This window comes from Haematobia irritans, chromosome 1, assembly GCF_050003625.1.
Source record: "Haematobia irritans isolate KBUSLIRL chromosome 1, ASM5000362v1, whole genome shotgun sequence".
NCBI classification, from domain to species: domain Eukaryota; kingdom Metazoa; phylum Arthropoda; class Insecta; order Diptera; family Muscidae; genus Haematobia; species Haematobia irritans.
In genome coordinates this window covers 130,326,314-130,470,492 of record NC_134397.1, presented here as the reverse complement: position 1 = coordinate 130,470,492, position 144,179 = coordinate 130,326,314, and the positions used below count along the sequence as shown (strand labels likewise).

Below are 144,179 nucleotides of genomic sequence, written 5' to 3'. Positions count from 1 at the left end.
TCAAAAATTCTATTTTTTCAGATTGGATTAAGCACTTTTGTCTACAAAATTTAAATGATTTGTACCATTTAATGAATTCTTACTCTGTTTTTAACCTATGTTATTTGAAACAAAAAAAGTTAAAATTAGCCATTAAAAGTATGAAAAAGCCAAGTTATAAGAAATTGAATTAAAAGAACTTCCTGGGTACTTAAAATAAAGAACATCATTGGGAGTGCATCTTCTCGAAGTGCTTTTAAAGTTCTGCCTTTGGAAGAACTTCCAAATTTTTTTGCTGGGTATGTTATTATCCCCTGTATCACAGTAGTGGTGAAGGATATGAATATCAGGCATATGGGTTCAGATTTATATAAAACTCCCATAAATATGTAACTGTTTTTGCTTAAATTAGGCTAAAAACAAACTAAGTGTTATGTCCATTCTAGAAAAATTCCAAATTTGTGAAAATATTTGAGGTCAAACGGTTTTAGACAAGCATTAGAATCACGGCTGCCACTCGTGCCAAAAATAATCTAACAAAATTTGAAGAAAGTTTTACACACAAATCTACAAAATTAAAAAAATCCCAACTAAATTTGACAAACATACTTTTCCTACTGTTGGTTAGGCTAGTCTTGTAGTTTAGTCAGCGTATGATTTTAAGCTGAAATAAACAACAATAAAAATGTTATTTCTATAAAAAATTTCGACAAAAATTTATTTTTATAGAAAATTTTATTTCTATAGAAGATTTTGTCAAAATTTTATTTCTATAGAAAATTTTGTCAAAATTTTATTTCTATAGAAAATTTTGTCCAAATTTTATTTCTATAGAAAATTTGGTCCAAATTTTATTTCTCTAGAAAATTTTGTCTAAATTGTATTTCTATAGAAAATTTTGTCAAAATTGTATTTCTCTAGAAAATTTTGTACAAATTTTATTTCTCTAGAAAATTTTGTACAAATTTTATTTCTCTATAAAATTTTGTCCAAATTTTATTTCTATAGAAAATTTTGTGCAAATTTTATTTCTCTAGAAAATTTTCTCCAAATTTTATTTCTCTAGAAAATTTTGTCCAAATTTTATTTCTTTAGAAAATGTTGTCCAAATTTTATTTCTATAGACAATTTGTTAAACATTTTATTTCAATAGAAAATTTTGTCCAAATTTTATTTCTATAGAAAATTTTGTCCAAATTTTATTTCTATAGAAAATTTTGTCAAAATTTTATTTCTCTAGAAAATTTTATCCAAATTTTATTTCTATAGAAAATTTTGTCCAAATTTTATTTCTATAGAAAATTTTTTAAAAATTTTATTTCTCTAGAAATTTTGTCAAAATTGTATATCTCTAGAAAATTTTGTCCAAATTTTATTTATCTAGAAAATTTTGTCAAAATTTTATATCTCTAGAAAATTTTGTCCAAATTTTATTTCTCTAGAATATTTTTCCAAATTTTATTTCTTAGAAAATGGAAGTACCTCTTAGTTGGAGAGGAATGTTTAGCAAAACAGTAAAAAATCTATCATTTTTAGTAGAATTCTACCAAGTGTGGCAACCGTGGTTAGAATGCATTAAAAATCATAATCATATTTGGAAAAATATCGCAACATTTGTTAACTCACTTCCAAAACACTAAATTTGGATCACACCTTAAGATGTGATGCAAATTCAGTGCAATGGCTGTTGAAATGGTGGACATCCATCCTATGAAAACCCATGTTAAATTCGTCGCTTTTGCGTCAATTTTGCACCCCTTCCGGATCCAAAAAAGGAAAACATTTTCACTACTTTTTGGCGACGCTTTTTTTTTGCTGGATATTATATTAAAGACGAAATATCTGTGTACTTTATAGAGTTAATAGTTTACAACACCTTTAATTTGAATGAATTGCTTACTCAAATTTATATCTAGAGATAATTCACAAATTTTCAAGATTAAATTATACCAGTGATATAATGAAGTTGTATTTGGTCTATTCTCAAGGTTTTATCATTCTATTATCTCTCCGTTGAGACCTTTTTCAATGTTGCTGCATAACCATTCATCACGGTAAGACATTGGTGGTTGGCCGAAAGGATATGGTAATATTATCCCAAGAAAATGGCCAGCATACCTACTAGCCACACACACACATACAGAGAGAGAGAGAGAGAGAGAGAAGCTTTCTAAGCATACAAGAACCCTTGAAGGAATCAACAAATTCCTTTCGTAAATGTGTAATTTCACGCTTAAATTAACATTTAATATTGCACAGTTGGAGAAGATGAATGAATGAATGAATGAATGAATGAAATGTTGTTTGTTTTTATTATGTGCGCTTGTGTTTGTGTTTATTTGGTTACATTAGTGTTTGTGTGTGTCCTCGTGAAGCAATAGCAACAGGAATTTCAACTGCCTTTTAATGTGTGGCCAAGCAATATTCTTTTGTATTCCTCTTAAAGGGATATCCATGCTGTATCCTGGCAAGCATGTTATCCTTATCACAAATGAAAAATCATAAAACAAAAGTTTATAACTTTTGACAAGCTGGTACGATTGACTGGGTGTGAGTTTACTTTTTGAGGTTTGATTTGGTCTGTGCCATTTGTGCCATCATCCCAAAAGAATCCTGGGATCACCAACCCCCCACTATAGCTTAAACGGGTAAAACCACAAAACTAAGTGCCCTTCTCTACTCATCGTATATTTCACAAAAACAAAAAAGAAGTGGGAGAAATTGCCGCATCTAATTTGATAGCAAGCGACTGGGATGACCAACTTTCAGCCCTTATGTTATCATTTATTGTACTTGAGATTCTTTAAGGCCCAATATCCATTCAGTAAAGGGGTAAGAAGAAATTATCACAATTTTTTTTCTTCCCTATGGGATATCATACTGGTAGATATTAACCAAATTTCTTTAAATAAGGACTTATATTTCCAATGCTCTCTTGGGATATAATCTAATGTAACACTTTGCATTCGCTGGAAATTATTTCTTATGCCTTTCCACAGTTCGATCCTCTATGGTACTTAGAACAAAAGATATTTTAAATTATGAAAACATTTCAGCTGCAAATTATTTAATTATCCTCATTTCGTGTGAGGTAACCTTATGAATATTCTATGAGTTGGAAATGTTCATAAGATAAAGGTACTTGGCATTCATTGTTGTTTAATTTTAAAGAGGCAATAAAATAATAAATTTTCTTAAAAGCATCCTGGTAATAGAGAACGAGAGAGTTTTGAGATACTATTCAATGGTATGGGAACCGGTATATAAATTTGCCTTCACAAAAAAAAGAAAGTATCACTAATATTTTAATATCCTCCACCACATGATACGGGTATTGAATTATGTACGCAATCTGAAAACATATTTACCTAATATGAAAGATTTGGCAACTTAAGTTTTAGTACACGCAATTTACATAATATTAAGCGCATTTTTTTGTTAAATTAAAGAAATTTTATTTAAAATAGGTTCATTGTCTTTGCTGTAAAATTTTTCTTTAAATTTCGGATACAAATCTTTGAAATTTGCGTCCCTCCAATAAAGTCGCATGTCTTTATGGTAAGGCAAATTTTCTTCAAACTAATGAAGAGCATTTTTGATTTGAAGTAATAATCTATAAATTAACTGAAATATTGAAGCTTTGCATTAAAGATAAAAGGCTTAAAATATGGGCTAAGGCTGATTATAAAGATTTTGTATCTTGTATTTAAAATTTATTTATTTTTTATTATTGATGTAGGTCTAATAGTATTGCAAATGGGCCATATCGGTCTACGTTACATAAACCGACCCCATATTTGACTTGCGGAGCCTCTTGGAGAAGCAAATTTCATCCGATTCGGTTGAAATTTTGTACGTTGTGTTAGGTTAGGTTAGGTTAAAGGGCAGCCCGATTAAGATTCAGGCTCACTTAGACTATTCAGTCCATTGTGATACCACATTAACTAAAAGTACCTATTACAAATGGGCACTTCTAGTTTTAACTGTTGAACATTCTTGATTATTTTTCTTTGTTGAACCAACCAGATTCTTCCAAAAACATTAGCAGACTGCTTAAGTTAACGTTTTCCAGATCCCCCAGTAATCTGAAGCTATATGCCCCTAAAAGTTGCTTGCGCTTTACACAAAATGCAGGACACTCACACAAGAGGTGTTTAATTGATTCCTTTTCCTCCGCATCATGACAGCTCATACAATAGTATAGTTTTTGCAAAATCGCCTATCAGGCAGCGACCCGTTATAGCAGATATCAGGAGAGATATCTGACGTCTCGAGAACACTAGCATATCTAGTGTGCGGTTTAAGTTTAAATGGGGCCACATTTTCTTGGTGTCGTTACAGCCCTAGCAATTCTCCCATCGAACATTTGCCATCAAAACAGCCTTCTCACGCAGCATGAGCTTGCAGGTAGCCAGGGGCATACCAACAGATTCTAGGTCCCATGGAATATGTAAGGTACCCTAGCCTTGCCAACTCATCCGCTTCGCAGTTCCCCGGTATGTTCCTATGGCCAGGCACCCATATTAGTGAATATTGTACTGCTCGGCCATCTCATTGAGAGATTTGCGGCAGTCGATGGCCGTTTTCGAGTTGAGGAACACAAAGTCCAAGGATTTTATTGCAGGTTGACTGTCTGAGTATATATTAATGCCCATATTTTCGCCACCTCTCTTATTGCTAATATTTCAGCCTGAAAAACACTACAGTGATTAGGTAATCTTTTCGCTATTCGAAGTTCCAGATCATTAGAATATACTCGCAAACCCAATTGTCCATCCAATTTGGAGCCATCAGTGTAGAAATCTATAAATCTTTTATTCCCCGGGGTCTGTGTACACCACGCCTCACTGTTGGGGATTAGAGTCTCAAACTTTTTGTCGAAAAGTGGACTCGCCAAAGTGTAATCCACTACGCTAGGCAAATCTGGCATTATTTTGAGGACCGAACTGTGACCGTAACTTTTTTCCGACCACAGCGATAGCTCGCGCAACCGCACAGCCGTTGTTGCAGAAGACTGTTCGGCCAAAATGTCTAAAGGGAATTTGTTCCTGTTTTGCTGAATGCGCCTGAGATACACAAACACGCCATACGCTGAACTTTGTCTATACTTGTTGGCTGGTGAAGTGCTGGCCACCAGACTACAACACCATATAGTATTATAGGTCTAACCACTGCCGTGTATAGCCAATGCACAATATTTGGTTTTAGTCCCCACTTTTTTCCTATTGCCTTTTTGCACGAGTACAAAGCTACCGTTGCTTTTCTCGTCCTTTCTTAAATATTAACTTAAAGTTCAGCTTCCTGTCCAAAACAACGCCAAGGTATTTTGCACACTCACCAAAGGGAATCTCAATATCCCCTAAGGAAATGGACCTAACCGTGGAAGTTTTGCGATCTTTGCAGTACATGACTAGTTCTGTCTTTGCAGGATTTACCCCAAGAACATTGTCTTTCGCCCATTTCTCAGTCATCCGGAGGGCCCTCTGAATAATATCTCTGATTGTGGATGGGAATTTTCCCCTGACTGCTTGAGCCACATCATCTGCGTCTGCCACCACTTTTATCCTTTCTTTTTCTAGGGTAACCAGAAGATTATTTATAGCAACATGCCAAAGAAGAGGCGAGTGCCTCTGTTCCTCGGGGAGTGCCTCTGTTCACATACCTTTTGTCTGTTTGCTTGTCCTAGTGTGGCTGAAATACGTCTCTTCATTAGAAGTTCGTCTAACAGCCTAAGTATACATGGATCAACATTCAGAGTTGTCAGTCCATTTAATATCGAGCTCGGATGGATATTACTGAACGCCCCTTCGAAACGCCACGATTGTGTATTCTTTGACAGATAGTGAGCTTTCAATAAAGCTGACTAGTTCATGTAATGCGGTCTCAGTAGACCTGCTCTTCGAGTATGTATGCTGTCGTTTCGAGAACAAACTTGAATCGATGCTAGTTCTAAGACAAACATCTATCATCCTCTCCAGAGTCTGAAGTAGGAATGAGGATAAGCTGATTGGTCGGAAATCCTTCGCCCTCTAGTGAGAGGCTTTTCCCGCTTTAGGTATAAAAACGACTTTTGTTTCCCTCCACTTTCCTGGGATATATGATAAGTTGATACATCCTTTATATATCGCGGACAACCAGGGGTAATTTTGTCAGTCACTGCTTGTAACTCCGCCGGAGTAATTCCATCAGGTCCGGGGGATTTGAATGGTCCAAAGCTATTTAACGCCCATCTTATTCTAGATTCCGATACAGTTTCCTCGATAGGAAACGACCGCTGAGCCACAGGTTCTGGCGGTGCCACAGATATGGCCAATAACACCCATGCAAAAATTTGTCCATGTCGGCCCATAATTATATATAGCCCCCATATAAACCGATCCCCAGATTTTGCTTGCGGATCCTCTTGGAGGGTCAAATTTCAGCCGATCTGGTTTAAATTTGGTATGTGGTGTTATTATAGGGTCGTTAATATTCACGCAAAATATAACTCCCTATAACAGCTTATCCTCAGATTTTACCTCCGGAGCTTCTTGGAGGAGCAAATTTCATCCGAACAGGCTGCAATTTGGTACGTTGTGTTAGCAGATTAGATTAGATTAGAAAAGATTTTATTTATAATTGAGTTACAAAATTAACAATTAATAAATATGAAAGAAAAAGAAAATCTTATATGACATAACATTTAGTTGTGTGTCAGATTGGCTAAATTATGTCTTGAGATATTAGTATTCGCTATTTCCATTTTAACTTTTTATTGATCAAATTTACAGAGTATAAGTTTCCTATAGTTCATGCTGTTAGTTAGATATATACCTAACTGTGTCAATTTTTTTCCGTTTCATCTACCGATAAAATACTCTTTCCAAAACATTTTTTCTTCTCCTTTGCAAAAATTGGACATACCTCTATAAAATGAAATGTATTTTCTGGAACACTCATATTACAAATTGTGCAATAACCATCTTTGTTATCTTTGAATGGCCTTGCATTTAAATCTAGTAAGCCGCCTCGTGCTCGGAATATTACACACATATGTCGTTGTGAGAAATTGTCCTGAATATACCGAGGAATGTCGTATTGGAGATACGGGTATAGGTCATGAAATTGTGAGCATAAAGCTCTGTCCCTGTCCCTGTTCAACTCCCGTTTCCTTTCCGATATATCGCGAATAAGTTCATCATGGAGCAAGATGAGTGCCTGTTCTCTAAGATTCCAGTTAACGTTTAGGCCGCATTGCGTACCTAAAAACTCCCAGCTTTCCGCCCAGGAAACACGAGCGGGGAAGTCTTCCCACTGGTAATGATAAAACCTTATTTACGTATGAGAAATGAAGTTTGATAGTCTCTGCGAACATACTGGGTATACCAGTTTCAATTGGCAACATATAATTTAGAGTGTTGATAGGCAGATGCATTATCTTCTTGATGAAAACTCTGAGGAGCTTCTCCACTTGGTCGTAGCTCTGAAACCCTCATATCTGAGCTCCATAGAATAAAATCGTTTTGGCAGCTGTATCGAACATTTTCAGTTTCTTTGAGAGCGATATTTTCCCATTATTCACATATCGCTGCCATGGTGATGTAATGGCCATTTTCGCCGTCTGTAGTTCGACCCTAAGGTGGCTATTAATGGAAAGGTTATTAGGCTCCGTGCCTTAAACCCAAGCCAAATCCGCCCTTATCCTGCTCCCCTTCCTAAAAATAACAATCTTAGATTTAGTTAGATTCAGCTTAAGAGCCCATAGTGAGCAATACTCCCATAATTTGTCTATCATCGCTTGTAGTTTTATAGGCTAGTAATTTTATATTCTTCTCTCCAATGAAAAAAACCATCTGGTAGTTAGTACACTATGTAAGTCATTCAGGCAGAGTGAAAAAAGAGCTGGGCTTAGCAAACATCCCTGTCTAACCCCTTGGGTGACTGCAAAAGGTTCAGAGAGTGAGGAACCATCCCAGACCTGACTGAAATTATTCTCGTAAATCGATTGCAATATATTTATCATCTAAGAAGAAAGACCTAGCGTTGAGAGCTTATAGAAAAGCGAGTTTCGGGGGGAACGGATGTCCACCATTTTAACAGCCGTTGTACCGAATTTGCATCACTTCTTAAGGTGTGATCCGAATTCAGTGTTTTGGATGTGTATTAAAAAATTTTATGATATTTTGCAAAATAAATAACTTTTTATAATTTTTTATGAGTTTAAATGCATTCGAGCTCTTGTCTGAAACGTTTGACCTTAAAACTTTTCAAAAATTCGCACTTTTTATACCCTGCTCCACACTGTGGAACAGGGTATTATAAGTTAGTGCATATGTTGGCAACACCCAGAAAGAGACGACATAGACACATGGTGTCTTTGGCAATAATGGTCAGGGTGGGCTCCTGAGTCGATATAGCCATGTCCGTCTGTCCGTGAACACATTTTGTAATCAAAGTCTAGGTCGCAGTTTTAGTCCAATCGACTTCAAATTTGGCACAAGTATGTGTCTTGGCTCAGAATAGATCCCTATTGATTTTGGAAGAAATCGGTTCAGATTTAGATATAGCTCCCATATATATATTTCGCCCGATATGGACTTATATGGCCCCAGAAGCCAGAGTTTTACTCTGATTGGCTTAAAATTTTGCACAAGAAGAACAATTAGTACTATAGTCAAGTGTGCCAAATTTCATTGAAATCGGTTCAGATTTAGATATAGCTCCCGTATATATCTTTCGCCCGATATGCACTAATACGGTCCCATATATCAGATTTAGATATAGCTCCCATATATATAGATCGCCCGATTTACACTCATATGACCACAGAGGCCAATCTTTAGCTCCGATTTAGTTGAAATTTTGCACTGGGAGTAGAATTAGCATTGTAGCTATGTGTGCCAAATTTGGTTGAAATCGGTTCAGATTTAGATATATCTCCCATATATAGCTTTCGCCCGATTTACACTCATATGACCACATTGCACAGAGAGTAGAATTAGCACTGTAGCTATGCGTGCCAAATTTGGTTGAAATCGGTTCAGATTTAGATATAGCTCCCATATATATGTTTTTCTGATTTCGACAAAAATGGTCAAAATACCAACATTTTCCTTGTAAAATCGCCACTGTTTAGTCGAAAAGTTGTAAAAATGACTCTAATTTTACTAAACTTCTAATACATGTATATCGAGCGATAAATCATAAATAAACTTTTGCGAAGTTTCCTTAAAATTGCTTCACATTTAAATGTTTCCCATATTTTTTTACTAACATTGTGTTCCACCCTAGTGCATTAGCCGACTTAAATTTTGAGTCTGTAGATTTTGTAGAAGTCTATCAAATTTTGTCCAGATCGAGTGATATTTAAATGTATGTATTTGGGACAAACCTTTATATATAGCCCCCAACACATTTGACGGATGTGATATGGTATCGAAAATTTGGATCTACAAAGTGGTGCAGGGTATAATATAGTCGGCCCCGCCCGACTTTAGACTTTCCTTACTTGTTTTAGAATGGATTTAGCACTTTTTTCGACAAAATTTTAATAATTTGTACCACTTCATTAATTCTTACTCTGTTTTTAACATATATGAAAAAAAAACAAGTAAAGGGTGATTTGTTAAGAGCTTGATAACTTTTTTTTAAAAAAAAAAAACGCATAAAATTTGCAAAATCTCATCGGTTCTTTATTTGAAACGTTAGATTGGTCCATGACATTTACTTTTTGAAGATAATTTCATTTAAATGTTGACCGCGGCTGCGTCTTAGGTGGTCCATTCGGAAAGTCCAATTTTGGGCAACTTTTTCGAGCATTTCGGCCGGAATAGCCCGAATTTCTTCGGAAATGTTGTCTTCCAAAGCTGGAATAGTTGCTGGCTTATTTCTGTAGACTTTAGACTTGACGTAGCCCCACAAAAAATAGTCTAAAGGCGTCAAATCGCATGATCTTGGTGGCCAACTTACCGGTCCATTTCTTGAGATGAATTGTTCTCCGAAGTTTTCCCTCAAAATGGCCATAGAATCGCGAGCTGTGTGGCATGTAGCGCCATCTTGTTGAAACCACATGTCAACCAAGTTCAGTTCTTCCATTTTTGGCAACAAAAAGTTTGTTAGCATCGAACGATAGCGATCGCCATTCACCGTAACGTTGCGTCCAACAGCATCTTTGAAAAAATACGGTCCAATGATTCCACCAGCGTACAAACCACACCAAACAGTGCATTTTTCGGGATGCATGGGCAGTTCTTGAACGGCTTCTGGTTGCTCTTCACTCCAAATGCGGCAATTTTGCTTATTTACGTAGCCATTCAACCAGAAATGAGCCTCATCGCTGAACAAAATTTGTCGATAAAAAAGCGGATTTTCTGCCAACTTATCTAGGGCCCATTCACTGAAAATTCGACGTTGTGGCAGATCGTAAGTCTATTCATGATGAAATGTCAAAGCATACTGAGCATCTTTCTCTTTGACACCATGTCTGAAATCCCACGTGATCTGTCAAATACTAATGCATGAAAATCCTAACCTCAAAAGAATCACCCTTTATATACGGCCGTAAGTTAGTCCATACGTGATTTATATTAGACAAACAAGATATGTATAGGTTAATCTACAACTAATTACGAATCGATATGGACTTTTGCACGGTACGTAGGGAGCCAGAATTGAAATATGGGTGTCGCTTATATGGGGGCTATATACAATTATGAACTTGATATGGACCAATTTTTGTGCGATTGGGGATCGATTTATCTGAGGGCTATATATAACTATAGATCGATATGGACCTTGTTAGGCATGGTTGTTAACGGCCATATACTAGCACAATGTACCAAGAGGCTCCAAAACCAAATCTCGGGATCGGTTTATATGGGGGCTATATATGCCCAGCAAAAAATTTTGGAAGTTCTTCCAAAGGCACAACTTTAAAAGCACTTCCATAAGATGCACTCCCAATGATGTTCTTTACTTTAACTACCCAGGAAGTTCTTTTAATTCAATTTTTTATGACTTGGTTTTTTCATACTTTTAATGGGTACACCCAGAGAAGGAATATGATCACCTCAAACATGTTTTAAGAGTTGTTCTTTTTGGATGGCGACCATGTAACATGGTTTTCGCAACCATGTTATTTTCTCGGAAATCATGTATCTGATTTCGGCAAGCAGGTTATATTTGACGAGAAAATAACATTTTAGTGACAAATATGTTACATGGTCACCATACAAAAATAACATTTTGCTCTTGAAACATGTTTGAGGTGATAATATTCCTTCTCTGCGTGTAATTTTAACTTTTTTTGTTTCAAATAGAGTAAGAATTCATAAAATGATACAAATCATTTAAATTTTGTCGAAAAAAATCCTAAATCCAATCTGAAAAAATTGTGAATTTTTGAAAGTATTTGAGGTCAAACGTTTCCGACAAGCGTTCGAATCCATTAAAAATTATAAAAATTATTTATTTGACAAAATATCACAGAATTTTTTAATTTACATCCAACATTGAATTCGGATCACACCTATAGAAGTGATGCAAATTCAGTGCAACGGCTGTTGAAATGGAGGACTTCCGTCCTATGACAAGCCCATGTTAAATTCATCGCTTCTGCGTCAATTTTGCACCACTTCTGGATCCGAAAAGAACATTTGCATTACTTTTTAGGCAACACTTTTTTTGCTGGGTAATTATGGACTCATATGGACCACTTTTGGCATGGTTGTTAAATATCATATACTACCACCACGTACCAAATTTCAACTAGATCGGATGAATTTTGCTTCTCCAAAAGGCACCGGAGGTCAAATCTGGGGATCGGTTTTATGGGAGTTATATATAATTATGGACTGATATGAACCAATTCCTGCATGGTTGTTGGATACCATGTACTAACATCACGTACCACATTTGAACTGAATCAGATTAATTTTGCTCTTCCTAGGGGCTCCGGAGGTCAAATCTGGGGATCGGTTTATATGGATGCTATATATAATTATGGACCGATTGCGACCAATTTTGGCATGGTTGTTAGAGACCATATACTAACACCATGTACCAAATTTTAGCCAAATCGGATGAGTTTTGCTTCTTTTAGAGGGTCTGCAAGCCAAATTTGGGGGTCCGTTTATATGGGGGCTATACGTAAAAGTGGACCGATATGGCCCATTTGCAATACCATCCGACCTACATCAATAACAAGTATTTGTGCCAAGTTTCACGTGGGTAGCTTGTTTCGTTCGGAAGTTAGCGTGATTTCAACAGACGGACGGATGGACGGACATGCTCAGATAGACTCAGAATTTCACCACGACTCAGAATATATATACTTTATGGGGTCTTAGAGCAATATTTCGATGTGTTACAAACGGAATGACAAAGTTACTATATCCCCATCCTATGGTGGAGGGTATAAAAACAATGTCGTCCTCGTGCAAAAGTAATTTTATATTCTTCTCTCCAATGAAGAAAACATCTGGTAGTACACTATGGAAGTCATTCAGATAGAGTGAAAAAAGAGCTGGGCTTAGCAAACATCCCTGTTTAACCCCTTGGGTGACTGCAAAAGGTTCAGAGAGTGACCATCCTCCCAGACCTGACTGAAATTATTCTCGTAAATAGATTGCAATATATTTATCAGAAAGACCTAGCGTTGAGATCTTATAGAAAAGCGAGTTTCGGGGGATCATATCGAACGCCAAGGAGAAATCGACGAAGAAAGCGTAGGTGTTCTTTTTGTCCTTGCGATTTAATTGAATTATGCTTGTGAGATTAAAAATGTTATCTATCGTTGAATAGCCACGTCCAAACCCTGCTTGAGTTTGTCATAGAACGGATGTCCACCATTTTAACAGCAGTTGCACTTAATTTGCATCACTTCTTAAGGTGTGATCCGAATTCAGTGTTTTGGATGTGTATTAAAAAATTGTATGATATTTTGCAAAATAAATAACTTTTTATAATTTTTTATGAGTTTAAATGCATTCGAGCGCTTGTCTGAAACGTTTGACCTCAAAACTTTTCAAAAATTTGCACTTTTTCTAGAATGGATTTAGCACTTTTTTCGACAAATTTTTTTAATAATTTGTACTACTTCATTAATTCTTACTCTGTTTTTAAACTATATGAAACAAAAACAAGTATATACGGCTGTAAGTTCGGCCAGCCCGAAGCTTATGTACCCTCCACAATGGATTGCGTAGAAACTTCTACTGAAGACTGTCATCCACAATCGAATTACTGGGGTTGCGGTAACACTTGCCAATGGCAAGGTATCTTAAAACTTCCTAACATCGTCTTCTAAATTACAAGGTAGTCCATACGTAGTATATATTAAACTAAAAAAGGCCGATTAAATACGTATATAATTATGTTTAAAGTTTCTATAGAAATAAAATTTTGACCAAATAAAATTTTGACAACATTTTCTATGGAAGTTAAATTTGGAAAAAATTTTCTATAGAAATAAAATTTAGAAAAAAATTTCTATAGAAATAAAATTTTGACAAAACTTTCTATAGAAATAAAATTTTGACAAAATTTTCTATAGAAATAAAATTTTGACAAAATTTTCTATAGAAATAACATTTTGACAATGTTTTCCATAAAAATAAAATTTTGGTAGATTATTTATGGCTCGAGTGGCAACCATGAATATGAACCGATATGGACCAATTTTTGTGTGATTGGGGATCGGCTATATATAACTATAGACCGATATGGACCAATTTTGGCATGGATATTAGCGGCCTTATACTAACACCACGTTGCAAATTTCAACCGGATCGGATGAATTTTGCTCCTCCAAGAGGCTCTGGAGATCAAATCTGGGGAACGGTTTATATGGGTGCTATATATAATTATGGACCGATATGGACCAATTCTTGTGTATTTGTTAGAGACGACATTCTTACACCATGTTCCAAATTTCAACCGGATCGGATGAATTTTGCTCCTCCAAGAGGCTCCGGAGGACAAATCTGGGAATCGATTTATATGGGGGCTATATATAATTATGGAACGATATGGACCAATTTTTGCATGGTCATTAGAGAACATATACCAACACCATGTACCAAATTTCAGCCGGATCGGATGAAATTTTCGTTTCTTAGAGGCACCGCAAGCCAAATCGGGGGGGATCGGTTTATATTGGGGCTATATATAATTATGGACCGATGTGGACCAATTTTTGCATGGTCATTAAAGAACATATACTAACACCATGTTCCAAAATTCAGCCGGATCGGATGAAATTTGCTTCTCTTAGAGGCTCCGCAAGCCACATCTGGGGATCGGTTTATATGGGGGCTATATATAATTATGGACCGATGTGGACCAATTATTGCATGGTTGTTAGAGACCATATACTTACACCATGTAGCAAATTTCAGCCAGATCGGATGAAATATGCTACTCTTATAGGCTCCACAAGCCAAATCTGGGGGTCCGTTTATATGGGGCTATACGTAAAAGTGGACCGATATGGCCCATTTGCAATACCATCCGACCTACTTCAATAACAACACTTGTTCCAAGTTTGAAGTCGATAGCTTGTTTCGTTCGGAAGTTAGCGTGATTTTAACAGACTGAGCAATATTTCGATGTGTTACAAACGGAGTGATTAAAGTTAATATACCCCTATCCTATGGTGGAGGGTATAAAAAAAACTAAAAATGACCTATTAAAAATGTGAAAAATGCTGGTTAATCAAAATTGAATCAAAATAACCTCCTGGGTAGTTAAAATAAAGAACTTCTCTGGAAGGACATGGAAGTACTTTAAAAGTTGTGCTTTTAGAAGAACTTCCAAATTTTTTGCTGGGTAGTTTATTGAACATGAAAGATTGAGGAATTGATTATGAAGCTACTGAAAAGAAAACGCAATTTCCACAATATGTTTCTTTGCTGGCTAATGCAAGTTTCCATAGTCTTTAGTGTAGATCTGGCTGGGTGAGATAATTTTATTTGGGTCTTATATATTAATTTTCTATGGAAATTACATACACTCAAAAAAAGTGAACCCTCTATTTCACTAAAGCCAATTTAACTTTATTTTAGTTCACGATATGTTTGGAGAAAGTTCCCTTCCGGGAAAAATTATACACAAATGAAGCATAGAGATTTACTAAATTCATACTTCTCACAAAATAGTCCATTATTTCTTTTAATTTGTAAAGTTTACAACAAATGCGCCCATCTTGAATTTCACTAAAGACTTTCTTGCAATTTTCAACTTCAATTTTTTCTTCAAACTACAAAATTTTCTTCAACAAGTGGAAAAAAATAAATAATTATGCCAAATAAGTTTTCTTGAAATTGTCGAAAAATATTAACTTATTTTTAAAATTAACCAAAATTTTTCTTCCTGGTGGGTTCACAGTTTTCTCAGTGTACAAGAATTATTCCACACCACCACTGTGCATCATCTTCTCACATAGCTACAATTTCTTAATCTTATTTTTGATTTTTGTTTGTTGCTACACTAATGCAACAATAAATCCAAATATATTTTTATTTAATTTTTTTTAATCTTTCACACCCAAGGAAATTCGCTTGCGAAGGCTTTGCCAATTTGTTTTGCGTTTAAATGGAAAAATATATTTATACAAAAATATATGCCGAAAATAAAAAGTGAAAAAGTTACAAAATTAGTTTTATATTTTATTTTTTTGTTTTTAATTTCTTCATTCAAATGAACTTGCAAGGCACAACTTCTAAAGCAAAGCAAAGGATATGACAAGCCCATGTAATCCAATTTTACACTACTTCCGGATCAGAGATAGGGGATCCAAACTACGTTTCTGCTGGGATATCGCAAACTGAAACGCTCGTAATCAAAACCAAATCCCTTAAGAATAGGCCAAAATCTTTACATATAAGTAAATTTTTTTGGGTGTTGAAAGTCGATTTAACATCATCGTTAAGTGCCGAATTTAATTTGAGTTAGATTTAGAGAAAGACACCATTTATATGTTCCGATTTAGGTAAATATGACCATATACCCAGAAAAAGACAGAGAGAGAGAATACCCAGAATTTCATAGAATACATAAAGATTAAGATTGTCCAACCAAAAATTCAGTACCTATATGTGCGAGATCCACAGCTAAATCGCTAGAATAAATACGCTTTTTTAAAATTGCATGGTTGCTACGTCCCCTTGCATTCCAAGGTTCGGGGGTTCGATCCCTGCTTCGACCGAAAACCAAAAAGTTTTTTTTTTATACCCTCCACCATAGGATGGGGGGGTATATTAACTTTGTCTTTCCGTTTGTAACACATCGAAATATTGGTCTAAGACCCCATAAAGTATATATATTCTGGGTCGTGGTGAAATTCTGAGTCGATCTGAGCGTGTCCGTCCGTCTGTTGAAATCACGCTAACTTCCGAACGAAACAAGCTATCGACTTGAAACTTGGCACAAGTAGTTGTTATTGATGTAGGTCGGATGGTATTGCCATATCGGTCCACTTTTTCGTATAGCCCCCATATAAACGGACCCCCAAATTTGGCTTGCGAATCCTCTAAGAGAAGCAAATTTTATCCGATCCGGCTGAAATTTGGTACATTGTGTTAGTATATGATCTCTAACAACCACGCAAAAATTGGTCCACATCGGTCCATAATTATATATAGCCCCCATATAAACCGATCCCCCGATTTGGCTTGCGGAGCCTCTAAGAGAAGCAAATTTCATCCGATCCTGCTGAAATTTGGTATATGGTGTAAGTATATGGTCTCTAATGACCATGCAAAAATTGGTCAACATCGGTCCATAATTATATATAGCCGTCATATAAACCGATCACCATATTTGACTTCCGGAGCCTCTTGGAACACCGAAATGCATCTGATTCAGTTCAAATTTGGTACGTGGTGTTAATATACGGCCTCAAACACCCATGCAAAAATTGGTCGAAATCGGTCCATAATTATATATAGGCCCCATATAAACCGATCCCCAGATTTGACCTCCGGAGTCCATTGGAAGAGCAAAATTCATCCGATTCGGTTGAAATTTGGTACGTGATGTTAGTATATTGTATCCAACAACAATGCAGGAATTGGTTCGTATCAGTACATAATTGTATATAGCCCCCATATAAACCGATCCCCAGATTTGACCTCCGGTGCCTTATGGAGAAGCAAAATTCATCCGATTTGGTTGAAATTTGGTACGTGGTGGTAGTATATGATATTTAACAACCATGCCAAAAGTGGTCCATATCAGTCCGTAATCATATATAGCCCCCATATAAACCGATCTAGAGATTTGGTTATGGCCGAACTTACGGCGGTATATACTTGTTTTTTTTCATATATTCCAGATATGTTCGGAAGACTCCGAAAATATGTTCAACATTACATACTACTACATTAATTTTTTACTATGAAAATGAGTCTTATTAAAACGGTACACGCTTTCCAAACGTTTTTTTTCTTTGCGTGTAGCACTCAACATATATGAAGGATTTGACAGGGTATCGTACATGTTAATCTACAGGGTATAATATAGTCGGCCCCGCCCGACTGCAGACTTTCCTTACTTGTTAAAGATCTAGATTTTTTTTCAGATTTTCCACCATTTTATGAAAAATATACCTTTATGCAATATTGTATTCCAATAGCATAGACCTTGTTCCATCAATGGTTGGCAACTACATTTCCAAGCTTCATCAACTATTAAAATTACCATTCCCCAAAATGAACAGGACAAACGTCATTTGTTTTGGTTTTCCCTCATAACCGGTTTCTTGCCAATGTTACCAAAAGGAGCTTCATCTTGGAAATTGCCTTGTATACTCTTTCAGATTGGGCTTCCAGCACATTAAGAAGTTATTAAAGTTGAATTTCATTTCGTTTGTTGCTCGATACACTTGACTTGATACAAATGCCGGAAATTGTTGTCAAGATAATTACGGTTATTTGCTTTTCAGTTATTTTTACTGAAATGCTTCCCCAGAGGAATCCGAACATTCATCGTCATTGAAAAGAAAAATAAGAGTATTGTGAGCATGGATGGCTTTTAAAGAGATTTTTCATTTTTATGAAGAGTTCTCGTATGATAAGTTATAACATTTGCGTCCAATAGCAATGTATAAGCTCAAAATACAGTGTTTTGATATCAAACAAGTATATACAGCAGTAAGTTCGGCCGGGCCGAATCTTAAATACCCACCACCATGAACCAGATATTAGGGTTTCCTTTGAAATTTCAGGAGGGCTAGAGGACTTGAGGACACTTCCCGAAGATAAATTTAAAGATTTCACCTATGAGGACTATATCAGATTCTGGATTTATAAGAACCATTTTTGCTTGAGTTTTAGAGGAATCATTAACATCTCTTGTAAGTGTGCAAGAAAAATATAAAATAAATTTTCGGCACACCTCTTTATGGTCCCAAAATACCTCTAGATTTCCAATTTCAGACAAATTGGATAAAAACTACGGTTTCTATAAACCCAAGACCCCAAATCGGGAGGTCGTTTTATATGGGGACCATAAGCGTAGGAAGGCCTCTGGGGAGGGGGCTTAGACCCCCCAGAAAAATTTTAGCCCCCCCAGAATTTGAAAACCTATTTACGATTTTACATTTTTCTAAAAATTAAACAAGTATATAAACAGCAGAAAGTTCCGCTAAAGATTTTCATGCATAATCGAATTACTTTGGTTGTGGTAGCAGTTGCCGATGGCAATGTTTTTAATCTGGTATTTATAAAATAAATCTGTGGTTGAACTTTTGATTTAGTTGAATAACTAAAGCTCCTTTATTATTTTGTTTAGTCTGGTTTAGTCAATTTAATTTAAAAAATAGTAATTGATACTATTTGGGGGCTACACCAAAATATGGACCGATACTCACCATTCTCGGCACACCTCTTTATGGTCCTAAAATACCTCTAGATTTCCAATTTCAGACAAATTGGATAAAAACTACGGTTTCTATAAGCCCAAGACCCCAAATCGGGAGATCGCTCTATATGGGGGCTATACCAAAATATGGACGGATACTCACAATTTTTGGCACACGTATTTGTGGTCCTACAATACCTCTAGATTTCCAATTTCAGGTAAATTGAATAAAAACTGCGGTTTCTATAAGCCCAAGAAGTAAAATCGGGAGATCGGTCTATATGGGGGCTATACCAAAACATGGACCGACACTCACCATTTTTGGCACACCTCTTTATGGTCATAAAATACCTCTAGATTTTCAATTTCGCGCAAATTGGATGAAAACTACGGTTTCTATAAGCAAAAGACCCCAAATCGGGAGGTCGGTTTATATGGGGGCTATACCAAACCATGGACCGACACTCACCATTTTTGGCACACCTCTTCAAGGTCCCAAAATACCTCTAGATTTTCAATTTCGCGGAAATTGGATGAAAACTACGGTTTCTATAAGCGAAAGACCCCAAATCGGGAGGTCGGTTTATATGGGGGCTATACCAAAACATGGACCGACACTCACCATTTTTGGCACACCTCTTCAAGGTCCCAAAATATCTCCAGATTTTCAATTTCGCGCAAATTGGATGAAAACTACGGTTTCTATAAGCGAAAGACCCCAAATCGGGAGGTCGGTTTATATGGGGGCTATACCAAAACATGGCCCGATATAGCCCATCTTCGAACTTGACCTGCGCGCAGACACAAGACGATTCTGTGCCAAATTTCAGGACGATAGCTCCATTATTGAATGCTGTAGCGTGATTACAACAGACAGCCAGACAGACAGACAGACAGACGGACAGACGGACATGCTTATATCGTCTTAGAATTTCTCCCTGATCAAGAATATATATATACTTTATATAGTCGGAAATCGATATTTCGATGCGTTACAAACGGAATGACAAACTTATTATACCCCGTCACCATTCTATGGTGGTGGGTATAAAAATGGAATAGAACGTAAACTAAAAACAATACTGGCCTAATGTTAAAGATTATATAACTTAAATTTTAGGACAAGCAATATGCATCGATAACAAGTTTGTTTAAAATAAAGAAACTTTAATTTCTTCAAATTTGCTTTAATTCCCAGCAAACATAATTTTAAAGTTCATCTTCCCCTCAAATAACTAACCATTTTTAACATGGTTGTTAAAAATATAATATCACATTGTCAACCAAATACCAAATTTCAACTGGATCTGATGGAATTTGCACTTCCAAAAGGCTTCAGAAGTCAAATCTGGGGATCGGTAGATCGAGTCAAAATTTCACCACGTCGCAGAATATGTATATATACTTTATGGGTTCTGAGACCAATATTTCGATGTGTTACATACAGACCAATTCTTGTTAAAAGTGGTATACTAGCATCACACATCAAAATGTGAACCAGATTGTAAGAAGGAGCACTAGTAATCAGAAGAGGTCCTCCAATAAAGGGTGATACGGTCAAAATTTGGTCAATATAAACTTGACGTATTTCTTTCCATTTTGCATTTAAAAAACACCCCTCATTTTGAAGGTGTGTGTGTGTGTAGAATGTTGCTCCTATTTTGATTTTGGAATTCACTCTTCAGTTGTCAAAATGCCGTCCAAGCAAGAAGAGCAGCGTATCAAAATTTTGCTCGCGCATCGCGAAAATCCGAGCTACTCGAACGCAAAGCTGGCAAAATCGCTAAAAGTTGCCAAATCAACCGTTACAAATGTAATTAAAGTGTTTGGGGAACGTTTGTCGACAGCCAGGAAGTCTGGATCGGGGGGAAATCGAAAACCGGAAGCCGCTGAGACGACAAAGAGAGCTGCCGGTAGTTTCAAGCGAAACCCTAACCTCTCTCTCCGAGATGCCGCAAATAAGCTGGGTATATCGTTTACAACCGTGCATCGAGCCAAAAAACGAGCCGGACTATCGACTTACAAGAAGGTAGTGACTCCAAATCGCGATGATAAACAAAATACGACGGCCAAAGCGTGATCCCGGAAGCTGTACACGACGATGCTGACGAAGTTTGACTGCGTGGTAATGGACGACGAAACCTACGTCAAAGCCGACTACAAGCAGCTTCCGGGACAGGAGTTTTATACGGCAAAAGGAAGGGGAAAGGTAGCAGATATTTTCAAGCACATAAAACTGTCAAAGTTGGCAAAGAACTATCTGGTTTGGCAAGCAATCTGTACTTGTGGCTTGAAAAGCAGCATTTTCATAGCTTCCGGGACTGTCAACAAAAAAATTTACGTGAAAGAGTGTTTGAATAAACGTCTGCTGCCTTTCCTGAAGAAACACGGTTGTTCCGTACTGTTTTGGCCGGATTTGGCATCTTGCCATTACGGTAAAAAGGCCATGGAGTGGTACGCCGCCAACAACGTGCAGGTGGTTCCCAAGGACAAGAACCCTCCCAACACGCCAGAGCTCCGCCCAATTGAGAAATACTGGGCTATTGTCAAGCGGAACCTAAAGAAGACCAAAAAAACTGCTAAGGACGAGCAGCAGTTCAAGGCAAACTGGCTTTCTGCGGCAAGAAGGTGGACAAGGTGGCTATACAAAATCTGATGGCAGGTGTCAGGCGTGAGGCCCGGCAATTCGGATTTGAAAAAGCGAAATCCTAACTGAATATTTTTCCTGAATTTTATACTAATTGAACTTGAAAAAGAAATATAATATGATTTTTTAAATAAACGATTTCACCGATTTACACGCGTTTTCCCTTGACCAAATTTTGACCGTATCACCCTTTATTGCCATATTATTCGACCTACATCAATAGTAACAAATTGTACCAAATTTCAAGCCGGTCCACCAATTTGTGATTTTTGCATCTTGACTACAACACAAATTTCGTTTAAAATTAGGACACTTTTTTATACCCTCCACCATAGGATTTAGGGTATATTAACTTTGTCATTCCGTTTGTTAAACATCGAAATATTACTCTAAGACCAGGGCATTTCAGATTTCACCTCCGTAGTCCCTTGGAGGAGCAATGTTCATCCGATCCGGTTGAAATTTCGTACGTGGTGTTAGTAAATAGTATCTAACAACCATGCAAGAATTGGTCCATGTCGATCCATAATTATATATAGTCCCCATATAAACCTATCCCCAGATTTGAACTCCGGAGCCTATTGGAGGAGCAAAATTCATCCGATGCGGTTGAAACTTGGTACGTGGTGTTAGTATATAGTCTCTAACAACAATGCAAAAATTGGTCCATATCGGTCCATAATTATATATAGCCCACATATAAACCGATCCCCAGATTTGACCTCCGGAACCTCAAAAAGAAGCAAAATTCATCCGATCCGGTTGAAATTCGGTACGTGGTGTTGATATATGGCCTCTAACACCCATGCAAAAAGTGGTCCATAATTATATATAGTCCCCATAAAACCCATACCCAGATTTGACCTCCGGAGCCTTTTGGATGAGTAAATTTCCTCCGATTCGGTTGAAATTTGGTACGTTGTCCAAGGATATGGCCGCTAACAACCATGGCAAAATTAGAAAATATCGGTCCATAATTATATATAGCCCCCAGATAAACCGACCCCAAAATCGCACAAAAATTGATCCCAGGGCATTTCTTATTAGCCTCGACTCCGATGTCGGAGTCGACTCCGGGTGGTGTACCTAAATCTCATTTGAACAGTATTCCAATTGTAATTTTAAGGTGTAGTGTTCCACAAATAGACTGATATAAGTATTCTATTTTCCCATATGTGTTTATATGTCCTAAAGAACCCTAATTTTAAATTTTGATACGACTCGACGACAAATCTCAGCATTTTAGGGATGAAAAGAACTCTACATTTTAATGTCAGGCCAATAAATTAAAATACGCCACAAGACTCTATAGAGACCACATCAAAATATGGGTAGATAACAACAATTTCCAGAATATGTATTTATAAAAACAAAAAATTTTAAAAAATAATTAGGCTTCCAGAAGTTTAAGAAGTAGAATCCTGGTGTTAATCTATATAGGCATTTTATAGAAAAAAAATCTATATAAAAAAGAAAACTACACAAAAATCACAATGTTGGGCTAATCAGATAGAAAGCTTAGATGTTAAAAAATGTAATGTGTCGGATATAACATATACCGATCAAGAACTGAATTATAAACATGTTTAACCGTTTTTTTTGTGTCTAATATATGCCCCGTGTGGACTAGGTTAGGTTAGGTGGCAGCCCGATGTATCAGGCTCACTTAGACTATTCAGTCCATTGTGATACCACATTGGTGAACTTCTCTCTTATCACTGAGTGCTGCCCGATTCCATGTTAAGCTCAATGACAAGGGACCTCCTTTTTATAGCCGAGTCCGAACGGCGTTCCACATTGCAGTGGAACCACTTAGAGAAGTTTTGAAACCCTCAGAAATGTCACCAGCATTACTGAGGTGGGATAATCCACCGCTGAAAAACTTTTTGGTGTTCGGTCGAAGCAGGAATCGAACCCACGACCTTGTGTATGCAAGGCGGGCATGCTAACCATTGCACCACGGTGGCTCCTGTGTGGACTAACTTACAATTTAGAAGAGTTTTAAGATACCTTGCCATCGGCAAATATTACCACAGCCCAAGTAATTCGATTGTGGATGATAGTCTTCAGTAGAAGTTTCTACGCAATCCATAATATTCGAACTTACGGCCGTATATACTTGTTAAAACTTTATTTTAAAGAAGTTTTTACTTGAAACATAGCATAGTTTATACTTTAAGTTGAAGTTTCAGTTGTCGTTAACACGTTTTCAACGCGCTTTCATAGCACATGAAGAAAAATTCTGAAAAAAAACCAATAAACTAATATTTCTTTCCCAAGATCAAGTACGCAAAACTCAAATTTAAAAGAGAATTGTGTCCTGAAAGTATCCTTAATTCAATTCTCCGCTTCTTTAGCTAGGGACTAATACCCAATTACGAATACCATTAGGGTAAAGAGAAAATCTTTGGAACCGGTCATGCTTTTTTTCAGTGTTATTTCATTTCCATTTTGGTACCTTATTTCTTGGCCGCATATTTGCGGGACTCGAAAATGTTTGTCAACAGAATTGTGCCGAATATTATATAGTCATTCCCGCCCGGCTTTAGACTTAATTGTTTTTTTTTTATACCCTTCATCACTACTGTGGTACAGGGTATAATAAGTTTGTGCATTTGTATGTAACGCCAAGAAGGAAAAGTCTGAGACCCATCGTTTAGTATACCGATCGTCTTAGAATTAAATTCTGAGTCGATCTGTCTGTCCGTCTGTCTGTCTGTTGGTGTATTTTTGTGTGCAAAGTACAGCTCGCAGTTTTAGTCTGATTGTCCTAAAATTTGGTATACGGTCCTGTTTCTGCTCAAAGACGATCCCTATTGATTTTGGAAAAAATCGGTTCAGATTTAGAAACAGCTGCCATATATATTTTCACCGATCTGGTCATAATTGGCGTGTATATCAACCGATCTTCCTCAAATTCCGTACATCAGAATATTTTACGAGTCTCGATAAACTTGCAAAATATCAGCCACATCGGTTCAGATTTAGATATAGCTCCCATTTATAGCTTTCGCCCGATTTACACTCATTTGCCCACAGAGGCCAATTTTTTTGCTCCGATTTAGTTGAAATTTTGCACAGGGAGAAGAATTCACATTATAGCTATGCGTGTCAAATTTGGTTGCAATCGGTTCAGATTTAGATATAGCTCCCATATATAGCTTTCGGCCGATTTACACTCAAATGACCACAGAGGCCAATTTTTTGCTCCGATTTAGTTCAAATTTTGCACAGGGAGTAGAATTAGCATTATAGCTATATGTGCCAAATTTGGTTGAATTCGGTTCAGATTTAGATATAGCTCCCATATATAGCTTTCGCCCGATTTACACTCAAATGACCACAGAGGCCAATTTTTTGCTCCGATTTAGCTGAAATTTTGCACAGGGAGTAGAATTAGCATTGTAGCTATGTGTGCCAAATTTGGTTGAAATCGGTTTAGATTTAGATATAGCTCCCATATATAGCTTTCGCCCGATTTACACTCATATGACCACAGAGGCCAATTTTTTGCTCCGATTTAGTTGAAATTTTGCACAGGGAGTAGACTTAGCACTGTAGCTATGCGTGCCAAATTTGGTTGAAATCGGTTCAGATTTAGATATAGCTCCCATATATGGGTTTCGCCCGATTTACACTCAAATGACCATAGAGGCCAATTTTTGCTCCGATTTAGTTGAAATTTTGCACAGGGAGTAGAATTAGCATTGTAGCTATGCGTGCTAAATTTGTTTGAAATCGGTTCTGATTTAGATATATCTCCCATATATAGATTTCGCCCGATTTACACTCATATGACCACAGAGGCCAATTTTTAACTCCGATTTAGTTGAAATTTTGCACATGGAGTAGAATTAGCATTGTAGCTATGCGTGCAAAATTTGGTTGACATCGATTCAGATTTAGATATAGCTTCCATATATATGTGGTCAAAATGTTCAAAATACCAACATTTTCCTTGTTAAATCGCCACTGCTTAGTCGAAAAGTTGTAAAAATGACGCTAATTTTCCTAAACTTCTAATACATATATATCGAGCGATAAATCATAAATAAACTTTTGCGAAGTTTCCTTAAAATTGCTTCAAATTTAAATGTTTCCCATATTTTTTTTTACTAAAATTGTGTTCCACCCTAGTGCATTAGCCAACTTAAATTTTGAGTCTATAAATTTTGTAAAAGTCTATCAAATTCTGTCCAAATCGAGTGCTATTTAAATGTATGCATTTGGGACAAACCTTTATATATAGCCCCCAACACATTTGACGGATGTGATATGGTATCGGAAATTTAGATCTACAAAGTGGTGCAGGGTATAATATAGTCGGCCCCGCCCGACTTTAGACTTTCCTTACTTGTTTTTTTATATGCTAGTATACTCATGGTTATAAAAAAATTCAAAACTAAAGTTAGAACAAATGTTTGCTTAACTCTCCTTTTAAGGTTTGTTTCCAATTCCTGCTTCTATAGAATTTTTATATTTTTGATTACTTTTCTGAGCATGATGTAATGCACTGTGACTTTCATTCATTGATTCATATATGACCTCATGTACTTATGTACATACTTATACGGTATCAATATATGATGGTAGTTTTATTTTCCTCTTAATAAATTTTTACGTATATTTTGTTTCTGTTTGATTTCGCACATCACCAGAGTATCAGAACAATGCCACTGTAGTCTACGCACAATGGGCTAATTTACTCATTAGAGTGGGTGGGCAAAATATGGCTGTATAAACTAAACAATATATAAAAACTTAAATATACAATGTATGAGCCTGTGAAAGAGCCACACTTATTAAGTTGATGGATCGCCAGATAGGACAATATCAATAGCATATTAGATTTTGGATCCATATGGACTATTTTTGTTAAAAATGTTCGTCTCGAGAAATCTGATGAATTTTTCGGAGTCTAGAAACTCAGAAAATTACCAGAATTGAAATATAGGGGTTATATACAATTTATATGGGGGCTATATACAATTATGAAAGTATGAACCAATTTTTGTGTGTTTGGGGATCGGTTTATCTTGGAGCTATATATAACTATATACCGATATGGACCAAGTTTAACATGGTTGTTAGCGGCCATATACTAGCACAATGTTCCAAACTTCATCCGAATCGGATGAATTTTGTTACTCCAAGAGGCTTCGGAGGTCAAATCTAGGGATGGGGTTTTATATATAATAATGTACCGATATGGATAAATTTGTGCATGTTTGTTAGAGACCATATACTAACACCACGTTCCAAATTTCATTCGGATCGGATGACTTTTGCTCTTCCAAGAGGTTCCGCAGGTCATATCTGGGGATCGGTTTATCTATATATAATGATGGACCGATATGGAACAATTTTCGCATGGTTGTTAGAGATCATATACTAACACCACGTACCAAATTTCAACCGGATCGGATGAAATTTTCTTCTCTTAGAGGCTCCGCAAGCCAAATCGGGGGATCAATTTATATGGGGGGTATGTACATTTATGGACCAATTTTTACATGGTTGTTAGAGACCATATACTAACACCATGCACAAAATTTCAGCCGGATCGGATGAAATTTGCTTCTCTTAGAGGATCTGCAAGCCAAATTTTGGGGTCCGTTTATATGGGAGCTATACGTAAAAGTGGTCCGATATGGCCCATTTGCAATACCATCCGACCTACATCTATAACAACTACTTGTGGCAATTTTCAAGTTGATAGCTTATTTCGTTCGGAAGTTAGTGTGATTTCAACAGACAGACGGACGGACGTGAAATTCGACTCAGAATTTCACCACGACCGAGAATATATTTACTTTATGGGTTCTTAGAGCAATATTTCCATGTGTTACAAACGGAATGACAAAGTTAATATACCCCCATCCTATGGTGTAGGGTATAAAAAAAGTAGTTTGAATCCCCAATTTGTTATCCGGAAGTAGTTCAAACTTGGATCATCTCCAACTCTATTTTTGTATCCATTTGCATTGCTTTAGAATTTGTGCCTTGGAAGTTCATTTGGATGAAGACATTGTACAAACTAAAAAACAAAAATTTTTTCTCTAATTTCACTTTTTCTTTTTATCAGCCACATAGTGGTCAGGGTTCACCACTGTGGTATCACAATGGACTGAATAGTGTAAGTGAGCCTGATACATCGGGCTGCCACATAACCTAACCTAGTGGTCAGGGTATAATAACTTTGATCTGCCAAAAAATCTGCCTGTCAGAAATATTGATTTTAGTCCCCATAAATTATATACCGATCGACTCAGAATCACCTCCCGAGTAGATCTAGTGCTTGGTGTCCGCCCGTCTGTCCATGTATTTCTTGTTCGCAGGATTCCAGTGTGTTTTGGACACAAGGATGAGGACGCTTTATTTGGAAGAAATCGGATCAAATTTAGATACAGCTCCCATATATATGATTCGCCCGATTTCGACAAATGGGGTCACGTTGAGCTTTTTTACTAACTGACTATCGTCAAATTTGGCACAAAATAATTTTTTTACCATCCTTCAAGTCTGTAAAATTTCACCGACTTCGGTTCAGATTTAGCTACAGCTCCCATATATATGTATCGCCCGATTCTCCCAAATTTGGACATAATGCTCTTATTTATTACCCGATCTGACGATCGTATTTAGATATACATGTAGCTCTTACATAAATATACTGGCCGATTTTCAGAAATTCAAACTAATTGAGCGATTTCCTAGTTTTTACTAAAGGACTCAATATTAGTGGTATACTAACTCTGTTGGTGCAAAATAAACTATAGCTTCTAATATTAGACATTTCCGGTCAATCAGAAAAGCATAGTGCTTGATATAAAAGAAATAGGGTGTGTTTTTGGTTCAAAAATATTTTTTATTGAAAAAATAAAAACTTTGTAACAAATGAATTTTCTTTTGTAATAAAAGTTTACAAATTTCAACAAAAACTCTAACAAAAGAAAAATGTTTTTGGTAAATGTTTTCCAAACGTTTTTGTTTTCTTTTTGTGTAGGGATGGTTTAGGCTATGCTATAGTCGTCCCCGCCCGAGTTTCTGCTTTACTCACTTGTTTTAGAATGGATTTAGCAGTTTTTTCGATAACAATTTAAATAATTTGTACACTCAAAAAAAGCGAACTCTCTATTTCACTAAAGCCAACTTAAGTTTATTTTAGTTCAAGAAATGCTTATGTTTGAGAAAGTTTCCTTTACTCTAATAATTTTTACGTACGTTAGTTAAATGAACTAAAACAGAGGAAAACAAGTATATACGGCCGTAAGTTCGGCCAGGCCGAAGCTTATGTACCCTCCATCATGGATTGCGTAGAAACTTCTTCTAAACACTGCCATCCACAATCGAATTACTTAAGTTGCGGTAACGCTTGCCGATGACAAGGTATCTTAAAACCTCCTAACACCATCTTCTAAATTGTATGTAAGTCCATACGTGGTATATATTAAATCAAAAAAGATCGATCCAACACGTATATAATTCAGTTTGATAAAGTAGACATTAAATTTTGACAAAATTTTCTACAGAAATAAAATTTTAACAAAATTTTCTATAGAAATAAGATTTTCACAAAATTTTCTATACAAATAAAAATTTTTGACAAAATTTCCTATAGAAAGAAAATTTTGACAAAAATTTCTACAGAAATAAAATTTTCTATAGAAATAAAAATTTTCACAAAATTTTCTATAGAAAGAAAATTTTGACAAAAATTTCTACAGCAATAAAATTGTAACAAAATTTTCTATAGAAATAAACTTTTGACAAAATTTTCTATAGAAATAAAATCTTGGTAGATTATTTTTGGCTCGAGCGGCAACCATGATTATGAACCGAATAAAATTTGAACAAAATTTTCTATAGAAATAAAATTTTGACAAAATTTTCTATAGAAATAAAATTTTGACGATGATGAACATTTCATTATGAACCGAATAAAATTTTGACAAAATTTTCTATAGAAATAAAATTTTGACAAAATTTTCTATAGAAATAAAATTTTGGTAGATTATTTTTGGTTCTAGTGGCAACCATGATTATGAACCGATATGGACCAATTTTTGTGTGATTGGACCAATTGTTGTATGGTTGTTAGCGACCATATACTAACACCACGTTCCTAATTTGAACCTGATCGGATGAATTTTGCTCCTCCAAGAGGCTCCGGAGGTCAAATCTGGAGAACGTTCTATATGGGGGCTATATATAATTATGGACCGATATGGACCAATTCTGGCACGGTTGTTAAAGATCATATACTAACACCATGTTCAAAATTACAACCGGATTGGATGAAATTTGGTTCTCTTGGAGACTTCGCAAGCCAAATCTGGGGATCGGCTTATATGGGGGCTATATATAATTATGAACCGATGTGGACCAATTTTTGCATGGTTATTAGAGACCATATAACAATATCATGTACCAAATTTCAGGCGGATCGGATGAAATTTGCTTCTCTTTGAGGCTTCGCAAGCCAAATCTGGAGATCGGTTTATATGGGGTCTATATATAATTATAGACCGATGTGGACCAATTTTTGCATGGTTGTTAGAGACCATATACCAACATTATGTACCAAATTTCAGCCGGATCGGATGAAATTTGCTTCTCTTTGAGGCTCCGCAAGCCAAATCTGGGGATCGGTTTATATGGGGGCTATATATAATTATGGACCGATGTGGACCAATTTTTGCACGATTGTTAGAGACCATCTACCAACACCATGTACCAAATTTCAGCTGGATCGGATGAAATATGCTTCTCTTAGAGGCTCCACAAGCCAAATCTGGGGATCGGTTTATATGGGGGCTATATATAATTATGGACCGATGTGGACAAATTTTTGCATGATTGTTAGAGACCATCTACCAACACCATGTACCAAATTTCAGCCGGATCGGATGAAATTTGCTTCTCTTAGAGGCTCCACAAGCCAAATCTGGGGATCGGTTTATATGGGGGCTATATATAATTATGGACCGATGTGGACCAATTTTTGCATGGTTGTTAGAGACCATATACCAGCACCATATACCAAATTTCAGCCCGATCGGATGAAATTTGCTTCTGTTAGAGGCTCCACAAGCCAAATCTGAGGGTCCCTTTATATGGGGGCTATACGTAAAAGTGGACCGATATGGCCCATTTTCAATACCATCCGACCTACATCGATAACAACTACTTGTGCCAAGTTTCAAGTCGATAGCTTGTTTCGTTCGGAAGGTAGCGTGATTTCAACAGACGGACGGACGGACGGACATGCTTAGATCGACTCAGAATTTCACCACGACCCAGAATATATATACTTTATGGGGTCTTAGAGCAATATTTCGATGTGTTACAAACGGAATGACAAAGTTAATATACCCCCATCCTATGATGGAGGGTATAAAAATATACACAAATGAAGCATAAAGATTAACTAAATTCGTGTCTTCCACAAAATAGTTCAGTATTTCTTTAAATTTGCAAATTTTACTACAAATGCGTTCATGATGAACTTCGTATGTCACTAAAGACATTCTAGCAATTTTTAACTCCAAATTTTTCCTTGAAACTACAAGTTTTTCTTTAACAAGTGAAAAAAATTAACTACGTCTAATAAATTTTCTTGAATTTGTCGAAAAATATTTACTTAATGACATCGGCGTGATGCCAGCGTTTGTAATACTGTTTAGTTAAAATTTTCTAAAAATATTCAAACTTTTCCAAAATTATCAGAAATTTTTCTTCCTGGTGGGTTCACTGTTTTTTCAGTGTACCATTTTATTAATTCTTACTCTGTTTTTTTACCCTCCACCATAGGATGGGGGTATATTAACTTTGTTATTCCGTTTATAACATATGGAAATATTGCTCTAAGACCCCATAAAGTACGACTATATATATTCTGGGTTGTGGTGAAATTCTGAGTTGATCTAAGCATGTCCGTCCGTCCGTCTGTTGAAATCACGCTAACTTCCGAACGAAACACGCTATCGACTTGAAACTTGGCACAAGTAGTTGCTATTGTAGGTCGGATGGTATTGCAAATGGGCCATATCGGACCACTTCTACGTATAGTCCCCATATAAAAGGACCCCAGGTTTGGCTTACGGTGCCTATTGGAGGAGCAAAATTCATCCGATCGCGGTTGAAATTTGGTACGTGGTGTTAGTTTTTGGTCTCCAACAACTATGCAAAAATTGGTCTATATCGGCCTATAATTATATATAGCCTCCATATAAAGCTATCCCCAGATTTGAACTACGGAGCCTCTTTGAGGATCACAATTCATGCAATCCGGTTGAAATTTTGTACGTGGTGTTAGTATTGTTCATATCGGTATATAATTATATATATCCCAATATAAACCGATCCCCAAATTTGACATCCGGAGCCTCTTGGAGGAGCAAGTAAGTAGTGGTGTAAGTATATAGTATCTAATAACCATGCAAAAATGTATCCATATTGGCCCATAATTATATATTGGCCCATATAAACCGATCCTAAAATTTTACCACCGGAACCTCATTCAGGAGCAAAATTAATACGATCCGGTGAATGTTGGTACGTGGTGTAAGTATATAGTCTCTAATAACCATGCCAAAGATTCGTCTATATCGGTCCATAATTATATATAGTGCCTATATAAACCGGTCCCCAGATTTGGCTTTGGAGCGTCTTGGATGAGCAAATTTCATCCGATTCAGTTGAAATTTTGTATTTTGTGTAAGTATATGGACACTAGGTTAGGTTAGGTTAGGTGGCAGCCCGATGTATCAGGCTCACTTAGACTATTCAGTCCATTGTGATACCACATTGGTGAACTTCTCTCTCATCACTGAGTGCCCGATTCCATGTTAAGCTCAAAGACAAGGGACCTCCTTTTTATATCCGAGTCCGAACGGAGTTCCACATTGCAGTGAAACCACTTAGAGAAGCTTTGAAACCCTCAGAAATGTCACCAGCATTACTGAGGTGGGTTAATCCACCGCTGAAAAACTTTTTGGTGCTCGGTCAGATTTGACCACCGGAGCCTCTTGGAGGAGGAAAATTCATCCGATTCCGTTGAAATTTGGTACATTGTGCTACACGCAAAAAAATAATTCTTTCCTCCCAAACGAAATTTTAGACAAACAAAGTTCGTTTCTCATTTGCTTTTCGCTGTAAGGAAGTGTATTTGGAAGAAAAGTATATACTTTTTGTGATAAACGTTTATTCTTTTCCAGGATGTAAAATTAATTTCATAAAGACAAACTAAAAAAAAACATTGTTTTCTTGCTAATTGCATTTTCCCTCACATATTTCTCACATCCACGAGGATTTTTAGTTCTTAACACCTTTTCCTGTAATACAACAATGTAGACGAAATTATACGATTTTATAAATTTTTAAAATTTTTTTACCTTTCGCCTGGACGGAGAATCGAACCGCGGACCATGCACTTTGTAAGCCAACACACTAACCACTGAGCTATGTACCTGTTACGGTCATCAATAGATAAATATCCATATAAGTTATATTTATATAGCATAGCTTGCGGCGCCCACGAACCGAATAAACAAAGTTTATTTAACAGAAACAAACATTTAGTTTGGCACCGTGGAGCAGTGGTTGCTACGTCTGACTTGCATGGCAAGGGTCGTGGGTTCGATCCCTGCTTCGACCGAAGTTTTTTTTTTGTTTTTTTTTTTTTTACATATATTCCAGATATGTTCGGAAGATTCCGAAAAAATGATCAACATTACATTGTAGTATATTAAATTTTGAACTGTAAAATGTGTCTTATTAAAGACCTAAAGTCAGAAAAGAACAGCGTTTGATATAAACGAAATGGACTATGTTGTTGTTTCAAAAATAACTTTTTTTATTGAAAAAATAAAAATTTTGTAACAAACGAATTTTTTTGGTGATAAAAGTTTAAAATTTTCGAAGCAATTCAAAAAACTCTGACAAAAGAAAAACGTTTTCGGTACACGTTTTCCAAACGTTTTTTTTCTTTGCGTGTAGTATATGGCCGCTAACAACCATGCCAAACTAGGTACATATATGTCTCTAGGTATATATAGAACTCAGATAATCCGATCCCCAATCACACAAAATTTGGTCCATATCGTAATTGTATATAGCCCCCATATAAAACGACCCCCATATTTCAATTCTGGTTCTCTAATTACCTCGCAAAAGTTCATATCGGTTCGCAATTATTTGAAGACTTTCCTATATATACCTTTTTTGCTTAATATATACCACGTATGGACTAACTTACAATTTTCAAGACGGTGTTAAGAAGTTTTAAGATACTTGACCATCGGTAAGTACACGCAAAGAAAAAAAAAAACGTTTGGAAAATGTGTACCGAAAACGTTTTGCTTTTGTTAGAGTTTTTTGAATTTCTTCGAAAAGTATACACTTTTATCACCAAAAAAAATCGTTTGTTACAAAATGTTTATTTTTTTTTAATAAAAAAAAAGTTATTTTTGAACCAACAACACAGTCCATTTCGTTTATATCAAACACTGTTCTTTTCTGACTTTTGGTTTTTAATAAGACACAGTTTACAGTGCATAGTAAAAATTTAATATAGTAGAATGTAATGTTGAACATTTTTTTCGGAATCTTCCGACCATATCTGGAATATATGTAAAAAATTTTTTTTTTTTGGTCGAAGCAAGGATCGAACCCACGACCCTTGGCACGCAAGTCGGACGTAGCAACCACTGCTCCACGGTGCCCAACTAAATATATTTTTCTGTAAAATAAACTTTGTTTAATCGGCTCGTGGGCGCCGCAAGCTATGCTATATAAATATAACTTATATGTGTAATTGTCTATTGATGACAATAACGGCTACATAGCTCAGTGGGTAGTGTGTTGGCTTACAAATTGCATGGTCCGCGGTTCGGTTCTCCGTCCAGGCGAAAGGAAAACAAAATTTAAAAATTTATAAAATCGTATAATTTCTTCTACATTGTTTGTATTACAGGAAAAGGTGCTAATAACTAAAAAACTTCGTGGAAGTGAGAAAGATGTGAGAGAAAATGCAATTAGCCAGAATTTTTTTTTTGAGTTAGGCTTTACGAAATTGTTTTTACATCCTGGAAAATAATAAACGGTTATCACAAATAGTATATACTTTTCTTCCAAATACACTTCCTTTCAACGAAAAGCAAATGAGAAACGAACTTTGTTTGTCTAAAATTTCGTTTGGGAGGAAAGAATTATTTTTTTTGCGTGTATTACCATAGTGGAAGTGGAAATCCATGGTGGAGGGTACATAAGATTCGGCCTGGCCGGACTTACGGCCGTATATACTTGTTAACCTATTTGAAATAAAACAATTTAAAACTACTCATTTATATGAAAAACGAGTTGTAAAAAAATTATATTAAAGAATTTCCTGCACTGAAAAAACAGTGAACCCACCAGGAAGAAACATTTTGGTTAATTTTGGAAAATTTTGAATATTTTTAGAAAATTTTAACTAAACAGTATAACAAACGCTGGCATCACGCCGATGTCATAAAAATAAGTAAATATTTTTCGACAAATTCAAGAAAATTTATTAGACATAATTAAATTTTTTCACTTGTTAAAGAAAATTTTGTAGTTTGAAGGAAAAATTGGAGTTCAAAATTGCAAGAATGTCTTTAGTGACATACGAAGTTCATGATGAACGCATTTGTAGTAAAATCTACAAATTTAAAGAAATATTGAACTATTTTGTAGAAGACACGAATTTAGTTAACCTTTATCCTTCATTTGTGTATATTTTTTTCCTCGGTTTTAGTTAATTTAACTAACGTACACAAAAAATTGTTGGAGTAGAGGAAACTTTCTCCAAACATAATAATTCCATGAACTAAAATAAAGTTAAATTGGCTTTAGTGAAATAGAGAGTTCACTTTTTTTTGAGTGTGTGTAGTTAAAATAAAGAACGTCTTTTTTAGGACATTTTTGGAAGGGCTTTTAAAGTTGTGCCTTTAGAGCAACTTTCAAATTGTTTTTGCTCATTTATAGACTTCTCATATATATAATGTGTCTGTCTATTTTGGACTAACTTACAATTTAGAAGGCTATGTTAAGAAATTTTAAATTATTTATTTTTTGTGGCACCCCCTCTTACTATTTCTTCAATATAATTTATCTGCCACTGTGAAAATATGATATCTAAGTAAGTATTAGTGGATGAAACTTTTCAAGAAATTTCAATTGGTTGCAAGTAATTCCAAATTCTTTGGGGGCATTTTTGCTAATTTTAAGGATCATATTACATTTGTAAGCTGTAAACTTTTGATAGACAACTAAAACAAATGACATGACATTAATACCCATCACAGCAAGTCATGTTTGTATGTGATTGGAATGAAACTCCCAGCAACCAAGATTACTAAAAATCATCATCATTTGGAGAAGGGTTACACATTATGATGCAAGGGTGCTAACTGTAGTAAGGCAATTTGAAGACATAATATTTGATGGCTGTTTAAAATACCTTAGACGCTTTAAACAGGATTAGTAAATGAATATTTATAACTTTAAACAAGTAGGGAAAGTCTAAAGTCGGGCGGGGCCGACTATATTATACCCAGCACCACTTTGTAGATCCACATATTCGATACCATATCAAATCCATCAAATGTGTTGAGTGCTATATATAAAGTTTTTTATTTGCATATACATGCATTTAAATCTGACTCGATCTGGACACAATTTGTTAGACTTTTACAAAATCTATAGACTTATGCCAGTATTCATAATAATTCATTGAAAGTTTATGGAAGGAATTTTTATGGTAATAGTAGGTTTAAAATTTACGTTAACTTTTATGAATATGGGGGTTAAAATTTAAGTCGGCTAATGTTCTGGGTGGAACACAATTTTAGTAAAAACATATAAATCTGAAGCAATTTTTAGGTATTTATGATTAATCGGTCGATACACGCAAAGCAAAAAACGTTTGGAAAACGAGTACTGAAAACGTTTTTCTTTTGTTAGAGTTTTTGGAATTTCTTCGAAAATTTTAAACTTTTATCACCCAAGAATTTCTTTTGTTAAAAGTTTTTATTTTGTCAATAAAAAAAAAATATTTTTGAACCAACAACATAGTCCATTTCGTCTATACCAAACACTGTTCTTTTCTAACTTCAAGTCACATTTTAAAGTTCCATAGTAAAATTTTAATATTGTAGTAATAGTACACTGAAAAAAAAGCATACACGGTTCCAAAGATTTTGTCTTTACTTTAAAAAATTTGGTATTGATTCCGAGCCAAAGAAGCTGAGAATGCAAGTAAGGATACTTTTAAGACACAATTCTCTTTTAAATTTAGGTTTTGTGTACTTGCTTCTAGGAAGAAATTTTAATTTTTCGCTTTCTCAGCTTTTTTTCTTCATATGCTATCAAAGTCCTTTAAAAACGAGTTAACTTTATTTTCCAAATTAGGACTCGACTTCCAGTAGAAATATTTGAAGTAAAAAACATCTTTAAAATAAAGTTTTGAAAAACATGTCCTATATTTGAACGATTTTTTGCTTTGTAGTCAAGATGCAAAAAGACCACAAATTTAAAGACAATTTCATTAAATTTAAAGAATTTTTCTGAATTATTAAAGTCAAGTTGACCTTAGCCTATAAATTTTTTCTTTCATGTTAAGATACCCATTTTTAAGTCAAATCACTTAATTATAAGGACAATACGACTTCATTGATAAGTTTATCGACTTTTGGACAAGGAAAATAACTTTATTTTAGAAAAATGCGTCTTCTATGCTAAGCAAAATTTGTATTCTTTGACCTCACGGCAATATTTTTTTCAGTGTATATATAAAAAAAACTCTTAGGTATTCGGTCGAAGCAGGGATGGAAACCAGGACCTTTGGTATCCCAGGCGGACGTACCAATACATACATTTAGTTAGGTACCGTGTAGCCTAACTAAATGTATGTTTCTGTTAAATAAAATTTGTTTAATCGGAGGCGTATGGGCGCCGCAAACTATACTATATAGACATAACTTATAACGATATTTGTCTATTGATGACAATAACAGCTACGTAGCCCAGTGGATAGTGTGTTGACTTAAAAATTGCATGGTCCGCGGTTCGACTCTCCGTTAGGTAAAATTTAATGAAATTTATAAAATCGAATAATTTTTTCTACATTGTTTGAAAAAGGTGCTAAGAACTAAAAACCTCGTGGAAGTGAGAAAGATGTGAGTGAAAATGCAATTAGACAGAAAAGATTGGTTTTATACTCTCCACCATAGGAACATCGAAATATTGCTCTAAGACCCCATAAAGTATATATATTACGGGTCGTGGTGAAGTTTTGAGTCGATCTAAGCATGTCCGTCCGTCCGTCTGTTGAAGTCACGCTAACATCCGAACGAAACAAGCTATTGACTTGAAACTTGGCACAAGTTGTTGTTTTTGATGTAGGTTGGATGGTATTGAAAATGGGCCATATCGGACCACTTTTACGTATAGCCCCCATATAAACCGGCGCTCAGTTTTGACTTGCGGAGCCTCTTGGAGGAGCAAAATCTATCAGATACGGTTGAAATTTGGTACATAGTTTAAGTATATGGTCTCTAACAACCATGCAAAAATTGGTCCATGTCGGTCAATAATTATATATGGCCACCATATAAACCGATCCCCAGATTTGGCTTGCGGAGCCTCTGAGAGAAGCAAATTTCATTCGAGGCGACCGAAATTTGGTACATGATGTTAGTATATGGTCTCTAACAACCATGCAAAAATTGGTCCACATCAGTCTATAATTATATATAGCCCCCATATAAACCGATCCCCAGATTTGACTTCCGGAGCCCCTTTGAAGAGCAAAATACACCCGAGCCGACTGAAATTTGGTACAAGGTGTTAGTATATGGTCTTTAATAACCATGCTAAAATTGGTCCATGTCGGTCCATAATTATATATAGCCCCCATATAAACCGATCCCCAGATTTGGCTTGCGGAGCCTCTAAGAGAAGCAAATTTCATTCGATGCGGTTGAAATTTAGTACATGATGTTAGTATATAGTCTCTTACAACCATACAAAAATTGGTTCACATCGGTTCATAATTATATATAGCCCTATATAAACCTATTCCCAGATTTGGTTTGCGGAGCCTCTAAGAGAAGCAAATTTCATCCGTTCCGGCTGAAATTTGGTACATGGTGTAAAAGTATATTGCGTACAGAAAAAGTAACTTATTCAAATAAAATATCTTCATGTCAGAGATATGGGGTTTTTGTGTTATAAAAAAACCGCATCCTTAATTTAAGGACTCGAAATCTTTTATGATTGCACAATAATATTTTTCATTGTGTATTACAAACCTTTAAGTGCTTACGAATGTGTATGAAAAGGTTGCATACACATGTGTCATAGGTATTTAAATTCAAGTATAGCCATGCTTTTGCGATGTTAACGGGTACTTAGATTTGGTTTCCTTGCGGTTAGAGGACAAATTAAAAGAAAGGTTACAACTGACCGCAGCTATTTCGGCCCAGAATACATAAGACAAAGTACTCTAAGATTAAAACCAAATACAATAAAGACTTCAGATGGGTTATAAGGCAAAGTGGTGTAAATAACAAACTTTTAATGTGTTACCACAGTTGGTAGAATTTTTTCCAAAAATGGTAGATTTTTTACTGTTTGGTAGATTGGTAAGATTAAAACCAAATACAATAAAACTTTAGGTGGGTAATAGGGCAAAGTGGTGTAAATAAAAATAAATAATGTGTTACCGCAGTTCTTCCAAAAATGGAAGATTTTTTACTGTTTGGTCGATTGGTAGAATTCTTGATATTTTGGGGCATTACTCTCTAACTACGAGGTACTTCAATTTTCTATATATATTTCTTTCTATAGAATTAAAATTTGGACAAAATTTTCTACAGAAATAAAATTTTGACAACATTTTCTATAGAATTAAAAATTTGACTAAATTTTTTATAAAAATGTTGACAAATTTTTCAATAGAAATAAATGTTTGACAAAATTTTCTATGGAAATAAAATGTTGACATTTTTTTCTACAGAAATAAAATGTTGACAAAATTTTCTATATAAATAAAATTTTTACAAAATTTTCTATAGAAATAATTTTTTTCAAAATTTTCTATAGAAATAAAATTTTTACAAATTTTTCGACTTTTTTTAAAATTGAGCCAAAGTTCTCCGATTTGGGTGAAATTTCCAAGGAAGTCTAGAAAAAGACCCGCTACTTTATATTTCGGTATTTGGTCGCGGAGGTGGACTACCCCTTTTTACGATTTTTGTCTAAAGTATAGTAAAATAAGTAAGGAAAGTCTAAAGTCGGGCGGGGCCGACTATTTTATACCCTTCACCACTTTGTAAGTCCACATTTTCGATACCATATCAAATCGGTCCAATGTGTTGGATGCTATATGAATCCATACACATATATTCTGTATATCTGAGCAGATCTGTACAGAGTTCTGCAATACTTATAGATTTTACATTTAAGTCGGCTAATGCGCTGAGGTGGAACACAATGTTAGTAAAAAAATATAGGAAGCATTTAAATATGAACCAATTTTGAGGCAACTTCGCAAAGGTGTATTTATGATTTATCGGTCGATAGATGTGTAATAGAGTAGTAGGAAGTCATTTTGATAAGTTTTCGACTTAGCAGTGGCGATTTGATAAGGAAAATGTAGGTATTTCGGCCAGTTTTTCCTAAATAGGAAAAACATATATATGGAATCTATATCGAAATCTGAACCGATTGCAATCAAATTTCACATGCATAGTTACTATGTTGAATCTACTCCCTGTGCAAAATTTCACGTAAATCGGATAACAACTTTGACCTCTGTGGTCAAATGACGGAAAATCGGGCGAAAGATATATATGGGAGCTATATCAAAATCTGAACCGATTTCAACCAAAATAAACACGCATATGCAGAACCTTAATTCTACTGCCTGTGCAAAGTTTCAATTCTACTTCCTCTGCAAAATTTCACGTAAATCAGAGTAGCACTTTTGCCTCTGTGGGCATATTAGTCCAAATCGGGCGAATGATATATATGGGAGCTATATCTAAATCTGAACCGACTTCAACTAAATTTTGCACAATTAACGATACTGTAAAACGTACTCCTTGTGCAAAATTTCAAGCAATTCAGGGCAAAACTCTGGCTTTTGAGGTCATATAAATCCAAATCGGACGAAAGATATATATGGGAGCTTTATCTAAATCGGAACCGATTTTAACCAAATTAAGCTCACTTAACGATACTATTAAACGTACTTGTTGTGCAAAATTTGGAGCAAATCAGAGCAAAACTCTGGCTTTTGGGGCCATATAAGCCCAAATCGGTCGAAAGATATATATGGGAGCTATATCTAAATCTGAACCGATTTCAACTAAATTTGACACAATTAACGATACTATTAAACGTACTCCTTGTACAAAATTTTAATCAAATCAGGGCAAAACTCTGGCTTTTGAAGCCATATAAGTCAAAATCGGATGAAAGATATATAGGGGAGCTATATCTAAATCTGAACCGATTTCAACTAAATTTGGCACAATTAACGATACTATTAAATGTACTCGTTGTGCAAAATTTGAAGCAAATCAGGGCAAAACTCTCGCTTTTGGGGCCATATAAGTCCAAATCAGACGAAAGATATATATGGGAGCTGTATATAAATCTGAACCGATTTAGCTGATATTTGGCAGTTTTGACGGGACTAACAAAACATTCAGATGTACAAAATTTGAAGAACGTCGGTTCATAAATACGTGAATTGTGATCAAATCGGTGATAACTATATATGGCAGCTATATCTAAATCTGAACCGATTTTTTCCAAAATCAATAGCGATTGTCTTCTACTCGAAGAAAGACGTTATGTCAAATTTGAGGACGATCGGACTTAAACTGCGATATGTACTTTGTGCACAAAATTACATATACAGACGGACGGACAGACAGACGGTCATCGCTAAATCGACTCAGAATTTAATTCTAAGCCGATTGGTATACTAAAATATGGGTCTATGACAATTATTTCTTGGCGTTACATACAAATGCACAAACTTATTATACCCTGTACCACAGTAGTGGTGAAGGGTATAAACACAAAAAGTCTCTGACTTACTTGAGATTTACAGACAAACCGCCGTGAGGTTATGCATTTATTATGGGGTACCTGATTTTTTAATATTTGAACGGGAAGGGGTACCTCCCCCTTGTCCGACTTTTTGAAAATTTGAACAAAATTATACGATCTGCTTGAAATTTTCAGGGAAGGTTGAAGGGGACATCTAGGCAAAGAACAGCTACTTAATTTTAATTAATTTACTTCTAATTTACAGAGGATGTAGTGTAGGTTATATTATGATAATGGATATCTAATTTTGTGATATTCGGAAAATTAAAAATTTAGCTTATAATTTGCTTGAAATTTTCGGGGACGTCTACACAATACACGCTATTTCATTTTTCGGTATTGGGACGGGGAGGGAGACCTCCTCTAAAACTGAAAAAAGAAAACTAGAATTCTCAAGTTTTCTTGAAATTTACAAAGGCCGTAAGCCGTAGGGTATTTGGACTGGAACCTTCTCCTTGCCCGACACTATGAAACTTGATGGAAAGTTTACAGATTTTCATGTAATTTGCAGAGAAAGTGATGTCCCTTTAGCAAAAATAGAGAAAAATCTAACCTTCTCAGAGTTACTTGAAATTGGGATAATATGATAAATTTATACAGGGTACATGGTTTTCGATGTCTGGTTGGGGAAGGGGAATAGTGAAGTTGGGTAGTTTGTGAAATAAATATAGGGTACGTAAATTTACGATATCTGGTCGAGGAGGAGCGAAGAAGGAGGGTTCCCTTTTGCCCGATTTTTTTTAAAATAGAAAGTAGAAGATTGACGATAAATGGGAAGTCGGTACATAATTTTAGGATTTTTCCACAGGCTTCAGCCAGACTTTTTTAAGTAAAAAACTTAAATTTACATGAAGTTGACAGGCAGCATAGAGGGTGCTTCACTTTCCGGTGTATGATTGGGAAAGGCATGTTTTCCATGTCCAATACTTTAACGAATGTTAATATGGTCAAGTTTTAAGTACTTTTAGTTTTTCCGATTTATTGGACGGTATGCTGAGGAGAAGTATATTTTCCCTTGACCAACCACGCTTGAAATTCACAGGAAATGTAGAAGATTGCCCAACGATTTGAATACAGAACATTTGAAAAACAAAACATTGGTCGAAAGGGAACACCCCCTACCCGACGTTTGCTAAGCCGGTCCGTTTTACATCTGCATAACCGCTCTATTTCTGTATATAAACGAAAAAGCAAGTAGTCCGTTTTTTTTTTAATGTACAGGACACGTGTGTGGAAACCATGGAGTGATTAATCAGTATTTACTTCAGTTTTTGTGCCAGACTTCCCCTGAACCTACTCTTTAAAAGAGTTCAAATCTTTGCGAATTTGTTTTCAGATCGAAGTATATGGTTGACTAAGTTAACGAAAATATGCTTCGGGAGGCGCAGCGAAGTGGGCCGGGTAACGCTAGTAAGTTAATAACAAGTAATTACGGAAACGTACATCCATAAATTTTTAAAAATGTACCAATTTATGTACAAATTCATATTTTTTTCTTGTGTGTACATTTGTATGATTGTAAAATATCGCATGGTAATTGGTTCTTACTCACTGACACCGACATTTTGTGGGTAAGATTACAATCAAAGATGGTCTGTATTAAACTTTTTACGGTTTGCGACTGTCGCAAAGTTATAAACGTCGTAAATGTAGAAAAAGTAGCAAACTCAAAATACTTCGGTCCCTCTAGCTAGGCAGAGAATGATATCCAAGATGATGATATATGCGAAGAAGTTTGAACTCTCAGGAATGTTCATAAAATTATTAACGAGTTAAAAAAAAATGAGAATAGAGTTACTTCAATTGGAATCTCCAAGCCAAAATTACTATGAACTACCTTTCACAAATTTCTGCCGAAATTGGAAGGAACGAAAACTACTTAAGTCTTGCATTACAGAATTAGTGATTAGAAAGAATTTTATAAAATCACTTTTTGGTTTATTAGAGTCAATTCCCATACTGATTAAAAATTTTCAGAATTAAAGTTAGTCATTCGCTGATGCAACTAAAGGTTGGATGAACATTATGGACCATGAAAACCAAGAATAGTTTGCAGTTGCGAATAAGAGATATAAATCTAGCAGTGTTTTGAATAAAGCATTTTAAAAAAAATTAATCACAATATTTTTAATTCTGAATTATGTTTTCTACCCTAGGTTTTCCACTTTTGCGACATACGTATTATACTGTCGTAAACGCATGTCGAAAAAGTCACAGTTTGCGACAGGTCAACCCTGATTGCAATACGAAAAAAACACCGGTTGTAGTTCTCTGCACTCAAAAAAAAAGTGAACTCTCTATTTCACTAAAGCCAATTTAACTTTATTTTAGTTCATGGAATTATTATGTTTGGAAAAAGTTTGCTTTACTCTAATATTTTTTGCGTACTTTAGTTAAATGCACTAAAAAACGGGAAAAATTATACACAAATTAAGCATAAAGGTTTACTAAATTCGTATATCTCACAAAATAGTTCATTATTTCTTTAAATTTGTAAATTTTACTACAAATGCGTCCATCATGAACTTCCTATGTCACTAAAGACATTCTTACAATTTTGAACTCCATTTTCATACCCTCCATCATAGGATGGGGGTATATTAACTTTGTCATTCCGTTTGTAACACATCGAAATATTGCTCTAAGACCCCATAAAATATATATATTCTGGGTCGTGGTGAAATTCTGAGTCGATCTAAGCATGTCCGTCCGTCCGTCCGTCTGTTGAAATCACGATAACTTCCGAACGAAACAAGCTATCGAATTGAAACTTGGCACAAGTAGTTGCTATCGATGTAGGTCGGATGGTATTGAAAATGGGCCATATCGGTCCACTTTTACGTATAGCCCCCATATAAAGGGACCCTCAGATTTGGCTTGTGGAGCCTCTAACAGAAACATATTTCATCCGATCCGGCTGAAATTTGGTATATGGTGTTGGTATATGGTCTCTAACAACCATACAAAAATTGGTCCACATCGGTCCGTAATTATATATAGCCCCCATATAAACCGATCCCCAGATTTGGCTTGCGGAGCCTAAAAGAGAAGCAAGTTTCGTCCGATCCGGCTGAAATTTGGTACATGGTGTTGGTATATGGTCTCTAACAACCATGCAAAAATTGGTCCACATCGGTCCATAATTATATATAGACCCCATATAAACCGATCTCCAGATTTGGCTTGCGAAGCCTCAAAGAGAAGCAAATTGCATCCGATCCGGCTGAAATTTGGTACATGGTATTGGTATATGGTCTCTAATAACCGTGCAAAAATTGGTCCACATCGGTCCATAATTATATATAGCGCCCATATAAACCGATCCCCAGATTTGGGTTGCGCAGCCTCAAAGAGAAGCAAATTTCATCCAATCCGGTTGTAATTTGGAACATGGTGTTAGTATATGATTTTTAACAACCGTGCCAGAATTGGTCCATATCGGTCCATAATTATATATAGCCCCCATATAAAACGTTCTCCAGATTTGACCTCCGGAGCCTCAAAGGGAAGCAAAATTCATCCGATCCGGTTCAAATTAGGAACGTAGTGTTAGTATATGGTCGCTAACAACCATACCAATCACACAAAAATTGGTCCATATATATAATCATGGTTGCCACTAGAGCCAAAAATAATCTACCAAAATTCTATTTCTATAGAAAATTTTGTCAAAATTTTATTTCTATAGAAAATTTTGTTAAAATATTATTCCGTTCATAATAAAATTTTCATCATTGTCAAAATTTTATTTCTATAGAAAATTTTGTTCAAATTCTATTCGGTTCATAATCATAGTTGCCACTCGAGCCAAAAATAATCTACCAAGATTTTATTTCTATAGAAAATTTTGTCAAAAGTTTATTTCTATAGAAAATTTTGTTAAAATTTTATTTCGGTAGAAATTTTTTTTCTATAGAAAATTTTGTCAAAATTTTTATTTCTATAGAAAATTTTGTCAAAATTTTTATTTCTATAGAAAATTTTGTGGAAATTTTATTTCTATAGAAATTTTTTTTTAAATTTTATTTCTGTAGAAAATTTTGTCAAAATTTTATGTCGACTTTGTCAAACTGAATTATATACGTACTGGATCGATCTTTTTTGATTTAATTTGCTTTTTATCTAAGAAATAAGTTTGCACCTTCTTCACTGTCTCTACAAAAGTCATAGAACATTTTTGCAAAGGCCAGTTTGCTGCCAGTACTCAAGAAGTTTAATGACAATATATAAACTGATGGTGCCAAAATTGCTACGTAAACTTCTTGGTTTTAATGGTTTAGCATTACGTATGCATGTATGAGATGGTTGGTAAATATTGTCAACATAAATGTGTATATGAATGTGTTTGTGTGTATTTGTGTTCGAGAGAGTTAGCCAAAAGAAAGCCCAAAGTTTTAACAATTCAATTATGGCTTTGTATGTGGACATGGTTGTTTGTCGAATACACGTAACGGAAATCTATTGCCCAGAGTCTCATTTGAATTTCCGCATACGAACGGATTTTGTGTCAGAATCATTAAAATTCTTCAGTTGTTTCAAAATAATTTCTTTTTAGTATATAAAATAAATTCGAAATTCTTTTGTTGCCATCTTTACGATGATGGTCTTAATTTAATTTAATTATTTCAACAACAAAACCAGAAACACGCAAAAAATGTCCTGCACTCAATTTAGCAGTCGATGCAAAACCACCAAATATATTCCTAAGTAATGCCAGTGGATATTCTCTAATGGGAGAAATGGAAAGTACTAGGAAAGGCTAAGAAAACATTGATGTTGAGTATTAATTCAAATGAAGGGTTTCCAATTAAATGTTATCGCTAACCGCTAACAATAAAAAAGCTTTATGACCTCTGGAGAATGATGGGTAAATTAATGCAATGTCGCTTCTTTTATGAGCCACAAAGAGTGAGTTTAATTTTTCAGAGAGTCAATAAAAATTTATTTCCGTTAATCTAGAAATGTTACAAAGAAAATTATGTAGGTTTTTAAATATTAAAATTAATTTGTTTTTTTATTATTTCATCGAAATATTTACTACCAACTGTTTCAGTGTCAAATGAACAAGAAATACAAAATTATAATAATAATTTATAGTGACGTTATTCTTGCATATAGCGTAGATTAAATTTAGTGTGAATTTATATTAAAGTTTTTTGATTACAAAGTGTTTAAACATTATAATAAAATTAAAACTTTTGTATTAATGCTCTTGAGCTTTTTGCAAAAGAGTTTTCATATAAACTCCAACATAACTCTGAATAAAATATAACTATGTGTGTGTAGAGACTGTCAAATCAAATCAACAATAATTCCAATTTTAATTGAAATAAAAAAATGCTGAATTTTTAATTTACGCTCCCAATAAAACATACAAAGAAAGAACTGTGCTTGATATAAACGACATGGACTGTGTTTTTGGAACAAAAATTATTTTTTTATGGCAAAAATGAACATTTTGTAACAAAAAAAATTTTTGGTGAAAGAGGTTTGAAATTTTCGAACAAAGTAAAAAAAAAAAAACAAGTATATACTGCCGTAAGTTCAGCCAGGCCGAATCTTATGCACCCTCCACCATGGATTGCATAGAAACTTGTATTAAAAACTGTCATCCACAATCGTATTACTTGGGTTGCGGTAACACTTGCCGATGGCAAGGTATCTTAAAACTTCTTAACACCGTCTTCTCAATTGAAAGTTAGTCCATACGGGGTATATATTAAACAAAAAAGGCCGATTAAATACGAAACTTCTTCACAAAATTTTCTACAGAAATAAAATTTTGAAAAAATTTTGTATAGAAATAAAAATAAAATTTTCAAAAAATTTTCTATGGAAATAAAATTTTGACAAAATTTTGTATAGTAATAAAATTTTGACAAAATTTTCTATAGAAATAAAATTTTGACAAAATGTTCTTTAGAAATAAAATCATGACAAAATTTTGTGTGGCAGTAAAATTTTGACAACATTTTCTAATGTGTATCTTTTGTTGGTATTGTTTTCTTGCTGTAATATGCGGACATTATTGAAGTTCGGTTGATGTTTGGTTGTTGCATAGTGGGCTGCCAACGCGGTTTTTTGTAGTCTAGAATTGCTGCGAGTTTTTATACCGGATTTGTGACCTGATATTCTTGTTTTTAATTTGTTTTTTGTGGTTCCAATATACACCATTTTACACTTTTCTACTGAATTTGCTTCGCATGGAATTTCATAAACCACGTTTGGTGTTTCCGTTTTTGGAATTTTGTCCTTGATGGTGGTAAACAATTTTTAACCGTATTTTTTTCAAGATAAAAAACTTGACCACAGAAAATGACGAACAGCTGATCTCAAAAGAATTTATTTGTCAAAGTACTGAAATTTTGTATAATGGATAATAGATACTTCCAATATGACGGCAAAATATACAAACAGAAAAGAGGTTTACCTATGGGATCACCAGCGTGGCAGACATACTGATGGAAAAACTACTGGACGAGAGTTTGAGGAAACTTACACAAAAACCGAAAATAATAACGAAATATGTAGACGACTTATTTGCTATCATTAAGGAAACGGAAATTGAAAGAACCCTGACAACACTCAACAACTTTCACAGCAGCATGCGATTTACCATGGAACTGGAAGAAAACGGAAAATTACCATATTTGGACATATTAAAACTTAGAAACAAGAAAAATATAACTTTGGACTGGTATCAGAAAAACACGGCGTCAGGCAGAATTATGAATTTTTATTCAAAACATCCAAAGAGGATAATTATTAAACAGCCCAAAATCTAATTGACAGAGTTCTTTCCATCAGTGACAAACGATTCCATCAAGACAACAAGGATACTAGAAGAGAATAATTTCCCTAAGAACCTAATTAAGAATTTAATAACATCATCTAAGCCACGCACGGAAAAACGAGACATTGAAAAACCGAAAAAAAAATTTCAAATCCTTAATATATATACCAGGAATATCGGAAAGAATAACAAAATCCAACATTTTTGACAAGAATAAATATGACTTAACACATAAATCTAATAATACGGTTAAAAAATTGTTTACCATCATCAAGGACAAAATTCCAAAAACGGAAACACCAAACGTGGTTTATGAAATTCCATGCGAAGGAAATTCAGTAGAAAAGTGTAAAATGGTGTATATTGGAACCACAAAAAAAAAAATTAAAAACAAGAATATCAGGTCACAAATCCGATATAAAAACTCGCAGCAATTCTAGACTACAAAAAACCGCGTTGGCAGCCCACTGTGCAACAACCAAACATCAACCGAACTTCAATAATGTCCGCATATTACAGCAGGAAAACAATACCAACAAAATATACACATTAGAAATGCTGCACATCAATAATGTACCAACAAACAGAATAATGACCCTTCAGTTCTTGGGACTGGTCCCAAACCGGTCGATTCACCTGTCCTTTATAGCCGGTACAGGTCCTTTAAATGGTTAGGTGACCGGTGAAATTAACGTGGGGTTGTCATAGGAAGGGTCAATTGACCCCCACAAAGATACCTACAAACCAATCCTTTAACCGGTTGTTTTCAACCCACCAATTAACCAATTCAAATAGATATGTTAGAGAGACAGTTCTAAAAAAAACAATTTTTTCCACCAATTTTACTTCTTATTTCTATCAATGTTTTTTTATTTGTCTTATTTTATCTAATTTTTACAATTTGAAAAACTTTTTCGCTCCGGCCAGGTTTTGAACCTGGGTTTACTGGCAGCATAACAAAACGCCTTAACACATTCAGCCACAAACGCCATTGAACACCCAGCGTTGAAACGTCAATTTAAATGTTTGTGATATTGGTAGAAAATGAACAAATGTAGGGAAAATATAACTGAAAAAAAATCTAAAATCTAGAACTGTCCCTGTTATAGATGCGAAAGGGCCAGAAATGTGTTAATTAACCCTGTGATAGAGACATTTGAACCGGTTATCCCCTAACCGGTTCATTGTGGTCTAGAGACAAATTCATGAAGTGGCTACCAATTGGCTAAATACAACCAGTCCCATGACCGGTATAAAATTCCAATTGCTTGGAAAAAGGGGTCAATTGGCACCAAAAAAACTGAAGGGGAAGTACAAAACAGACACAGACAACATCGCCCACATATACAGACACATGATATGCAAACATGATCACCGACAGACGAAGAACATTTCGAACAACAACATCAGCCAGCAGTGCAATAGCGAAAGTTGACGAGAGCAGTGATGCTCTAATAAGAATTTTGTGTATAGTGATTGATTTATATGTAAGTTGGAGATAATAGTATCTAGTATATTTGTCCATAAAGCTCGAAAAAATAATTGTATAATTAGATATAATGCATTTGGACGTCAATTGCCTGATACCGAATATCATGTTAACATGATAATAGTTACGGCTTAACATTTATGTTAGCCTGGTAGATGATGTTTAGAATAAGATGTTTTGTAATTGTTCTATGCATTTGAAATTTGTATTAATTGTTTAATTTAAGTTAACCTAACTAATTAATTAATATTATAATAAATGTAAAAAATGTTTATAGATCATACACCTCTGATGAAGCAATTCAACGAAAATTGCGAAATATTAGGACGGATGAATTAACAATAATAAAAACGAATAGATCTCAAGCTTGGCAAAATAAAGAATTTTATTTAAACTGAAAAAGATCGAACAAGAAACAAAATAAATCAAGTCAAAAATTTCTATAGTAATAAAATTTTGACAAAATTTTTTATAGTAAAAAATGTTGACAAAATTTTCTATAGAAATGAAATTTTGGTAGATTATTTTTGGGGATCGGCTATATATAACTATAGACCGATATTGACCAATTTTGACATGGTTGTTAGCGTCCATATATTAGCGCAATATACCAAATTTCACCACGTACCAAATTGCAACCGGGATGAATTTAGCTCCTCCGGTGGACAAATCTGGGGATCGGTTTAAGACCGGTATGGACTAATTTTTGCATGGTTGATAGAGACCATATAATATATAATATACTAATATACTAACCATATAATATATAATATACTAACCATATAATATACTAACTCCACGTACCAAATTCCAACCGAACCGGATGAATTTAGCTCATCCATGAGGATCCGCAAGCCAAATCGGGGGATCGGTTTATATGGGGGCTATATATAATTGTGGGCCGATGTGGACCAATTTTTGCATAGTTATTAGAGACCATATACTAACACCATGTACCAAATTTCAACGGGATCGGATGAATTTTGCTCCTCCAAGAGGCTCCGCAAGCCACATCTGAGCGTCGGTTTATATGGGGGCTATACGTAAAAGTGGCTCGATATGGCCCATTTGCAATACCATCCGACCTACATCAATAACAACTACTTGTGCCAAGTTCCAAGTCCATAGCTTGTTTAGTTCGGAAGTTAGCGTGATTACAACAGGCGGACGGACGGACATGCTCAGATCGACTCAGAATTTCACCACGACCCAGAATATCTTAGAGCAATATTTCGATGTGTTACAAACAGAATAACAAAGTTAATATACCCTCATCCTTTGGTGGAGGGTATAAAAATATCAGTGGGTATGGAATTATAAAGCACTAAAAAATTCCGTAGGATTATTTGAAGTTGTATTTGGCATTTTGAATCTGCCTTTAACGTCACATTTCATGTTTTTCAGCGTTACGGAGTAGGTAGTGTAAAAACGCGTGTCCACGTTATGCGATGTTCACGTTAGCTCGAGTGCACTGTATAACATCTTCTTGATTAGGGAGAAATTCTAAGACTATATTACCATGTCCGTCTGTCTGTAATCACGCTACATCCTTCAATAAAGGTGCTATCGTCATGAAATTTGGCACAGATTCGTTTTTTTGTTTACAAGCAGTTCAAGTTAGAAGATGGGCTATATCGGTCCAGGTTTTAATATAGGCCCCATATAAGCAGACTTCCAGAATTTGGGTCTTGGGCTTATAGAAACCGTAGTTTTTATCCAATTTGACTGAAATTGGAAATTGAGAGGTATTTTTGGACTACAGAAAGGTGTGTGTGCGAAAATGGTGAGTATCGGTCCACGTTTTGATATAGTCTCCATAGAAACCGATATCCCGATGTCACTTCTTGGGTTTCTGGAAACCGTAGTTTTTATCCGATTTGAGTGAAATTGTAAATATACTGGTATTTTGGACTCTTAAAAACGTGTATCGGATATCATTTTTACCGGTCCATTTGGTAAGGCCTCCATAAAGACCGACTTCACTATTTGAGGGTATAGCAGGCGGACTGGTCATGAATATTGCTTGAAACTGAACGTAAAATTTCCAGATTTTACTTCTCGTAATCATATTGACCGATTTTCACGAATTTGGATTTATTACCCACATTAATTGAGCGATTTCCTCAATGTTAATTGTATACGAACTCTGTAGGTGGAATATGTTTTTAAATGTGGAAGTGTGGTTCATCTCTCAAACCTATATCAGTGTTACTCCAGAAATGCTTGTGTTTAATAATTCAGTAGAGGTGGTTTAGGGTATGATATAGTTACTTGTTATACCCTCCACCATAGGATGGGGGTATATTAACTTTGTCATTCCGTTTGTAACACATCGAAATCTTGCTCTAAGACCCCATAAAGTATATATATTCTGGGTCGTGGTGAAATTCTGAGTCGATCTAAGCATGTCCGTCCGTCCGTCCGTCTGTCCGGCTGTCCGTCCGTCTGTGGAAAACACGCTAACTTCCGAACGAAACTAGCTATCGACTTGAAACTTGGCACAAGTAGTTGTTATTGATGTAGGTCGGATGGTATTGAAAATGGGACATATCGGCCCACGTTTACGTATAGCCCCCATATAAACCGATCCCCAAATTTGGCTTGCGGAGCCTTCCGGAGCAGCAAAATTCATCCGATCCGGTTGAAATTTGGCACGTGGTCTAAGTATACGGTCTCTAACAACCATGCAAAAATTGGTCCATATCGGTCCATAATTATATATAGCCCCCATATAAACCGATCCCCAGATTTGACCTCCGGAGCCTCTTGGAGGGGCAAAATTCATCCGATCCGCTTGAAATTTGGTACCTGATGTTAGTATACGGTCTCTAACAACCATGCAAAAATTGGTCCATATCGGTCCATAAATATATATAGCTCCCATATAAACCGATCCCCAGATTTGACCTCCGGAGCCTCTTGGAGGAGCAAACTTCATCCTACCCGATTGAAATTTGGTACGTGGTATTAGTATATGGTCTTTAACAACCATGCAAAAACTGGTCCATATCGGTCCATAATTATATATAGCTCCCATATAAACCGATCCTCAGATTTGACCTCCGGAGCCTCTTGGAGGGGCAAAATTCATCCGATCCGTTTGAAATTGGGTACCTGATGTTAGTATACGGTTTCTAACAAGCATGCAAAAATTGGTCCATATAGGTCCATAATTATATATAGCTCCCATATAAACCGATCCCCAGATTTGAACTCTGGAGCCTCTTGGATGAGCAAAATTCATCCGATCCAATTGAAATTTAGTACGTGGTGTTAGTATATGGTCTCTAACAACAATGCAAAAATTGGTGCATATCGGTCCATAATTATATATAGCTCCCATAGAAACCGATCCCCAGGTTTAACCTCCGGAGCCTCTTGGAGGAGCAAAAGTCATCCGATGCGGTTGAAATTTGGTACATTTCGTTAGTATATGGCCTCTAACAGCCATGTAAAAATGGTCAAATTTTATTACTATAGAAAGTTTTGTCAAAATTTCATTTCTATAGAAAGTTTTGTAAAAAGTTTATTTCTATAGCAATGTTTGTCAACATTTTATTTCCATAGAAAATTTTGTCAAAATTTTATTTCTACAGAAAATTTTGTAAAAAATTTATTTCTGTAGAAAATTTTGTCAACATTTTAGTTCTATAGACAATTTTGTCAACATTTTATTTCTATAGAACATTTTGTCAACATTTTATTTCTATAGAAAATTTTGTCAACATTTTATTTCTATAGAAAATTTTGTCAAAATTTTATCGCTATAGAAAATTTTGTCAACATTTTACTTCCATAGAAAATTTTGTCAACATTGTATTTCTATAGAAAATTTTGTCAAGTTTTTATTTCTATAGAAAATTTTGTCAAAATTTTATTTCTATAGAAAATTTTGTCAAACTGAATTATATACGTATTTAATCGGCCTTTTTTTTTGTTTAATATATACCCCTTATGGACTAACTTACAATTTAGAAGACAGTGTTAAAAAGTTTTACGATACCTTGCCATCGGCAAGTGTTATCGCAACCCAAGTTAGGTTAGGTTAGGTTATGGAGGTTGACACCAATCCGAACTAGCGGGTTTGTGTCCACTTAGACCAACCCAACCAACCCAACCCAAGTAATTCGATTGTGGATGACAGCCTTTAGTAGAAGTTCCTACGCAATCCATGGTGGCCGTATATACTTGTTTTTTTTATTTAATTAACCAAAATTTTTCCTGGTGGGTTCATTGTTTTTGCAGTGTATAACTACGAAATTTTCAACGCGAAAAGGGAACATTGTAGTAGTACCGGAAAGCATTACTGTCGATATGAATTGATATAGAATAGGGATATTTGAAAGCTCAGTTTAAACATTAACAATAATACCCGCCATGACTTTTGGTATAAAACATACTTACGACCATGTAGCTTCGTTAGGCTTTAAATACCAGTTACAAGAAAATAAATTGCAAATGTCATCTCTTCTGTTAACTTTTTGACTCGAATTTAACAATAACAAGTAAGGAAAGTCTAAAGTCGGGCGGGCCGACTATATTATACCCTGCACCAGTTTGTAGATCCACAATTTCGATACCATATCAAATCCGTCAAATGTGTTGGGTGCTATATATAAAGTTTTTGTTCCCTTATACATACATTTAAATCCACCCGATCTGGACAAAATTTGTTAGACTTCTACAAAATCTATAGACTTAAAATTTAAGTACAACATATGGGAAACATTTATATCTGAATCAATTTTGAAGCGAATTCGCAAAAGTGTATTTACGATTTATCGATCTGCAAATATGTATTAGAAGTATAGGAAAATTTGATTCATTTTTACAAATTTTCGGCCTAGCAGTGGCGATTTACAAGGAAAATGTGGGTATTTTGGAGCTATATCTAAATCGGAACCGATTTCAACAAAAATTTACAAGCCTAGTTAGAATGTTAATTGTATTCTCTGTGCAAAATTGAAATCGGGTAAGATATATATGGGAGCTATGTATATCTAAATCTGAACCGATTCCCATAAAATTTAGCACACTTGACTCTTGTACTCATTGTGTAAAATTTCAAGCTAATCGGGGTAAAACTCTGGCTTCTAAGGCCATATAAGTGTATATCAAGCTATATCTAAATCTGAACCGACTTCTTCCAAAATCAATAGGGTTATATTCTGACCCAAACCAGAAACTTGTGCCAAATTTGAAGTCGATTGGAATAAACTTGCGATCTAGAGTTTGATTACAAAAATGTGTTCACAGACAGACGGACATGGCTATACCATATGTCTATCTCGTCTCTTTCTGGGTGTTCCACTGTGTGGTACAGGGTATAAAAATGATAATTTAACTATACCAATAGGTAGTTCAAATATTCCATGGAAATGGTTGGTACAAATTTCTTCAGTGACATTAGCTTATACCATTTATCGAGGCTAATATTTTCGAGAAAAATTACGAAATTTTATCATTTGATTATTTCAATTATATACCCCATTACCGATTTAATTCAACGAGGATATTTGACTTTTTCTCCATTTATCTGACATGCTCCTTCGAACATTTCCTAGGCCAGCCGTTACTCGATGATATGTGAGCCACGCGTCTAAGCGGTTTTTTTAATGGATGGCCAGATAAAACCAATGCCCCATTCGTAAAGTCATAGCCAACCATTTCAGTGTCCATCACTGGGATGCGCCTTAAAGTTTACACCCATTTTGGCAACCATCATTAAGCTGGAGTGCTATGTTCTTTCATCCGTGACCAATGCCTGCGTGCATGAGTCTGTGGTATTTAACTATTGAACGAAGATTTATTGTAATGCCTTGGTATACAAGTGGATATAAATCAAATATTTTTTCATGTGGAAATTTTTTTTCGGAAATAACCACAAGCCGAGCCAGAAAAATTTTCTCGGTTTTTAAAACTTTGGTGGCAAAAGTTAAGCTATGACATAGAAAATGAAGTATGTCCATCTCTGTTTCTTTTACACTGAGTATGTGAGTTTAATTGCCGATGATATGTTAATGAGAAGAAATGTGATGAAATCGTAACTAATGATAAAAGTGCCAATTTTTCAACAAAAAATTTTACTATTGCTTTTTAGTTTTTTTATATTTATTGCAATTTAGGCCTTGCCATAGAATTGATGTAAACGTCCTACTAAAAAACAAGTACATACGGCCGTAAGTTCGGCTAGGCCGAATCTTATGTACCCTCCACCAATGGATTGCATAAAGACTTGTACTAAAGACTGTCATCCACAATCGAATTGGGCTGTAACACTTGCCGATGGCAAGGTATCTTAAAACTGCTTAACACCGTGTTCTCAATTGTAAGTTAGTCCATACGAGGTATATATTAAACAAAAAAGGCCGATTAAATACGTAAACAATTCAGTTTGACAAAATTTTCTATAGAAATAAAATGTTGACAAAATTTTCTACAGCAATAAAATTTGACAAAATTTTCTATGGAAATAAAATTTTGACAAAATTTTCGATAGAAATAAAATCTTGACAAAATATTGTATAGTAATAAAATTTTGACACAATTTTGTATAGTGATTAAATTTTTACAAAATTTTTTTATAGAAATAAAATTTTGAAAAAAATTTTTATAGAAATACAATTTTGACAAAATTTTCTATAGTAATCAAATTTTGACAAAATTTTCTATAGTAATAAAATGTTGACAAAATTTTCTATAGAAATAAAATTTTGGTAGATTATTTTAGGGGATCGGCTATATATAACAATAGACCGATATGGACCAATTTTGACATGGTTATTAGCGGCCATATACTAGCATAATATACCAAATTTCAACCGGGTCGGATGAATTTTGCTCTTCCAATAGCTCCGGAAGTCAAATCTGGGGATCGGTTTAAATGGGGGTTATATATAATTATGGACCGATATGGACCAATTCCTGCATGGTTGTCAGAGACCATATACTAACACCACGTACCAAATTTCAGCCGAATTAAATTAACAAGTATGTAAGAGGCTCCGGAGGTCAAATCTGGTGATCGGTTTATATGGGGGCTATATATAATTATGGACCGATATGGACCAATTTTTGCATGGTCATTAGAGACCATGTACTTACATCGTGTACCAAATTTCAGCCGGATCGGATGAAATTTGCTTCTCTTAGAGGCTCCGCAAGCCAAATCGGGGGATCGGTTTATATGGGGGCTATATATAATTATGGACCGATGTGGACCAATTTTTGCATGGTTATTAGAGTCCATATACTAACACCATGTACCAAATTTCAGCCGGATCGGATGAAATTTACTTCTCTTAGAGGCCTCGCAAGCCAAATCGGGGGATCGGTTTATATGGGGGCTATATATAATTATGGACCGATGTGGACCAATTTTTGCATGGTTATTAGAGTCCATATACTAACACCATGTACCAAATTTCAGCCGGATCGGATGAAATTTGCTTCTCTTAGAGGCCTCGCAAGCCAAATTTGGGGGTCCGTTTATATGGGGGCTATACGTAAAAGTGGACCGATATGGCCCATTTGCAACACCATCCGACCTACATCAATAACAACTACTTGTGCCAAGTTTCAAATCGATAGCTTGTTTCGTTCGGAAGTTAGCGTGATTTCAACAGACGGACGGACATGCTCAGATCGACTCAGAATTTCACCACGACCCAGAATATATACTTTATGGGGTCATAGATTCAATATTTCGATGTGTTACAAACGGAATGACAAAGTTAATATACCCCCCATCCTATGGTGGAGGGTATAAAAATGTTTTTCTTTACTTTAAGGAAAATTTGCCTTACTTCAAAGATCTACAACTTCAGCAGAGAGACGCATAATTTCAAGAGTTGTGTCCTAAATTTAATAAAAACATTTTTAAAGCAAGGATTATAAACTTTCTTTTTATTAAAATGTCTTTATTTTAAATAATTTTGTCCTTAACATTTCGTAAATTTCCAGTCTTTAAATTGAAGTTGCATAATCTTCCATATTAGGTAAATATTTTTTTTCAGTGCGGTTTATATGGGGGCTATACGTAAAAGTGACCGATATGGCCCATTTGCAATACCATCTGGCCTACATCGATAACAACTACTTGTGTAGTGGAAGTTAGCATGATTTCAACAGACCGACGGACGGACATGCTTAGATCGACTCAGAATTGCACCACGACCCAAAATATATATACTTTATGGGGTCTTAGAGCAATATTTCGATGTGTTACAAACGGAATGACAAAGTTAATATACCCCCCATCCTATGGTGGAGGGTATAACAAGTATATACGGCCGTAAGTTCATCCAGGCCGAATCTTAAATATCCACCACAATGAATGAAATGTAATAGCTTCCTTTGGAAACTCTTCGTCGTAGTGGGTTACTTGATAATATATAGAATTTCAGGGGGTTTGCTGACAGATATTTTCGTAAAGCTAAAGCTATTCACGTAAAAACAAATGGCAGTTTAAAAATCCAAATTATGTTGGATACTTCAAAGTAAAATGTGTTTTCTTAGTTCCAAAAAACTTTAAACCAAAGAAGCTATATCCTCAAAATAAGTCTTAGCCTAAATTTGAACCGTTTTTATCTTAAATCTAAAAATTCAATAGTTCAGCTAATTTAAGGATGATTTCTTTAAATCAAAAATATGTTTTGTAAAGTGCGCATCCTAAAATTTTGGTTGCGTAATCTTTAATATCACGTAAATATTTTTTTCAGTGTTATACCACATTGGTGAACTTCTCTCTTATCACTGAGTGCTGCCCGATTCCATGTTAAGCTCAATGGCAAGGGACCTCCTTTTTATAGCCGAGTCCGAACGGCGTTCCACATTGCAGTGAAACCACTTAGAGAAGCTTTGAAACCCTCAGAAATGTCACCAGCATTACTGAGGTAGGATAATCCACCGCTGAAAAACTTTTTGGTGTTCGGTCGAAGCAGGAATCGAACCCACGACCTTGTGTGTGTAAGGCGGGCATGCTAACCATTGCACCACGGTGGCTCCCTTATTTGTCCTTGCTGTGTTGTATGTATAAAATTCAGAAGTTGAATGAATTTATTGGTAAAAGTGCGTAAAATAAAATTTTGTTGATAGAAAATTAAAAAAAAAAAAAAAACAGAAAACACGAACAAATTTAAACTTGTTTACTATTACCAAGTACACAAAGCTCAAAAGAGAGAATTGTGTCTTAAATGTTTCTCTACCCGAATCGTCCGCTTCTTTGGCTCCGAGTCAATTTCAAAATCATTAGGGTAAAGATGGACAAGTTTTTGTAGACAAATAAACATCTTGGATTTTAGAAATTTCAGGCAATTCTGTTCAGATTTAAATAAAGCCGTCTTGAATATGTATCCTTTAATTTTCTTAAATACTGACATAGAATAGAAGCTCGAATCTAACGGCACATTTTATGGATGCTTAGGTTTACTAATTCAGTAGGGATAGTTTAGGCTATGATACGGTCGATGCCGTCTGGCTTTCTAGTTTACTCACTTGTATTTGCTAAAGTCAATATTTTTCAATGATCCTTTCGCGTTTCATGGAAATATCGAGTAAACCGAATATTTCGGTTCTATTTTTCTTATTAGTTCTTTGGAACCAACCGGTTACTCCAGAACCAGTAGTTCATTCCAATTGAAAGACACCATGTTTTTCGTGTTTTTCATTCCAAATAGTATAATTGCAATTACGTCCTTTGGGACTTTTAACACCCACCTATATAGAATTTTATGATTTAAATTTATTTCAACATGGGCTCCTTTTCTCCTCGCCTCATGATAATGTTGACCAAAATCCTTTGGACACAATACTCTACAGTCTTGCATTCATTTTGCACCTGTCACTGGGTGAAAATTACCAAATCTATGTCCGAATACCTCTTCATCCTATGGCATTAGAGCTTGTTTACCTTAATATTTGTTGTGTGGAAGCTTTGACAATATCAGTGGTTGGGCCGGTTGGTTGGTTCGTTCCTTCCTTCATGTATTTTGTAATTACAATGCCATAACAAAACAGGACAACCGGAGCATGCTACAAACTTCCAGCACACACCAAACATGCAAAATGCCAAGCAAAGATGTGTAATAGGGAGAGAGGTAGGTAGGAAGTCTTTGTCGGTTTCGTCTGTATACATGGTCCTGTGGTGCTTGGCACTTCGGTCCCCATTTTAACCAACTTAAGCCAAAGTAAAAATAACGAAAACGGAAAAAATAGAAAACTTCACCGAAACTCATTTGCATTTTCTTATGCTAATGTATGTTAATTATAGACAAGTCCAGTGCAGTGGATTTGCATTTTTTCATTTTTTTTTCTAATTTTCTAAATCCGTTTAATATAGAGAAGGACCACGATGGAATGTTAAATTTATGAACGAAATGAAAATTTTCTTTATAATTAGAACTTTAATGGGGAAATTCTTAAACAAAGAGTTTTTGTTGGTATGGTTAACAAAAAGCATGTACATTGATCTTATGCCTTATGCGGTTGAGATCACGATTGCCACAATTGGTAGAATTTTATAAAAAAAATTTAGATTGTTACTGTTTGGTACATTGGTAGAATTCTTGAAGGTTTTTGGAAGCTTTTGCAAGAAGTACTTAAATCTTCCATAGAAAAAATTGAAAACATTTTCTATAGAAATAAAATTTTGACAAAATTTTCTATAAAAATTAAATTTTAAGAACATTTTCTATAGAAATAATATTTTGACAAAATTTTCTATAGACATAAAATTTTAAGGTTATTTTCTACAGAAATAAAATGTTCTATTGAAATAAAATTTATAGAAAATGTTCCATAGAAATAAAATCTTGAGAAAAATTTCAAAAAGTTTGAACTAAATTTTCTATAACATAAAAATAACATTTTGACAAAATTGTCTATAAAAATAAAATTTTGACAAAATTTTCTGTAGAAATAAATATTTGACAAAATTTTCTATAGAAATAAAATTTTGAGATAATTTGCATAAAATTTTTCTATAGGAATAAAATTTTGACAAAAAATTTCTATAGAAATAAAATTTTGAGATAATTTGCTACAGAAATAAAATTTTTCTATGGGAATAAAATTTTGACAAAATTTTCTTGATACAATTTTCTATCGAAATAAAATTTTGACAAAATTTTCTATCGAAATAAAATGTTGACAAAATTTTTCTATAGGAATAAAATTTTGACAAAATTTATCTATAGAAATAAAGTTTTGACAGAATTTTCTATAGGAATAAAATTCTATAGAAATAAAATTTTCTATAGAAATAAAATTTTGCATTTTGTATAGAAATAAAATTTTGTCCAGTAACAAAATTTTGAGAAAACTTTCTATAGAAAAAAGTTTTGACAAAATTTTCTAAAGAAATAATATTTGGACAAAACTTTCTATAGCAATAAAATGTCAGTTGGAATCAAGTTCAGCGGCTCTTAGTAGCTCTTCACCGATTGGGTTAAATTAGCTTACGTGTGCTGGCTTCAACTTCAAGCCGGCAAGGCTTGATTTTTAACAATGTGTGGTAACCACTCGTGCCAAAAAATCTTCCAAAATTTTAAGAAAAACAACATAAATCTACCAAACAGATATTTCTATATAAAATTTTGTCAAAATGTTATTTCTTTAAAAAATTTTGTCAAAATTTTATTTCTTTAGAAAATTTTGTCAAAATTTTATTTCTATAGAAAATTGTGTCAAATTTGTAAAAATTTTCTTTAAAATATTATTTCTTTAGAAAATTTTCTCAAAATTTTATTTATATGGATTTTTTTTTTCAAAATTTTATTTCTTTAGAATTTTTATCAAAGTTTTATTTATATGCAAAAATTTCTTAAAAAAATATAGAAACTTTTTTCAAAATTTTATATCTATAGAGACTTAATCTACCAAAACATCAATAATTCTATCAATCTAACAAACAGAAAAAAAATACTATTTTTGGTAGAATTCTACCAACTGTGGCAACCATGGTGGTAATACAAATTTATTTTCTACGTTACACGGACGAAAAAGACTTTTTTCATATATTTGAGTGTAAAAATTATATGTTTGAAACTCAATTTTTTTAACACAATATTTGTGAGAGCAAGCATATAATGTTCATAAACTAGCATAATGTGTTTGAGACGTATATGTTAATATGTTACAACATATTATGTTTGGGACATAAAATGATTGTAAATGTAAAATGCTTGGATTCAAACATATATTAAATTGGAATTAGCCTACAAACATATATGTCTTTAGAAAGAGAGACCTAGAAAGTATGCTGCAAGTAAAAGAATAGAATTAACCTATTGGCGCCTTAAAAAAATATATACACAAAGAAAATTTCATTAATTTTTTTTTTCTACCAGTGTATGCCCTAAGTTGAAACATAGTATGTTTGAACAATACAAACAATATTTTGTTTGGACCAATCCTGAAAATATATATGCTTGAAGCAAAATATGTTTGGGGCATATGTTAGGTTAGGTTAGGTTATGGAGGCTGACACGAATCCGAACTTGCGGGTTTGTGTCAACTTAGACCATAGTTGGTCCATTGCGATACCTCTAACTTCTTTCCATCTTCCTCCTCGTGTCCGTCTACTTCCGGCCGGAATGAGTCTATCGTATGATAATGTTTCCTTTGGACGCGCCTAGGTCCTCCACCCCGAAGACTTGATGAAGACGAGGATATTCCTCATACTGCATACTCGCAAGTCGGTCATAGTCTGAAAGAAATAAGAGCCCAGTATCTCGTTTCTTCTGAAAGATAGAGCTGGACACTGGCACAGGAAGTGAAAAGAATCTTCCGTAGCATCGGGGTCCAGACACCACCTACAAATGTCATCATTCGCTAGACCTATCCTTACCATGTGTTTTTCCAAGGTGTTGTGTCCCGTTATGATGCCTATCATAGACCTTACATCCTCTCTCTGCAATGACATCAAGACTTCAGAGTTCCTAATATTATTTTCGTCCCATATCAGTTTGGTTTGTTCACAGCCAATAGAAGAAGCCCATCGTCTCTTCCATAAATCTTCATATTTGCTGTTGATCCTGTAAATAAGCAAAGAGAGCGGAGGAAAAACGTCCGAAATGACGTTTTCCGTACCACCTGCGCCTTTCTTAGCCAGTATATCTGCCTCTTCATTCCCAGCTATAGCATAATGTCCAGGTACCCAGCACCTAAGGTACCCAGGTACCCAGAACCCTAAGCTCTCTACGACAGCGGCTGACCACCTTTGACCTTATGTTCGTACTGCTCAGGGCTTTTATAGCTGCCTGACTATCGATGAAAATGCTGATATCGCATCTAAATAACGGCCTCATCTATATAAGTTCAGCAGCTTTTGCAATAGCAAATATCTCGGCCTGGAAAATGCTGCATTGTTCGTCCAACTTAAGGGACTCCTTAAGTTCTAACTCCTTGCAGTATATTCCGCTGCCTACACCCTCGGTCATTTTTGAGCCGTCAGTATAGATGTTGAGATTCCCAAAGTGTATCCTGTTTTCGTCCCAGTCCTCTACGCTTGGGATAATTGATTCCAGGTCACTCTCAAACATGTGCCACGACGGCATATAGTCCGTTCTTATATGTCGTCTGGCATACAATATCAGTTCAGTGTGTCTACAGCTCGTGCTCTCCAAAGAGTCCAGGCCCTTCAGTCTGATCAGTATGACCTCCGCAGTCCTCCTAATATGCAGGTCCAGTGGGCATATCCCCATCAATACCTCCAGTGCAGATGTGGCGTTGTCCTCATCGCCCCGGTCATGTAGATAAGATATATATTTATCCTGCCCAATCTCTGTATATGATTGTGGTGGTTAGTGATGGGTCACCAGACATGACATCCATACACAGCTACTGGCCTTATTACAGCTGTGTACAGGCATATGTGACAGAAGCGATTTTTTGGAGGATGTATATACGTTGCATTTTCATATGTTTTAAGATAAAAAAGCACATAGAACCATTTTTGTTTTGTAAATTTTGTAGGGAACATTTTTTTGGGAATGTACGGGAATGTAGGCAACTTTTTTGTCCTTGTAGGGTAAACAGAAGATTTTCCCTGCAACACAGACTATAGCTCCTAATATCAAACATTTCCGTTCCAATTGAGACATAGCACCCATAAACATGTACCCCTTAATTTTTCTTAAATATGGAACTGCATTTGATCTCCCAAACCTATAACAACGTTACCCCACAAATGCTTATGTTTACTAATTCAGTAAGGGTCCCAGCAAAAAATGTGGAAATTCTTCCAAAAGCACAACTTTAAAGTTACACTTCCAGATGATGCACTCCCAATGATGTTCTTTATTTTAACTACCCAGGAAGTTTTTTTAACTCAAATTTTTTTATCTTGTTATACCCTCCACCATAGGATGGGGGTATATTAACTTTGTCATTCCGTTTGTAACACATCGAAATATTGCTCTAAGACCCCATAAAGTATATATATATTCTGGGTCGTGGTGAAATTCCGAGTCGATCTGAGCATGTCCGTCCGTCCGTCTGTTGAAATCACGCTAACTTCCGAACGAAACAAGCTATCGACTTGAAACTTGGCACAAGTAGTTGTTATTGATGTAGGTCGGATGGTATTGCTAATGGGTCATATCGGTCCACTTTTACGTGTAGCCCCCATAAAAACGGACCCCCAAATTTGGCTTGCGATTGCTCTAAGAGAAGCAAATTTCATTCGATCCGGCTGAAATTTGGTACATGGTGTTAGTATATGGTCTCTAACAACCATGCAAAAATTGGTCCATATCGGTCCATAATTACATAAAGCCCCCATATAAACCGATCACCCGATTTGGCTTGCGGAGCCTCTAAGAGAACCAAATTTCATCCGATCCGGCTGAAATTTGGTACATGGTGTTGGTATATGGTCTCTAACAACCATGCAAGAATTGGTCCACATCGGCCCATAATTATATATAGCCTCCATATAAACCGATCCCCAGATTTGACCTCCGGAGCCTCTTAGAGGAGCAAAAGTCATCCGATTGAAAATTGGTACGTGGTGTTAGTATATTTTCTCTAACAACCATGCCAAAAGTGGTTCTTATCGGTCCATAATTGTATATAGCCCCCACATTAGAGGAGCAAACTTCATCCGACCCGGTTGAAATTTGGTACGTGGTGTTAGTATATGGTATCTAACAACCATGCAAGAATTGGTCCATATGGGTCCATAATTATATATAGCCCCTATATAAATCAATTCCCAGAATTGTCCTCCGGAGCCTCGTGGAGGAGCTAAATTCATCCGATCCGGTTGAAATTGGGAACATGGTGTTAATATAAGGCCGCTTACAACCATGCCATAATTGGTCCATATTGGTCTATAGTTATTGTTGGTGGAAATACAGTGAAACCACCAACGCATCTTATATTTTACATTTATTTATATTTTTTATTTTATTTAAGTTAAAAATCAATATATTTTTGTTATTTTCCATTTCTTTTAATTCATAAAAAAGTACATTTACATTTCTTCACTATTTCATTAACATACAGATTAATATATATATCCAACTTGAATTACATATTAACACACTTATTAATATATTTATATATATGTAAAATTTGAATGACATATTAACATACTGATTAATATATATACATATGTTTGCTGGAACAAATGCAATTGTTTTGTTTGAAAGCTACAATGTTTGCTCAGTTGCTGCCAGGTTCGATCAAACGGTTTGATCGAACATTGTTGCTCTCAGTGCATTCTTGTATACGAACAATGTTTGCATGCATTGAATGGACTTGCGCTTAAATTGTTGTTGCTTTGTAGATTAATGTTTCAATATTTTTTTCATATTCCAATATTTTTATAGCGGTTCGCAGAGTTTTGACTCAATTTAAATTTTTGCAACATGGTTTCATCCAACATTGTTTGCTTCAATTCACTCTCTCTGTTTTTGGCAGTGGACGAGACAACAACCAGCAGCGCTAAGTAGCTTTACAAACTAACAATTTCTGTTCTTTTCATTTCAGCAAATTTGTTCTTGAACATATGTATATACCTACATGTATATACATGAATAAAATAAATTTGTGACCAAAATTCATTGAATTTTGATGAAATTTTTCTTTGCATGTGTATTGGGAATTGAAAGTTTTTTATCGGTTTTATTTTTCTGAGAAACGAAAATTCTTTGACATAATTATTTGGTGCCGAAACCCGGGAACCTCGTTCCATTTTTTCTATTTGATAACTCATTGGCTAGGATTCCAACACGTGTAGGCTTATTTGGTGAAAATTTGTTGTGTGACCAAGTGAATTTATTGGAAAATTTGTGCACGTTAAATAAATAATTATGAGTTCGCTCGAAGTTTTAATAATTAATCAAAGGGACACATTGCAATTGCTTGTGAAATATGCAAAACGATTTGAAAAGAAAGCAAAAAGCGAGAAAACTCATGGTTATTTGAACACTTTAGCACAACGAGTTGACGAAATTTTCAATAAATTTGAGGACCAACATGATAAAATTGTGAGTGTAATTCGCGATACGTCGCTAGACGTGGACGATGTTCCTTATATGAAGGAAGATGTTTATTTCGATTTTACGGAAAAATATTTGGAATTTAAAGGTCGAATTATTGACGCTTTACCGGAAAATTCGATAACTAATTCTCCATTGGCGAGCACTTTTGTTGCCCCTAGTAATCGTACTGATGCCGCTATTATTTCTGATTCACGTTTGCCAAAAATTAATTTACCGAAGTTTTCTGGAGAATACGTTGAATGGGTACCATTTCGCGACATGTATTGTTCCTTGGTCCACAACAATGGATCGCTAAATAGGGTTCAGAAATTTTATTATTTGAAGGGAACACTTTCGGGCGAAGCCGCTAACCTTATTAAGACCATCCCGGTCACTGAAGCTAATTATGACTCGGCATGGGAAGTTTTGGAATCTAGATACCATAACAGGAGAATGCTTGTTGGGAATCTAGTTTCCAAACTTTTTAATATACCGAAATCCGATGGGGGTTGCCAGTCAATTAGGGTTTTGCTAGATTTCGCCAGGGAATGTCTTTCCTCTTTGGGGAATTTAGACATAGACACTTCCAATTGGGATCCCATTCTTGTTCATTTGTTGGTGCAAAAACTTGATTTGCAGACAAGGAAAGAATGGGAAAATTCTTTGAAATCGAGTACCAATTTGCCTTCACGTAGTGAATTATTTACATTTCTTGATAGAACATTCCGTACTTTGGAGTCATTGGGAAATGAGTTTTCCTCCTCATCAACTTCGAAGTCTCACTCGAAATTTTCGAAATCCACAAAGAATTCTAACTCGTTCAAAAAGACTTCTTGTCACACTGGAAAAATTTCGAAACAGACTCCGACTGAGTGTATTTATTGCGGAAAGTCCCATTCTATTTCAAAATGCTATAAATTTTTAGCATTATCTGTGCATGGCAGAAATGAATTTCTGTCCGATAAATCAATTTGCCGCAATTGTCTTTCGGTTGGACATGACCAAAACAATTGTGGTTCACCCTTTCGTTGCGTTATTTGCAAACAAAAGCACCATTCTGTTTTACATGCTGATGGTTTATCGGGACAGGTTTTTTCAGCGGAACCGTTGGTTTCATCTACTTCGAATTCTGACACCAATCCTTCCAATCGATTTACGACACATAACGCGAATGTAATTCGATCAGTGTTGTTGTACACGATACGATTGCATGTTTGCACGAATGGTGGCACATTTCCTTTAAGGGCCCTTTTAGATCCCGGCTCTCAGGGATGTTTGATTTCCGAATCGGCGGTACAGCTGATGGGCCTTAAGAGGACCAAATCTCACTGCACTGTTGTGGGCATAGGTGATGGTAGTGGGAGCGTCTCTAAATTTATGGTGGACATTGAATTGTTTTCGAGGAGAAACATATCAGTACTTTCATGTACTGCGCTAGTCCTTACCAAGTTATCATCGTATACGCCTGATGCCTGTGCAAAGAGCATTTCTATGCCTGACATCAGTGAGGATGATTTGGCGGATCCGCGTTTTTATGATTCTGATCCCATTGATTTGATTCTAGGTTCAGATGTGTGTTTCGAGGTGAAAATTCCGTCCCAGTCTTTCATACATAATGGTATGTTTTTCCAAAATACTCACTTCGGTTGGGTATTTTCTGGATCGGATAGAAGCTTATCTACCCATAGGCTTCATATACATCACGTCAATTTGGACGCCATATTACGTTCTTTCTGGGAACAGGAGGAAATATGCTCCGATAGAGACATGTCAAATGAGGAATTGGCTTGTGAATCTTATTTTGTTGACACCACAAATCAGACTGAAACTGGACGATATATGGTGAAATTGCCATTTAAATCCATTCTATCTGATGGTTCAAGTCCAGAAATTCAAAACAATATTTTGAATGCATTTAGACGATTGCGTCAGTTGGAAATTTCATTTTCCAGAAGACCAGAATTCGCTCAAAGTTATAAAAACTTTATGAGTGAATACGAGTCATTAGGTCATATGACTAGAATTGGTCATTATCCTGATCATGTCCGTCGGGACTCATATTTTTTACCGCTTCATGGTATTTTCAAGGAGCAGAGTACTACTACCAAACTCCGCGTGGTGTTTGATGGCAGTAGTCATAGCCAAGGCCACAAGTCACTCAATGAGGAACTTGCCGCTGGACCTGCTCTTCAGAATGATATCTCATCCATTTTAACAAAATGGCGGAGACATAGGATTGCCTTTGGAGCAGACATAGAAAAGATGTTCCGCCAAATCGATGTTCATCCAGAACATCGAAAATATCAGCAGATATTATGGCGAGCAAATCCTTTTGAAGATATTTCAATTTTCGAGTTGAATACAGTCACTTATGGTACCACCAGTGCACCATATTTGGCTATTCGTGTTTTACAAAAACTTGCTGAGGATTACAGATCCCATTTTCCAAGCGCTGCTGAGGTTTTAATGTCAGAGTCATATGTTGATGACATTATTTCCGGGTCTGATAATCTCTCAGAAGCAAGTAAATTACAAAAGGATTTGTGTGCCCTTTTAAATAAGGGTGGCTGCAATTTACGGAAATGGGTTACGAATTCGCAAGAGCTTCTTTCTGCAATACCCTTTGATTGCAGGGACCCATCGATTTCCATTGATTTCGATCGAAACAACAATGTTGTCAAAACGCTAGGTATTCAATGGAATACAAGCGATGACACATTTTCGATCAGGGTTAACTTTGATGAGCGAGAATCTTTCTCGAAAAGATCTATCCTTTCAGAGTCGGCAAGAATTTACGACCCTCTGGGGCTATTGACTCCGTCTACAGTTGTCTCGAAGACTATATTCAAGAGGCTCTGGGAGGATAGCATTGATTGGGATTCTAAGATTCCAACTGATATTGAGAGGGATTGGATAAATCATCGATCTTCACTAAAGGATTTATCAAACCTCAAAGTCCCAAGGTGGATTGGCTGGTCTCCAAATTCTGTCGTGGAGCTCCATTGTTTTTGTGATGCTTCCTCTGTGGCATATGCGGCAGTAGTTTATGCACGAATTTTGACTCCAGGTGGTATTCGAGTTTCTATTTTGCAGGCAAAATCGAAAGTTGCACCAGTTAAGACAGTTTCGATACCACGTCTCGAACTATGTGCTGCTAAGCTTTTAGTATTATTGGTTCAAAATGTTAAAGAGTCACTAAAGAATTTACCTATAGAGACCACTTACTTTTGGAGTGATAGCTCAACAGTTTTGAGCTGGATCAGAAAGTCTCCGTCCCATTGGGCAGTTTATGTGGCGAATAGAGTAGCGGACATTCAAAGACTTAGCGACCCTTTTCAATGGAGGTATGTACCGACGTCGCTTAATCCCGCTGACTGTGCGTCACGGGGAATTTCTGGCACGGAACTTTTGAATAATGACACTTGGTGGTTTGGCCCAAGATTTTTGAGGGAATCCACGGATTCGTGGCCTCGTAATTTACCTCAATTCAATACTACGGAGGAGCAGAGAACGAAAATTTCGACTCATGCTTTGAACGAAAAAACCTATCCTGAGAATTTTTTGAGATACTCGAAATTTAACAATTTGATTCGTAGCTTGTCATTATGCTATCGATTCATATATAATTGTAGAAAGCCTGATGCAAGGCGCACAGGAGTTTTAACGTCCACTGAGATAAATGATACACTTTACAGAATTTTGAAAGTTGCTCAAAAAGTTGATTTTCCTATAGAAATTGAGCAGCTTTTAAAAAATCGTCCCATTAGGAGTAGTTCACTACTGAAACTCATGCCCTTTCTCGATACATATGGTCTAATACGGGTAGGTGGCAGGCTGCAAAACTCTAGTTTTGACTATGATATTAAGCACCCCATTATTTTCTCGAAAAATAACCCCCTGTCTAGACTAATAATAACGGATTCGCACGAAAAAACTCTACATGGTGGAATTACATTGACAATGTCATATGTTAACCGCAGGTACTGGATCTTATCTGGTAACCAGTTGGCAAAGTCAATTATCCACAAATGTATGAGGTGCTTCCGACAATCTGCGAAAACGGCTCAACAAATAATGGGTAATTTGCCTTCTGTTCGTTTGAACGCCACTAGACCTTTCAAACACAGTGGGGTGGACTTTGCAGGCCCCATTATGTTAAAAATTTCCACTATCAGATCTGCTGTTGTTACAAAAGGGTATATTTGCCTGTTTGTTTGCATGGTTACGAAAGCCCTTCATTTGGAAGCAGTTTCAGATTTGAGCACTAGCGCTTTTCTGGCTGCGTTTAAAAGATTTGTGTCACGTCGAGGTGCCTGCACCGATATATACTCGGACTGTGGTACCAACTTCGTAGGAGCATCAAAGGAACTACAGGTGCTCCACAATAGGTCACAGAAATCTTTACCAGAAGAGCTACGACATGCGCTAAGTATTGATGGTACGACATGGCATTTTATTCCGCCAGCTTCTCCTAATTTTGGAGGATTATGGGAAGCTGGCGTAAAGTCTGTCAAATATCATTTAAAACGAGTGGTACATGACAGACTTCTTAGTTTTGAAGAATTGTCCACATTGTTGTGTCAAATAGAAAGTATCCTGAACTCCAGGCCACTATGTCCACTATCACCGGACCCAGCTGACTTCGATGCACTTACCCCAGCTCATTTTCTGATTGGCGAGCCCACAAATTGCATTCAAGATGAGACTTTGCTTGACGTCAATATAAACCGGCTGACTAGATGGAAACGCATTGAAAAAATCAAGCAACATTTTTGGAAACGCTGGCATAGTGAGTACCTCAACCGTCTCCAATCGCGTCCCAAATGGCTAAAGCAAAGTGAAAATGCTAAAGTCGGAGACTTAGTATTGGTTGCTGATGAACGTATTGGACCGGGACAGTGGCTACTTGGCCGAATTAAAGAAATCCATCCTGGAGGAGATGGTAGAACAAGGGTTGTATCAGTTTCTACTAAAAACAAAATCTTAAAAAGACCTATTTCTAAAATATCTTTTCTTCCAGCTAACAATCATATCAACTGATAATCACAAAATCATTTCGTGTCATACCGCCAGCATCAATTATATCATCATCACATCAACTGCAAATACATGATTTCATCTTCATCATCAACAAACATTTTCAAATTTCATCAGTATTCCACTTTGCCATATGTCCACGAATGGAGCCTACACCATAGCGCTGTGAGTCGGAGCACAGCGGAGCGAAGCTCGACTAAAGTACTCCCAACGGTAGGCCAATCTGGACTATATTCATCAGACTTAAGAACATCCGTTCTTTAGGGGGGAGAATGTTGGTGGAAATACAGTGAAACCACCAACGCATCTTATATTTTACATTTATTTATATTTTTTATTTTATTTAAGTTAAAAATCAATATATTTTTGTTATTTTCCATTTCTTTTAATTCATAAAAAAGTACATTTACATTTCTTCACTATTTCATTAACATACAGATTAATATATATATCCAACTTGAATTACATATTAACACACTTATTAATATATTTATATATATGTAAAATTTGAATGACATATTAACATACTGATTAATATATATACATATGTTTGCTGGAACAAATGCAATTGTTTTGTTTGAAAGCTACAATGTTTGCTCAGTTGCTGCCAGGTTCGATCAAACGGTTTGATCGAACATTGTTGCTCTCAGTGCATTCTTGTATACGAACAATGTTTGCATGCATTGAATGGACTTGCGCTTAAATTGTTGTTGCTTTGTAGATTAATGTTTCAATATTTTTTTCATATTCCAATATTTTTATAGCGGTTCGCAGAGTTTTGACTCAATTTAAATTTTTGCAACATGGTTTCATCCAACATTGTTTGCTTCAATTCACTCTCTCTGTTTTTGGCAGTGGACGAGACAACAACCAGCAGCGCTAAGTAGCTTTACAAACTAACAATTTCTGTTCTTTTCATTTCAGCAAATTTGTTCTTGAACATATGTATATACCTACATGTATATACATGAATAAAATAAATTTGTGACCAAAATTCATTGAATTTTGATGAAATTTTTCTTTGCATGTGTATTGGGAATTGAAAGTTTTTTATCGGTTTTATTTTTCTGAGAAACGAAAATTCTTTGACAGTTATATATAGCCGATCCCCAATCAAACAAAAATTGGTCCATATCGGTTGATAATCATGGTTGCCACTCGAGACAAAAATAATCTACCAAAATTTTATTTTTAAAGAAAACATTGTCAAAATGTTATTTCTATAGAAAAATTTATCCAAATTTTATTTCTATAGAAAATTTTGTCAAAATTTTATTTCTATAGAAAATTTTGTCAAAATTTTATTTCTATAGAAAATTTTGTCAAAATTTTATTTCTATAGAAAATTTTTTCCATATTTTATTTCTATAGAATTTTTTTCCAAATTTTTGCTTCTATAGAAAATGTTGTCAAAATTTTATTTTGTCAAAATTTTATTTCTATAGAAACTTTAAACTTAACTATATACGTATTTAATCGGCCTTTTTTAGTTTAATATATACCACGTATGGACTATGTGGTATATATTACGGTGTTAGGAAGTTTTAAAATACCTTGCCATCGGCAAGTGTTACCGCAACCCAAGTAATTTGATTGTGGATGACAGTCTTCAGTAGAAGTTTCTACGCAATCCATGGTGGAGGGTACATAAGCTTCGGACTGGCCGAACTTACGGTCGTATATACTTGTTTAGAGTTTCATTTGATATGAATAAAGTTTCATTTGAAATAAAAAAGGTTTCATTTGATTTGGAAAAGGATTCATTTGAAGTGAAAATGCTATATACAGCTGTTGTTGTTGTAGCCCTTTGGACTTGGTATTCCCGAGTTTCTCGGGAAATAGGCATACTCCAAATGGGGATTTGCAGTCCTTCGACAGGGTTGTAAACCCTGTGTCCGCTCCGGGCCGTAGACCCGACTGCAACGGGGGCGGATGTACACAGTAATTATACCTCAACCATCAATGATCTAAATATGAATTCGAATAAAAATCTGGATCAAAATTTCATTACAAATTCAAAAGATTCATTTGATTAGAAAAAAGTTTCATTTGATTTGAAAAAGTTTTCATTCGATTTGAAAAAGGTTTCATTTAATTTGGAAAAGGATTCATTTGGTTTGAAAAAGGTTTCATTTGAAATGTAAAAGGTTTAATTTGAAGTGAAAATGGTATAGTCGGCCCCGTGTACACCCATAGAAAACATCATGAACGGCGTGGTCATTTCGAAACGATCTGTTCATGAAAGTGAATCAACGCACATGTGTTGTCAAACTGAGAACAGATGGGGTCAATCTGACAACGTAAAAATTACCCAATACGTTGTCAAAACAACAACCACCGTTCATGATCTGAAAACGTAATGGCTACGATTTATAAACAAAATTAAAAAAGACTTCCACTGCCGTGACTCGAACCTGTGTTGCCTGCATGATACGCGTTAACAGTCGCCTTAGCACATTGCACCAACCGCGGAGTTGCCATAACAATGGCTAACGGTTATTTTAAGTCTTTTCATTGCCAAAGAAAAACGAATGCCGTTCATGAAATCGTGAACGCCCGTGGAAGAAATGGTGAACATTCCGTTTTAATTTTTTGTGAACGTGTCCGTTTCATTTTGACAACGGCCGTTCACGATTGTGAAACGCAATTTGTTCTATTACTGTACGCAATCCAAGGGGGAGTGCACAAACGATTCGATCTGTAGTGGGATTCCGTATTCAATTTTAACGATGAAACGCATCGTTAAGAAGGGATAATAAGAAAAATAACAACCAAGCTATTCGGTAGTCGCTTTAAACAACATTTCCAATCGTTTAAAATTAGCTGTGTTGTTTTCTGTACAGATAACAATCAATACATCGTTGAGTAAACAACTAAGATTTTTTGATTGTTTATTTTATCGAATGCGTTGACGTTTTCAGCAGAAAATTTCATTCATGCAAAATAGTGTATTTAACGATGTAGGTTACTTTTAATAGGAAAGTAATGGACCACTTTTTATTACAAAAAGAGTTTTCTGCAACATTTTCAAAACCCAAAAATAAAAAGCCGTTCTAAAAATTTAGTCGGGTGGAACTGCCTTAACGCCCATTTTCATGAAGCTCCGTTAACTAACGAACTTTTAAACCGTATTATGGACATAGCTGCCGTCCTGCCTATATATTCCATATGCCAGTTAGGAACTTAACTGCCGATAATTTTTCAGTAAAAGTTAACCGGAGAGAAGATATTTGAAATTTTCTTTTTGTTAAATGACAGTTAAAGCCTAACAGAGCTACATGAAAATGTAGATGGTTAATGGTTTTAAATTAAAGGGGATTTCACATAGATTGAGAATATCACAAATTTTTCTCTTCTGGCTCAGTGTATTTCTTTTAAATTAGCAAACAATTTCCAATTTTGCAAACTGTTTTTGTGTTATTCTTCCATTATGTTACACAGTTTTTGTAGCAGGGTTGCCAAGCTCAACGCAACTTAAACAATAGTCGTTCACGATTAGTTACAGAATGACACGATCGTTAGTGCAAACAACTTTTTTGGTGGACAAAATTAACAATGCGATTATCGTGAAGAAATACAGAATCCCACTACTGGTTGAACTATCGACCGTATACACTTGTTTCAATTTTTTATGAATTTATCCTTGATGGTTTTTACCATTGCATTTCAATATTCATCACAATTTCGGAAGCGAAAAAAAATGCAAATCTTATTGTTAGTTTTTGGTTATACATTGTGTGGTGAATATTGCAACGAATAAATTGCATTGGTTCCATTCATTTATTCATTTATCTGGTAAATTTGAATTTGATATTTTTCAATTGAACAATGGAATATTTTTGCAAGTCGAACATCCAAATTGTTGTTCAATGTAAAAATAAATTCCTTTTTTTTTATTGTTCAGCCCATCAACCTCAATTCAATATAAATGGATGGACATTTATATATGTAAATTAATATATAACTGACCATTCAGATAGCCACAATCGATTGTGGCGAAAGAACAATACATACATATGTGATTTAAATAACGGGATGGTATTTGATTGTGCGATAGAACGTAGGAAGGGGTTTTTAGGAGGAATAAGGCGAAGATCAAGCGCAAGGGAAGTTATATCAGAATACCGATTCGAAAGCGCTTAATATAGCTTCGCATCTTTCAAGAGACCGAGTCTTATATAATTAATTCATTTTCTGAAATATATGCTGTTCCTTACGGACACATCAAGGACGAATCAAAGAAGTCTACATTTCAGGACCTAGTTAGATGTACCCAATTATGGGCTTTCTAGAAGAAATGACATTGCCAATTTTGGTTTTTAGTCATCTGTTATGAGGGCAGTTCAGAAACTTCTTAGCCTAGCACAAAAAGCGCGGTATAAACAGAAAAAACTTAAGTGTTTTGGAAACTTCCATCTCTGTTATGAACACATGTTAAAGTTTGTTTCGATCTGGCAACTCCTTCATATAGAAACAGGTATTCAAAAAAGACGCATCGGCAATTTTTTTACAATGGAAACATTAGAAATGCGTGCTGTTATTAAATATTTACATAAAAAAGGTTTATCGGGACAAGAAATTCATAATAATATGGTGAATGTGTTAGGTGAAAGTGCTCCTTCATATGCAACAGTAAAATATCGGGTTGCTGAATTTAAACGTGGTCGTACAAGCATTAAAGATGAACCACGTAGTGGATGTCCAAAAACGGCAACAACAACAGAAATTGTAGCCAAAGGGCATGATATGGTATTAAATGATCGACGAATAAAAGTGCGTGAAATTGCTAATATCATGGGCATCTCAAATTATCGAGTCCATTTAATTTTGCATGAAGAACTACAGATGAAAAAGCTTTCTGCAAGATGGGTGCCGCATTTGTTAACAGTCGATCAAAAACGCATAAGAATGAACATTTCTCAAACTGGTTTGGATAGTTTTAAGCGAAATAAAATGGAGGAAGTGCCCAAAGAAGGCAAAAACAATTCAATTGGCTGCTAAGGTTATGGCAACGGTTTTTCAAGACTTCAAAGGTATTTTATTGATTGACTATCTGCAAAAGGGTAAAACAATAAATTCAGAGTACTATTGCAACATTTTGGATCAATTAAATATATGTTACAAATTCGAGAAAAACGTCCTGGCTTACAACACAAAAAAATAATTTTTCATAAAGACAATGCACCAGCGCACAAGAGTGTTTTAACAATGGCTAAAATCAACGAATTAAAGTACGAGTTGCTTGACCACCCACCTTATTCTCATGATTAAAGCGCTTTACAGATTATCAGTTATTCCGGACGACAGTGCTCGTGTCCAACATATCTCATATGCACAATGCACATTATAAGTTAAGTCCGAAGGCATAATCGATACTGCTGCATGTTTATGGGATCGATAACACATTTACCGATTATTTAGTCATCGCCGACAAGTCGTATCGATCCGACACACTGTAAGATTCTTTACAAACACCGACATTCCGTCCGGAATAACTGAAAGTCTGTAGAGCGCATTAGCTCCCAGTGACTTTTACTTGTTCCCAAATCTAAAAAAAAAATCCTTGCTGGCTAGCGTTTTACCTCAAATGAAGATGCAATTACAGTTGTAACCACTATTTTGAAGACCTTGAGGAAAACTATTTTAATCAAGGGATAGAATTGCTAGAAAAGCCTTGGACTAAGTGTATTGAAGTTTCAGGAGATTATATTGAAAAATAAAAATATTTTTGAAAAATTAACTATTCATTGATAGGCTAAGAAGTTTCCGAATCACCCTCGTATAAACAGATATTTTATCAACTCAATGATTCGCGAACACGTTCGTGACAATTTAGCTATGTAAAACTAAATTACGCTAGCTATTGCCTACAATCCCAGCAAAAAACTTGAGGAATCGGGTTTGTAAAGGAGCTACTAAGCACCTTAATAGCACTTACAGTAGTGGGGAATTCATTTGTGAAATTAAAAAGAATGTCTCGCTAAATTGCGGTTTTTCTACACTAAAAAAAGTATTTACGTGAAATTAAAGATTACGCAACCTTAATTTTAGGACGCGCAATTTACAAAATATTAAGGACATATTTCTTTAAAATAAGGAAATTTTAATTAAAATAAAGTTTATAATCTTTGCATAAAAAATTTAAATTTAGGACACAAATTTTGAAAATTTGTGTCCCTCCGTTAGGTCAGGTTAGGTTAAAGTGGCATCCCGATTAAGTTTCAGACTCACTTAGACTATTCAGTCGGAGCCACAGTGATGCAATAGTTAGAATGCCCGCCTTGCATACACAAGGTCGTGGGTTCGATTCCTGCTTCGACCGAACACCAAAAAGTTTTTCAGCGGTGGATTATCCCACCTCAGTAATACTTGTGACATTTCTGGGGGTTTCAAAACTTCTCTAAGTGGTTTCACTGCAATGTGAACGCCGTTCGGACTTGGCTATAAAAAGGAAGTCCCTTGTCATTGAGCTTAACATGGAATTGGACAGCTCTCAGTTATAAGAGAGAAATTCACCAATGTGGTATCACAATGGACTGAATAGTCTAAGTGAGCCTGATACATCGGGCTGCCACCTAACCCAACCTAACCTAGATTATTCAGTCCATTGTGATACCACATTTAACTAAAAGTACCTATTACATATGGGCACTTCTAGTTCAACCACTGAACCTTCTCTATTATTTTCTTTTGTTGATCCAACCAGATTGTTCCAAAAGCATTAGCAGACTACTTAAGCAACTTAACGTTTTCCAGGTCCGCAGTAATCTAAAGCTATATGCCCATGAAATTCGCTTACGCCTTACACAAAATGCAGGACACTCACACAAGAGGTGTTTAATTGATCCCTTTTCCTCCGCATCATGACATACAGTAGTCATTATACTTCGCACCAATAGTTTTTGCAAATTCGCCTTTCAGGCTGCGACCCGTTATAATTGATATCAGGGATGATATCTGACGTCTTGAGAACACTAGCATATCTAGTGTGCGGTTTAAGTTTAAATGGGGCCATATTTGCTTGGTGTCGTTACAACGCTTGCAATTCTCCCATCGAACATTTACCATCATAACAGCCTTCTCACGCAGCATGAGCTTGCAGGTAGCCAAAGACATACCAAGAGATTCTAGATCCCCTGGAATATGTAAGGTAGTTCCTAGCCTTGCTAACTCATGTGCTTCGCACTTCCCCGGTATGTTCCAATGGCCAGCTACCCATATTAGGTGAATATTGTACTGCTCCGCCATCTCGTTGAGAGATTTGCGGCAGTCGATGGCCGTTTTCGAGTTAAGGAACACAGTGTCCAAGGATTTTATTGTAGGTTGACTGTCTGAGTATATATTAATGCCAACATTTTTTGGAACATTACTTCTCAGCCAAATTCGCCACTTCTCTTATTGCTTATATTTCAGCCTGAAAAACACTACAGTGATTAGGTAATCTTTTCGCTATTCGAATTTCCAGATCTTTAGAATATACTCCGAAACCCACTTGTCCATCCAATTTGGAGCCATCAGTGTAGAAATCTATATATCGTTTATCCCCCAGGGTCTGTGTACACCACGCATGACATTAAGGGAATCTGTTCCTGTCTTACTGAATGCGCCTGAGATACACAAGAACGCCATACGCTGACCTTTATTTAAACCTCTCGTTTGCTGAAGTGCCGGCAACCAGACTACAACACCATATAGCATTATAGGTCTAACCACTACCGTATTAGCCAATGCACATTTATCGGTTTTAGTCCCTACTTTTTATACCCTCCACCATAGGATGGGGGTATATTAACTTTGTCATTCCGTTTGTAACACATCGAAGTATTGCTCTAAGACCCCATAAAGTATATATATTCTGGGTCGTGGTGAAATTCTGAGTCGATCTGAGCATGTCCGTCCGTCCGTCCGTCTGTTGAAATCACGCTAACTTCCGAACGAAACAAGCTATCGACTTGAAACTTGGCAGAAGTTGTTGTTAATGATGTAGTTCGGATGGTATTGCAAATGGCCCATATCGGTTCACTTTTACGTATAGCCCCCATATAAACGGACCCCCCAAATTTGGCTTGCAGACCCTCTAAGGGAAGCAAATTTCATCCGATCCGGCTGAAATTTGGTACCTCGTGTTAGTATATGGTCTCTACCAACCATGCAAAAATTGACCCGCATCGGTCCATAATTACATATAGCCCCCGTATAAACCGATCCACCGATTTGGTTTTCGGAGCCTCTAAGTGAAGCAAATTTCATCCGATCCGGCTGAAATTTAGTACATGGTGTTAATATATGGTCTTTACTAACCATGCAAAAATTGGTCTACATCGGTCCATAATTATATATAGCCCCCATATATTGATCCCCAGATTTGGTTTGCGGAGCCTCTAAGAGAAGAAAATTTCATCCGATCCGGTTGAAATTTGGTACATAGGGTTAGTAAATGGTCTCTATCAACTATGCTAAAATTGGTTCACATCGGTCAATAATTATATATAGCCCCCATATAAACCGATCCCCCGATTTCGCTTGCGGAGTCTCTAAGAGAAACAAATTTCATCCGATCCGGCTGAAATTTGGTACATGGTGTTACTATATGGTCTCTAATGACCATGCAAAAATTGGACCACATCGGTGCATAATTATGTATAGCCCCCATATAAACCGATCACCAGATTTGACCTCCGGAGCCTCTTGGAAGACCAAAATTGATCTGATTCAGTTGATATTTGGTACGTGGTGGAAGTATATGAGAACAGGTTGGCTGATAAGTCCCCGGTCTAACAAAGAAAAACACATTTTTTTTGTCAAAATTCGTTTTTATTATCCAACATAGTTCCCTTCGAGAGCGATACAACGATTATAACGACCTTCCATTTTTTTGATACCATTTTGGTAGTACTCCTTCGTGTTTGCATCAAAATAGGCCTCAGTTTCGGCGATCACCTCTTCATTGCAGCCAAATTGTTTCCCTGCGAGCATCCTTTTGAGGTCTGGGAACAAGAAAAAGTCGCTGGGGATCAGATCTGGAGAATACGGTGGGTGGGGAAGCAATTCGAAACCCAATTCATGAATTTTTGCCATCGTTCTCAATGACTTGTGACACGGTGCGTTGGCTTGGTGGAACAACACTTTTTTCTTCTTCATATGGGGCCGTTTTGCCGCGATTTCGACCTTCAAACGCTCCAATAACGCCATATAATAGTCACTGTTGATGGTTTTTCCCTTCTCAAGATAATCGATAAAAAGTAGTCCATGCGCAACGCAAAAAACGGAGGCCATTACTGTGCCAGCGGACTTTTGTGTCTTTCCACGCTTCGGAGACGGTTCACCGGTCGCTGTCCACTCAGCCGACTGTCGATTGGACTCAGGAGTGTAGTGATGGAGCCATGTTTCATCCATTGTCACATATCGACGGAAAAACTCGGGTGTATTACGAGTGAACAGCTGCAAACACCGCTCAGAATCATCAACACGTTGTTGTTTTTGGTCAAATGTGAGCTCGCGCGGAACCTATTTTGCACAGAGCTTCCGCATATCCAAATATTGATGAATGATATGACCAACACGTTCCTTTGATATCTTTAAGGCCTCTGCTATCGCGATCAACTTCATTTTACGGTCATTCAAACTCATTTTGTGAATTTTTTTGATGTTTTCGTCGGTAACCACCTCTTTCGGGCGTCCACTGCGTTCACCGTCCTCCGTGTTCATTTCACGACCCTTGAATTTTACATACCAATCAATTATTGTTGATTCCCCTGGGGCAGAGTCCGGATTATCATTATCAAGCCAAGTTTTTGCTTCCACCGTATTTTTTCCCTTCAGAAAACAGTATTTTATCAAAACACGAAATTCCTTTTTTCCATTTTTGAACAAAAGTTGATTCACAAAAGACGCTCTATCTTACAAACTAATTGACTTACAAACGTCAAATTTTGACACGAATCATTTGAAGGTTGGTACTATATAAAAATAATATGTATTTAATATGTTACTAAATAGCGACGCCATCTATGTGGCAGACTGGGGACTTATCTGCCAACTCGTAGCGAAATCGTAGTTTTTATCCAATTTGCCTGAAATTTGAACTCTAGAGGTATTTTCGGACCATAAAGAGGTGTTCCAAAAATTGTGAGTATCGGTCCATGTTTTGGCATAGCCCCCATATAGACCAATCTCCCGATTTTATTTCTTGGGCTTCTAGGATCTGCAGTTTTTATCCAATTTGCCTGAAATTAGAATCTAGGGGTATTTTCGGACCATAAAGAGGTGTGCAAAAAATTGTGAGTATCGGCCCATGTTGTGGGTTTCTACAAACCGTAGTTTTTATCAGATTTGCCTAAAATTGTATATATTCTGGTATTTTAGGCTCACAAAAACGTGTATCAGATTAAGTTTTTATAGGTGCATTTGGTAATGCCTCCATATAGACCGATTTCACTTCTTTAGGGTATAGAAGAAAATTGCTTGAAACTCAATATAAAATTTCCAGATTTTACTTCTCGGGTGAAAATCTACAGATTTAAGATTTGAAATCAAGACGTTATTTTATAATTTTCTTGCACACTTACAAGAGATGTTAATGATTCCTCTAAAACTCAAACCAAAATGGTTCTTATAAATCCACAATCTGATATAGTCTTCATAGGTAAAATCTTTACATTTATCTTCGGGAAGTGTACTGGCTGAACTGCTCTGCTTGATCTGTCCTCTAACCCCCTGAAATTCCAAAGAAACCCTAATATTTGATTCATGGTGGTGGGTATTTAAGATTCAGCACGGCCGAACTTACTGCTGTATATACTTGTTTGTGTATAATTTTTTCCCGTTATTTTATTAATTTAACTAACGTACGCAAAAAATTATTAGTGTAAAGGAAACTTTCTCCAAAATGAATAATTCCGTGAACAAAAATAAAGTTAAATTGGCCTTAGCGAACTAGAGAGTTCACTTTTTTTAGTGTAGCCAAAAAAGCAATGAAAATGTTCTTTTTGGATCCGAAAGTAGTGAAAATTTGGTTCAGAAGCAATGAAAAATAAATCTTGTGAAGTGAAAATTTTGTTCATCTCTGGAGAAGCATGTTTGGATGTACATTAAAGTAATGGCTAAAGAAGAACTTCTATGTATTTTGCTGGGTAGGATATTATACCAAATTTCGTATGGTGGAGGGCATGAACAATTTTTGAAAAGTTTAATAAAAATTCATGTTTCGGTTTCTTTTGCACTTTATTACTGATTTTTCATGTTTCCATGTTTTTATATATATACAAAAATTATATGAATTTTTTTTTTGGTTCGGGAATAAATTTGGAAACAAATAAAATTTATAATTCTTTTGTTCAAATCGTTTGGTATTCCAACTAAAACTAGTCAACGAATTAGATAAAATATTTTCAAAATAAAAATCGTTTTTGGTTTTCCAAAAATATTTGTGCCTTATGATATACAACAAATTTTAAATAATAATTGTTATAAATATAAATAAATAATACATATTAGAAATAAAGAGCATGTGCTTATATAGGAAATCGTACAAAATAGTGAAATATTTTACATAAAGAAAGAAAAATTTCTGTGTATGCAAATTGGTGAGGTTGGGATTGTGTACCGCGTGGGTGGTCTATATGGGTGAAGGTAGGCGGCTGTACACATTCTCCCTCCCCATATGGTAGTGCGAATTTTATGCATCTGATACAAATGTTGTACAAGATAAATCATCCCCCCCAGTTTGGATGGCTCCGGGCCAACAGGGGGTCAACAGCTAACACATCGTTCTAGATGGTTAAACGGTTCAACGTCATCTAGCTTGGTGATCTTGTTTTACATGGCGGTAATCATATGGCTGTCATCCTGCTGGTTGTCGGTGATCAATTTGGATTTGCTCTTTGAGAAATCCACAATCTTTTGGGTTTTGCTGTCATCCGTGCGATTGATGTCATCGGCGTCATCCTCTTCATTGATGGTGTCTGCCGCATATGAATTTGGTGTGGGTGGTGGAGATTCTCGTTCCTCGTTTTCTTCGTAGATTACATCGCAATTTGTGGGTATGGTTTTTGGTGGTGGCTTTTTGATTTGTTTGGCCTTTTTGGCATTGGTGGTATTGTTATTGACACTATTCTGCTGCAGTTCATCCATTTGAATTTGCATTTCTCGCAGGCGATCTGTCAACAGATACATGTCACGCTCTTGAGATTCGCAGCGTTCACGCAGCTCGGCAATTTCCCGTAAATCCTCAGGGCGAGGATCACGGCGTTCATAGCGCATACGCATCTCTTCGAAGAGGTTGGTGAGACAGCGACACTTACGATGCAGCTGTTCGATTTCGTTGGCATTGCTAATGTCACGCTTGTCAAGCGCAATCTTTTCGGCATCATAGGCAGCCTTGAGATCTTTAAGATCGCGTTTGTAGCGTAACTCGACATCTTTTACTCGTTCTTCGGCATCGGCCATTTTCTGTCGATGTCTCTCGGCTAACTCCTGTAGGGCTTGCTCCTTCTCGGCTGTGATCTTGGCTTGCAGCTTTTGCATTTCCTTCTTGTGTTCCTGTGTCAATTCTTGAGTATTGGTTTGCAATTCCTTGGCAAACTCTTCCTTGACTTGACCCAAGCGTTCGCGGAACTTTTCTTCCATCTGCAATTTCTCTGCCTCGAATTCACTACGCAGTTTATTCTCCAAAGCTTCTCGTCTCTCCTCCTCTTGGCACATGGCCTTTTGGAATTCGCGATCGGCTCGATCCAAATGCATTCGCGTTTGTAGCAAAGCAGTATCGGATTTTTCTCTCAGCTCTAGATATTCTTGTGATTTTCGTTCTAGGCTCTCCTGAGTTTCGGCCAATTCGTTGCGTAGTTCTTCCTCATTGTAAGTGTAACGATTCGTTAGAGCCTTCAGCTCCTCCACATGTTCCTGTTGTAATTTGTCCAGCGCGTCCCGTCTCTCTTCCACATAAACCGATTCAAGTTCATTTTTCAGTCTTGTCATCTCTGTGTAAAGTTTATCCTCCCAAAAGGCGGCAGCTTCGTTGCGTACTTCATCGATACGATAAATCGTTTCACGTTCTTTATCGTAGATAGCATTATCACAATGGAATTTTATTTTCGTTACTGCTTCAACTTGTTCCTCGAGTTTTTCATTTGTGCTAGCCAGTTCTTGTTTTAGAGCTTCGATTTGTGACATCAATGATTCAATGGAATTGGCTTGCTCATTTACAACTCCTCGCAAGGATTTCACTTGCGATTGATAGATCTTCATATCATCGATTTCTCTACTCAACGCTTCCAATTCAGTTTCAAGGAGCTCCACATTTGCCACAGCTTCTTTTCGAGCCTCTTCAACTTTATCGATTCTTTCCTTACACTGTTTCTGTGTTTCCCGCAATTGCCATTCACAGTCGGTCATAATCGACTCTTCACGATCTGTAATGGGAAGGGAAATGTTAAAGAATATTTTTTAACAATGAGAAAGAAAGAGAAATGTTAAACGATCTTCGCTAAGTAAAATCAGCCAAAGAGAAAAATCGGCATGGTATTCTACAGTGTTAAAAAGTACGAGGAAATTCAGCACAAATCTATTTAATACCACTGGAGTTCTGAAGAGCTTAGATACCTTCACAAAAAAATTGAAAGAAAATAAAGCAGGAATTATAAGAGCCCAATGCAACTCTTGGCCTGATTAACCCTTTCGACCCCGAATTTTTATAAGTATCGCTAAATTTTTTTTTTACTTTTAATCATGTTGAAGTCATTTAAGAAGCGTCTAGCCAAAATTTCGGGTCGCCACCCCCATTCGTTTAGGCGGTAAAGAATGTTGCCTGTGGGCAACTTTGGGCAATTGTGACTACAAACTATTTTGTTTTGTAAAATCGGTAATGATAGACGTATCAGGGATCCGGAGCGGTCCATTTTTTTCGCTCCGCTCCGCTCCCGCTCCGGAGAAAAAAAAACCGCTCCGCTCCTCGCTCCGCTCCGAGAAAAAAAAAATCGCTCCGCTCCGCTCCTCTTCGAGAAAATTATAGTACAAACATTGTATTATTTGTTCAATTGAGTTTTATTTTATTTAGAAAAATCGGGCGGTACATATATGGGAGCTATAGCTAAATCTGAACCGATTTCGATGATTTTTTGCGCATATAGTTAGTGCTATAGAAGATTACATTTCGCCAACTTTGAGTAAGATCGGTTGATAAATAAGGGTTTATGACCTAATTTGACAAAATCGGGCGATACATATATATGGGACCTATATCTAAATCTGAACCTTTAAGTTTGAAATTTTCAGACTTAAAGGGTGATACAGAAGATTATTTTGTGCTAAATTTGACGACGATCGGTTAGTAAAAAAAGTGCAACGTGACCCCATTTGTCGAAATCGGGCAATACATATATCTAAATTTGATCCGATTTCTTCCAAATTCAATAACGTTCGTCCTTGTGCCCAAAAAAATTCCCTGTACCAAATTTCATCAAAATCGGTTAATAATTGCGACCGAAATCCTGTGAACAACAAATACATGGACAGACGGACGGATGGACGGACGGACGCCAAGCGCTAGATCGACTCAGGAGGTGATTCTGAGTCGATCGGTATATATTTTATGGGGTCTAAAATCAATATTTCTTGTAGGCACATTTTTTGGCAGATCAAACTTATTATACCCTAACCACTATGTGGTTTAGGGTATAATGACTTTAAAACAATGTGTTGAAATATTTTATTAATTTTGAAGATTTTTTCAGAAATATTAAATCCATTTTGACTTCATTAAAACGAAATTTGCATTCATGTTAGGATACACATTTTTATGTCGAATCACTTAGCTATAAGGACAAACAGACTTCATTGAAAAGTTTAAAGACTTTTAGACAAGGAAAAACTTTTTTTTTTAGAGAAATACGTCTTCTATTCTAAGCAAAATTCGTATTCGTATTTTAAGCATGTGAAATATTTGGCCTCCCGACAATATTCTTTGCGGTGCACCATCTACTATTTAATATGTGATAGAAACCAAATTTATGAAAATGGACCAAAATGGACCAAATTCTGTTTGGTCTGACCATCGGACTAAATTTAAAAATTAGAAATCTTTTGGGCCAATTTTGGTCCGATCGGACCAAAACGGCAACGCTGATTGGAATTGAAAGTCTATACACAGAGTATAAGTAACTACTCTCCGAAAGTTTTTTTTTGTTTTGCAACAGACGTAGAGAAGAGGTTTTGTTATATTTGTAATGTGTGTGTGTATGTTTATGTTTGCAACAACCTCCATCGACATCAGTCCGTGGTATACCTACGAATATTCTTACTCAGATCTAGTGTTACCTAATTTCGCTTTTTTCCCCTTTATTGTATAATAAATGTATATGCGCACATTTTTCAACCAAAATTGAAACTATCCATAATTTTAATTAAATTTTCGAGAACTAATATCAGAAATAAGAGAATGCTAGGATATAGTACAATAGTAAAGCAAATGTGAATGAAAAAAAGCATGCCCGGTTCCAAAGATTTTGTTTTTACTTTAACAGTTTGGGTATTAATTCCGAGCCAAAGAAGCGGAGAATACAAGTAAGGATACTTTAAAGACGTAATTCTCTTTTAAATTTGGGGGTTATGTACTTGCTTCTAGGAAGCAAATGTTAATTTTTAATTTTTTTTAGATTTTTTTCGTCAGTTGTTATCAAAATCCTTTAAAAACGAGTTAACGAGTTATTTTTTTCCATATTAAGACTCGACTTCCAGTAGAAATTATGCTATGTTTCAAGTAAAAAGCATCTTTAAAATAAAGTGTTGAAAAACATGTCTTATTTTTTAACGATTTTTTGCTTTGTAGGCAAGATGCAAAAAGGAAACAAATTTAAAGACAATTTCATTAATTTTAAAGAATTTTTCTTAATTATTAAAGTCACGTTGACCTTACCTCAAAAATTTTATCTTTCATGTTATGATACACATTTTTAAGTAAAATCACTTAATTATAAGGACATTACAACTTCATTCAAAAGTTTATTGCCTTTTGGACAAGAAAAAAAACTTTATTTTAGAGAAATGCGTCTTCCATGTTAAGCAAAATTTGCATTCTTATTCTAAGGACATGGAATCTTTGACTTCACGACAATATTTTTTTCAGTGTAGAAAACTAAAAAATTAAATATAAATAAGATCGTTTAATTGCATTTATTTGACGTTCATTACAAACATCTTTGTAGTAATACGGGATGAAATTGATCGAAAGTACTGTTGTTACTTTTACAACACATACTAGATATATATTTTGACATTTGCCGTTTTTGAAAACAATTACTAAAAAACACGTTGTGTTTTCCCCAATGTACGTACGTACAAAAATACATATCGTACATTTTAAACGTTTACTCACACTACGCTAAGTACTAGCTAAATTTGAAATTACCTACACAGTGTAATTTCAAAGTTACACATTTCATTCAAGTAATATTTTATTCGGAGCGGAGCGGTTTTTCATTTGGAAACCGCTCCGCTCCCGCTCCGCTCCGGATTTTAGAAATGCCGCTCCCGCTCCGCTCCCGCTCCGGCAAAAAAAGGGCTTGCTCCGCTCCGCTCCACGCTCCGCTCCGCTCCGGATCCCTGAGACGTATTACGTTTTATTGGATTTTTGTTAAGTTTTTTGTTATTTTACAGTAAATATATACTTAGATGCGAGCGTGAGTGGAATTTCAATCACGCTCAAACACATTCACGAAGAAATATTTGTACTCACGCATGCTATGTGGGTAGGAATTCACGGTCACGAAATGAAAAGTCATACTCGCACACGCTCACACATGAACAATGTTTATGCCTCACGCTTTCGCACGATTCACGACAATTTTCGTAATTCACGACAAATCTCGTAAGTCACGAATATTTTCGGAACACGACAATTTTCGTGGCTCAATAAAATTCTGGTAATTAACGAAATTTCTCGTGACTCACGCTATGGAAATCGTAAGCGTGATTAAATATGTAAAGGTGATTAAAATCGGTGAGCTTGAATTTAATCGTGAACGCGAATTTGTTCGTGATTGCGACTTTTTGTGTCTGTTTTACCGTGAGTGCGAATTTTATCGTGAATATGAATTTTATTGTTAACGTGAATTTTATCTTGAGCGTGAGTTGGATCGTGAGCGTGGGTTGGATCGTGAAAGTAAATTTTTATCGGGAGCGTGATTTCGGAGAAAGTTTACTCACTCACAATCACGAACACAATTTGATTTTTACTCATGCTCACGCGCTACACATTTTTCTTTAGTCCCGTTCACGCACATTCACGAGGTTTCGTTTAAATTTCATTCACGGCTTCGCGTGACTCACGAAAATGTTTTGTTTTTTTATACCCTCCATCATAGGATGGGGGTATATTAACTTTGTCATTCCGTTTGTAACACATCGAAATATTGATCTAAGACCCCATAAAGTATATATATATTCTGGGTCGTGGTGAAATTCTGAGTCGATTTAAGCATGTCCGTCCGTCCGTCCGTCTGTTGAAATCACGCTAACTTCCGAACGAAACAAGCTATCGACTTGAAACTTGGCACAAGTAGTTGTTATCGATGTAGGTCGGATGGTATTGAAAATGGGCCATATCGGTCCACTTTTACGTGGAGCCTCTAACAGAAGCATATTTCATCCGATCCGGCTGTAATTTGGTACATGGTGTTGGTATATGGTCTCTAACAACCATGCAAAAATTGGTCCATATCGGTCCTTAATTATATACAGCCCCCATATAAACCGATCCCCAGATTTGGCTTGTGGAGCCTCTAAGAGAAGCATATTTAGTCCGATCCGGCTGAAATTTGGTACATGGTGTTGGTATATGGTCTCTAACAATCATGCAAAAATTGGTCCACATCGGTCCATAATTATATATAGTCCCCATATAAACCGATCCCCAGATTTGGCTTGCGGAGCCTCAAAGAGAAGCAAATTTCATCCGATCCGGTTGTAATTTGGAACATGGTGTTAGTATATGATCTATAACAAACGTGCCAGAATTGGCCCATATCGGTCCATAATTATATATAGCCCCCATATAAAACGTTCTCCAGATTTGACCTCCGGAGCTTCTTTGAGGAGCAAAATTCATCCGATCCGGTTCAAATTAGGAACGTGGTGTTTGTATATGGTCGCTAACAACCATACCAAAATTGGTCCAATCACACAAAAATTGGTCCATATCGGTTCATAATCATGGTTGCCACTAGAGCCAAAAATAATCTACCAAAATTTTATTTCTATAGAAAATTTTGTCAAAATTTTATTTCTATAGAAAATTTTGTTAAAATTTTATTCGGTTCATAATAAAATTTTCATCATTGTCAAAATTTTATTTCTATCGGAAATTTTGTTCAAATTTTATTCGGTTCATAATCATGGTTGCCACTCGAGCCAAAAATAATCTACCAAGATTTTATTTCTGTAGAAAATTTTGTAAAAATTTTATGTCTACTTTGTCAAACTGAATTATATACGTATTGGATCGATATTTTTTTGATTTAACTTATACCACGTATGGACTTACATACAATTTAGAAGATGGTGTTAGGAGGTTTTAAGATACCTTGCCATCGGCAAGCGTTACCGCAACTTAAGTAATTCGATTGAGGATGGCAGTGTTTAGAAGAAGTTTCTACGCAATCCATGATGGAGGGTACTTAAGCTTCGGCCTGGCCGAACTTACGGCCGTATTTACTTGTTTTTTGTTTGTTTTTAACCCATGTCAATTTAACTGGCGGTGTAAAAAACCAAAGTATTATAAAGCGTCAATATTCGTGCTAATCCACTAGTATGTTGCCAAGAAGTGGCTTCCTCCCTTTTTACGATTCCTTCCAAATTCCCCACTGCACTGCAGATATGTTTTCCACATCATCAACGCATTTCTCGTCACGGGACATCCCAATTGAAGTTCAAAATTTTTTCAAAATCATTGTTTTTCAAACCTTTTTTCTCCAGGTCTTATGTTCAAAAATATGTAATTTTACTACCACAATTGCCCAAAGTTGCCCACAGCAACTTTTCAATTTTAAAAATTTCCCATCTGTTGCTTTTTTGCAATTCTAAGATTTGACTTCCAGAAATATTTTATTTGACATGTACTTCAATAGATTTAATAAAAACTTTCAACATTTTAGTTGTAATTTTTGAGAAAAGTCACATGTATAAAAACCTCTTTTTAAATGCGCAAATATTTTTTTCTTGAGGTACGTGCATATTAATGAAAAATTTTTTGCTAATTGACAACCAAATTAGCTGATTTTTCATTCAACTTGAAGAAAACACTTGTAGCTTTCGATACCGTTACAGTTTTATGAACAAAAACAACGCTGACAGTGAGTCTCAAAACACAAAAAGTTGCCCACAGGCAACTTTAGGGTCGAAAGGGTTAAAGGGGCAGCATCCACTGACTCTTATTCAGGTATCAACAACACAGAGATCCAACGGCCAATAACTGCCAGGAACTTATAATAAAATGCGCATTAAGTAGACGAACACTCAGGGTATCCCAAAGAGTTAAGAAGTGCGAGGAAATTCTCCGCGAACCTCTTTACGAGGGAATAAGGAACTAACCACTAGAGCGCTGGAGTACTTTGAAGCCTTCACGAATAATCTTGCTCTGATTATAGTAGCGGACTTTGAAACCTTATCGGTGTTTAATCAAAATACTAGCATCCAGTTACTCTGTTTCAGGTTTCAATGTACAAAATCTAGTGTAGTGGAGGAACCATCTACTGTCACAAACATGGCGACCCAACGATCAATAACTCTCAGGAGTCAAAATCTAGAATAAAATGAGTATTAAGTAGGGGAAACTCGATCCTGATGGCTTTCTAAAGAGTTAAGAAGTACGAGTAAATTCAGTTCTATGCTCGTTAAAAAGGGTATGGCACCTAGAGGACTTGTATTCCTTCATGAACAATCTGTGCACGCGGGAACTGAGAAGGGCTTAGCATAATTCTTGGTCGGATTATATGATTGAAGCCTCATTGGAAGATATGGAAGATATTAGCATCCACTCACTCTGCTCCAGGCTTCTAATGAGTGTAGTGGCGGAACTATCTACTCTCAACAACATAGAGACTCAACGGCCAACTACTGTCTGGAATCGGAATCTAACACAAAATGGGCTTTAAGTAGAGGGAATTCGATCTTCATAGTGTTCTAAAGAGTAAAGAATTGCGTGGAAAATCTGCATGGAGCTCTTTGACAAGACACTAATCTAGAGCTCTGAAGCGCTAGGATATCTTCACGAATAATCTGAGAGGATATAAACGGGAAGTGGGAAGGGCTCAGCGTAATTTTTGGTCTTATTATGGTAGCGGCGTTGAAAGCTCATTAGAGGCTTCCAATCTAAACTCTCCTCCAGGTTTCATTGAAAGATCGGAGGATCTTGGATACACATTTTCCTCAAAATCAGAAGGCGGAATCATCTACCGTCAACAACGATCGGTTACAGCCAGGAATAGGAATCTCGAATAAAATGTGATGGGATGCGATTATCAAGGTGTTTTAAAGAGTTAAGAGGTACAAGGAAGTTGTTCATGAAGCTTTTTAACAAAGCACTGGTCTCTTGAGCTTTGAAGGGATTGGATACCTTCACGAGTAAACGGAGAGTATATAAGAGAAAACTGATAAGACCCCAGTATAACTCTTGGTATGATTATAGTAGCGGCATTCAAACTTCACCGGATGATAAACAATAAACTAGGATCCCCTACTCTATTCCAGGTTTCAATGTACAACGTCTATTCAGAGAAATTTCGGAACTATCTGATGTCAAAAATATGGAGACTCAAAGGTCAGTTACCTCCTATCGGAACCTGTTATAAAATGGGTAGGAGGAAACTCTCTCGTTATAGTGTTCTAAATAGTTAAGAATTGTATAGAAATTTTGCGTGAAGTACGAGGAAATTCTCCTCGAATCTCGCTAATAAAGAAGGGGCCACTAGAGTGCCGGAGAAATTGGCAACATGTTCCATGTTCACCGTCCAAAAATAACATTTTGATCGGGTGACCATATTCCTTCTCTAAGTGTGGATATGGGACAAATATTTTCCTCGAAATAAAATGGCGGAACCTTCTACTGCCAGTCGGAAGCAGAATGATGGGATTTAAGTAGTTGAAAAACTCGATTGGGATGGAGTAAGGAAGAGCGAGAAAGCGGCCACTGGAGTTCTAAAAGATTTTGATACCTTCACGAATAATCTAAGTGGATATAAGTGAGAACAGAGAAGGGCTCGTCACAACTCTTAGTCTGATTTTAAAATCAGCATTGAAAGCTTATCCGAAGCTACACTTAATGCACAACGTCTAATAAGAATATTTGGGATATTGGACATACATTGTCTTCGAAATCAGACGGCGGAAACTTCCACTGTCAACAACATAAAATGGGCTTTTAGTAGAGGAAAACCCCGATTGGCATGGTATTCCATAGAGTTAAGAAGCACGAGGAGATTCCGTATGAAGCATTTGTTTGTACGTGAATAGCCTTATTAATATACCGCGAAAAGAAAATGAAAATTCGATAAGAGAGATTTGTATCCTAATTTTAATTTTATTGATCCTAGATTTAAAGCCAAATAGGTCGCTAAATTTTATTTAAAGAAGCAGCATCTTTGGCTCGGAATCACTTCAAAATCATTAAATCCAAGTAAACTTGTTTTTGAGTGTAAGCATTTATTCTGCCTTTTTTCTAACTCCATATGGACTAATATACAATTTAGAGGACAACTTTACACCCAGAGAAGGAATATGATCACCTCAAACTTGTTTCAAGAGCACCATGTTACTTTTTCACAGCGACCATGCAGCATTTTTGTCGCAACAATATTATTTTCTCGTCAAACATAACATGCTTTCCGAAATCAGATACATAATTTCCGAGAAAAGAACATGGTTTCGACAAACATGCTACAAGCTTTCCGTGAAAAATTAACATTTTGCTCTTGGAACATGGTTGTGGTGATCATATTCCTTCTCTGCGTGTAAGAAGCGTTAATATCCTTTGCCATCGCTAACTGTTACCACAGCCCAAGTAATTCGATTGTGAATAACAGTTTTTAGTAGAACTGTGTACGAAATCTATAGTGGAGGGTATAATAGATCCGGCCTGGTAGGATTTACTTGTTTTTGCTCCTTTCGGAGGGTTCAGAAGTCAAATCTGGAGGTCATACAGTACCATCCGGCAACAATTTCTTGTGACATTCTTCAACCTGATATTTTGTTTCGTTCAACAGACGGACGGACGATCTTCACCACGACCAATAATATATACACTTTAGTGGGTCTGAGACCGATATCAATGACTATGTCAGTATACCCTCCGTACTATGGTCTTCCCCATACATACAACGTATACAATTTTCTCCTCTACGCTCTAAAAATTGTTCTTGTGTACTTCTGTACTGTAATACAATCAACTATCTATTTACTGCGACAAAACGCTTCGATAATAATAACGAATTTTGTCATTAATATTGAGCCAACATAATAATTTCATAAATGCAATGAAACATTTCATTAATGTTATGATGTTTTTTTCGGGGACCTAATTATTTCATTCTCTTAATGACAAGGTTAATTTTCACAAAGAAAAAGAGTTTTCTTGCCGTTAGCGAAAAATTTTCGTTGGAAATGAAATTTTCCGTGTGTATGTGTTGGATATATAATCAATACTCACCCATATTTTGGGTCCGTAACATTTCAAATTCTCGCTGCCATTTGTCCTGACAAATTTTCCTTTCATTTTCCGAATTCTCTAGAGCACTCTTCAATAATGATATCTGCTCTTCCAAAGCCGTGCGTATTTTATCAACCTCATCTCGCCATTCCTCCGCTTCAGCCTGGGCTTTGGCCAATTGTGTTTGCAAATTTCTGGCTAAAGCTTGAGTTTGATTGTATTTCTCTTGCAATTCATTGTACTGCGTTTCGAGTTCATCTGTAAGAGTAGCAGAAAAAAACAAGTGCGTAATAGCAAAAAAAAAAAATAAAAAAAAATGGAAATCAATGCAAAACACAAATTACAAAGCACGTTGACCAACGTGCATTTCCTTCCAGGGATCTACAAACCATATTTCATTTTCAACTCATCTTCACATTCGCTGTACTGGTGGCGTAGATTCGTTTTTTCATTCTCCACAATTTTCAGTTTTTGGCGGACATATTCATCATCCCGTTGAGCTGCTTTTAATTCTCCCTGTAATCCTATTGCAATGGAAGGAAATTGTGTTAAGTTTTAGTGTTGCTTCCACCTTTATTGCATGGACTATGGATGGAATGAAGCTGGGCTAAGCTGCCATCCTCCTCAGTCCTTAATATGCTGATGACAGGCGGTACTTACTTTCAACATTCCAGGTTTTGGTGGATAACTCTTGTTCTAAGGTTTCAATTTTCATTTGCATTTCATTGATTTTCGTTTGCAGTTGATTCACATTTTTGTGCGCATCTTCCATTTGGACACTAAATTGAGTTTTCTGCTCCAACAGCTCCTTCCTGTAATTGAGAGGAGAAAAAACAAAAACAACAACCATGAATAGAAAGAGGAAAATGTGAAAATATGTTAATGAAAATGGATGCAGATGATGTGGACAAATGTTCTTTTTCCTCTTTGAAGTGAGGAATATTTGATGACCCCTTGCATTAGATGGATCTCAAATTCTCAAATGGATATTAAGGAGATTATGCGTAAATGTCTGTCGTCATTTTCGATTTGAAAGACAGGCCCAAAAATAAGTTTAAATCGTTAAAGTTTTTTAGATTTTGATAAACTATTTTACCATAGATGACCAAAACTACGGCGAAAGCCAATGAACCCAAATTGGATTTCAGCCCCAATGGCCGAGATAATTTCAATTTTCAATTTTCCTTTTCTGGACAGAATCCACAGTGGGTTAACGCGAATGTAAACCACTGTTGGTGGCTGGTCTCTTGGCCAGAGTTTGGGATTTTCTCTTAAAAAGAGAGTCCATAGTGGACTAACACAAAGGCAAAGTTTGAAGACCGTGGTTTGAGACTTTCTCCTATAGACAGCATCCAAAGTGGGCTAACACAAAGGAAAAGTAACATTGGTGACCGTTAGTTTGAGATTTTTTCCTATGGACCAAATCCATAGTGGGCTAAAGCTTTCACTTATGACCAGAGTTTGAAAAGGGCTAACACAAACACAAGTAGGAGTGGGTGGTGAGTCTTTATCAAGCATTGACATAGAGTGAAACCTCTCAAAACACCTTCTTAGTCGATCTAGCTCTTGGTATCCGTCCGTCCGTCTGTCCATGTATTCATTTCTCGCCGGATTCCGCTCGTAATTATTAACCGATTGTGATGAAATTTTGTACACTTAAGCGGTGGTGCATTAGATTACTTTGTGGTTTATTATATTTTTCGCCACCTAAAGTATAAAAATTCTTGGTCGTGGTGAAATTCTGAGTCGATCTAGCCAATTCCGTCTGTTGAAATCACGCTAACTTCCGAACGAAATAAGCTATCGATTTTAAACTTGGTACAAGTAGTTGTTATTGATGTAGGTCGGATGGTATTGCAAATATGCCATATCGGACCACTATTACGTATAGCCCCCTTATAAACCGATCCCCAGATTTGACCTCCGGAGCCTCTTGGAGGAGCAAATTTCATCCGATCCGGTTGAAATTTGGTATATAGTGTTGATATATGGCCTCTAACATCCATGCAAAAATTTGTCAAAACCGGTTTTTAATTATATGTAGCCCCCATATAAAACGACCCCCAGATTTGGCTTGCGGAGCCTCTTGGAGGAGCAAAATTCATGCGATACGGTTGAAATTTGGTACATGGTGTTGGTATATGGTATCTAGCATCCACGCAAAAATTGGTCCACATCGGTCCATAATTATATATAGCCCCCATATAAACCGATCCCCCGATTTGGCTTGCGGAGCCTCAAAGAGAAGCAAATTTCATCCGATTCGGCTGAAAATTGGTACAATGTGTTAGTATATGGTCTTTACCAACCTTGCAAATTGTGGTCGATATCGGTCCATAATTATATATAGCCCCATATAAACCGATCCCAAGATTTGGCTTGCGAAGCCTCTAAGAGAAGAAAATTTCATCCGATTCGAGTGGAATTTGGTACGTGGTATTAGAATATGGTCTCTAACAACCATGCCAGAATTGTTCCATATCGGTCCATAATTATATATAGCCCCCATATAAACTCCCCAAGGAGGAGTTCTATCACCTCTTCTTTGGAATGTTGCTATAAACAACCTTCTGGTTTCCCTAGAAAAAGAAAGGATAAAAGTGGTGGCATACGCAGATGATGTGGCGCTAGCAGTCAGGGGAAAATTCCCATCCACAATCAGAGATATTATACAGAGAGCTCTCCGGATGACTGAGAAATGGGCGAAAGATAATGGTCTTGGTGTAAATCCAGCAAAGACAGAACTAGTCATGTACTGCAAAGATCGTAAAACTCCCACGGTTAGGCCCATTTCCTTAGGGGGTACTGAAATTCCCTTTGGTGAGTGTGCAAAATACCTTGGCGTTATTTTGGACAGGAAGCTGAATTTTAGGCTTAATATTGAAGAGAGGGCGAGAAAAGCCACGGTAGCTTTGTACTCGTGCAAAAAGGCAATAGGGAAAAAGTGGGGACTAAAACCAAAAATTGTGCATTGGCTATACACTGCAGTAGTTAGACCTATAATGCTATATGGTGTTGTAGTCTGGTGGCCGGCACTTCAGAAACCGACTTGTTTAGATAAAGTTCAGCGTATGGCGAGCTTATGTATCTCAGGCGCATTTAGTAAGACAGGAACAGACTCCCTTAATGTCATGCTACATCTATTGCCTTTAGACATTTTGGCCAAACAGTCAGCTGCAACAACGGCTGTGCGGTTGCGCGAGCTATCGCTGTGGTCGGAAAAAATGTACGGTCATAGTTCGGTCCTCAAAATAATGTCAGATGTGCCTAACGTAGTGGATTATACCCTGGCAAAACCACTTTTCGACAAAAAGTTTGAAACTCTAATTCCCAACAGTGAGGCGTGGTGTACACAGACCCCGGGGAATAAAAGATATATAGATTTCTATACTGATGGCTCCAAATTGAATGGACAAGTGGGGTTCGGAGTATATTCTAAAGATCTGGAAATTCGAATAGCGAAAAGATTACCTAATCACTGTAGTGTTTTTCAGGCTGAAATATTAGCAATAAGAGAGGTGGCGAATTGGCTGAGAAGTAATGTTCCAACAAATATTGGCATTAATATATACTCAGACAGTCAACCTGCAATAAAATCCTTGGACTCTGTGTTCCTCAACTCGAAAACGGCCATCGACTGCCGCAAATCTCTCAATGAGATGGCTGAGCAGTACAATATTCACCTAATATGGGTGCCTGGCCATAGGAACATACCGGGGAACTGCGAAGCGGATGAGTTGGCAAGGCTAGGGACTACCTTACATATTCCAGGGGAACTGGAATTTGTTGGTATGCCCCTAGCTACCTGCAAGCTCATGCTGCGTGAGAAGGCTGTTAGGATGGCAAATGTTCGATGGGAGAATTGCAAGGGTTGTAACGACACCAAGCAAATATGGCCCCATTTCAACTTAAACCGCACACTAGATATGCTAATGTTCTCGAGACGTCAGATATCACTCCTGATATCTGCTATAACGGGTCGCTGCCTGATAGGCGATTTTGCAAAAACTATTGGCGCGAAGTATAATGACTATTGTATGAGCTGTCATGATGCGGAGGAAAAAGAATCAATTAAACACCTCTTGTGTGAGTGTCCTGCATTTTGTGTAAAGCGCAAGCAACTTTTAGGAGCATATAGCTTCAGATTACTGGCGGATCTGGAAAACGTTAACTTAAGCAGTCTGCTAATGTTTTTGGAACAATCTGGTTGGTTCAACAAAGAAAAATAATCAAGAAGGTTCAGCGGTTAAAACTAGAAGTGCCCATATGTAATAGGTACTTTTAGTTAATGTGGTATCACAATGGACTGAATAGTCTAAGTGAGCCTGAATCTTAATCGGGCTGCCACTTTAACCTAACCTAACCTAACCTAACCTATAAACCGATCCCCAGATTTGGCTTGCGGAGCCTCAAAGCGAAACAAATTTCATCCGATCCGGCTGAAATTTGGTACATGGTGTTGGTATATGGTATCTAACATCCACGCAAAAATTGGTCCACATCGGTTCATAACTATATATAGCCCCCATATAAACCGATTCCCCGATGTGGCTTGCGCAGCCGCAAAGAGAAGCAAATTTCATTCGATACGGCTGAAATTTGGTACATGGTGTTAGTATATGGTCTTTAACAACGTTGCAAAATATGGTCGACATAGGTCCATAATTATATATAGCCCCCATATAAACCGATCCCCAGATTTGGCTTGCGGAGCCTCTAAGAGAAGAAAATTTCATCCGATTCGGGTGGAATTTGGTACGTGGTATTAGTATATGGTCTCTAAAAACCATGACAGATTTGGTCCATATCGGTCCATAATTATATGTAGCCCTTATATAAACCGATCCCCATATTTGACCTCCGGAGACTCTTGGAGGAGCAAATTTCATCCGATCCGGTTGAAATTTGGCGTGGTGTTAGTACATGGTCTTTAACAACCTTGCAAAATATGGTCGACATAGGTCCATAATTATATATAGCCCCCATATAAACCGATCCCCACATTTGGGTTGCGGAGCCTCTAAGAGAAGAAAATTTCATCCGATACGGGTGGAATTTGGTACGTGGTATTAGTATATGGTCTCTAACAAATATGACAGAATTGGTCCATATCGGTCCATAATTATATGTAGCCCTTATATAAACCGATCCCCATATTTGACCTCCGGAGCCTCTTGGAGGAGCAAATTTCATCCGATCCGGTTGAAATTTGGCGTGGTGTTAGTATATGGTTTTTAGCAACCTTGCAAAATGTGGTCAACATCGGTCCATAATTATATATAGCCCCCATATAATCCGATACCCAGATTTGGCTTGCGGAGCCTCTAAGAGAAGAAAATTTCATCCGATTCGGGTGAAATTTGGTACGTGGTATTAGTATATGGTCTCTAACAACATGACAGAATTGGTCCATATCGGTCCATAATTATATGTAGCTCTTATATAAACCGATCCCCATATTTGACCTCCGGAGCCTCTTGGAGGAGTAAACTTCATCCGATCCGGTTGAAATTTGGCGTGGTGTTAGTATATGATCTCTAACAACCATGCAAAAATTGGTCCATATCGGTCCATAATTATATATAGCCCCAATATAAACCGATCCCCAGATTTGAACTACGGAGGCTCTTGACGGAGCAAAATTCATCCGATGCGATTGAAATTTGGTACGTGGTGTTAGTATATGGCTGCTAAAAACCATGCCAAAATTGGTCCATATTGGTCTATAGTTAAATATAGCCGATTCCCAATCACACAAAAATTGGTCCATATAGGTTCATATTCATGGTTGCCACCCGAGTCAAAAATAATCTTCCAAAATTTTATTGGCATAGAAAATTTTGTCAAAGTTTTATTTCTATAGAAGATTTTGTCTAAATTTTATTTCTATAGAAAATTTTGTTTAAATTTTATTTCTATAGAACATTTTGTCCAAATTTTATTTCTTTAGAAAATTTTGTCCAAATTTTATTTCCATAGAAAATTTTGTCAAAATTTTATTTCTATAGAATATTTTGTCAAAATTTTATTTCTATAGAAAATTTTGCCAAAATTTTATTTCTATAGAAAATTTTGTCCAAATTTTATTTCTATAGAAAATTTTTCCAAATTTTATTTCTATAGAAAATTTTGTCCAAATTTCATTTCTATAGAAAATTTTCTCAAAATTTTATTGGTATAAAAAATTTTGTCAAAATTTATTTCTTAGAAAATTTTGTCAAAAGTTTATTTCTATAGAAAATTTTGTCAAAATTTTATTTCTATAGAAAATTTTCTCAAAATTTTAATTCTATAGAAAATTTTGTCAAACTGAATTATATACGTATTTAATCGGCCATTTTTTGGTTAATACGAGTATATACCACGTATGGACTAACTTACAATTTAGAAGACGGTGTTAGGATGTTTTAAGATACCTTGCCATCGGCAAGTGTTACCGCAACCCAAGTAATTCGATTGTGGATGACAGTCTTTAGTAGAAGTTTCTACCCAATTCATAGTGGAGGGTACATAAGCTTTGGCCTGGCCGAACTTACGGCCGTATATACTTGTTTTTTTTTTGTTTTTTTTGTTTTTTTTTTTTTTTAAATTAAAAAAACATTTTTTTACATTTTTATTGTAAAAACATTGGGGGTTTGTACGTGAATAAAATTGTTAAAATAGCGCAAAAAGAGAATGAAAATTCGATAAATTTTAATTTAAAAATGACTATATTTTAAAGAAGCCGCATTTTTGGCTCGAAATCAATACCAAAATCCTTAAGGAAGGTCAACATCTTTGAATTCAACAAAATTTTTGTTTTGAGTGTAGTGCAACATGTGATGGTTTTGTTGTCTGTTTAAATCAATTCGGCTGTTAATACCAACACCCTCAAAAAAAATCGCCTCTCTAACATATGTTCCAAACATATTTTGCAGGAAGCACATATATTATTGGATACTGCCGAAACATTAATATGTTTGTTATATGAGAAAATATTATATGTTAGGAAGCATTTTGAGCCCAAAAATATTATATGCTTGGAAGAATTTTCCCCAAAGAAGATTGTGCTCATTCCACGAAATTTTTTAGTTATTGGCACCTTTTTCTGTAATACAAATAATGTTGAAGAAATTATTCAATTTTATAATTTTTTTAAATTTTACCTTTCGCCTGGACGGAGAATCGAACCGAGGACCATACAGTTTGTAAGCCAACACACTACCACTGAGCTACGTAGCTGTTATAGTCACCAGAAGACAATTATCGTTATAAGTTACATTTATATAGCATAGTTTGCAGCGCCCACGAGCCCATGCAAACATAACATTATTTAACAGAAACATACATGTGTTGGCAACGTGGAGCAGTGGTTAGCATGTCTGCCGTACATGCAAAGGGTCGTGGGTTCAATCCCTGCTCCGACCAAACACCAATTGTTTTTTTTTTTAATTTACATATTTATATTTATACTATACATTTTTATAATGAAACTTCGAAATGTGGGTTATTAAAAATTTACAGTAAGAAACGGTGCTTGATATAAACGAAATGGACTGAGCTTTTGGATAAAATATAATTTTTTTATTGCAAAAATAACAATTTTGTAATAAAAAACTGGTTTTGGTATAAAAGTTTGATATTTTGGAAGGAATTCAAAAACTCTAACAAAGGAAGAACGTGGGGTCGAGTATAAACATACATAAATAATTTTATAATATACACAAATTAAATAATATTTAGACTTAAATTAAATAATATTTAGACTTAAGCGTATACAATTTTTGGCCTTATCATAAAGCAGTTTCCGAAACAACATATAAGCGGTTTCACAGAAATTGCTCTCTTTCGATTCTCTCGCTGTGTTAATTTGATATCTTTCGTCAACCCTCCCGGTGTTTATCTCTATTTCTTTCTCTATACTCTCTCTCTCTGTCGCTCTCTGAATAAAATATCACAACATATATATGTTTACTCGAAATTTGTAAATTTATATATGTTTACATTCACACATATAATTTTTATGAAACATGCATGCCCCAAACATAATATATTCTAACATATTAACATATGTGTTCCAAACATTTAGTGTTAGTTTGAGAACATTACATGTTTGCACTTAACTATATTGTGTTTAAAAATTGTGCCCGAAACACCTTTTTTTTATATCGAAACATATGAAAAACATATTTTTCTAACAGTGAATTCGAACAAATCTAAGCTGATTCTAAAATTTGATGTTATTTCCAGCATTTTTTGCTTTTGAACAACAAAATTATAAAAAAATTAACAAAATATAGTACTTTAATTTATTGCATTACATATTAGCCACCCTATACACACAAAAAATTATTTTGATTCAATCACGAAATTAATAGTTCCAATAAATTGTTTAATTGAAAAGTCTTCAATCACGAAATTCACAGACTATTTTCAATTCAAAACATAATTCAGTTGAAATTTGGTACGTGGTGTTAATATATAGCCTCAAACACCCATGCAAAAATTGGTCGAAATCGGTCCATAATTATATATAGGCCATATATAAACCGATCGCCAAATTTGACCTCCGGAGCCTCTTGGAAGAGCAAAATTCATCCGATTCGGTTGAAATTTGGTACCTGAAGTTAGTATATGGTGTCCAACAACAATTCAGGAATTGGTTCATATCAGTCCATAATTATATATAGCCCCCATATAAACCGATCCCCAGATTTGATCTCCGGTGCCTTTTGGAGAAGCAGAATTCATTCGATCTGGTTGAAATTTGGTACTTGGTGGTAGTATATGATATTTAACAACTATGCCTAAAGTTGTCCATATCAGTCCATAATCATATATAGCCCCCATATAAACCGATCCCGAGATTTGATTTTGCAGGCTCTTGGAGGAGCAAATTTCATACGAGTCAGTTGAAATTTGGTACATTGTGCTAGTATACGGCCGTTAACAACCATGCCTAACTAGGTCCATGTCGGTCTATAGTTATATATAGCCCTCAGATAAATCGATCCCCAATCACACAAAAATTGGTCCATATCAAGTTCATAATTGTATATAGCCCCCATATAAGCGACCTCCATATTTCAATTCTGGCTCTCTACGTATTGTCTAATATATACCACGTATGGAATAACTCACAATTTAGAAAACGATGTTAAGAAGTTTTAAGATACCACAACCCAAGTAATTCGATTGTCGATGACAGTCTTTCGTAGGAGTTCTTACGCAATCCATTGTGGAGGGTACATAAGATTCGGCCTGGCCGAACTTACGGCCGTATATACTTGTCTTATCTGACTTTGTATTTTTAGTTTGATTGGTTGAAATAAACTTTTATTTAAATTTTTATTTAAAAATTTAAAAAAATGTCCATCACTGTTTTTAACTGACATAGTCTTGCGAGGTTGATTAAAAAGTTAATTGTATCAATTAATTTGGTACGTGGTGTTAGTATAGAATCTCTAACAACCGTGCAAAAACTGGTTCATATCGGTCCAAAATTATTTATAGCCGCAAACCGAAAAAATGTTCAACTTCAATAAATTCAATTCAATTGGAAATATTTTGGTGATATTTTTTCTGTTTATACACAGAAAAAATATCACCATAATATTTCCAATTAAAAAGTTGATTGAAGTTGAAATTTTTTTTTTCAATTAATAAATTAAGTGATACAATTAACTTTTTAATTAATTATATATAATTATGGGCCATTTTTTTATGGTTGTTAGAAGGCATATACTGACATCATATACGAAATTTCAACTAGATCAGATGAAATGCATTTGTTCAAGAGGCTCCACGAGTCAAATCTGTGGTTCGGACGGGAGCTATATCTAAAAGTGGTCCGAAGGGTCATTTGCAACAACATCCGACAATCCTATGGCGGGGGGTATAAAAAATCTGTATATTTTTTTGTACAACAGCTCTTTTCACACGTCTTCCAATAAAATCTATCCGTTCTTATACACGAAATATAACAAGATGTGGTAAATTAAACTAACGAAATTCTTAATTTCTCTCACATTTGATATAAATTTGAAACTTTCCATAACAATAGTACTGATGTATTTATTTCCTCTAAAACAATTTCAAGCTATTTTTGACGTTTTTTTAGGTTATTTTTTTATCTAATTGTTTAGTTCATTGTACCATATGAAAAATAATATTGATTGGCCTACAATTTAAAACATTTGCCAAAAAAGCATATAAATCACATACAGTTCATTAAAATAACAAATCTTGCAGTGATTTACAGATGTACGATATCAGACCCACTTCAAATGGATACAACGCAATTGCCTTAATTATTTCCTATTCGAATCAAAGAAGGAAATGTGCAAAATCTGTTTTTATACCAATGGAATCGATTTGAGTAGATGACGTCTTTCGAATGTGGCCTTCAGCTTTCATTTTCCCATCATACTTTACACTTTCCCTCCAATATAAAGTAATAAATAAATATATATCTTTCTGAATAATGTGTATAAAATAATAGATTATTTACTTAATTGAGGTCTTAGTTTATTTATGTTTATTTAATTCCAAAATTAAGACAAACAAATGTATACGACTATAAGATCAAACGGCCGATTTTTATACCCTAATCCTCATACATAATATATATGTATAATAACTTTGATTTGCCAAAAAATGTGCCTACCAGAAATATTGATGAAATATATATGATAAAATATATACCGATCGACTCAGAATCACCTCCTGAGTCGATCTAGCCCTTGGCGCCTGTCCGTCTGTCCATGTATTTGTTGTTCGCAGGATTCCGGTCGCAATTATTAACCGATTTTGATGAAATTTGTTATATGGCGTTCTTTTTACATAAGGACAAACGCTATTGAATTTAGAAAAAATCGGATCAAATTTAGATATAGCTCACATATATATCTTTCGTCCGATTTGCACTTATATGGCCTCAAAAGCCAGAGTTTTGCCATGATTTGGTTCAAATTTTGCACAAGGAGTACGTTTAACAGTATCGGTAAGTGTGCCAAATTTGGTTGAAATCGGTTCAGATTTAGATATAGCTCCCATATATATCTTTCGCCCGATTTGGATTTATATGGCCTCAAAAGACAGAGTTTTGGCCTGATTTGCTTCGTGATGCTATCGTTAAGTGCGCCAAATTTGGTTGAAATCGGTTCAGATTTGGATATAGCTCCCATATATATCTTTCGCCCGATTTACACTCATATGATCACGTGAAATTGTGCAGAGATAGCAGAATTATGATTCTAACTATGCGTGTCAAATTTGGTCAAAAAGATTTAGATATAGTTCCCATATATATGTACGCCAGAGTTGGGGAAATAGGGTAGAATGTTTTACTCGTATATTTTAGACCCATTTTGGAGTTTCCTCCAATAGACTCAATAGTTTCCATAGAGAATGTATTTAATATGCTATTAAAGTGTGTCACCTTGATCTTATTTATTCAGATTTACATAGACGTTCCATATATTTGTTCTTCCGGCTTATACAAATATGGCTAAAAATTACATTTTACATAAAATTCTGCGTTAATTTCCCCATATCGTAGTCATAGGTTAGGTTAGGTTAGGTGGCAGCCCGATGTATCAGGCTCACTTAGACTATTCAGTCCATTGTGATACCACATTGGTGAACTTCTCTCTTATCACTGAGTGCTGCCCGATTCCATGTTAAGCTCAATGACAAGGGACCTCCTTTTTATAGCCGAGTCCGAACGGCGTTCCACATTCCAGTGAAACCACTTAGAGAAGCTTTGAAAACCCTCAGAAATGTCACCAGCATTACTGAGGTGGGATAATCCACCGCTGAAAAACTTTTTGGTGTTCGGTCGAAGCAGGAATCGAACCCACGACCTTGTGTATGCAAGGCGGGCATGCTAACCATTGCACCACGGTGGCTCCTATCCTACACACTGTAATACCAGACTTTCCACAGAACGGTCGATCGTATTTATACGTACTTGTAGCTCTTACATAAGAATATTGCTCGATTTTTACAAATTTGGATTTATTACCCACACTAATTGAGCGATTTCCTCTTTTTATACCCTAAACCACATTGTGATCAGGGTATAATAACTTTGGTCTGCCAAATAATGTGCCTACCACAAATATTGATTTTAGATCCCGTAAAATACATACCGATCGACTCAGAATCACCTCCTGATTCAATCGAGCGCTGGCTGTCCGTCCGTCAATGTATTTGTTGTTCGCAGGATTCCGGTCGCAAGTATTAACCGATTTGGATGAAATTTGGTATATGGCGTTTTTTTGGTACATGGACGAACGCTATTGAATTTGGAAAAATCGGATCAAATTTAGATATAGCTCCCATATATATGTATCGGCCGATTTCGATAAATGGAGTCAGATTGCGTTCATTTACTAACCGATCAGCGTCAAATTTGCCACAAAGTAATCCAATTGACCACCCTTTAAGTGTGCCAAATTTCATCGATTCAATCGGTTCGGATTTAGATATAGCTCCCATATATCTGTATCGCTCGATTTTCCCAAATTTGGCCATAAGTCCGTAATTAATGAACCGATCTGACTCAAAGTTGGCCAAATCTAACCTTCTATAGCACTGACTCTATGTGAAAAATATCACCCAAATCGGTTCAGATTTAGATATAGCTCCCATATATATGTAGTGCCCGATTTTCCAATTTCAATTTTCAATTTTGAATTTGCCCCTTATATTTTTGACCATAGTGGGCTCGTTTATTAACCGATCTTACTCAAATTTAGCACAAGGCAACTGCCATCATTAAACAGCTGTGGTGTGGCTCCATGCATTTTTTTTTGTACAAAGTATAGTCCCTAGTGTAGGTCCGACCGTCATTAATTTTGGTAGAGGGCCCAATTCGGCTCAAAGATAACCCCTATTGATTTTGGGAAAAATCGTGTCAGATTTAGTTATATTTCCCATTTAGGCCAAAATTTCATTCCCTTTGGATTGAAATTTTGAACTGAAAGTAGAATTAACATTTTCCAAATTTATATATACATGATGAAACCTTTGAGAAGTAGACACCCTCGGTCGTCTAAATTTTGGGAGATTTTAATTTATGAGGAGTTAATTTTAATATGCTAATATTTGATTCTAGGAAACAAAGTTTAATTTATTCGTTTTTCAGATATTTTCTACATGTGCTACATAGATTTCCGGAATCGTCTTCAAATAGAAATTATGCTATGTTTTAAGTAAAAAAGTTTCTAAAATAAGCTGTTGGAAAAATTCTCCTATTTTTATAGAGTTTTGCTTTGTTGTCAAGATGCAAAAATTCAACAAATTTAAAGACGATTTCATTACTGAAGAATTTTTCAGAATTATTAAAGCCACATTGACCTTAATCAAATAAAATTGTCTTTCATTTTAGGATACCCTATTTTAAGTAGAATCGCTTAACTATAAAGAGAAAAAACTTCAGAGAAAAACGTCTTCTATGCTACACAAAAAACGCAATCGTATTTTAAGGACATGTAATCTTTGGCATCACGACAATATTTTTATACCCTCCACATGGTCACCACCCAAAAATAACATTTTGCTCTTAAAACATGTTTGAGGTGATCATATTCCTTCTTTGAGTGCACCATAGGATGGGGGTATATTAACTTTGTCATTCCGTTTGCAACACGTTGAAATATTGCTCTAAGACCCCATAAAGTATATATTCTGGGTCGTGGTGAAATTCTGAGTCGATCTGAGCATGTCCGTCCGTCAGTCCGTCCGTCCGTCCGTCCGTCTGTTGAAATCATGCTAACTTCCGAACGAAACGAGCTATCGACTTGAAACTTGGCACAAGTAGTTGGTATTGATGTAGGTCGGATGGCATTGCAAATGGCCCATATCGGTCCACTTTTACGTATAGCCCCCATATAAACGGACCTCCAAATTTGGCTTGCAGACCCTCTAAGAGACGCAAATTTCATCCGATCCGGCTGAAATTTGGTACATGGTGTTAGTATATTGTCTTTAACAACCATGCAAAAATTGGTCCACATCGGTCAATAATTATATATAGCCCCCATATAAACCGATCCCCAGATTTGGCTTGCGGAACCTCTAAGAGTAGAAAATTTCATCCGATCCGGCTGAAATTTGGTACATGGTGTTAGTATATGGCCTCAAACACCCATGTAAAAATTGGTCGAAATCGGTCCATAATTATATATAGCCCCCATATAAACCGATCCCCAGATTTGACCTCCGGAGCCCCTTGGAAGAGTAAAATTCATCCGATTCGGTTGAAATTTGGTACGTGATGTTAGTATATGGTATCCAACAACCATGCAGGAATTGCTTCATATCAGTCCATAATTATATATAACCCCCATATAAACCGATTCCCAGATTTGACCTCCGGTGCCTTTTGGAGAAGCAAAATTCATCCGATCTGGTTTAACAACCATGCTAAAAGTGGTCCATATCAGTCCATAATCCCCCATATAAACCGATCCCGAGATTTTTGGAGCCTCTTGGTACGTTTAGAAGAAGTTTCTACGCAATCCATGGTGGAGGATACACTAATAGAAAAAGTTTCGTTATATTAACGAAATGTGTCATTAAAAGTGAGCCAATGAAACAAATTCGTTAATACAACGAAATGTTTCGTTATTATGACGAATTTTCTCTTAATCAACGTAACATTTCGTACTATTAACGAATACTTTCATTGTGTTAATGAAAATGTTTCGTTATATCAATGAAAAATTTTCGTTGGCTCAATTTTAATGAAATTTTCTTTGTGTGTACATAAGCTTCGGCCTGGCCGAACTTACGGCCGTATATACTTGTTTTTTTTTTTTTTGTTCAGTGTTGAAGGGTAAATTTTGTCCAAATCGGTTCAGATTTAAGTATATCTACACTAATAGAAAAAGTTTCGTTATATAAACGAAATGCGTCGTTAAAAGTCAGCCAATGAAAAAAAATCGTTAATACAACGAATTTTTTCGTTAATATAACGTATTTTCTGCCAATCAACGTAACGTATCGTACTATTAACGAATATTTTCATAGTATTAACGAAAATGTTTCGTTATATCAATGAACATTTTTCGTTGGCTGACTTTTAATGAAATTTTCTTTGTGTGTATATGGAAATATTAGCCTTTATATAGCATCCAACAAATTTGAAGAATTTTAGATGGTATCAATAATTTTGGTCTACAATGTGGTGCACTGAAAAAAATATTGTCGTGAGGTCAAAGATTTCATGACTTTAAAATACGAATGCAAATTTTTCTTAGCATAGAAGACGCATTTCTCTAATATAAAGTTTTTTTCCTTGTCCATAAGTCGATAAACTTTTTAATGAAGTCGTATTGTCCTTATAATTAATTGATTTGACTTAAAAATGGGTATCATAAAATGAAAGAAAACATTTTTGGGTTAAGGTCAACTTGACTTTAATAATTCAGGAAAATTATTTAAAATTAATGAAATTGTCTTTAAATTTATTGTCTTTTTTCATCTTGACTACAAAGCAAAAAATCGTTCAAATATAGGACATGTTTTTGAACACTTTATTTTTTACTTGAAACATTCTACTGGAAGTCGAGACTTAATTTAGAAAATAAAGTTGTCGTTCACTCGTTTTTAAAGGACTTTGATAGCATATGAAGAAACAAAGCTGAAAAGGCGAAAAATTTTAAAAAGAATTGTGTCTTAAAAGTATTCTTATTTGTATTCTCCGCTTCTTTGGCTCGGAATCAATACCAAAATTTTTAAAGTAAAAACAATATTCCTTAATCTTCCTGTCCAATAAGCTCGAATAAATATTGTAATAATTTCTAGTTTAAATGATTTGGACATTGAACCAACCTGCATTGATATCAGGCTAACATGAAAATAGTAAAGACAAAATCTTTGGAACCGGGCATGCTTTTTTTCAGTGTTAAGGAAGAATATTTTCTAAATATGTAAATACCTAAACTGCAGTTAGGATTTATTATACCCTCCACCATAGGATGGGGGTATATTAACTTTGTCATTCCGTTTGTAACACATCGAAATATTGCTCTAAGACCCCATAAAGTACACTGAAAAAACAGTGAACCCACCAGGAAGAAAACTTTTGATAAATTTTAGAAAATTTTGAATAGTTTTAGAAATTTTTAACTAAACAGTATTACAAGCGCTGGCATCACACCGATATCAAAAAAATAAGTAAATATTTTTCGACAAATTCAAGAAAATTTATTAGGTATAAATAATTTTTTTCACTTTTTAAAGAAAATTTTGTAGTTTGAAGGAAAAAATTGGAGTTCGAAATTGCAAGAATGTCTTTAGTGACATACGAAGTTCATGATGGACGCTGTTGTAGTAAAATTTTACAAATTTAAAGAAATAATGAACTATTTTGTGAGAAGTACGAAGTTAGTAAATTTTTTTACTTCATTTGTGTATAATTTTTTCCCGTCTTTTAGTTCATTTAACTAACGTACGCAAAAAATTATTAGAGTAAATGAAACTTTCTCCAAATATAATAATTTCATGAACTAAAATATAGTTAAATTGGCTTTAGTGAAATAGTGAGTTCACCTGGATATATATACACTCAAAAAAAAGTGAACTCACTATTTCACTAAAGCCAATTTAACTATATTTTAGTTCATGACATTATTATATTTGGAGAAAGTTTCATTTACTCTAATAATTTTTTGCGTACGTTAGTTAAATGAACTAAAAGACGGGAAAAAATTATACACAAATGAAGTAAAAAAATTTACTAACTTCGTGCTTCTCACAAAATAGTTCATTATTTCTTTAAATTTGTAAATTTTACTACAACAGCGTCCATCATGAACTTCGTATGTCACTAAAGAAATTCTTGCAATTTCGAACTCCAATTTTTTCCTTCAAACTACAAAATTTTCTTTAAAAAGTGAAAAAAATTATTTATATCTAATAAATTTTCTTGAATTTGTCGAAAAATATTTACTTATTTTTTTGATATCGGTGTGATGCCAGCGCTTGTAATACTGTTTAGTTAAAAATTTCTAAAACTATTCAAAATTTTCTAAAATTTATCAAAAGTTTTCTTCCTGGTGGGTTCACTGTTTTTTCAGTGCATGTAAACGGACCCCCATATTTGGCTTGCGATTGCTTTAAGAGAAGCAAATTTCATCCGATCCAGTTGAAAGTTGGTACATCGTGTTAGTGTATGGTCTCTAACAACCATGCAGAAATTGGTCCATATCGGTCCACTTTTACGTATAGCCCCCATATAAACGGACCCTCAAATTTGGCTTGCGATTGCTCTAAGAGAAGCAAATTTCATCCGATCCTACTGAAATTTGGTACATGGTGTTAGTATATGGTCTCTAACAACCATGCAAAAATTGGTCCACATCGACCCATAATTATATATAGCCCCCATATAAGCCGATCCCCAGATTTCACCTCCGGAGCCTCTTGGAGGAGCAAAATTCATCCGATCCGGTTGAAATTTGTACGTGGTGTCAGTATATGGTCTCTAACAACCATGCAAGACGTGGTCCATATCGGTCCATAATTATACATAGCCCCCATATAAACCGTTCCCCAGATTTGATCTCCGGAGCCTCTTGGACGAGCAAAAGTCATCCGATGCGGTTGAAATTTACAACGTGGTGTTAGAATGTGGTCTCTAGCAAACACGCAAGAATTGGTCCATATCGGTCCATAATTATATATAGCCCCCATATAAACCGTTCCCCAGATTTGATCTCCGGAGTCTCTTGGAGGAGCAAAATTCATTCGATCCGGTTGAAATTTGCAACGTGGTGTTAGTATAAGGCCGCTAATAACCATGCCAAAATTGGTCCATATTGGTCTATAGTTATATATAGCCGATTCCTAATCACACAAAAATTGGTCCATATCGGTTCATAATCATGGTTGCCACTCGAGCCAAAAATAATCTACCCAAATTTTATTTTTATAAAAACTATTGTCAAAGTGTTATTTCTATAGAAAATTTTGTCAAAATTTTATTTCGTCAAAATTTTATTTCTATAGAAAATTTTGTCAAAATTTTACTTCTATAGAAAATGTTGGCAACATTTTATTTTGTCAAAATTTTATTTCTATAGAAACTTTAAACTTAATTATATACGTATTTACTCGGCCTTTTTTAGTTTAATATATACACGTATGGACTATGTGGTGTATATTACGGTGTTAGGAAGTTTTAAGATACCTTGCCATCGGTTTCAGTAGAAGTTTCTACGCAATCCATGGTGGAGGGTACATAAGCTTCGGCCTGGCCGAACTTACGGCCGTATATACTTGTTGTTACGAAAAACTATGTATTTTTTTTATTGAAATTCAAATAAAATAATTAATATTAAGTGTTACATTGACAACTAGCCTCTATAATGTCTGAGGCTAGGCCTGAGGCTTGTATTATATTATAAATATAAAAATTATGAATTTTTTAATAACAATAAAAAAGAATTATTTTGATGACATAACTCATTGTAGTTTTATTAAAAATTATTTATGGTATTGTTATTTATTTCTCTATAATTATTTCACCTTTAAGCGAAATCATTTTTTTGTAAAGGTCGATATTATGATCGCATTGCGGCGTTAAAACGGTAATTTTTTCACTTTTTTGAGAGGGCTACCTTTATTTTAAAAATGTCAGCATTTTTGTTCTTCTTCAACAAATTCATGTTCTATTTTCGGAATGATTGTCATGCATATTACGAATGTTAACAAAGAAATTTAATTTAACAAAAATAATGCGTACTTTGTATGAATATCAAGTGGTATTTATTATGGAATTTTAATTTTGCACAAAATGTTCCAATTTCCATTTTCTTTTATTGTATTTATTAAGTTTCTATATATGTGGAATTATGAATTGCAATACTTTTTTTGTTCACTAGCGAAATATGCTTATTTAAAATAATATAAAAGAATATATTATTTGTCGAACCGGAAAATGGTTCACGTGAAAAAAATGTTTCATGCCAATATGACGTTTACGTCATAGTGCATACAGTTCATTGGTTTCAGCTACGAAAATGCTTCCACTATTTTGAATCACATCTAAGCTATAGAAGAATTACGAAGCCATCATACATCTACAAATCTTGAAGTGTACGTATTTATAAAAATTATTATACAATATTATATTAATATCAGATATTCGATTTTAGCGGTGCCTTTTAAAAATACCGCTAAAGAATGGGAGTGTAATAAATTTGCTCTTCCTTTTCGTTTCTTAACTCATCGACATATCGATGTCCGACTTTATAAAGTGTATACACTCAGAGAAGAGTGAACCCATTAGCGAGTTATTTTCAACTAACCAGTTTAATATTGATTTGATATATTCTTGATGGAGATGAAACTCTAAGACGAGCTAACGATGTCCCCCGGCTGTTTTTTTAAAGATGCTGAAAGCTTCAATATCATAGTTATCGTGTAGCATAGACTTTTACGTCTTCAAGAAGGTCAAGTTCGAAGATAGACTATATCGACCATTCGCGATTTTTCAGATTCGAAATTGAGTTCCTAGAGATATTCTATGTTAAATGTGATTCATATTGGTTAAAGTTTTGGTATATGCCCCATATATAATCGATCTCCCGATTTGAATTCTACAGAGCATAAACGGTTATTTTTTATACCCACCACCATAGAATGGTGATGGGGGTATAATAAGTTTGTCATTCCGTTTGTAAAACATCGAAATATCGATTTCCGACTATATAAAGTATATATATTCTTGATCAGGGAGAAATTCTAAGATAATATAACACAATATGTCCGTCTGTCTGGCTGTCTGGCTGTATGCCTGTGTGTCTGTCTGTTGTAAAGGGTGCTACGGTCAAAATTTGGTCAAGGGAAAACGCGTGTAAATCGGTGAAATGGTTTATTTAAAAAATCAAATTAAATTTCTTTTTCAAGTTCAATTAGTATAAAATTCAGGAAAAATATTTAGTTAGGCTTTCGCTTTTCCAAATTCGAATTGCCGGGCCTCACGCTTGACACCTGCCATCGGATTTTGTACAGCCACCTTGTCCACCTTCTTCGCCGCAGAAAGCCAGTATGCCTTGAACTGCTGCTCGTCCTTAGCAGTTTTTTTGGTCTTCTTTAGGTTCCGCTTGACAATAGCCCAGTATTTCTCAATTGGGCGGAGCTCTGGCGTGTTGGGAGGGTTCTTGTCCTTGGGAACCACCTGCACGTTGTTGGCGGCGTACCACTCCATGGCCTTTTTACCGTAATGGCAAGATGCCAAATCCGGCCAAAACAGTACGGAACAACCGTGTTTCTTCAGGAAAGGCAGCAGACGTTTATTCAAACACTCTTTCACGTAAATTTCTTGGTTGACAGTCCCGGAAGCTATGAAAATTCCTACTTTTCAAGCCACAGGTACAGATGGCTTGCCAAACCAGATATTTCTTGAAAATATCGGCTACCTTTCCCCTTCCGTTTGCCGTATAAAACTTCTGTCCCGGAAGCTGCTTGTAGTCGGCTTTGACGTAGGTTTCCTCGTCCATTACCACGCTGTCAAACTTCGTCAGCATCGTCGTGTACAGCCTCCGGGATCGCGCTTTGGCCGTCGTATTTTGTTTATCATCGCGATTTGGAGTCACTACCTTCTTGTAAGTCGATAGTCCGGCTCGTTTTTTGGCTCGATGCACGGTTGTAGACGATACACCCAGCTTATTTGCGGCATCTCGGAGAGAGAGGTTAGGGTTTCGCTTGAAACTACCGGCAACTCTCTTTGTCGTCTCAGCGGCTTCTGGTTTTCGATTTCCCCCCGATCCAGACTTCCTGGCTGTCGACAAACGTTCCCCAAACACTTTAATTACATTTGTAACGGTTGATTTGGCAACTTTTAGCGATTTTGCCAGCTTTGCGTGCGAGTAGCTCGGATTTTCGCGATGCGCGAGGGAAATTTTGATACGCTGCTCTTCTTGCTTGGACGGCATTTTGACAACTGAAGAGTAAATTCCAAAATCAAACTAGGAGCAACATTCTACACACACACACCTTCAAAATGAGGGGTGTTCAGGTTTTTTAAATGCAAAATTGAAAGAAATACGTCAAGTTTATATTGAACAAATTTTGACGTAATCACGCAACAGTCTTCAATAATGAAGCAATCGTGCTGAAATCTTGCACAAACTCGTCTTTTGTCTGCAGGCAGGTCAATTTCGAAAATGGGCTATATCGGTCCAGGTTTTGATATAGTCCCATATAAACCGACCTCCCGATTTGAGGTCTTGCGCCTATAGAAAGTTTTTATCTAATTTGCCTGAAATTGAAATCTAGAGGTTTTTTGGGACCATAAAAATGTATGCCAAAAATGGCGCCAATCGGTTCATGTTTTGGTATAGCCCCCATATAAACCGATCTCCCGATTTCGCATATTGGGCGTCTAGAAGCTGCATTTCTTATCGATTTGCCTGAAATTAAAAGTCTAGAGGTATTTTAGGACCACAAATAGGTGTGTCGAAATTGGGGTATATTGGTCCATGTTTTGGTATAGCCCCCTATAGACCGATCACCCGATTTTATTTCTTGGGCTTCTAGAAACTGTATTTATTATCCGATTTGCCTGAAATTTGAAATCTAGAAGTATTTTAGGACCACAAATAGGTGTGTCGAAATTGAGGTATATCGGTCCATGTCTTGGTATAGCCCCCCTATAGACCGATCTCCCGAATTGACTTCTTGGGCTTCTACACCGAAAAAAAAATGAACTGTTTTATAGGAAGAATGAACTACCTCGCACGAAAATTGAACTAAATTTTACTCCACATTTTGAGATTTCCACAAAGCGTTGTTAAAACTAGGAAATTTTAATGCCCTGTTGTATTTTTTAACTGCAGTTCACGAAATTACAACATCTCATAGAAAAAAAAATTAACTAAAAGTTAAGAAGAAAATCATTGGCGCCAAATCATGACCATTTTAACCATACAGTAGGTTGGCTGATAAGTCCCCGGTCTGACACATAGATGGCGTCGCTAATATTAAATGCATATTATTTTTATGTAGTACCAACCTTCAAATGATTCGTGTCAAAATTTGACGTCTGTAAGTCAATTAGTTTGTGAGATAGAGCGTCTTTTAAGTCGTAATACACCCGAGTTTTTCCGTCGATATGTGACAATGGATGAAACATGGCTCCATCACTACACTCCTGAGTCCGATCGACAGTCGGATGAGTGGACAGCGATCGGTGAACCGCCTCCGAAGCGTGGAAAGACTCAAAAGTCCGCTGGCAAAGTAATGGCCTCTGTTTTTTGGGATGCGCATGGAATAATTTTTATCGATTATCTTGGGAAGGGGAAAACCATCAACAGTGACTATTATATGGCATTATTGGAGCGTTTGAAGGTCGAAATCGCGGCAAAACGGCCCCATATGAAGAAGAAAAAAGTGTTGTTCCACCAAAACAACGCACCGTGCCACAAGTCATTGAGAACGATGGCAAAAATTCATGAATTGGGCTTCGAATTGCTTCCCCACCCAACGTATTCTCCAGATCTGGCCCCCAGCGACTTTTTCTTCTTCTCAGACCTCAAAATGATGCTTGCAAAAATTGGCTGCAATGAAGAGGTGATCGCCGAAACTGAGGCCTATTTTGAGTCAAAACCGAAGGAGTATTACCAAAATGGTATCAAAAAATTGGAAGGTGGTTATAATCGTTGTATCGCTCTTGAAGGGAACTATGTTGAATAATAAAAACGAATTTTGACAAAAAATGTGTTTTTCTTTGTTAGACCGGGGACTTATCAGCCAAACTGTTATGTTTCAGTGTTGGTCACTACACATTTCCATAGTATTTAGCGAGGGGTGGGTATCTGGAATTTTCTTTTCAGAAACTTAATAATGTTAATTCCCTTAATCTTTCTGTCCAATAAGCTCGAATAGATATTGTAATAATATGTAGTAAATTGCGCACCCTAAAATTAAGGTTGCGTAATCTTTGATAACACGTAAATATTTTTTTCAGTGTAGGATGGGAGCATACTGTCATTGTCATTCCGTGTGTAACACATCCAAATATTGGTCTCCTACTCCATAAAGTATATATTCTGGGTCTCAGTGTCGATCAAGCGTTGTCCGTCCGTCTGCGGAAATCACGCTAACAAGCTATCCACTTGAAAATTGGCACCAGTTGTTCCTATTGATTTAGGTCGGATGGTATTGTAAATGGGACATATTGGACCACTTTTAGGTATAGCCCTCTATGTAAATCGATGCCCAGATTTGGTTGGCGGAACCCCCCTGGAGGAATAACCTTCATCCGAGCCGGTTGAAATTTGGTACATACCAGTCATTAATTATGTATAGCTTCCACGAGAGTTCGATGCTGCTTTTAGTACAGAACAGAGGGCAGTGATTTCATATCATTTATTTTAAAAAGACATGTACATGTTATGATACAAATGTGAAAATTTATCCGGCTTAACAGAAACTCAATTTTTTATTTGAAAATTGGAAAAACGGGCTAATGCACTTTTGCCAAAAACTCGTCTGTTAAAACTTTTCAAAAAGTTTAATTTCTTGCTTCCGATTACAATTAAATAGCGAATAACATCAGACGAAATAATAAAAATCGATTTTCTCATTTATATTTCATATTTCATATTTCCCTATTTTCTTGCTCTTATCTACGTTTAAATGATGTACTCTTCACGATTTATTGGTGGAATAGTTGACATATACTCCAATTGAATTTTAGCCAACATTTCATCAATAAATCATTTTAAAAAATAATGTTGAAATTGTTTCAATTTATTTTGGATTTTTCTATTTGCAAATAAAAACTGGAACGAAAATGTTCATTAAGTCAAATTTTTCAATTATAGTAAATAGAGTTTTTTTCACACGAGTGTTATATGGATTCTCACAAGCGTATAAATAAATCTATTGGGAAGTACGCTAGATTGGTGTTTCGTAGCTGTATACATAACAGAGGATGCTAAGTCGATTGTATGTATATTTTTTTAAGGAATAGAAAATGTTCAACTTAAAAATTTATTTTTTATAGGATGGGGGGGGGGGGGGTATATTAACTTTGTCATTCCGTTTGTAACACATTGAAATATTGCTCTAAGACCCCATAAAGTATATATTCTGAGTCGATCTAAGCTTGTCCGTCCGTAGCCCCCACCCAGCAAAAAAAAAAATTGTAAGGCACATCTTTAGAAGCACTTCCAGAAATGCACTCCCAATGATGTCCACACCCTCAAAAAAAAAATCGCTTCTTTAACATATGTTCCAAACATATTTTGCAGGAAGCACGTATATTATTGGATACTGCCGAAACATTAAATTGTTTGTTTTATGTGAACATATGATATGTTTGGAAGCATTTTGAGTCCAAAAATATTATATGCTCTTTATTCAAATTAAATAATATTTAGACTTAAGCATATCAATTTTTTGGCCTTATCATAAAACACTTTTCCGAAACAACACACAAGCAGTTTCACAGAAATTGTTCTCTTTTGATTCTTTCGCTGTGTTATGTTGATATCTTTCGTCAACACTCCCGGTTTCCATCTCTATTTCTTTCTCTATACTCTCTCTGTCGCTTTGAATAAAATATCACAACATATGCATGTTTAGTAGAAATTTGTAAATTTATATATGTTTGCATTCACACATATGATTTTTATGAAACATTCATGCCCCAAACATAATATATTCTAACATATTAACATAGATGTCCCAAACATTTAGTGTTAGTTTAGGAACATTACGTGTTTGCACTTAAATATATTGTGTTTTAAAATTGTGCCCCAAACACATTTTGTTTATATCGGAACATATGAAAAACATATTTTTCTAACAGTGCAGGAGGTTCTTTTAATTCAATTTTCATAACTTGGTTTTATCATACTTTTAATGGGTAATTTTATTTTTTTTTTATTTCAAATAGGTTAAAAACAGAGTAAGAATTCATAAAATGGTACAAATCATTTAAATTTTGTCGAAAAAAAATGCTAAATCCCACCTGAAAAAATTGTGAATTTTTGAAAATATTTGAGGTCAAACGTCTCCGACAAGCGTTAGAATCCATTAAAATTTATAAAAAATTATAAAAATTATTCATTTGACGAAATATCGCAGAATTTTTAAATTTACATCCAAAACATTGAATTCGGATCACACCTAAATAAGTGATGCAAATTCAGTGCAACGGTTGTTGAAATGGAGGACTTCCGTCCTATGACTAGCTAATGTTAAATTCAACGCTTCTGCGTCAATTTTGCACCACTTCCGGATCCAAAAGGACATTTTCATTACTTTTTTGGCGATGCTTTTTTTGCTGGCCATATAAATCGATCCCCAGATTTGACCTCCGGAGCGTCTTGGAGGAGTCTAATGACCATGCAAAAATTGGTCCACATCGGTCCATAATTATGTATAGCCCCCATATAAATCTATCACCACATTTCACCTCCGCAGCCTCTTGGAAGACCAAAATTCATCAGTTGAAATTTGGTACGTGGTGTTAATATATGGCATCATATATTAATGATGGTAATGATGTAATTCGAGCCTGTATAATTGCTAAAAACGAGTTTAACTTGTTTCTGCTTCCTTCAATGTGCGTCTGCAACTGTCGTTGCCAATTTAGAAATAGCCAAATGCAAATATTGGGTATCTTCGGTCTATATGGGACATGACAGGGAGATGCCTCCATGTGCCGTTAAGACCTTAGTTGAGGAGTCACTGAAAACAAAGACGAAACTCATTATGGGATGCGATGCGAATGCGCATCATAGTATATGGGGAAGTAGTGATGCTAATGCAAGGGGAGAGTCGCTAACAGAGTTTATTTTGCGTACTAATATGGTAGTTTGCAACAAGGGAGATGCCCCAACCTTTGTCACTAAAAACAGGCAAGAGGTTTTGGACATCACCTTGGCCTCGCAAGAACTGAATGAAATGATATCTGAGTGGCATGTTTTAAGTGAACACAGCTTCTCAGATCATCGCTACATCAGTATCAAATTTGATGTTCATACCACCAAGACCATATTTCCGCCAAATGTTAGGAAAGCTGACTGGAATAGGTATAGGTAATCGTTCAATATGATGATACCGCAAATACCAGAGACAAATATGAGCACTGTGCAAGTTATCGAACACGCAGTGGAGAGGATTACTAAGACCTTCAACATTACACTGAAAGCTGCATGCCCTAAAGGGAAGCCAAGGGGAAAAATCGACCACCATGGTGGTCTACGGAGTTAGGTAATATGAGGAAATCGTGCAGGAAGCTCTTTAACAAAGCAAAATCCACCAGAGCTCCTGTTGGATTGGGACGCTTACAAGAAGAATCTGAGAGGATACAAGCGAGAACTGAGAAAGGCTCAACATAACTCTTGGAATGATTACTGCAGCAGCATTAGGAATACGTCCGAGGCTTCCAGACTACGGCAGGTGCTAGCATCCACGAGCTCCGCTCCAGGTTTCATTAAAACATCTGAGGGCAATTGGACAACGTCCAGTGAGGAGACGCTGGAGGTACTATTGGACACACATTTTCCCGGAAATCAGACGGTTGAACCATGCACTGGCGGTGCCACAGTGGCTCAGCGGTCGTTTCCTATCGAGGAAATTGTATCAGAATCTAGAATAAAATGGGCGTTAAATAGCTTTGGATCATTCAAATCCCCCGGACCTGATGGAATTACTCCGGCGGAGTTAAAAGCGGTGGCTGACAGAATTATCCCCTGGTTGTCGGCGATATATATAGGATGTATCAACTTAGCATATATTCCACGAAAGTGGAGAGAATCAAAAGTCGTTTTCATACCTAAAGCGGGAAAAGCCTCTCACTCGAATGCGAAGGATTTCCGACCAATCAGCTTATCATCATTCCTACTTAAGACTCTGGAGAGGATGATAGATATTTATCTTAGAACTAGCGTCGAATCAAGTTTGCTCTCGAAACGACAACATGCATACTCGAAAGGCAGGTCTACTGAGACCGCATTACATGAACTAGTCAGCTTTATTGAAAGCTCACTATCTGTCAAAGAATACACAATCGTGGCATTTCTAGACATCGAAGGGGCGTTCAATAACGTCCATCCGAGCTCGATATTAAATGGACTGACAACTCTGAATGTTGATCCAGGTATACTTAGGCTGTTAGACGAACTTCTAAGGAAGAGACGCATTTCAGCCACACTAGGACAAGCAAACATACAAAGGTATGTGAACAGAGGCACTCCTCAAGGAGGAGTTCTATCACCTCTTCTTTGGAATGTTGCTATAAACGACCTTCTGGTTTCCCTAGAAAAAGAAAGGATACAAGTGGTGGCATACGCAGATGATGTGGCGCTAGCAGTCAGGGGAAAATTCCCATCAACAGTTCGAGATATTATACAGAGAGCCCTTCGGATGACTGAGAAATGGGCGAAAGATAATGGTCTTGGGGTAAATCCTGCAAAGACAGAAATAGTCATGTACTGCAAAGATCGCAAAACTCCCACGGTTAGGCCCATTTCCTTAGGGGGTATTGAAATTCCCTTTAGGGAGTGTGCAAAATACCTTGGCGTTATTTTGGACAGGAAGCTGAACTTTAAGCTTAATATTGAAGAAAGGGCGAGGAAAGCAACGGTAGCTTTATACTCGTGCAAAAAGGCAATAGGGAAAAAGTGGGGACTAAAACCAAAAATTGTACATTGGCTATACACGGCAGTGGTTAGACCTATAATGCTGTATGGTGTTGTAGTCTTGTGGCCGGCACTTCACCAGCCGACAAGTTTAGACAAAGTTCAGCGTATGGCGTGCTTGTGTATCTCAGGTGCATTCAGCAAGACAGGAACAAACTCCCTTAATGTCATACTGCATCTATTGCCTTTAGACATTTTGGCCAAACAGTCAGCTGCAACAACGGCTGTGCGGTTGCGCGAGCTATCGCTGTGGTCGGAAAAAAGTTACGGTCACAGTTCGGTCCTCAAAATAATGCCAGATGTGCCTAACGTAGTGGATTACACTTTGGCAAGTCCACTTTTCGACAAAAAGTTTGAGACACTAATTCCCAACAGTGAGGCGTGGTGTACACGGACCCCGGGGAATAAAAGATATATAGATTTCTATTGGATGCAAATTGGATGGCCAAGTGGGTTTCGGAGTATATTCTAAAGATCTGGAACTTCGAATAGCGAAAAGATTACCTGATCTTTGTAGTATTTTTCAGGCTGAAATATTAGCAATAAGAGAAGTGGTGAATTGGCTGAGAAGTAATGCTCCAAGCAATATTGGCATTAATATATACTCAGACAGTCAACCTGCAATAAAATCCTTGGACTCTGTGTTCCTCAACTCGAAAACGGCCATTGACTGCCGCAAATCTCTCAATGAGATGGCGGAGCAGCACAATATTCACCTAATATGGGCATTTAAACTTAAACCGCACACTAGATATGCTAGTGTTCTCGAGACGCCAGATATCACTCCTGATATCTGCTATAACGGGTCGCTGCCTGATAGGCGATTTTGCAAAAACTATTGGTGCGAAGTACAATGACTATTGTATGAGCTGTCATGATGCGGAGGAAAAGGAATCAATAAAACACCTCTTGTGTGAGTGTCCTGCATTTTGTGTAAGGCGTAAGCAAATTTTAGGGGCATATAGCTTCAGATTACTAGCGGACCTGGAAAACGTTAACTTAAGCAGTTTGCCAATGTTTTTGGAACAATCTGGTTGGTTCAACAGAAGAAAATAATCGAGAAGGTTCAACGGTTAAAACTAGAAGTGCCCATATGTAATAGGTACTTTTAGTTAATGTGGTATCACAATGGACTGAATAGTCTGAGTGAGCCTGAATCTTAATCGGGCTGCCACTTTAACCTAACCTTAACCTAACCATATGGCATCAAACACCCATGCAAAAATTGGTCGAAATCTGTCAATAATTATATATAGGCCCCATATAAACCGATCCCCAGATTAAACCTCCAGGACCCCTTGGAAGAGCAAAATTCATCCGATTCGGTTGAAATTTGGTACGTGATGTTTGTATATGGTATCCAACAGCCATGCAGGAATTGGTTCATATCAGTCCATAATTATATATAGCCCCATATAAAACGATCCCCACATTTGACCTCTCCGATCTGGTTAAAATTTGGTATATATATATATATATATATATATATATATATATATATATATATATATATATATATATATATATATATATATATATATATATATATATATATATATATATATATATATATATATATATATATATATATATATATATATATATATATATATACATATATATATATATATATATATATATATATATATATATATATATATATATATATATATATATATATATATATATATATATATATATATATATATATATATATATATATATATATATATATATATATATATATATATATATCCCGTATGGACTAACTTACAATTTAGAAGACGGTGTTAAGAAGCTATAAGATACCTTGCCATCGGCAAGTGTTATCGCATCTCAGGTAATTCGATTGTGGATGACAGTCTTTAGTAGAATCCATGGTAGAGGATACAAAGATTCGGCCTGGCCGAACTTACGGCCGTATTTCTATGGAAATAAAATTTTGACAAAATTTTCAAAAGATTTAAAATTTTGACAACATTATCTATAGAATTTAAATTTTGACAACATTTTCTATAGAAATAAAATTTTACTAGATTGTTTTTGACTCGAATGGCAACCATGATTATGAACCGATATGGACCAATTTTTGTGTGATGGGGGATCGGCTATATATAACTATAGAGCGATATGGACCAATTTTGGCATGGTTACAAGCGGCCATATACTAACACCACGTTGCAAGTTTGAACGGGATCGGATGAATTTTGCTCCTCCAAGAGGCTCCGGAGTTCAAATCTGGGGATCGGTTTATATGGGGGCTATATATAATTATGGACCCATATGGACCAATTTTTGCATGGTTGTTAGAGACCATATACTTATACCATGTACCAAATTTCAGCCGTATCGGACGAAATTTGCTTCTCTTTGAGGCTTTGCAAGCCAAATCTGGGGATCGGTTTATATGGGGGCTATGTATAATTATGAACCGATGTGAACCAATTTTTGCAAGGATGTTAAGGACCATATACCAAAACCATGTGCCAAATTTCAGCCGGATCGGATGAAATTTGCTTCTCTTTGAGGCTCAACAAGCCAAGTCGGGGGATCGGTTTATATGGGGGCTATATATAATTATTGACCGATATGGACCAGTTTTTGCATGAGTGTTAGAGACCATATACTAACACCATGTACCAAATTTCAGCCCGATCGGATGAAATATGCTTCTCTTATAGGCTCTGCAAGCCAAATTTGGGGGTCCGTTTATATGGGGGCTATACGAAAAAGTGGACCAATATGGCCCATTTGCAATACCATCCGACCTACATCAATAACAACTACTTGTGCCAAGTTTCAAGTCGATAGCTTGTTTCGTTTGGAAGTTAGCGTGATTTCAACAGACGGACGGACGGACGGACGGACATGCTCAGATCGACTCAGAATTTCACCACGACCCAGAATATATATACTTTATGGGGTCTTAGAGCAATATTTCGATGTGTTACAAACGGAATGACAAAGTTAATATATCCCCCATCCAATGGTGGAGGGTATAAAAATTATGTGTTTGGAACTCAAATTTTGTAACACAATATGTTTAAGTGCAAGCATATAATGTTCACAAACTAGCATAACATTTTTGGGACATATACACACACAAAATTTTTTTTCTGATTCAATCACGAAATTAATTGATCCAATTAATTTTTTAATTGAAATGTCTTCAATCACAGAAATGATAGTATTAATTACAAAATTAATTGACAGTCAATTAAAAAATTAATTGATCCAATTAAATATTTAATTGATACTATTAATTTGTGGTATTGATTTTTATTTCAATTAAAAAAATTGTTGAATCAATTACATTTTTAATTGAATATTTTTTAAAACTCAATTAAGTTTTTAATTGGTAAAATTTTCGTCAAATTTTTTTCTGTGTATGTTAATAAAATGTTTGTAAATATAATATGCTTAGATGAAAACATATGTTACTACCAGTGTATGCCCTAAGGTGAAACATAATATGTTTGAACAATACAAACAATATTTTGTTTGGACCAATCCTGAAAATATATATGCTTGAAGCAAAACGTGTTTGGGGTATATGTAACAGAAGCGAATTTTTTTGAGGGTGTAGATACAAATCCAAAAATGCAAAAAAAAAGTGTTCGTAATTTTTTAACAAAGTATTATGGAAATCTCAAATTTTGGAAGAAACTTTAGTTTAATTCTCTAATTTGGTAGCTCATTTCAACCTTCATTACTATGTAGGCCATGATTTGATTTAGCGATGTCCGTCTGTATGTGAAGACATTTTTGAGATCAATGTCTAGGTCACAGTTTTTATCCAAACGACTTCAAATATGGGACAAATATGGGTTTTAGGTCAGAGTCGTTCCCAATCGATTTTGCTTAGATATAGACATACAATGGGGAGCAAAACCGAGTGCATGTTGCGCACTTAGGAGTAAGCATTACTTGGTTAATTACATTAGTTTACAAAATAAATTTTTTTCATGTGCATTTGATGAGAGGTGACTTTTCTTATGTATTTTGATCTGCTGAATTCGAAAATGAAAGTTAAAAAATTTTTTATGCACGCAGAGAAGAAACATGATTGTCACAATCCTATTCGAAGAGTGATATAATATGATAGGAGCTATTTTTGCGGTGACCATGTAACATTTTCACCTCCACCCACACAAAAATACCTTCTTGTGCGGCCGAGTGGCATTTTTGTGTGGTTAAGTGGCTCATATTTGTATGATTTGGCATCGGATTTATTCACTCAATTTCTTATAACTTTATCATTTTTCGGTCGATTTTCTTCTAGTTGGTCTTATTTCTTACGTTAAAGTATCATCTTTTCATGTGCTATCATGTTTACGACAACTAAAATTTCAAAATTCTGACTTGACTACAAGTAGCAAAATTGGCTATGTTTACAATATTTCAAGTAAAAATAAAGTCTTGAAAAATATCTCCTCTATTTAAGCGCTTTTTTTTGTAACCAAAAAGTCGACAAATTTAAAGACGATTTCGTTAATTTTGAAAAAAGGGAGCCACCGTGGTGCAATGGTTAGCATGCCCGCCTTGCATACACAAGGTCGTGGGTTCGATTCCTGCTTCGACCGAACACCAAAAAGTTTTTCTGCGGTGGATTATCCCACATCAGTAATGCTGGTGACATTTCTGAGGGTTTTAAAACTTCTCTAAGTGGTTTCACTGCAATGTGAAACGCCGTTTGGACTCGGCTATAAAAAGGAGGTCCCTTGTCATTGAGCTTAACATGGAATCGAGCAGCACTCAGTGATAAGAGAGAAGTTCACCAATGTGGTATCACAATGGACTAATATAGTCTAATAGCCTGATATAGTCTAATTGAGACTTATACATCGGGCTGCCACCTAACCTAACCTAATTTTGAAAAAAAATTTCAGAAATAATATTAAATAAAAATATTAAAAATAATATTAAAACCAAGTTGACATTAGTCACAAAAAAAAAAAAAACAAAAACAAGTATATACGGCCGTAAGTTCGGCCAGGCCGAATCTTTGTATCCTCTACCATGGATTCTACTAAAGACTGTCATCCACAATCGAATTACCTGAGATGCGATAACACTTGCCGATGGCAAGGTATCTTATAGCTTCTTAACACCGTCTTCTAAAATAATATTAAATAAAAATATTAAAAATAATATTAAAGCCAAGTTGACATTAGTCACAAAAAAAAACAAAAACAAGTATATACGGCCGTAAGTTCGGCCAGGCCGAATATATATATATATATATATATATATATATATATATATATATATATATATATATATATATATATATATATATATATATATATATATATATATATATATATATATATATATATATATATATATATATCCCGTATGGACTAACTTACAATTTAGAAGACGGTGTTAAGAAGCTAACCATCGGCAAGTGTTATCGCATCTCAGGTAATTCGATTGTGGATGACAGTCTTTAGTAGAATCCATGGTAGAGGGTACAAAGATTCGGCCTGGCCGAACTTACGGCCGTATATACTTGTTTTTGTTTTTTTTTTGTGACTAATGTCAACTTGGCTTTAATATTATTTTTAATATTTTTATTTAATATTATTTTAGAAGACGGTGTTAAGAAGCTATAAGATACCTTGCCATCGGCAAGTGTTATCGCATCTCAGGTAATTCGATTGTGGATGACAGTCTTTAGTAGAATCCATGGTAGAGGATACAAAGATTCGGCCTGGCCGAACTTACGGCCGTATATACTTGTTTTTGTTTTTTTTTTTTTGTGACTAATGTCAACTTGGTTTTAATATTATTTTTAATATTTTTATTTAATATTATTTCTGAAATTTTTTTTCAAAATTAGGTTAGGTTAGGTGGCAGCCCGATGTATAAGTCTCAATTAGACTATATCAGGCTATTAGACTATATTAGTCCATTGTGATACCACATTGGTGAACTTCTCTCTTATCACTGAGTGCTGCTCGATTCCATGTTAAGCTCAATGACAAGGGACCTCCTTTTTATAGCCGAGTCCAAACGGCGTTTCACATTGCAGTGAAACCACTTAGAGAAGTTTTAAAACCCTCAGAAATGTCACCAGCATTACTGATGTGGGATAATCCACCGCAGAAAAACTTTTTGGTGTTCGGTCGAAGCAGGAATCGAACCCACGACCTTGTGTATGCAAGGCGGGCATGCTAACCATTGCACCACGGTGGCTCCCTTTTTTCAAAATTAACGAAATCGTCTTTAAATTTGTCGACTTTTTGGTTACAAAAAAAAAGCGCTTAAATAGAGGAGATATTTTTCAAGACTTTATTTTTACTTGAAATATTGTAAACATAGCCAATTTTGCTACTTGTAGTCAAGTCAGAATTTTGAAATTTTAGTTGTCGTAAACATGATAGCACATGAAAAGATGATACTTTAACGTAAGAAATAAGACCAACTAGAAGAAAATCGACCGAAAAATGATAAAGTTATAAGAAATTGAGTGAATAAATCCGATGCCAAATCATACAAATATGAGCCACTTAACCACACAAAAATGCCACTCGGCCGCACAAGAAGGTATTTTTGTGTGGGTGGAGGTGAAAATGTTACATGGTCACCGCAAAAATAGCTCCTATCATATTATATCACTCTTCGAATAGGATTGTGACAATCATGTTTCTTCTCTGCGTGCATAAAAAATTTTTTAACTTTCATTTTCGAATTCAGCAGATCAAAATACATAAGAAAAGTCACCTCTCATCAAATGCACATGAAAAAAATTTATTTTGTAAACTAATGTAATTAACCAAGTAATGCTTACTCCTAAGTGCGCAACATGCACTCGGTTTTGCTCCCCATTGTATGTCTATATCTAAGCAAAATCGATTGGGAACGACTCTGACCTAAAACCCATATTTGTCCCATATTTGAAGTCGTTTGGATAAAAACTGTGACCTAGACATTGATCTCAAAAATGTCTTCACATACAGACGGACATCGCTAAATCAAATCATGGCCTACATAGTAATGAAGGTTGAAATGAGCTACCAAATTAGAGAATTAAACTAAAGTTTCTTCCAAAATTTGAGATTTCCATAATACTTTGTTAAAAAATTACGAACACTTTTTTTTTTGCATTTTTGGATTTGTATCTACACCCTCAAAAAAATTCGCTTCTGTTACATATACCCCAAACACGTTTTGCTTCAAGCATATATATTTTCAGGATTGGTCCAAACAGAATATTGTTTGTATTGTTCAAACATATTATGTTTCACCTTAGGGCATACACTGGTAGTAACATATGTTTTCATCTAAGCATATTATATTTACAAACATTTTATTAACATACACAGAAAAAAATTTGACGAAAATTTTACCAATTAAAAACTTAATTGAGTTTTAAAAAATATTCAATTAAAAATGTAATTGATTCAACAATTTTTTTAATTGAAATAAAAACCAATACCACAAATTAATAGTATCAATTAAATATTTAATTGGATCAATTAATTTTTTAATTGACTGTCAATTAATTTTGTAATTAATACTATCATTTCTGTGATTGAAGACATTTCAATTAAAAAATTAATTGGATCAATTAATTTCGTGATTGAATCAGAAAAAAAATTTTGTGTGTGTATATGTCCCAAAAATGTTATGCTAGTTTGTGAACATTATATGCTTGCACTTAAACATATTGTGTTACAAAATTTGAGTTCCAAACACATAATTTTTATACCCTCCACCATTGGATGGGGGATATATTAACTTTGTCATTCCGTTTGTAACACATCGAAATATTGCTCTAAGACCCCATAAAGTATATATATTCTGGGTCGTGGTGAAATTCTGAGTCGATCTGAGCATGTCCGTCCGTCCGTCCGTCCGTCTGTTGAAATCACGCTAACTTCCAAACGAAACAAGCTATCGACTTGAAACTTGGCACAAGTAGTTGTTATTGATGTAGGTCGGATGGTATTGCAAATGGGCCATATTGGTCCACTTTTTCGTATAGCCCCCATATAAACGGACCCCCAAATTTGGCTTGCAGAGCCTATAAGAGAAGCATATTTCATCCGATCGGGCTGAAATTTGGTACATGGTGTTAGTATATGGTCTCTAACACTCATGCAAAAACTGGTCCATATCGGTCAATAATTATATATAGCCCCCATATAAACCGATCCCCCGACTTGGCTTGTTGAGCCTCAAAGAGAAGCAAATTTCATCCGATCCGGCTGAAATTTGGCACATGGTTTTGGTATATGGTCCTTAACATCCTTGCAAAAATTGGTTCACATCGGTTCATAATTATACATAGCCCCCATATAAACCGATCCCCAGATTTGGCTTGCAAAGCCTCAAAGAGAAGCAAATTTCATCCGATACGGCTGAAATTTGGTACATGGTATAAGTATATGGTCTCTAACAACCATGCAAAAATTGGTCCATATGGGTCCATAATTATATATAGCCCCCATATAAACCGATCCCCAGATTTGAACTCCGGAGCCTCTTGGAGGAGCAAAATTCATCCGATCCCGTTCAAACTTGCAACGTGGTGTTAGTATATGGCCGCTTGTAACCATGCCAAAATTGGTCCATATCGCTCTATAGTTATATATAGCCGATCCCCAATCACACAAAAATTGGTCCATATCGGTTCATAATCATGGTTGCCATTCGAGTCAAAAACAATCTAGTAAAATTTTATTTCTATAGAAAATGTTGTCAAAATTTAAATTCTATAGATAATGTTGTCAAAATTTTAAATCTTTTGAAAATTTTGTCAAAATTTTATTTCTATAGAAAATTTTGTCAAAATGTTATTTCTATAAAAAATTTTGTTAAAATCGTATTTATATAGAAAATTTTGTCCAAATTTTACTTCTATAGAAAATGTTGTCAAAATTTTATTTCTATAGAAAATTTTGTCAAACTTAATTATATATGTATTTACCCAAGTAATTCGATTGTGGATGACAGTCTTCAGTAGAAGTTTCTTCACAATCCATGGTGGAGGGTACATAAGCTTCGGCCTGACCGTATATACTTGTTGCACCCTAACATATGAAAAACAGTCTGTTTCGTCCATGTACCATTTAAAACATACTTCTTTCTCATAAAAGCAAAAATGAACTATAAGTAAAGAAAACAAACATTGGCGCCAAAGCAGTACCATTTTCACCACTCTGTAGTTCATTCATTCTATTTTTGTGAATTTATGACTTGTTTCGGCTTTGGTTTTTATTGCATTTATGGCCATTGAAATTTACACCCACTTTAAAGTTATACATTGTTTGAGACATGCTTAGAATAAAGAAAATTTCATTGGGGAAAGTTTTTTAAAAAATAAAAAAATCTCCGACAAATATATTTCCTTTTTTTTGCAATAAGCATAAGTTTATTTTAGCATCCATTTTACAACGCACCTTTGGTTTCCTATGTAACGTCGATTTTGTTACTTAACTCCACTTGCATTTCAAATTGAATTCCCCCTTTCCAATAGAAAACTAAAGGAAACATTTCCATGTGTACATAAACAAACACATGTTTGAAATAGTACATTTTTTGTCGATAAAATTCAAAAAGAAAATGATCTAATAAAAAAAAACCAAAAAACAAAATTCTTTTACAATGTACAACCAAGACGCATGGGAGTACATGTGTTGGCAGATTTACTAAAGAAATAAAAAAAAAATTGTACATATTTCTGCATTCAAAATCTTTTCGAAATGGATAATGGCAAGAGCGTGGGAATATCTGAGATATGCTAAAATGAGGTTTGCGGATTTTTATTTTCTACGTTGGTTTTTTTTGCTTATTTGTTTGCTGGTTTGCATTCAAATCAAGTCGTTCGGTAGTCATCGTAAGAAATTTGAAGAAAATTAGGAATTTCAACAAAACATTCCTCTTCTCTCGATAAGTATAGATTTGAATACTCTATGAGACTTGGCACGTTCCACACAAGAAGGCATCATACGGTTAGCAAAACGAAAAATGACGAAAATATTTATTTATATTTGCAACATATATAATTCTATTTTATTTAAACAAATAAATGCTTTTTGAAAAAAAAAACAATTTTTGTGCTCATTTTTTGGCATATGGTTTTTGTTTGTATTTTTTGTTTTTTTCTAAGTTTTTTTCCTTGGAAAAGAATTGAAAGTGATTCAGATCCGACACATCTTTATTGTCTATTATTTTATGAACTAAATTTTCAGATTCGATTTTAATTGAAGAGCAATAAAGTAATTCTGTGCATGTGTTGATGTGTATTGCCTCTAGTCAAGATCTTGAAATCGGCGCCCCCATGGAATCCTACTCCTACACATGTAGACATTTATATGTATTTAGGTGATTTTAGGGGATGGGGGGAGGGGTATTAGTGGTACTTGACTAATTATCAAATGTCTTAAGAAAACAATTTTGAATATTCGTTTCATATTTGTAGTGATAAATAATATTGAAATTTCCGTCATGCGGTGACGACAAATGGAAATATAATAACGTTCATACATCATGGAAATTATGCCATGGAAAAAAAATAATTCAGATTTATACATATATATTTTCTTCACACGTACCAATGTAAAACGCTCGAAAAAATGTTGTACTTTTATTTCACAATCGTATCGCAAAATCACTTTAATTACAAAACAAGTAAGGAAAGTCTAAAGTCGGGCGGGGCCGACTATATTATAACCTGCACCACTTTGTAGATCTAAATTTTCGATACCATATCACATCCGTCAAATATGTTGGGGCTATATATACATGTTTGTCCCAAATACATACATTTAAATATCACTCGATCTGGACAGAATTTGATAAACTTCTACAAAATCTATAGACTCAAAATTTAAGTCGGCTAATGCACTAAGGTGGAACACAATGTTAATATGGGAAACATTTAAATCTGAAGCAATTTTAAGGAAACTTCGCAAAAGTTTATTTATGATTTATCGCTCGATATATATGTATTAGAAGTTTAGGAAAATTAGAGTCATTTTACAACTTTTCGACTAAGCAGTGGCGATTTTACAAGGGAAATGTTGGTATTTTGACCATTTTTGTCGAAATCAGAAAAACATATATATGGGAGATATATCTAAATCTGAACCGATTTCAACCAAATTTGGCACGCATAGCAACAATGCTAATTCTACTCCCTGCGCAAAATTTCAACTAAATCGGAGTTAAAAATTAACCTCTGTGGTCATATGAGTATAAATCGGGCGAAAGCTATATATGGGAGATATATCTAAATCTGAACCGATTTCAACCAAATTTGGCACGCATAGCTACAATGCTAATTATACTCCCTGTGCAAAATTTCAACTAAATCGGACCAAAAAATTGGCCTCTGTGGTCATATGAGTGTAAATCGGCCGAAAGCTATATATTGGAGCTATATCTAAATCTGAACCGATTTCAACCAAATTGTGCACGCATAGCTACAATGCTAATTCTACTTCCTGTGCAAAATTTCAACCAAATTGGGGTAAAACTTTGGCTTCTGGGACCGTATTAGTCCATATCGTGCGAAAGATATATATGGGAGCTATATCTAAATCTGAACCGATTTCAATAAAATTTGGCATGCATAGCTATAATGTTAATTGCAAATTTGTCTTCAGGGGTCAAATTGGACGAAAGATATATATGAGAGCTATATCTAAATCTGTACCGATTTAAACCAAAATTGGCATGTATATCGAGAACGTTTATTCTACTCCATGTAAAAAATTTAAGGCAAATCAGGCTTAAATTCTGGCTTCTGGGGGTATATTAGTAGATATCGGGCGAAAGATATATATGGGAGCTATATCTAAAACTGAACCGATTTCTTCCAAAATCAATAGGGTTATATTCGGACCCAAAATAGAAATTTGTGCCAAATTTTAAGTCGATTGGACTAAAATTGGACAAAAATGGGTTCACAGACAGACAGACAGACGGACGGTCGGACGGAGATGGCCAGATCGACTCAGGGGCCGGTCCTGAGCAATATTGCCAAAGACACCATATGTCTATGTCGTCTCCTTCTGGGTGTAGCAAACTTATGCACTAACTTATAATACCCTGTTCCACAGTGTGGCCCAAATCCCAAATGTATATATGGGAGCTTTATCTAAATCTGAACCGATTTCAACTAAATTTATCACAATTGACGACAATATCAATTGTACTCCTTGTACAAAATTGTAAATAAATCTGGGTAAAACTCTAGCTTCTACGACCATATAAGTGTACATCGAGCGAAAGATATATACGGGAGCAATAACTAAATCTGAACCGATTTTGCTGATATTTTGCAAGTTTGCCGAGACTCACAAAATATTCGGATGTATGTAACGTGAAGAAAGTCGATTGCTAAACACGCCAAGTATGAGCAGATCGGTAATTTCATGTCTTTAAAATACGAATGCAATTTTTTCTTAGCATAGAAGACGCATTTTTCTCTAATATAAAAATTTTTCATTGTCCAGGAGTCGATAAAATTTTCAATGAAGTCGTATTGTCCTTATAATTAAGTGATTTCATTTGAAAACGGGTTCCATAACATGGAAGAAAAAATGATAGGGCTAAGGTCAACTTGACTTTAATAATTCAGAAAAATTCTTTAAATTTAATGAAATTGTCTTTAAATTTGTTGTCTTTTTGCATCTTGCACACAAAGCAAAAAATCGTTAAAATATAGGACATGTTTTTCAACACTTTATTTTAAAGACGTTTTTTACTTGAAACATAGTATAGTTTCTACTGGAAGTCGAGTCTTAATTTGGAAAATAAAGTTGTCGTTAGGTTAGGTTAGGTGGCAACCACTTAGACTATTCAGTCCATTGTGATACCACATTGGTGAACTTCTCCCTTATCACTGAGTGCTGCCCGATTCCATATTAAGCGCAATAACAAGGGACCTCCTTTTTATAGCCGAGTCCCAACGGCATTCCACATTGCAGTGAACCCACTTAGAGAAGCTTTGAAACCCTCTGAAATGTCACCAGCATTACTGAGGTGGGTCGTTAACTCGTTTTTAAAGGACTTTTATAGCATATGAAGAAAAATAGTTGAAAAGGCGAAAAATTAAAATGTGCTTCCTAGAAGCAAGTACACAAACCCCAAATTTAAAAGATAATTGTGTCTTAAAAGTATCCTTACTTGTATTCTCCGCTTCTTTGGCTCGGAATCAATACCAAAATTTTTAAAGTAAAGACAAAATCTTTGGAATCGGGCATGATTTTTTTTTCAGTGCGGTCTATATTTATATAGCCCCTGATATTGATTCTCTATAAAAGGCAAATTTCGTCCGATTTTGTTGAAATTTGATACGCGTTGTTAGTGTATGACCTCTCACAACCATGGCAAAATTGGTTTATATCGGTCCATAATTATATATAGCCCCAATATAAACCGATCTTCAGATATAATTTAAAGAGTCTCATGAAGGTGCCGATTTCATCCGATCTGGTTGATTTTGAGTCGATCTACAGATACAAGTACAAGTAGTTGTTGTGAATGTAAAACGAATGTTATAAATTTGAAGGCTCAGTAAATTTCATTACAGAATTTCCACATAAATCCCAAAATATAGGAGATTCATCCTGTTTAGTTGTTTATTCCATTTACACAAGAACATTTGCTGCTTGAGTTTGTATCAACTGCACAACTTGTCATACCCAAATCGTATGTGTGACCGTCTAACCGGCACATAAACATTTCTCTTCTAAATTTTCTTCACTTACTTTAATTTTTCAGCCAACTGCTCACTTTGTTTGCTAGCCACGCTAGATGGTAGAAATTCGGTGACATCTTCAATAATTTCAATTGTCGCCTTGCCACTGCCAACAACGCTATCATCCACACTCTGTTTCCTCGGTAACGATCGATCGCTGCCGCCCTCCACATGAATGGGTATGAAATGAACATTGCCCATAGAATTGCCAGTGGCGCCATTTATGTTAATAATATCACGCTCGGCTGCACCTGTACCGGCAGAATCTGAAGAATTACCACCACACGCACCGCTAATGGTGCTTGATGAATTGCTACAAGAGTTCGTTGACTCGACCACAACGTCTGGCAAACTAATGGACTCGATGCACACCAAACGTTCTGAGGGATCAAGAAAATCGGTTGTTTCAACAAAATCTATGAAATCTTCACATTGCATTAGAGTTTCATCACAATCGGTGGAACTACCATCACGCACAAAATGAAATGACTGATGCTGCTGCTGTTGTTGTTGTCTCATATGTTGTTGCGATACATGGCTCATGTTGAAACTGCCGGTACTGCCGGTTGTGTTATTGTATGACATTGCATCGCCTTGGGTATTTATAGAACGGCTATTTGTGGATGCAATTGATTCTCCCATGCCGGAATCGGGAAAACTGGTGCTCAAATTCGATTCGGTGCTATTGTTGCTCTTTGCATTGCGATCTGGACTAAGAGATGCTGAATTGTTGCGGTGAAAATCATTGTCAAGGTTGCCGTAACGTGAAGCCAAAGCTGCTGCTGCCTTGGCACTTGCTTGGGTTCTCTGGGGTGGTAATGGACTCTCATCGGATTCATTACCCTCATCTTCATCATTGTCGTCGTCGTTGTCGGAATCCACCTCAGCATCATCAGCATCATCATCATCGTCCTCTTCGTAGTCCTCCTCCTCCTGCTCGGGTACATCTTCTAGTTTGGCATAGTTATAACGCATTTGCGTATACACCGATGTAGGCGAAGGAGAACGATACGAAGAAGGCGATGATGATGGTGATGGTGGCGATGGACTGCCTGTGGCATTGACCTTTATAGACGATGACAATGCTATTGAGGGCGTTGATCGTTGTGGATCTGTTGTATTACCCATGTAATTGAAGGCATTGACATTTTCACAGATTTCCTCTTCCTTTACTTGGCAGGGTCGATGCATGGCAGAAGAGTTATTGGCACTACAATCCGATACGGTAATAGTGGGCAGAGTTTTACTGGGCGATTCCATTCTATTGGGAGAAGAAGACCCTTGCGATGGCGGAAGAGATGATTCCCGAAAATCCCTTAGATTTGTTGTACTCGATGGAGGTGTGACTGGGGTGGTGGTGGCATCACCACCTTTAGTATTTTTTTGTCCCATTGTTAGGGGGTCTTTATTTTCTGCGTTTGTTGTTGTTGGATACGATGAATTTATTATTAAAACCGGATTACGACTTTCACATACCGTTATTTTTTCATTTAATTGATCCGCATCATCTTGGACCACTTTTCGACATTCCTTCTCGTTATCTTCCGTTACTTGCGCGTATGCGACACTAACGTTATGCTCGATGACCGGAGAACGATTAATGTATTGAGGCAAAGATTCGCCTATACCGTTACTCTTATTCTCTTCTTGTTCACCATTAATGTAGTGAGGCAAATTCTCGCTGGTCTCATTTGTACACTTACTTTCTTCCTGGTCATAATCATACTCTTCTCTTTGCTGAAGAGATGATCCATTATCAGGAGAGAATTTATTTGCACTACTCTCTTGTTTTAGCTCTTTTGCTGAATCACCAATGTTTTCCTCAGAGTTAGCATTGTGGGGCTGAAGAGAATGAGAACAATTGTTGTTTGTATTGACTTGGGTGAAATCGATGGGTCTATTATTAGCACGAGTTATTTGATAAGTAGTGTGTGTGGTAGTTGGGGTGGTGGTGGCGGTATTGGCGGGGTCGCCGTTCGTCTCAAGGTGTGTTTTAATGGTCAACTTGCCGCCTCCACTGTCATCATCAAGGGGAGTAATATGGCCATTGATCATGGGATTGGCATGATCGTCATCGGAATCATCATAATCACTATCATCATCATCATGGTTGTCATAATTATTATTACTTTTATTATTATGGCCATAACTTTGAGATATTGTGGAGGCCATTTGGGGGTGTTGTGGCTTTTGGGGCTGTGTATTATGGGTCACATCATCGTTAGTGCCTCCGCCATCGTTGCTGTTGTATTCATTGATGGTTGCAACAGGTGCATCTGTCGTGGCATTTGTTGACTGCATGGGCAACTTGTGGCAATCTAAAATCTGAGGGTGTTGCTGATTTTGCTCTTGCTGTTGATGGTGAATTTTTGCTTGTTCAGGGGTAGAGTTGTGCTTTTGATGCAGCTGCTGTTTTTGCTGAGGAGGATGGGCAAATGGTTGCTGCTTTTGGGCACTTTGTATCTGTTGATTACGATTTCGATTGTGATTACGTCCACGCGCCATATATACGTAATATTTTCCTTAACACGATAATTACTTCCTGCAGCCTTTTGCACTTGGTTCGTTTTTTATTTTTAATTTTTAAATTATTTCGAATGAAAATTTCCCAAAATAGATACTTTTTTTATTTTATTTTATTTTTTTCAAAATACATTCACTTCATTTCATAGCTGTCATAGCTAAATATTGGTCTTCTTGACACTGAACATTCTGATAATTGAAAATAAAATTTCCTTTGATATTTTTCTTTGGCATTCATTTCCATTTGGTAGATATATCACTTTCGATTTTATTTTCTCACTTCACCGGGCCACATAGCACCTGACATTTCCCCGTTAATTTTTTTTTATTTTTGTTTCTTTTTTTGCACTATCAAAAATGCCCTAATTGGCCATAATTAAACAAAAAACGGGAACTATTATATTTATGCCCATCTCATGCTCTGTCCATTTTAGATTATTTTCGGGATTGGCTGTAAACCGTATTGCCTAAATTTTATTTGTCGACTGCAACCAACGAAATCTCTGTGGATCGTAGATGTCGTTCATCTATCTTTAGAGGTGTTTTATTTTTTTTTTCGAATATTCTCTCAAAAAAACACCTTTAAATTTTAGTATTTTTTTCTTATTTTTTTCTTTTCTTATTTTGTGTTTTCAAATTCGTTTTAATCACTATTATCAATTGTTTATTGATTCGTTTCGATTTTGTTTTTATTTTATTTATTTTTTTTTTTTGATTTTTTGTTAGGGGGTTTCCTTCTTCTGCTCACTTAGTTTAGTTCTGGTATGCCATGTTAATTCGTTTAGACAAAAAATGCTAATACAATTTGACCGATCAAGTGTATATATGCTATATGTATATGTTATTCTTCTAAGTCTTCTTCTACTTCGTATTTTTTTCACTCAGTAAAATTTTCGCCAATTCGAAAAAAATATATCCACACACAAAAAATAAACCACATTTGAATTGTACCACTGCCGCCATTCGGCCTGTTCGTTTCGACTATACTGCTGAGTGTTATAAAACATTGCCAGTATCAATCTTAGAAAAGTTTATTCTAAACATTACACCCAGCAAACACAATTTATAGTGTTTATAGAAAAGTAATTTATAAACAGAAGGCAAACATATTCCAAATTTATATTAAGTTGATCAATTTGTTCGGTCTTAGTTTATTTTGTCAATTTAACCCTGGAAAGACATCCTCATTTTCGTCGCGGCTTATTTCAAGACGCTATAATTTGCATCGTGAGCAAAAATAACAACCAAATTTTAGTTTATTTTCTTATTCAATTTGTTTCTAATAAGTATAAAATAAAAATTCATAAAATGCTTGATTTAGTATAACAAAAATTTATCATTTCCCCATCGAATAAAATGAATTTTGTTTAGAATGAACTTACACGTCGTCATTTTGATGAAGGATGACTGTCTAGGGTTAAGTAAGAGAGGTTGATAAATACAAAGATGGAACATGTTTATCCCAAAATTTTAATGATTACAAGATCTAAATTATGTTTGGTTATTTGTTTGCTTGTATATTCCGAGTAAGCTCAGAAACGGCTAAAGCAATTTACATGGAATTTTCAGAAAACGTATAGAGTGACCATATGGAAAATAAGTATATCATTTTTGGATATCTTGTCGGAGAGGTGGGCCTCTTCATTGCCTGACTTTTTGAAAATTGGGTCTAATAGCCCATTTACATTAGACTCGAAATCTACTAAGTGGGTTTGAAATCCCTTTTTATACCATAAACCATAAAGTGGTCATTGATCTGCCAAAAATGTGCCTGCCAGAAATAGTGACTTAGGGACCCATAAAATATATATCTATCGTGTCCCTCCGTCTGTCCATGTATTTTTGATTCCGGTCGCAATTATTAACCTACTTTGATGAAATTTAGTACATGGCATGGTTTTGGCACGAACGCTATTGAATTTGGAAAAATCGGACCAAATTTAGATTTACCGCCCCGTATATATGTACTTCTCAATTTCAACAATAAAGATCGGATTGCGCTTATTTACTAACCGATCATCTTCAAAATCAACATATAGTATTTTTTTGGAGAACTCTTTAATTATGCGAAATTTCATCAAAACCGGTTCAGATATAGATATACAGTAATCCCTCGATTTACGTCGTGATTAGTTCCGGAATTTGACAACGTAAACCGAATTAAAAATTGCTCATACATACTCCGATGTCCATTTATGTACACACAAAAAAATAATACATTTATTTTATGAATAGTGTTCACAAAAATTTTCCAAACGCGGGATTCATAAATTATATGAAAACAATTTATAAAATAAAAAATACAGGTTTTCATTGGTTACGAATGTATACATAATATGGATGGAGTTTTTAATGTTATAAATGAAGTAAACATATTTTTCGTCATTGAAAAATATGTACTTTTTCATAATATATATTAAAAACGTCATGCAATACATGTAATTTTTCCTTTAGATTTTTCCCCTGATTCTTAATACCTGCATAATTGGTCAAAATATATGAACCCATTTACTAAAAACCGCATTATAGTCCAACCAGTAAAGAACATAATTTTATAATATTTTACATTACTTCCAACGCTTTCATTTAATATTGTTTTTTGTCAATTTTTTACAGCAATAAAAATTCTTCGAATCGCGACGGCGACTCAAACTGTACTGAAAAACTCAAACACACGTGTTGCCGTCAAAACGTTATGTTTCGTTTTTTTTTGTCTCGTATTATATGCTTGTATTGTTACATATGAGAGTAACTCTATGTTGTGGTTCTCTCACGCTAAGAGAAAACCAGTATTTTTTAATATATTAAGTAAAGTTTCATTGATTTTATGAAACCCTCCATATATATTATTAAAAAATTCATAATTTCACAACAAGTATTTACGAAAACAATATATTATGTAAGTGTACATATTTTTTATGGAAAAGTCCATAAATTTATAAAAATGTAAAAATTTATGTACAAATTCATATTTAATTTTTTTTTGTGTGTATGTATGTGTGTGTACATAATAAAAAGCTTTAAAAAGGTAATTCAGTAATTTCGGTAAGAATTTCAGAAAAAAATGTTTCGATGTCATCACCGTTGATACTTATTTTGCTTTCGGTTGAGATTTAGATATAGCTCCCAATTTTTTTCCACACATAGTGTGAGATTTCGGATTATCGTATAACTCAATTCTGAGTTGATTTAGCTATGTCCGTCCGTCTGTCTGTCTGTCTGTTCATGTATATTTGTGTGCAAAGTACAGGTCGCAGTTTATGTCCGATAGTAGTCAAATTTAGCATAGGATATTTTTTCGTGACAAAGACAATCGCTATTGATGTTGGAAAAAATCGCTTCAGATTTAGATATGGCTATATTTATCACTGATCTGGTCACAATTGGCGTGTTTATCAACCGATCTTCTTCAAACCGTACATCAGAATATTTTATGAGTCTCGAAAAACTTGCCAAATACTGGTCACATCGGTTCAGATTTAGATATAGTTCCCATATATATCTTTCGCCCGATGTGCACTTATATGGTCCCAGAAGCCAAAGTCCCAGGCCTGATTTGCTCACAATTTTGTACAAGCAGTACAACTGATATTGTCGTCAATTGTGACAAATTTAGTTGAAATCGGTTCAGATTTAAATATAGCCCCCACACTCATATGACCACATAGGCCAAAGTTTAACACCGATTTTCGTAAAATTTTGCACAGGGAATAGAATTGACATTCCAGAAATTAATGTTAAATTTGGTTGAAATCGGTTCCGATTTATGTAGCTCCCATATATATCTTTCGTCCGAGTTAGACACATATAACTCAATTCTATAGAGGCCAAATTTGAACACCGATTCACGTAAAATTTTGCACAGGGAATAGAATTGATATTCTACCAATCCTTGCTAAATTTGGTTGAAATCTGTTGTGCTATAGATATATATCTTTCGCCCGACCATGGAGGCCAAAGTTTTAATTCGGTTTATGTGAGGCTATGCACAGTGATAGATCCAATATATATCCTTCACCCGATATTGAATTAATTCGTCGTAGAGGCCAGAATTTTACTTCTATTTCCTTCAAATTTTGCACAAAGGGTACTATGGAAAATCTATGCTAATTTTCGCTGAAGTCGGTTCAGATTTTCATTTCGATTTACTTGAAATTTTGCCCTGAGAGTTCAAATTGATATACATTCGGATTTTTACTGCAATTGATTTTATTTTACACAGAAAAAAGGATTTAACATTCTATCTAACTGTGTCAAATTTTATCAAAATCGATTCAGATTTAGATAAAGCGCCATACATTCGCACAAGGTCGGCGAAGATATCCCAATACTTTCCACAGAAGATTTAGATAAGGTTCCGCCCATGTATACGTCGCTCGATGTGGCCAAATATTGTCTCAAACCCCACATTTGACCACCTATCTTAGTCAATATCCTTGTGAAGTCACCACTACTAAGCAGCAAAAATAAAAATTCCTCAAATTGTCATATACCTCTAATATATGTGTATCGTAAGATAAATCATACTTTTGTGCAATAAATAAAATTGCTTTAGCTTTATATATCCCATATTTTTATACCATCCACCATTGGATGGGGGGTATATTAAATTTGTCATTCCGTTTGTAACACATCGAAATATTGCTCTAAGACCCAATAAAGTATATATATATTGTGGGTCGTGGTGAAATTCTGAGTCGATCTAAGCATGTCCGTCTGTTGAAATCACGCTAACTTCCGAACGAAACAAGCTATCGACTTGAAACTTGGTACAAGTAGTTGTTATTGATGTAGGTCGGATGGTATTGCAAATGGGCCATATCGGTCCACTTTTACGTATAGCTCCCATATAAACGGACCCCCAGATTTGGCTTGCGAAGCCTATAAGAGTAGCATATTTCATCCGATCTGAAATTTGGTACATGGTGTCCATATCGGTCCATAATTATATAAAGCCCCATATAAACCGATCCCCAGATTTGACCTCCGGAGCCTCTTAGAGAAGCAAAATTTATCCGATCCGGTTGAAATTTGGTACGTGGTGTTAGTATATGGTCTCTAACAATCATGCAAAAATTGGTCCATATCGGTCCATATTTATATATAGCCTCCATATAAACCGATTCCAAGATTCGACCTCCGGAGCCTCTTGCAGGAGCAAAATTTATCCGATCCGGTTGAAATTTGGTACGTGGTGTAAGTATATGGTCTCTAACAAACACGCAAGGATTGGTCCATATCGGCCCATAATTATATCTAACATAGCCCCAATATAAATCGATCCCCAGATGTGACCTCCGGAAGCTCTTAGAGGAGCAAAATTCATCCGATTCGGTTGAAATTTGGTACGTGGTGTTATATGGTATCTGAGAACCATGCAAAAGTTGGTCTATATCGTTCCATAATTATAAATAGCCCCATATAAACCGTTACCCAGATTTGATCTCAGGAGCCTCTTGGAGAAGCAAAATTCATCCGATCCTGTTGAAATTTGCAACGTGGTGTTAGTATATGGTCGCTAATAACCATGCCAACATTGGTCCATATAGGTCTATAGTTATATATAGCCGATCCCCAATCACACAAAAATTGGTCCATATCCGTTCATAATCATGGCTGCCACTCGAGCCAAAAATAATGTACCAAAATTTTATTTCTATAGAAAATTTTGTCAAAATTTTATTCCTATAGAAAATTTTATCAAAATTTTATTCCTATAGAAAATTTTGTCAAAATTTTATTCCGTGTTTTATGTTTAGTTTTTTTAGTTGACCTTTGGAATTTTAGTAATAGACTTTCTCATATTACTTTGTAAAATATAATATCTCGCTGAAGATGATCACCGATGGTGTATCGAAATATCCGAGAACAGCAATATTTCAATAAAAAGTAATGAAAAACATTAACACCAGCATTTTTCATTAGTCCATGACCTCAAGCCAAACAAATAATCTCAAAATTGTAAAATTTTATTCCTATAGAAAATTTTGTCGAATTTTATTTCTATAGAAAATGTTGTCAAAATTTTAATTTTATAGAGTATGTTGGCAAAATTTTAATTCTATTGAAATTTTTTTTCAAAATTTTATTTCTATTGAAAATTTTTTCAAAATTTTATTTCTATTGAAAATTTTGTCAAAATTTTATTTCTATAGAAAATTTTGTCAAAATTTTATTTCTTA

The 144,179-nt window shown here is 35.6% G+C and overlaps 2 protein-coding genes across 2 annotated transcripts; one reads left to right on the top strand and one right to left on the bottom strand.

Moving 5' to 3' along the window:
• Positions 1 to 66,209: 66,209 nt before the first annotated feature.
• Positions 66,210 to 71,493, top strand: LOC142231598 (uncharacterized). Its single transcript, XM_075302228.1, has 2 exons — positions 66,210 to 71,333; positions 71,401 to 71,493. Exons 1-2 carry the CDS (start codon positions 66,210 to 66,212, stop codon positions 71,491 to 71,493), a joined length of 5,217 nt encoding a protein of 1,738 aa, XP_075158343.1.
• An 11,128-nt stretch (positions 71,494 to 82,621) lies between these two features.
• On the bottom strand, positions 82,622 to 138,977 carry LOC142221794 (uncharacterized). The gene is made up of 5 exons (XM_075291613.1): positions 135,485 to 138,977; positions 94,771 to 94,922; positions 94,500 to 94,634; positions 94,111 to 94,368; positions 82,622 to 84,826 (listed from the first exon to the last, which is right to left on the bottom strand). Exons 1-5 carry the CDS (start codon positions 137,977 to 137,979, stop codon positions 83,235 to 83,237), a joined length of 4,632 nt encoding a protein of 1,543 aa, XP_075147728.1. The 5' UTR covers positions 137,980 to 138,977; the 3' UTR covers positions 82,622 to 83,234.
• Between the last annotated feature and the right edge of the window lie 5,202 nt (positions 138,978 to 144,179).

Coding starts and splice junctions, on each gene's coding strand:
- LOC142231598 (XM_075302228.1), top strand. CDS start 66,210: ATGAGTTCGCTCGAAGTTTTAATAATTAATCAAAGGGACACATTGCAA. Junction 71,334..71,400: donor GAGGAGATGGTAGAACAAGG/GTTGTATCAGTT, acceptor CTTTTCTTCCAG/CTAACAATCATATCAACTGA.
- LOC142221794 (XM_075291613.1), bottom strand. CDS start 137,979: ATGGCGCGTGGACGTAATCACAATCGAAATCGTAATCAACAGATACAA. Junction 94,923..135,484: donor CAGTTGGCTGAAAAATTAAA/GTAAGTGAAGAA, acceptor TCTCAATTACAG/GAAGGAGCTGTTGGAGCAGA. Junction 84,827..94,110: donor GTTACGGACCCAAAATATGG/GTGAGTATTGAT, acceptor TTCCCATTACAG/ATCGTGAAGAGTCGATTATG.